Here is a 132,334-nt window from a genome sequence, read left to right on the forward strand (position 1 = left end):
CTAGTCTCTGTGGTACTGGCTTCTCATCTGTGCTGTTTTCTACTCTTGAACTTGACACAACACCTTCTGCTCCCCAATGCATGAACTCTTCTCCACGTATTTCTGGAACCATTGCAAACTTAGGATCTCTTTTTAATTATTTAACCTGGGATTTTCTTATAGAATACAACCTTATGTGTGAAAGGAAAAAAGCTCCTCTCTGCAGCTCTCAAAACCCAAGTCAGAAGTCGGCTCGAGTTTCCTGTAGCGGTCCAGAGATGAAATATTTCAACCTTTCTGAGCCACCACTGGTCACCTCTTTTGCTTATTTCTTTGCCTTGCTTGGCAACCATTTGAAAAATACATGACTAGGCTTTGCTCCTGGGCCTGCAGAAATAAGTGTTAGCCTGGATTGTCCCTTGATTATAGGAGATACTGGCTTCCAAAAGACAGTAGATAATTGTGCCTTTCCAGGAGCGGTTAACACCATTTGAAATAGACATCATAAGATCACATTTGAAAATACTGAATTTAATCTTCCTTGAAATACTATCTGGGGACACTGAATTTTTATTAGGATATACAGAATGGATGCTCAAGGACAAATGTGACCAAAATCTGCACTTATCTAGTAGTGACAAAGCCAAGCACAGTCTTTGCACCATCACAATCTTCAGTATTGCTGTAGTATCATGTTTGAGATCCCTCTGTCTATTGACCAATTTTCTCCAGTCCTTTGTGATTTTTAGACTTTTAATTGGTGACAACTTTTCTTCTGCCCATTGTATAATCTTTAGTAATTTCCTTGTTTGATAAAAGATTGTCAGTTTCTATTTATATTCAAAGCCTTCATTTTTATCCTTACTTTTTATATTTATTTTTGATGTATTTATAATTGTACCTGGATATTTGTTTTCTCTCAGTATATTGAAAATTGTATTATATTTTGGCTCCCACTGTGGAGTTTAGAAAAGCCAAATAGTTATTTTATGTACATAACCATCTTTCTGTTAGAAACATTTTGTCTTTGCATTGGTTCTAGTTTCACTGGCACTGTCAGGGTTTCTTAATTAGGGGGTAACGATTTCTAGATCCAAAGAGTGATTTCTTTAAGAATTCTAGAGAAAAATTTAAGTCATTAAATCACTTACAAGTTTATGAGCACTGGTTTGACCAAAGTTAATAGTTCTGGTTGCTTGGTCACTTTCTATTTCACATCCCTGGCCACTCCTCAGTATCTCTACTTCTCCCTCTGCTGTGTTCAGTCCTCATCTGTCACCAAAATGATTTTAGTGTGGCTTACTATATTATTTTTCGTCATTCTTTTCACTGAATCCTCTTACAAACCTTTCTTTGTTATTCTCTTTGGTTTTGTTTTTCCTGTAGGTATCATTAAATGTTTACAATTCCCCTCAACGTGTGTGAGCTAAAGAGACATGTTCTCAAGAAAAGATGTTCACCCCCCAGAATCTCTAACCTTAAATAGGAAAGGGAATGTTGCAGATGAAGTTAAGCTTACAGATCTCGAAAGAGGGAAATTCCAGGTAGACCCAACTCATCATCTTTAAAGGAGAGAAATTTCTCCTGTAAGAAACAGAAGAGAAGCCAGGCACTGGTGCCTTGCATCTGTAATCCTAGCTACTCAGGAGGCTGAGATCTGAGGATCATGGCTCAAAGCCAGTTTGAGCACTGAAGTCTATGAAATTCTTATCTTCAGTTAACCTCTAGAGATGGGAAGTGGGGCTTAGCTCAAGGGTAGGGTGGTAGCCTGGAGCTGTAGAGCTCATGGACAGTGCCCAGGTCGAGTTCAAGCTCCACAACCCACAAAAAATGACTACAAAGATACTGGGAGCACGCAGGCATCTTGGATTAACTATATGGCCTCCTAGAAGGACCTTAATCACAAGAAACCAGACTGTACCAACAAGCGAGTGAACTCCAAAGTGCCCCTCCACAGTCTGCTCATGATCCTAGCCAACTGTCAGCTGGAGTTGGAATTGATGAAATCTGGGGCGTAAAACTCTGGTGAGCATACCTGGACTTCTAGCGTCCATAGCTTGAGATTCTACACTGCATATTGCTACGAAACCCCAAATTGGAATTAAGGTAAACAATAGGAAATAAGTACAGCATGTTAAGCACCAGAGCAAAGCTTTCATACTGATTGTACTAACCAGAGACAGCATCAGAAAATGCATTAGGATGGCTGAAGAGAACCCCAGCTCTTGGAACTACTGAGCTTGAATTTCACTGTAATAAAATCAGGATAAACTTTCAGAAGCACTGTGTTTGACTGTCAGCATAGTCATAGGCAAGAACTGACTGAAATCTTTATGGAATCTTTAGATTGTCTTGTTTCTGCCCATTTTTGCTCATGTGCCTTGATTCCTTGTGCATTTTATGACTTTTATGAGTTCCTATGTGTTGGCATATTATCTGTTGGATTTCTGAATGTGTATGTGTTTGTAGATCTTAACTGAGTGAATGTGCGTTGGATTCTGAAGACCTAAACTCCTAAAAAGCCAAATTCCTTCAGAGAAAACAGCATTGGCTTTTACGGGGAGTTAGAGATGCTCATTCCTGGCTTGACAGTTTTCGTACTCAGAGTGTAGACTTACGTCCACACCTCTGTGTGGCTCTAATTGTGGCTGTGAGCTACCAAGGTGATTTCTTTTATCTTCAACTTTGCATATACATCTGAGACAGTTGTAATGTACCTGTAGTTACCTGAGAAATGAGTATGTTTTAGTTTTCCTTTGTTTGAGGGTACCCCTAAAATCATACATCTATTGAAAACCCCACCATACATGGCTTTGGCTACAAAAAGTCTCCCATATCTGGTGTGGCCTTGAAAGTTGAAACCTGAAACATGTTTACTGGGTTAGCAAATGTCCTCATGTCGATGGCTTGTTTTGTTACTGTGATTCTCTTTATTTTCTGGGTGGTCCTTATTTTTATTTAATTATTCTTTTAATTATTCAGATAATAAAGAGATTTTAGAGATAGTTAGATAAGCAATAAACATGTTTCTGAGAAATACCTTTTTGTACTAATCATCAATGCTGATCAAGGTACATGCTGATGGACTCGAATTGTACCATTAAAACCAAATCTGGGGAAGTAAATAGGTCAATGGTCATGTGCCAAGCTGAAGGCCTTCCCAGCGCTTTGCACAGACGTAGGATTGCTATTAGCTTGCTAAGCTATAGCCAATGTCCATTGTGTATGATCTTGTTTGGAAATGAAGCTAGATATCATTCTCTAATTTCAACAGTTGCTAACCCAAACAAGCTACTTTAGGTTGGATAGGGGTGTCACCCACTGAGAGAAGCAGGCTTGAAGGAAAAAGGTTTTAATTCTGAAGTTTAAGATAGTTTCCCTTGTGATATCCAAGTGCAGATGTCAGCCAATCTGTTAGCCAGGCTCAGAAGAGAAATACGGGCTAGAAACAAAAATGTGCAACCATTCGGGACAACGAGAGGAAGGACAAATATTTCACCTTGTCAGCTAGAGAGAACTGTGGGCTGTCAGACTCAGAAAGGAAATGTTAGCGGAAATTCACAAAGGGCTGCAGGAACCAGAGACTCATAAACAACATTTGCATATAAAAAATGTGTGCATACTCAGTAGAAAGGTTGTTCTAACAGAATTCTGACAGCAGGCACACCTGAGAGGTGGGTGAAGACAGAGGTATTTGTTTACCTCATTATCACCTTGCAAAAAAGAGAAAAGAAAAATCTCAGGATTCGCTTTATTTTCAAATGGTATGTTGTTGTACGAGGTTATTTAATCTTCCTTTAAACAAACAAACAAAACAAAAGGAACAGAAGGTAAGTACCATAAACAGAAGCTGGAGAAAGCTCCAGAAAGGTAATCTGTTCCATTGTGAGGTGTTACCTGGTCTTCTTTAGCTTAGCTCAGCTACAGGTGTTGTCTGGTGACACCTGCGAAGCTTCAGCCTGAGGGAAGAAACCCCTGGAGTAGAGTCTGTGTGAGAGGAGGGAGGTCTGCACTTGGTAGTAGAGGTTTCCTCAGATCCACCCAGAATCTGCTCTGTGTGCATCCAGCAGCGCCTGCTGTGTTCCTGTGACCCAAGACTCCCTGAGTGCTCTGGCACTGTCTATCTCAGCCTAGGGTTGGAGATCCTGACTGCTACCCAGCTTTCCTCCTTCACGAGGCCTCAGTCACACACTTCCTTCTAGACTAAAATTTCCATCTGGTACCTTCTCTGTCAGTGTCGAGCTCTCCCTGTGGACGCTGGTCTCGTCCAGGGTCAAATGAAAGCTTGCCCTCACCTCTAACGGCCCAGTTTCTCATTTTCAACTGAGTTCTCATGATCTAGAATAAACCCAGCCTCCAGGCCGTATCTGCTCGTGGCCTCTCCCTTTATAGCTAAGCTCACACCATCATCGTAGATCGTTCCTTAGGGCTCAGCTCACAACATTATCCTGTGAGCCCAGGTGGCTTAGACATGTTCCTTTTAAGAGGGCGTTTTCCAGAGATTCACTCCATCCATTCAACAAATATTTGTGGCATACAATTATGGTACTATAAATTCCTAATAGTACTGAAAATAACATCCTTGTCCTGTCTTCATGATGTTCTAATAGTGGTTAGAGTAGAAAGAAATAGACAACGAATGGCCCATCTGTGGAGAATGCCCAGTGGCATTCACTGTCAGAAGGAATAGCAAAGCGAGAAAGGACAGGAGGAATATCCAGGAGGGATGAGATGGAATGGAATGGCAGAGTCTTCAGTGTCCAAAGATGGACCTCTCTCATCTTTACTGCATTTACGCAGAGATCTGGCTGGTGAGGGGACATGGAACTGAACTCACAGACAGAACCCTACAGAGACGCTCCAGGGCTGCGGGCGTGGCACACTCCGCATGGAGACCACAGAGTGATGACAAGCGCTGTGAGCTGAGGCCACAGCAGGGCCGGAACAAGTCATGTGAGACTTGAGCCCTCCTCAGGAAGAGAATCGGGCACGTTCCATCAGGGTGGACCCCATGACGCCAGCCCAAGGAGAGGCTCAGGCAAGTGGAGAGGTGAAAGGGAGGTTAGCTGCTCAGCACTGACAATAGATGTGGTAACGTTTCTGAATCTGGTGTATTCTGAAGTAAATCATATAGGAGTTTCTGTGTGAACTGTGAGAAAGGAATCCAGGAAGATGACCTTCCTGATCCCTGGCCTGGGAGACGGCAAGGATGGATTGACCCCCCTTGGGAGGTGAAGAGCTGCTCTGTACAGGGAGAGAAGGCTGCCCGGCCGGGGTGGACAGCCCAAGGACGCTTGTCAGACGTCTAGCGAGAACCACCAAGCAGACAGACACAGAGGCCCAGAGTTCAGTGTGGGACCCGGAGGCGGCTCTGAGATGAGAGATTCCATTAAAGCGATAGTTAGAGAAAAACATCTAAGCAAAAGCAGAGAAAAGGAAGGGTCTGAGAGAGGCAGCCAGATTGGACACTGCTTTTAGTGGTAGAGCTGAGGACCTTATTCTATTTTCAATTTATTGCCACAGTTGTGGAAAACCACATGGGAAAATGCTTCTACACATGCTAATGACACAATATGGCATTCAGTTGCATCTCCCACCATCGCAAAGGGATGCAGCCTTGGACAAGGCAGTTGACTGTTCACCATCTTGGCTTTTCCATCTATGAACTCAGGGTAACACAATGACGTGTCCAAGCTTTCCATAAAGAATAATGTGTCAACACAGCACAGGCTCAAAGTGTGCTCTCTAAAAATGTACATTTTATATCTTGACTGTACACACCTGTAATCCTAGTTACTTGGGAGGTTAAAAATCTAAGGATCTAAGTTTGAAGCCAGGGCAGGCAGACAAATCTAAGAGACTTGTCTTCAATTAGCCAGCAAAAAAAGCCAAAAATGGTGTTGTGGCACAAGTGGTAGATCACCGCCAGCCTTAAGCAAACTAGCCAAGTAAGAATGGAAGAGGCCTTGATGTCAAGCCCTGTTATATATATATATATATATATATATATATATATATATATATATATATATGAGAGAGAGAGAGAGAGAGAGAGAGAGAGAGAGAGAGAGAGAGAGAGAGAGAGAGAATAAAGACAGTCAGATTATATAGCTAGGATCTAGAATCTCTTTGGGACCGTTGACCAAGTTTTCTCGTAAAGCTGGCTAGTATCACTCTACAAGCATGAGTTTATAGGCAGTAGTAAAATATTAAGTATGCATTAATGACTTATGCATTAATTTTTGGAGGTAGAAATAGGGTAGCAATGTCCATTATAACAAAAGAACACAAAAATAGGTCACATAAAATGTCTTAATTGAAGAAATTTGCTCCTGTTAAAAAAAAATGAGGAATGTAAATTTCATGTAAATAATGTATGTGGCACAAGACTGTCCCAAAGGCAAACACACAGTTGAGTGTCTTCAGGAGTAAACTCTAGCAAGCATGTATGTAAATGAGCCCAATGAGAATGTATGGTTTCTAACTTTGAAAATCCTTTGTTAAGTAGAATGTATACGCTATTCAGTTCTTCATCATTTCTTTTGAACAAGTGATTTTTTTTCCAATGCAATCTTAGACTTGGGCAGGTGTGACTTCCAGAATCAAACTCCAAGGTCAGAGGGGGGAATGCAGAAAGGGCTTCCCAAGGCAAAGAAACCTGCCACAAAGGAAATACACCTCACACAACGCCACGGGCAGTACAAGGCACTGCCAGGTCCAGAACTCAAAACGTTAGCTCTTTTCCACATGAAATTCCTACTTCTGAGATTCATCGTGTAGTGTTTCTCATCGCATTGATCAGCTACACTACCCTGTTTTCATAAAGAAATGCCAAATGCCTTGGAATTTTTTATAATATATCATAATGGCTTTGCCTTGAAGATAGAACCAGTATAGCATACCTCTAGAGTTGAAAACAACATTCAGGCAGAAATTTAAATTTGGGAAAGTGTTTTGATTCTCAAATCTATCTCAGCCAGGTACATTTCGCCATTCAGGGCTGAAGAGAGAAATTTCAATTTTTAATCTAGAAAGGTAAAAGTCCTCTTGTAGAAAGACTCCATTTTGAACTGCAAAGTAAAGCTAACAAAAGTAGCACATTTTCACAAAACTGCAGAAGCTTGATTTAGTCAGTGAGAATTTTTCTTTCACACAGATCTTTGTCATTTCTCAGCTCCTGGGGGGGGGGGGCTTAATGACAAATTAACAAGGTGCTACTGTCTTGAAACTAGGAGACATTTTAGCACATTGGCATTCAGCATTGTGACCTGCTTCTTGTTAGACTGCTAATTAATATTTGCACTAGCTACAGAATTAGCTTGTGTTTTAAGACTATTTCACATTCTCAGGCAGCCTTTAAGCAAAGAAGGGTTTTCTTATTCTTCATTTAGGAGCCAACTTTAACTTTTTTATTAAGTATTAATTTTTGCTCGACCAACGTAAACCCACATGCTCTATTTCAAATATACATCTATTGAGCAACATAAATAATATTGATGCCATTTTGTGATTTAGTAGATTATCTTTAGAAACTGAAATAATTTACTCAGGAACATCTAGTTGGAGGGGTGATTCTGAAAATCAGATCTTCTGTCTCACTGTGAAGATGTTCTGAAATGGACGTAACCGCCCTCAGCCCTGAAGAAGGTCCACTCCAGATGGAAGTAGCAGTCCTTGCTGGGTCTGTGGCTCTCACTTGTAATCCGAGCAGCTCTGGAGGTCGGAATCGGGAGGATCTTGGTTTGAAGTCAGCTGGGGAAGAAAAAAATCCAAGAGACTGGCATCTCCAAAATAATCAGTAAAATGCAGACCGAGGGCTGAGAGAGCACTGGCTGGGCAAGCAAGCAAACAGACCAAACACAAGGCTCTGAGCACAACTTCAGGTACCGACAAAAAAAAAAAGCAGACTACTCCTAAGTGATGTGTTGTGGCTGTAAGTTTTCATGTCATGATAAATTCATCGATTGAATCTTCAATCCCCAGTCTGATCATGAGGAGAGGACAAACTTCAGGGAAGTAAACAGGCATGCGGAAAACCTATGAATGGATTAGTGCTCTTGATGAAGAGATACCCAAGAAGACACATCCTTCCTCTATCTCTGAATATGAGGGGAGATGGTCAGAAGAAGCCACCCTGAAAATGCCTTCAGCAGACATCCCACCACCAGACTCTTGACTTTAATCTTGCAGCCCCCAGGGCTCACAGCAAAGTGTCAGTCTGCTGTATAGAAGTCTTAGCAGATAACCTCTATTATGATGGTCTTCATTCTCCAAGAAAAAAAAAAGGAAGAAACTGATCTTTACACCCAAATAGTTTAGCTGGGAGTTAAATGAATACAGCAGAGCCCAGACATCCCCCCAGCATGCACACACACACACACACACACACACACAAATTAATAACTTCTTTTTCCCATGACCAGCATTCCTATCAATTTGGTCTGTGCTCTGGCATGAACCCACAATTAAGAAGAAAATGAGCATCTCTTCCAGTGTGTCTTTGTGTACACAAGACCATCTTCTTAATATCAGCTGAAGGTAGTGGAAAACATATGAGCATGTTTTCTGTCTGATTAATTATATCTTTGTAATGGAGTTACAAAAGTACAATCAAGAGGATGTATAAATTTCAGCTCACGATAGAAACTCCTCCTCACAGTCACCAGAATGTCAGCAAATCTTAAGATTATTAGCATATATTAGTTGGAGAAAGGGTTGTTCACGGTGACATTTCTATTCTTGCATACAATGTGCCCCCATCAAAACTGACCCCATTACACTCCTCATTTCACTTCACCTCCTTAAAACAATTTCAACAGGTTTATTGTCCTATTTGCATATATGCAAGTAAAGTGTTTTGAGCATATTTAATCTCCATCCTTTTTGTGTCCCACCTTCAGCTAATAATTCCCAACAGAGCCTGCTCTATTTTTCTGTCATTCTTTTAAAAATTTGTTAGTGTATATTAATTGTACAAAGAGTTTTCATCATGGTAGTTCACATAGGCATATATTTTAAACTCCCTCTATTGAACTTTTTCCTCATCCCCCAACTCATTGTTCAATAGTTTTCAGTGAATTCCTTAGCCATCTGTATACATAGACACAATTTATTTCAATTCTATTTGCAATTTATTTATTGTTTTGTAAAGGTGATATAGTGAGGGCTTATGGTTACATAAATCACATAAAGAGTACATGTCTTTTTGAACAATATTGCCCCTTCCCTCACTCTCCCAGTTTTCTCCTCCCATCTCCACCTACAAGATGAATAGTTGATTTTCTACATAGTATCTTTTGTCCCTTCACTTCTGTGATCCCCTCACCCTCTCCAAACAGATAAACTTACATATAAGTCCTTAAGGTACTATGTTGTCTCTCATCTCCTTTGCTGTCCCTTGGTTATCTCATATTGTTATAGTATCTCACTTTGTTATCTGATATATTGAATTTATTTGTATTTGGTTATTTGAAATTTGATAGGGAAGGGGGGAAAACCAAGACGGGTGAGGGGGTGTGGGGGGGAGGGTAATGGGTACCAAGACATGTGAAAGGGTATCAATGCATGTGAATTAATGCACCTTCTATCTGGCAAATATCATGTAACCCTTTTACTAATTACAATAAAAATAAATAAATAAATAAACTAAAAAAAGACAAAAATGTACAAAAATCAAACCAGCAAAAATATTATTTCCCATTGTCAGATGCACATGGCTATTGCACATATATAATCCTCTCCTAAGACTATCCTCCTGTGGTTTCACTCCCTGTGAATGTCTAGAGACCTGTATAATTTATCATGTCCCTGTGTATTTTTTTTCTTTTACAATGCAGTGTGTTCATTTGTAGATTTATAGGCACATTCTTGTCACCACAAATGTAGGAAACCATGCAACCTATTTCTTTAGTTCTGGCTAATTTTGTGTAATATACAATTTTCCAAATCTTTCCATTTTCATCTACTGAGGCACATCTGGGTTGGTTCCATATCTTGGCTATGGTAAACAGTGCTGCAGCAAACATGGTTGTGCTGGCAGCTTTAGTGTGGCCTTGTTTGTGGTCATTTGAGTAAATGCCCAGGAGTGGGATTGCTTGAGCACAGGGAGCTCTATGTTTAGGTTTTTCCAGAGTGGGAGAATAAGTTTACATTCCCACCAATAGTTAATAGAGTTGTCTTTTGATCACATCCCCACCAGCATCTGTAACTGTAATTGTTCTTGACAATGGTCATTTTGAATGTGGTGAGGCGGAATCTTAATGTAGTTTGATTTGCATTTCTTTTGAACATTTCTTCATGTGTCTATTGCCATTCTTACTTCTTCTGACAGCTTTCTCTTTAAGTTTTTGGCCCATTTATTAACTGGGTTGTTGCTTGAGGGTTTTACTTTTTACCTCTAGTCTGTTTTAGATATGAGGCCCTTGTCTAGTGCATTCTATGAGCTACTTATCTTGCTATGTCCTTTGCTATGCAGAAACTTCAATTTACTGCAATCTCACTTATCCTGTCTTTCTTTCTTTGATGTATTGTGATTCTGGATCTTTACTCAGGAAGCTTTGACCCATGCCTAGGAGCCCCCGTGTTTGCCTTGCCATTTACTCCATTCTCATGGTCTCTGGCCTCACATTGAGGTCTCTGATACATTTGGAACTGATTCTGATATAGTGATGTATAAAGATCTAGCTTCAGTTTTCTGCATGTGGATATTCAATTTTGCCAGCACCATTTGTTGAAGAGACTGTCTTTCTTCCAACCTTTGTTTTTGGCTCCCTCATCAAATATTAAGTGGTTATAAATCTGTGAGTTCATTTCTGGGGCTCTTATTCTGCTCCATTGGTCCTCAGACCCCAGTCTTGTGCCAGTACCAAGCTGTTTGATTACTATGGCTTTATAATACAGTTTGAAGTTTGATACTGATATTCCTCTGGGCTACTTCAACCAAAAGAGAAAGAATTAATATCCAAAGATGGTACAATCGACGATTGTCATTTCAGAAATGGAATCTTCCTGCCGTTCCTAGTAGGGGAGTTAGCTGAGCTAAGCTAAGCAGAAGGAGAGGAAATCATAAAGCATGATAGTGACGTGAATGGAATGATGACATTTGAGCAACTAAAAGGACAAATCAAGGGCTTTCTAGACATCAGGAATAGAATATAACATTCTTCCACTGACATGAGACCAGAAAGCTGGTCAGCAACCTGACCAGCAGAATTCAACTGTAAGAACAATAAAAATCTAGAAGACACATTGCACAGATAACTCTCTCCATCACGTTTGGTTACAGAAATTAATACAAATATTCTAGTATGTAGGTAAAAGTTGTGCATGAACAACTTGTCTTCTCATCCTTGTAAGTCTGACCCCATCCAGCAATTCTTTTGCTATTTGTAGGAATTATGTCAGTAAAAGAGTTCATGGATATATTTTTTAAAAATATGTATCTGGTCTCTTAGAATTTTAAACCACTGCAGTCAGAGCTGAATAAGAGAAAAGACCAGGCAAGTCGTCAGTCCCCATGCAGAATCACGTGTAGACTCGATGTTATGTGACAGTGGGTACTCTGGGCTGACCCTGGCCCCCTTGTCTGCTCCCTAAGATGCTGTAATTCCTGAGATTCCTTGCCTCATTAGACAACAGGAAGTAAGATGGTTTCCAATGCAATCCATCCTTCTGGCTGCTTCACTAACAGCTCGGTAAACAAGATCATGACATTGGTACCTGGACTCTGTGACTTCCACTTGGATACCAGAAGCCACCTGACCCATGTAGAACAAAGTCGGCCTCAGACTTTCATCATTCTCATCAGTTCCTTTCATTCTGCTTTGAGCACTGACTCTGAGCTAGCTGGTCACCGTAAAACATGGTTGTTTGCCAGGCAGCACTGTTCCACACCTGTCATCCTCGCTACTTAGGAAGATGAGATTTGAGGGTTTTAGTTCAAAGCCAGCCTGGGCAGGAAAGTCCATGAGATTGGATTCAACAGCTCTGCATGCTGCTAATACTGCAGACCCAAGGTCAGACCCAGTGTACCAGAGGGCAGAACAGCCTGTTGCCTCTATCATTTATACTACAGACCCCAGTGTGCCAGGACACGCTGTTGCCTCTGATATCTCAGCACCCCATTCCCAGGAAGCTCTGTGATTAGTTTACATATCAAATATTAACCAGACCTAGTTACCTTGTGTTACTTTTTTATATAAGTAGGATGTATGTCCATTCTCTTGTTTAACCTTATAACAACTTCAACAAGTAGAGAGGGTTATGAATCCCTTGAGTGTGTGTGTGTGTGTGTGTGTGTGTGTGTGTGTGTGTGTGTGTGTGTACTGCTTGCTCCTGAGCCTTAAATTTAGGGCCTGGACACTGTCCTTGAGCTTTTTTGCTCAAGACTAGTGCTTTACCACTTGAGCCATAACTCCATTTCCAGCTTTTTTTTATGTTTAATTAGAAACTAGAATCTCACAACTTTCCTGCCTGGGCGGGCTTTGAATTGCAATAAGAGTTATAAGTGTAAGCCCCTGACACTGGCATGACTTCTTTGTTACATCTGGGAAGTTGGGACGTGGGAAGACTGGACGATTGGCTTGAGGCTTACTGACTGGAGGTTACATAGTTATCCAAGTCTGGATGGAGTGATCGACACCTGTCTTTGGGAGGCTGCTTTCTATGCCACTCACGCAGTACGGCCACCATCTCCTAGAAAGAACGTGTCTGCTCCTGTTGAAGAATGCCCAACATCTGGGAGATCATAGTAAACAAGCAGTATGCCTTTTCCTCCTTTAATCACAACAGTCCCTCTTCCCTCTGTGTGGTAGAATTGCTGGGCACATCCTTAGGAAGGCTGACCTGTGTATGAACAGTAGACACCCTACAAATAGCACATTCAGATCCACCCTACCCAAGAACACCTGTAGACCCACCCGTCATCCTGGCCTTGTTGGAGATTAGAGATGTTTTCTGCAAAGATAGCACAGCCCACTCTGCTCAGCTAGAGCTCCAGCTCCAGTCTATCCTAATTTTTCTTCATCTTTTCTTTTTTCTCCCTGTAGCTATGATATACATGTCTGCATTTCAAAATTCAGTTTACTGATGCGGTAAGTTTCTAAGTGTGGATTGAAGGTTTATAAACTCTGCCCCATTAGTGTTCCATGATTTGGGAACACTGCATTCATAAGAACAGGGGCAGGAGAAAAGCCCCTCTGTCACCAGGCTTCTTGGCACAGCTGTCCTGAGTGCTCCCCCTGGAAGTGTCTGAGCTACGTTCACTTCAGGATTCCACACACTGGGACTGGCAATCTGGGAGAAGCCCCAGCTTCCTGTGCCATGGGCTGCTCGTTCAATCGACACCCACCTCAGCTCTGCTTTGGGGCCTGAGGTTCAATCTATACCCATCTGAGCTCCAAAAGGAATGGTTGGGCCTGCCCACGGACGGCTGTGCTTCTTGACTCCATTGTTGCACTTGAGTATCCTTCGGCAAATCAAGTAACTGAGTTTCTGCACCAAATTTTACGCTGAAAATACCCACAGGATATCGGTTTGGAAGTACAGAACATCAGCAAAACCTGGTGGCATGCCTAGGCTCTGTGGTCCAGGACAGATCCCTGGTCCTTTCTATCCTCCTGGGTGAGGAAGCAGAGCAGTCTGGGCCTGGAGACTGAAATGGTGCCAAGATGGAGGTAAGGCTCTTAGCGGCTACTAATTGGGCCCCGTGTCCCAGCTTCTTGCAAAGGAGTGGTTCTCAAAGCCAGGAGGCAGCATTTAAAGACATGCAGATCCATCAAAGACACACTCTAGTGAGGTTTTGCATTTATCCCTGATTATCTTATCCCAAAGTTGTGCCACAGGTTGGGCTTTCATCCCTTCAGTTCAGAGCATGTCTGGGCTAGCCGGGGTCCTGTACAACACAGGTTTGGTTTTGCTTTTCCTTCTGCAACAGTGACACCTGCTGTTGAGAACAAAGTTGGCAATTGTTGCAAAATCCTGCAAGTCCTCGTTTTCTTCATTTTTCCTTTTCTTCATTTTTTTCTTTTTAAAAAAGTTTTTATTGTGACAGTGATTTACAGAAGAGTTACAGTTGCATAAATCAGGTAATGAGTACCTTTCTTTTTGAACAGTGTCACTTCTTCCCTCTCTCCTGTTTTCCTTTTTTCCTTCCCAACTCCCCTCCCCCACAGGCTGTCATCCTCAACACAGAATCACTGCCGGATTAGTTCATCCATTTCTGCCACCATCTCTGTGCTTCTCCTTACTTAGCCTTCCAAAATCAAATAAACTTGCCTATCTGACAAAAGGTACAGAAATGAAAAACAACAATAAAAGGGAAAAAACACAAAAAGTAAAACAGAGAAAACCTCTTGTTCCCATTTCTTGGCGTTCCTCCTGACAGAAGCGAGTCCTGTGTCAAAGGAAAATGATCATTTGACCTCTTTCAACTGCTTTCCCAGACATAAATGAAAAGGCTCCCCTTGGGTGGTGCTGATGAAACTGCCTCAGTCGCACCTATGTTAAGTAGCTACTCCCTGTGCTTTTGGGATCAGCCAGCTATGGCAGGCAGCTCTAGCTCTAGACAAGAAGACAAGATGAAGAATGAGCTTCGGCAGAATCTGGAAGCCAGCTACCAGCCCGTAGCCCCATCCACCACTCCATCTCCACCAGCAGCCGAGTGGCTCCAAACTTGGTAAATCTGCAGTCGTCCTCATGCTCCTATAAAAGAGAGTCACAGCTCTTCTGTAGAGGAGAAGCAAAGCCTGATGATGCCTGCAGGTGCTCACACACTGGGTGCCACGAACGCAGGGCATGCCTGACAGGTAGGTGCTATGCCCACAGCATCCGCTGCCTCTGCAGGCAGGCAGTCTCTTCGAGGTGCTTCTAGCAGGTCTCCAGGGCTGTCTTTATCCCTCTACTGGTTCTAGGGATGGCGCCTGAAGCGAGTCTGCAGGACTCCGTGGGAATGCCCCAGCCCCAGGACACTCCTGGCCCCACTGGGAGACGGCTCTGGGAGGCTTTATCTCCCTCTCTTCCAGGCCACTTTCATGGATTCCCTTTTACATTTACACAGTTGGTTTCCTCCTTATTGGTATCTGGGGTGAAGGCTACAACACAAACCCTGAGACCAAATTATGAGAGAGAGAGAGAGAGAGAGAGAGAGAGAGAGAGAGAGAGAGAGAGAGAGAGAGAGAGAGAGAGAGAGAGAGAGAGAACAGAGAGAGAGGATTTTGCCATTTCAGATGGAGCAGCAGATGGGGTTCTTGGCACATGCAAGGGTTTAAGCTGACCCTGGGCAAGCTGGAGAAGGCTCCCTATCACTGCCGACAGGCAGAGATGTGCCTTCCCTTCCAGCTTGAAAGCCGGGGTTCTTTTTCTATGTCCCCCATACACACAAGGAGAGGGAATCATGGGACGGGAGCGTGTGTTGTTCAGCAGTGGGGCCCAGGCAGTCCTGGTGCAGCCACTGCTTCTGGCTGCTGGGCTTCTGTCAGTGCTGTAATCTGGCCTGTCTTCCTCCACGCCTCTGCTTCACCATCTGACTATGGAAATATAGCTGCCTGCCCCTCATCACTGCTGCATGCTGGAAGAGAAATGCATGGAAAGTTCCCTGACGGGCAATTTGCACATAGTAGATGTTCAATAAAGGTGGCTCCCCTTCTCCTTTGTTATACACTCAGCCAAAGACCTGAATATGTCTTCGCAGCTTTGTCTCCTCACAGCTGGTAAAGATTAGGACCAGGTAAGCAGGGCTAGCCTCGCTGGGATGGCAATTACTAAATAAGTTCTGGCTATACACAGGACAAGTGTGATTACACTTGAGACTGGAGTGCCTTGTTTAAAACAGCTTAAACTCTGGAAGTCTTGGCCAACCTTTAGTCCCAAGTCTTGAAGCTGTTTTCCTGCGCAGTGATCAGAGGCGCCAACTCACGCTACACATTTTCAGCTGTTCCAAGCACTCACTTCCTTTGATTCCTGTGTGAAGAATTCATTTTAATGATTAAAATAACCTGCTTCAAGCAAATCAAACGCTTTGCCCTTGTTATTTAAAAATAAGCCCCTTACTGATAGACATACCGTAAAATCAAAGAAAGGAAACCCATTGGAAAGCATGACTATGAATGGAAGTCGTTCTCGTCAGACACCTTGTGAGGGAAGCCTGGGAAGAAGAGAAGGGATGCCAGATGCAAGCCAAGCTAAGCTCCCCCCGGCTAACGTAGCCCAACTCACCCAACCCAAGCTTCACCAAGAAAGGAAACAGGGTGGCTCCCTGCCCAGGTACCCATCCAGATGAAGAAGGAATGTGTTTATGTCAGCCGTGCTTCTACAGAGAATTAACAGGATCGCATACTCACGGCTCTCAAGACACTTAAGGAATGGGTGAAGTAATAGCAAATAGAAAGAAAGAAAAGAATAGTACCCCAAAACTAGAATTTAAAATACTGGAACCCAGAGGAGGAAAAGTCATTCTGGCCTGGCCCATCAGAAGAGGAATTGTGGAGAAGGCCTTCACCTGGAAAGCAATGGATTGCATCTGCAGTCACGGGCCTGCATTCGCACTGTGGAGAGCCTGAGTCCTCTCCTGGCCCAGCCTTTGCATCAGCCTGGCTCTCCTTTGTAACCCAGGGAGCTTGCTACCCACAAACACGAGTCATCACGCCGTGGCACACGATTGCCAATCACCCCGTTTGCCTCCCTGAAGGCTCTGATCCACTTCTGGGTTCGGGACTTGTCTAAACCCCAGACTGAAAACCACATCACGTTTATGGACATCGGCTTAACCGCTTTGAGAGAGAGTGAAAGGGCTGGAGGCCCTGGCTCCTCAGCGCAGCACCCCTGGGGTCCATCCGGGGATGGAGGGGGGATCTTAGCCCTTTCTTCATAGTGTTTCAGGGCCCCATGGGACCTGCTGTGGGCTCAGCTGGAGAAGCGCCAGGGAAGCTCACAGACCCTCCATCCCCTCCTCTTACAGTGCTCCTGGTCCAGCAAGCAGTGCTGTGCACAGCCAATGCCAGCACCTTCTCCATCTGTCATTTCCAGGTGTAGACTTGAAATGAAACCCCAATCAGTACAAGTACACACGATGTTTCTCTTCATTCAAGGATAGCCTCTCTCCAGGGACTCCTGTATCTTTTGGGGGCTAGGAAGTTGAGTACTGGTCTATCATATATGTGTGTGTGTGTGTGCGCACGCATGTGTGCGCGCGCATATGTGTGTGTACGCGTGTATGTGTGTATACAAGTGTGTGCACGGATGTGTGTATGTGTGTATGTGTGTATGTGTGCACGCACATGTGTGTATGTGTGTATGTGCGTGTGTATGTGTGTATATGTGTGTGCATGCACGTGTGTGTATGTATGTGTGCATGTGTGTATGTGTGTATGCGTGTATGTATGTGTATGTGTGTGTGCACGTACACATGTGTGTATGTGTGTGTGTGGTGTGTGTGCACGGGCATGTGTGTATATGTGTATGTATGTGTGTGTGCACGCGCATGTGTGTATGTGTGTATGTGTGTGTGGTGTGTGTGTATATGTGTGCGCACGCACATGTATGTATGTGCGTGTATGTGTATGTATGTGTGTGCGCGCACAGGTGTGTATGCGTGTATGTGTGTGTATGTATGTGCGTGCGCGCATGTGTGTGTTTGTATGTGTGGGGGGCGCATGTGTGTATGCATGTATGTGTGTATGTGTGTGTGCGCACACATGTATGTGTATGTGTGTGTGTGTGTGTGTGCGCGCGCACGTGTGTGTGTATGCCCTCCAAAGAAAAGACTGAGAGTCCAGACTCACAGCACCCACCTGAAACAGAAGAGGTGAGGCCTGGGTTCATTTGTCTCTGGGAGCATTGTTTTTCCTGATGCCGGGGAAGAGATTATTTTTCACCCCCATTCATACCAGCTACCACAGAGCAGCCAGGAAGGCTCTAGAAGCAGTGCTCAAACAAGCTGTGGATCACGGAGCAGCCCAGCTGCAGATGACCATGGCATCTGGTCTGGAGAGGTGCTGAGACCCCTCCTGTCCCAGGATGCAGGCTGGATGCGGGGAGCAGCTTGCAGACTTCCTCCCTCCCTCCTTGCAGTTATGAGGCAGAAGCAGCCAGCCCCAAACCACAAAAGACCCATAGTTCTGATGCTGGGTTTTTTTGTCTTTTTTCTTAAAGGCAACACACACCTAGGACACACACCTAGAGATTCAGTGGCTGTTAGGCCTGAGCCAGCCTCTGGGTCCTAGGACCGCTGGTGCCCAAATGACAGAGCTGTGGATGTGAACTTCTCCTTGTCCAGGGTTTGAGGTTGCACCTCTGCTCTTTAGACTCTGCTGAGCTCCTTTGTGTTCTTACAGGATGGCCTGGGTAAAGATCAAAAATCTCAAATTTGAGAGACTTGGGAGGCTGAGATGGAGTCAATCCTGGTTCAAGAGTCTGAGGAAAATATTAATAGGCACTTATCTCAACTAAAAATCTAGGAGCATTCTTATCATTCCAGCTCCACACGAGGCGTGAATGACCGGTGTATCACAGTGGGGGAGGGGAGGGCTGGAGAATAAACACAAGGCCTAGGTGAAGTATAACTGAATGAAAGGAAAAGCTGGGTGGCTTTTAAGTTGTAGGGCCCTGGCCTAGCAAGGACAAGGGCCAGAGTTCAAACATGGGCTACTGGCCTCATGCTCTCCAGTGGGGAAACTGAGGCTCCAAAGTCCCACCTTCACCGGCCACTCACAGGTGGCTTTGAAGCCGAGCTGACAGCAGAAGTTTATGATCAGCGTCCTCAGATCTCAGCTCCTGAGTAGCTCGGATTACAGGCAAGCCCAGCTTTATAGAATCTCAGGCTTCTCAATGTTGTCGTCTAGATTTGGGGGAGGCGGTGGAGATGGGGTGTCAGGGAGAAGTGAGGTCTACAGAGCCAACGTCATCCGTGTCCCTGGGACTGGATCAACCTCAGGCAGAAAGACCCGGTGGAAAGCGGCGTCTGCACTGAGCTCGCGGACTGTTATTCCCCAAGCCGCACGGAGCGGCTTGTCCCGTGCTCTTGTCCTGTGCTCTTGTCCTGTGCTCGTGCCATAGCAGGCCCTGCTAGGCTGGTCTGGGCTCCCTGGAAATCCAGACAGAACAGGAGCACCAGCAGAACGCATGCAGAATGCGTGCACAACGCGTGCAGGCCTGGGCCACCGCCCCCAGGAGATGAAGAAAGGGACTTGAACACTCACAGATTCGGGTTCCTGACGCCATCCCGCTGCAGCCACCCAGTTCCAGTGTGCGTCAGCAAGGAAAAGAATGCTGTGTTTCGGCCAGTGGACCCATTACCTGGCGGTGAGAAGGAGCGGCCTGTGGGTGCCGCAGTTTCTGCCTCCGGAGGCCAGCAGACTTTGTGCATGAATCTTCACTGTCTTGCAGAAATAAGGAGGCGGGAGTGGAGTGTATCAGAAGGAAGATGAGAAGAGGAGTCTCCTCTCCCCAAATGGCTGACATCCAGGAGCAGAAAGGGAATGACGAATATCCAACATTTTCTTCTTCACGAAGTCAATTCTTGATAGCATCTCTGCACTGATTTGTAGACTTTGCTATGAAGGCAGAAATTGTAGCACTGAGCCAGAGACAGGAATTTGCACCCAGAATGGGTCTGAAATGTGTTGAAGAGCCAAGGCATTGAGTGAGCTTGGCTTCTGAGATCTGGGTCAGAGGGAGGGCGGAGGAATCCCAGAAGCAGACAGAGCCAGCCCTGGGAGATGCTATCTGCCAAAGCTGGGGTTCCAGAAGCTCCTGCCATAACCCCAGCCAGGCCAGTGAAGGCCCTTGCTGCACAATGGTTTGCTCACTGTCATCTGAGGACTCTCGTGATCACTGGATTGTGTCACAAGATTAGGGTGTCATTCCGTGGAGGCCAATCCTCTCCCCCCACTTCTCTCTCTCTCTCGCCCCGCACAGTGTAAGCCCTTGCCAATAGTTCTTGAATAAATGGTAAATGAATACATATTTCAAGTGACCCATGCTGCTGTCTGTCCCTCAGTTCTATTTTTGTTGCTAGATGATGCAGATCTGAAAATAAGCCAGTACTGTAGAAACAAAATGGCATGGCCACACAGAATGGAGTATCTCAGTTCTCTCACCACCGTGGCTGCTGTGCTCCCATGCCATGAGGTCGCAAAGGAAGTGGGCAGAGTGGTGTGGGGTTCAGCCCTCCAGTCTGCACGGTGCTCTTTGACCTGTGTGGTCTGGGCCCGCCTGTGCTCCTGCAGCCCTGTGGATTCTCCGTGAAGTTAAGAAGAATCACTAACCAGAGGCTTGAGCAGCCCTTGTGGGAAGAAAGCATGGGTGTTGGGGATGGTGTGGGCGCTGACTGCAGTGGCTCTGGGCTGCAGGCTCCCTTCCAAGCCCTCCTCACTCACTCTTGATTCCCAGTGCTCATGGGTGCTGGTGGAACTCACCTTTCCTCAGCAGTGAGGGGAAGATCGGAGCAATCTCATCCCGCCATTGCCTGCCTCCGGTGTGCACCTGCGGCCTTCCATGTTCACAGCGCCCCTCCACAGTGCTGGAGGGAAACATACACACACACAACACCCACCAAAGAAACAGCCGAACCCTCCATCCACGGGACCAGCTCGAAGACCCCACCACAGCGCTCCCAGCTGGCTGCTCTGCTGCGCTGGCCTCTGGGCTTCTTCCTAGGATGCCAGCGCTTCCTATACAGACTCATTTAGTACCCATTAGCCCCAGACATAGCGTTAAGCCCAGAGAGGAGCACCTGCTTTTAAAGGCAAATGACTTGTGATCATTAACCAGTTCCTAATAAAGTGAAACCTTTAAACTGGCTGTGGAGAGCAGATGTTTCCAGGGCTTAATGAAAGAGAATTATGCGCCATCACACCACAGAGGTTGACCTCCTCCTGGCCCCATCAGAACAAGGCCCAATGTCCTGGCCGGGCGTTTGAATACACTCAGTGGGACCGGCTGCCGGGTGTTCTATGTCAAGTGACAGCCGTGCACAGCAAGCCGTGCGTGCTCACAGGTGCACACCTGGTTCTGAATGTCTACACACACAACCACACACCAGAGCTGCCTTCAGGCAACATTTCAATAAACTCAGCTCCATAAATAACCATTCCAAAAGATCCTCACTCCTGTCTGGAGGCCAGCAGAGATTTAGGACACTTGTACTTCAATTAAAAAAATAGTTCAACTAAAAAAATAGGTCTGGTGGCCTGGCTCTTGATTATTCTGCTAAGATAATGCCAGAAAGTAACAAGAGAACAAGAAAGAGGAGCTGCTTTATGATAAGGGAGGATTTAAATAAAAGATTATGTCTTCCCTGGCGGTTCCAAGATGGAATTAAGACACAACTCAGGAGACACACGTCAGATTATTCAAGGAATAGCAGAGGTGTGAGTATATTTTGAGGATTATTTGCGTCCTATTAATCTTATTTCAAAGTCTGTTAATGGTCACTTTATGCGCATTCATCTTACCTGTTCAGACTAGCCCATCAGAAGCAGATTACTGGGTACCTGAGCCTACCCAGTCCAGGCAGAAGGGCGGGCCTGCTGCGATGGGGATGAGTGCTTGTCTGCTGGATTTTTGGAGAAGGGTGTACCTTCCTGCAGAAATCAGTTTTGCCTTGCTGAGCAATTCCTTGTTTTCATGTCTATGGTGACTCCAGTGGTTCTTGAGAAGCTCCCTACCCAGTCCGCACAACACATGTACTAAAATCTGGCTCTTGGAGACATACCTGCTGTTTTTCAGGTTCACCTCTGCCATGCGACCCAACAGCGTGGTCAGCCCACCTGGCTGTGTCAGGTGCCTCCTCTGAGGTTTGAGGCCAGTGACTACCTGACACTCCTCCGTGACGAGTGAGCTAGCGACAGCCTTACTGAAAGCCTGATCACAACCAGGACTGCCATCTAGACAAGAAACCCCGGCAGTCCCCGCTGCCACGAGAAAGTGGCACGCCCTGGCTCACACAGGTCATTCAGTATTGTAGGGCGGTCTGTGTCTGCACAGGTACTCACAACCACGTCTACACATAAACTACAAAGCCCATCTCTCTCGATTCCTCCTCCACAATTCTCCCGTTCTAACATCTCGTCTAACATTCTGTCCCTTGTGGTGGAGGACTAATATTTCCAGAGCTTGCAAAACAGGCCCTCAACCAGCCACAAGCCCTGCGCGGCTAGTGAGGCCACGCAGCGTGGTGGAGAGCTTATGATGATCAGCCGGTCTTGAACATTTTTGTAAGCATGATCTCATTTAACGCAGGCACAAACGCTCTAAGAGGCCATAACCCAGTCCCAGCAGACCAGCTGGCTGTGGTCACACTCCTAGAGGGGCACAGCTTGCTTGTGACAGCATTTCCACCTCTCCGCTGGCCTCAGGGAGGGCCAGCTGAGGGGCTACCTCCCGCACCCCATTCGGAAGGCTCTAGAGACTCTTTAAATGCATGTTTTCCTGGGTAATAACAGGTTTGCCAGTGACTCCAGAATCCTGGCTGCAGTGCAGTTCCTCCTCACGCGGAGGCTGACTCAGGGTACTCTTCACAGAAAGTGTTCTGAAAGAAGTTAGAAAGGAGGATAATAGTTGAGCACGGAGCACACACGCGCATGCACACACACACACACACACACATCACACACACACACCCCACAGAGAAGTAAGCCTTAGGGCCTAGATACTGGTTAAACCAAGTGTTGGAGTGCCCTCTGCTGAGCATAATTTGGTACTGCATGCTGGAGCTACAGGACACCACCCAGCTTCCCAACTTGTCCTTTCAACCTCTATCACAAATTAACACAAAAGGAACCAGGTCTCAGACTCTTGAAAAATTCAACCCAGCTCCTTGAAAGTCTGCCGAACGCACAGAGACCTACTCTAAACTCTCCTCCAGGACCGAGAGATCCAAATGCATCTCGCTTTCATCCTCCTTTTGTCACTATGCAGTTCATTTTTGCTGCTGCCCAAACTTCTTCCCGTTTGCAAAGTGGAACGCGCCACCAACCTGTCAAGAATGACACATAGATTTGATATTTTGAAGAGGGCGGCGCATCTAATGTTTCATTGCTAAGACTTCCCTCGCCACATTCAAGGAAAAAAATGCTTCCATGACACTTGTCAGCCAACAGCGAGGAAGGTTTTACCCCTCTATGTCACAACAGAAGGGCCAATCCAGTAGGGCTCTGCAGTGGAAGAGAGCAGCAGGGTTCAACTCTGAACACAGAACAGGCAAGAGGTGTGGCGAGGTCCTCAGAGGCAAGGAGCCCATCTCTCCCACGAACCTACTAGGATTCTCACTGTGGACAGGCTGGAATGGCCGACCTGTACTCCCTTCATGGATCAAGCCAGCTTTCAGCATGGTGAAGAACGTGAGGCCTAGAGAATTCCACAAACATGCAAGCCACATTTCCTCTGTTCTGGTGTGAGTTCCCAGGTCTGACGCCGTGCTGTGTGGAAGGCATGGCGGTGGGTAACAGCACACAGCTGGGAGCTCCACGTAGTAACAAGCCCTTGGTGGGAATGTCACTTTCTCAGGTAAGGCTAGACAACTGGGAGCAGTTAAGGATTGCTTGAGGAAGCCGAGAAAGTTCCTTGGAGAGAAGCGATGGCTTGGGCCTTGTCTGCGTGGCTCCCTCACAGGGCTACGGGCTTGCACGGGATGTCAGGCTCTTCTGCCAACTCGAGAAGCTTAGCATATCTTAAGAACCTAGGAAGAGACGAATCCGCCACATTGTACAGGTCTTGCAGGTAAGGTCTGTAGACTTGTTCATCTAGCCTTGAGCAGCTCTCGAAAAGAGCCAGCTAGCTGTGGAGCCACGCACCTGGAAACCTACCACATGGGAAATTGAAGTCCAAGGATCTTGAGGTCAAGATAAGCCTCCGCTATATCATGAAAGGTGTGGGGGGGATGGGCTTTGCCAAGTCTCTCTTTAAAAGTTTCTTGTGAAAAATCCCAGCAAAGCAAACTTCCAGAGGGCCTCCGTGGTGAACGCCTATTCCTGCTGCACTTGGGGAAATAATCAGGCCACAATTAATGAGATGAAATTTATTTTGCAAATCAATCAGTCCCTTGATTACCTTTAATAGGAATGAGGATGAATGATTGTAGAGGAAAAATGAGGTTTGAAAAAAAAACCTGCAGTGCACCTGTTATTAATCTACAGCACGGCTAGCTGAATTTCAGGTTTTGCTATTTCCTACAAACTGGGCTGCATCTTGAATTCCAGTTTCCTGAACTATCTGGTTACGTGTCTCCATACAAATATTTTCCATTTTCTCTCCCCTTTTAATTAGAAATCATTGTGGGGAAAAATAGCAGCATCACTTTCCAAGCACTTGGTGATGAAGTGTAGCAAATTGAAACAGACTTCAGAGACATGACACGACTCCTGCATGGCTCAGCTTCCTGATAGCCAAGTCGCACGCCGGGTCATGCGTCAGATTTCCACTGCCTGGCCCACGCCATCTGAAGGAGCTAGAAAGCCCAACAACTAGAAATCTTCCCGCCTGCCCTTGAGACTCAAACTAGGACTCCAACCATTACTCACTTGAAAACATCATTTTTATAGAAAGCAGCCCTTAGTAAATGTTGAACTGACATAGCCTCTGCTACCAAGTGAAGCCCCAGCAGGATATTTGGTTAGTTCTTAATGAAGAAATCGCTGCCAATTGGGAAAACAGATCTGTGGTACTCAAAGGAAAATGTAACGCCTCTTTTACCTCAGAAAAGAGGGACGCTTATAAACATTCTCCTCGTGCCCCTGAACCTTCTCCTAGGCCATCGGTGTCATTATTTTTCTTTTTTCTTTTTGGTCATGGGGCTTGAACTCTGGGCCTGGCCACTGTCCCTGAGCTCTTCATCTCAAAGCTAGCACTCTACCCCTTGTACCACAGCACCACTTCTGGTTTTCTGGTGGTTAACTGGAGATAAGAGTCTCAAGGACTTTCATGTAGGGCTGGCTTTGAACCGTGATCCTCAGATCTCAGCCTCCTGAGTAGCTAGCATGACAGGCGTGAGCCACTGGTGCCTGGTTGTGTCAATTTTTATAAAATGATTTTTAAATTACCTTTAAGAAGTTGTACAAAGGAGCTACCACTTAAAGTAGTTTATGCATACAGTGCATCTTAATCAACGTCTTCCCTTGCAACCTGCTCACTTATTAAAATTGAATTTCATAAAGGACTCTTGCTAATTGGCTAAACAAGGGCCGTGTCTCTGATGTCTGGCAGCTCTCGGGGTCCTGTCATGCTCTGACAGTCTAGGAGTCTTGACTCCTGCTGGAGGATTGCACAGAAGCAGCAGTGATTCCACCAAAGCCCACGGTGGGCTGTCATCCAGCCAGACTCGAGCTCCTGTGCCAATGACTGGACAGGTCAGGAAGGATTCTGTTGACTTGAATGATTACTTCAGCCTGGACTGTAAGTCCACCTTGGAGGTGAGAGAGGGAGAGAGAGAGTGTGTGTGGAGAACTTAGAGGATCTTTCAGCGAATGTCCCATATGAGACTCATCCAGTCCATCCGGAAGGCCAGTGAAAATCTACCAGCATCTGATTGGGCAGAAATGCTACAGAGCCAGGCCCTCAGAATCAAGGCTGTGGCCTCCCCTGCACCAAGGGAAGAACCACCATGTTTGCTAAAGAAGAAAGGGAATATGGCTAGATTGTAGAAGAAGGTACTAGGACACTGTGGTCCTTTCAAGGCAAATAATTACCTTGCATCTTTCCTCTCAGGTTGTAAAGCATGCATTTATATAATTTGACTTCTGCAAATAGCATCATTGCCATAAAAATAAGAATGTTCATTCACACTCGCAGAATTCTGGCCAGACTGTGTCAGGAGGGAGTATGAGTATTCCATCTCTGGTCATAAAGGCCCGCCGCATCAAATTGCTGCAAGTTAGATACAGGCTTGAGAGAAAGTATTTCTTTTAAATCTGGATAACAGGCCGGGACTTTGGCCTAGCGGTTAAAGTGCTTGCCTAGCATGCATGAAGACCCGGGTTCGATTTCTCGGTACCTCATACATAGAAAAAAGCCGGAAGTGGTGCTGAGGCTCAAGTGGTAGAGCTCTAGCCTTGAGAAAGTCCAAGGACAGTGCTCAGGCCCTGAACTCAAGCCCAGGACTGGCAAAAATAAATAAATAAATAAATAAAGAATTTGTAAAAAAAAAATCTGGATAACAAAACATGAGCACACTAGCTAGCGTGGAAACACAAACTCCCAATAACTGTGCTCATGATCTCATCCCGTCCCACGCAAGGAATTCTTGTTTTTGATCTTGCGACAGCAGGCTCCATGCATGCCCCTGGGTCTCTTTCTTAAGTTCCTCAGCGGTCTTGCCCCACCTTCGGGTTGAAGGCCTCAGCACAGATGCCCTCCGCCTGCTCCACACAGCAGCTCTCGCCTGCTCCACACAGCAGCTCTCGGCCTTTCCGTGTGTCTCCTGGAAGAATCAGGGATTGTGGATTGGGGCTGGTTGCAAATGCTTTCAGAGGACTCAGAGTGGCCAGGCTAAAGAGGGTGGCGCTCATTACCCAGATGTGACTGAAGAGCAAATTTGGTCATTTCTGTGGCTTTCAACATTTCCTGTAGTTTGATAGAAAAGACCAAAGCCTAGCCTTATACCAATATGCGATGAATACTGGCGCTAATTTCAATAAAAACTAGAAATGAACTCATCTACCCTTAGCCAGAGCTTTGAGCATATAGGATAAGATTTCTTCCCCAAGGTTTCTTTTTTTTTTTTTTAGTAAAAGTTTGGCTAAGCAAAAAAAAATCTGTATGAACTGTGATATTATTACCAAAGTAAATGTTAGATGTAACTCTAGAACTCAATATCTGGCCCGAATCACGAACTCCAAAGAGCAGGTGTGTCTGCAGTCAGTGGATCCTGAGAGGCAGGAGCTGGGCCTGCACGGTGCTCTTGGGTTGGCTGAAAGGTAAGGAGCTCCAGCCTGGCTGTGGAGAGGTGTGCAGAGCCACACAGGAGAGTGCTAGGAAAATGGAGAAAGAACAGGTCAGACTCATCTCAGCAGGCACGGCTGTTTATTACAAGAGCGAGGGACATTGGAGGTTGTGTGAGGAGCGGGGGTTGGAGTTGGGTTTTTCTGGGTCTGAGCAAGGAGGCAGAGGTTATGAAAAAGGCTCCTGGGCTGGGGAGGCGGGGACTTTCAGATAGGCCACGATGGAATGCTTTTGCCCAGGCTTAGGTGGCATTGCCCTTCCTGCATACAGATGCACCCACAAACCTGGGGTTCTGGGGCTTTGGGATAACAGGGTGGGGTTGGTCCTTCAGAGATAAGCTGATCTTCCTGAGAGCCTGGGCTCAGGTTCTTATTTTGCTCTGTTGGAAGAGAAAGCCATCTGAAAACCTCACCCTGTGGCTTGGCACCCCCACTTTTCCTCTGAATATGATTAATGGCTCTCGAAATAACACAGGTCTTCCAGAAACAATAGAAGGCAACCACAGCAGAGGGGCATCCATATTCAAGTAAAGCCTGCTGGGAAGTTTCACCCTCAGCAGGGATCTGGGATGACGTGAGAAGTCAGAAAAAAATAATACAGAGGCATATAATCATACAGAGTGATATTTATGCAGACTAGCTCAGCGGGGGTGGGGGAGGATATTAAAAGCATCATGCTTTGCCTGGACACTGGTGATTAATTTAGACCTGAGGCTCACATCTGAAAAGGTAGCCACCTCTCCCATCTGCGACACACAGAGGGGCGGGGGTGAGGGAACGCCAGGGTGACCAGGGTAGGACAGCCCAAGCCGGCCTTAGAGCAGGGTCTCCGCCACACAAACACTCCTCTGCTTTCTTTTGGATTCCTTAGCCTGCGTCCATTCTTTTAGAAACTCCACACAGGGCTGGAAATCTAGCTCACGGTAGAAATCCAGATCTAAGAAAAATAAAGGATTAGACTCAGGCCCCATGACACTCAAAGACAGCACATTCCAAGAAGAAAGCCGGACACTCTTCATAAAGAAGTGATTAGGAGCTTGGTAAGTAGAGGGCATGGGTGAGGTGGAGGAGATGGGGACAGGAGAGTGTCAGCCTTCCACGGCTGACAGTAATCGGAATACATGATCCTTCTCAACTGACGTGCTGACTTGAACCCCTTACAGAACCACCTAGAGAGAATAACAGAACAAAGAAATACACAAGGCGTTCCGTTCACCTACGTACCCACACGGTAACTGGACTGCACACTGCAATGGGGCAGGAGAAGCGGACGCCGCCAGCTCTGCTCAGCAGCCTGGATGAAGGGATGATGGGAGGAGCTGCGGTGAGAGGCTGATCTCTTGGGAGAGGTAAAGCAGTGCTCCAGCCATGCTGCCCCTCCCCCGGGCCAAGAGTCTGAACAGGAAAGTACTGCCATCGCAGCCAGCAGTGTGTTCTCAGAACCCACCCAGCTCTCACGGGCCTGCTGATGCCTGGAGATTGGCATCTGGCTCTGGGGAAGCCCTGGGGTCCATCTGGCTGGAGTTTAGTCCACAGGGCTCACCGTGCATCTTTAGAAACTGCAGTGCTTGCCTCTAGTTCCTCTCTAGTGGAAAACGTGAACATTCGTGTGTGCCCAGTGCCTCAGTGGGGAAGAGGCACACGGCGGGGGAGGGAGGAGGGAGGACCGTGCAGGACCCAAAGCCTTTAGTTAATTCTGCAGTGCCCCCTTGAACATCACAGTATTCTCCAATGGCTGCCTTCCTCCTCTCCTCTGTTATCTCAATAGCCTCCTCTCCCCTGGCTTAGCACGCTCTTCTCCTCAGTGACCCTAGGCCCATTTAGTAAAGACAGTAGATAACAGGCCTCCACCCCTTCACCTTGAGATGGCACTCCTTTGGGGAAGTCACAACCATATAAGGCAGCCAGATCCCCTTCAAGTGACCCTCAAGTCTGGGCAGCTGCAAGACCCCTTATCTGCCACTTGGGTGGCAACCATAAATCCTGCCATGATAAAGCCCCTCCTCCACTCTGGGTCTCCAGCTCCTAAGCCTCCTAGGTTATAGGGGTCACCTCAGACAAGAGCCGGCTTCTCTTCTCTCTTGTGAGAGGGGGGGGGTCTTCTCACACAGTTCTTTGTTCCTTGTGCCTGGATGCCAGCATGCTTTCTCTGGCAAAGTCTGACATCCTCGCGGTCTAGTTTACAATGCCCATTTCGCGTGAAAGGCACCTTTGGGTGGAGCTGTGTGCAGAGGCACAGGTAACTGCCATCACCTGTGGACAAGCATGGGCCTGCCACCACCTGCAGGCACTCGGGTGACTCTCGTGACCCTTGGCCTGCAAGGAACTCTCATGGCGGCAAGCCTGCAGGAGTCTGCCGTCACCACGAGTGTGTGGCGTCTTTCATGACCTAGGGGCAGGAAGCCAAGTGACGTCACAGCAACTACGAAGGTGCTTGTAATTAATCCGAGGACACGCGAGTAACCTATCCAAGCACGGGGGTAACTACAGCAAATCGGCAAAGATACAGGTGTCTGCCATAACCTGCGACCTGCTGGCCCAGAGATTCAGGAAACGGGCATCATGCATGGAAACGCTGGACCCCATCACCTTCCTGCAGACTACAGGAGAAGGGGAGCATGCATTCCACACCAGAGCACGCACTTGGCATAATGCAGCACACACTGGAGAGTGGGGAGATACCTGCTTCTTCAGCAAAACATTGTGTGTGGGGGACGGAGGGGGGGGCGGTAGGTGGAGAGAGAAAGGCCTGGAACCAATTAGGCACATCACAAATTGCTGTGTTTGAGCCTTTCTAGGACCTTGATTAAAATCAGCTAATGGAAAAATCGTTGGAATGCTCCTGGCAATGCCAACACTACAGGCACGTGCCATGAAGAAATAGTTAAGTTTCTTAGGTGGGTCAGTATCAATAGAGACACCCTGAAGGGAAAGGGACCTTCACCCTTAAGAAACACGTGCCTGAGACTGTTTCCGTACTGAAAGGTTGGAGGGCCCATGTGGGTGGCTCTGCTGTGAGAATCCTGAACATGGCATCCCCTTCACTGTGCTCTATGCTCTGTGCTGTACTGGCCTGAAATAATCTGTAATATGAGGCTCAGGAAATCCAGTAATGGCTCCCATAAAATCATGATTTTTCCATGGTGTGGAAGAATGTTCTCCTCTTTCCTTCTTTTATGATTTAATTCCTTGCTGGTCTTCAAGTCTCAGCCCTCGGAGCTGCATGTTTCTGTAGCTGCTGGGTTTTGGCCCCTGAATTGCCTGGCCCGCGGCCTGGCACGTTGCCCTGCTCACATTGAGAAGACACAGACAGTCTACTTTGCCTTAGTGAAGACTCCATCACATTTCTCCTTGGCCATTTCAACCTGCCCCTCCTGTCAGCATCCACTCCCCACTCTCTTCCTCTGGGAAGTTTGTCAGAACAGCTGGTACAGCTGGCATCTCTGCTTTCTGTGCACATCATGTCCACTGACAAATCCCACTTCCTGTCTGATGCTTGCACACAGACCCATGAGAACATGTGTTGTGCTCCTTGTCATTTCCTATCTGTCCATTCCAAGAGGTCATTCTAGTGCTGCTAGGAACATTTCTAAGCTAGTTAGCCATCGTGAAATTTCCACTCTCCGTCGGATAAACGGGACTTCTCTCACACTAGCATGTGAAAACCAAATCACAACTTCCTGGTCCTTTAACCTATGTCAGCCAATAGAATGGGAATTATTTGCACAATTAGGCCATGGAAAAAATGGAAATGAAAGAAAACACTTGCTCAAGTTCATGAAGCTAGCACTTGCACCAAGAACAACACAGCTCTCCTGACTTCTTATTGCCACCCAATTGCCTTCAGGCTGGGAATTCTTCCCCGCAAAGCTGCAAAGCGCAGGTCACTCACCCAGAGGCTTCTAGAATGTGTTAAATCCCATGCAAGAAAAAGACGAGTTGCAGAAGAGGACAGTGGAGTATGGTTATCCAGTAACTTAGAATCTGGTATAGACATCAGACAACCCCCTTGCACTTCCTGTAGCACCTAAGCCAGGTATGGCATGGCCGGCTATCTTACATGTTTAGAATGTTACTTGGCACACTGTTCATGTGTCAGTCTTTTTATTTTATATTGTTGTGATGATCCTGAGGATTGAACTCGGGGCAATGACACTTCCCTGAGATTCTCTTGTTCAAAGCTAGTGCTCTACCACTTGAGCCTCAGCTTCACTTCTGACTTTCTGTGGTTTATTTTAGGTAAAAGTCTCACACAGTGACCTGCCCAGAACAGCTTCAAATGGAGATGCTAATATCTCAGCCCCCTGAGGAGTTAGGATTACAGAGGTGAGTGACCGGGGTCTCTTTCATAAAGGATGCAGAAAACTCTCCAGAGCACAAAGACAGAACCTCCACTTCCAAACCTCTTCTGTGGGACTGATACCATGCTGGCCCCTGGCCTCCCACTGGTATCGGAATGGCTTCCGTGATAACCTCGGGATCAGGTTCTGTGCACCCCCGAAGGGACGTCAGGGAGCAGAGCAGACAGATGGAGGCAGCAGGGAGTGAGTCAGGGAGGGCTGGGTGTGCCCGTGTGCCCATGTGCACGTGTGCCCAGGCCTGACTGCGGTGGACTTAGATGCAACAGATCTGCAGCCCTGCAGAGAAGAGAGGACCTCAGCCTCAGGAACTGGAATCAAGAGCTGCCAACAGAAGGTAGTGGAAAAAATGGCATTTGCCCAACAGGATAGGGTGCTGGAGGGCTGCGACGGGAAATGCTGCCATCAGGACAGGAAAGGGAAAGAGGAACTGGGTCAGCCCCTGAAATTAGAGCTGCAAAACCATGCAGGAAAGAGGAGGCCCTTCCCTTCCTCCGAGGGACAAGGTGACTGACTGCCGAGGAGGGACCCGGGGAGCATCCCGCATGCCATCCTATCAGTTTTTTGGCTGCCATTGCAGAAGATGGCAGACTGGGCAGCTAAGGCAGGATGAGACATTCTCACGGCTCAGAGGAATGCCCTGGGCCCTGTCCCTGGCTTTGTTGTGGTCTCTAAATTCTCATGGGTTTCAGGTCACCTGGACCAGGTGCCAGAAAGTCCTTGTCTTGTCAGAGGAAGAACTCAAGTGGGGACAAGAGCCCCCAGCAGGGGCAGGTTGGTTCAAGCCCAGCAAAGAAAGAACAGCCGAGCACTGTCAACCAGGACAGCTCAGCCTCAGGAGCTCTGCCCCGGAGTGTCCAGACACCACGTTTCTATTGACATCTGTCGACCCAGGACTCAGCCCTGGAAATCTGGGTTAATTTGTCATCAATGTCCCTAGAGACTGGACTGTGGGTCACCCACCACTCCTGCACACCCAGCAGTAGAGGCTCTGGGTCTCCACCAGTTGTTTGGGTTGTGTGTCACCAGTCATTCCCTTAACATCAGCAATCTAGGATTTCATTTCTCATCACTATCCAAGCTATGGTCTCAGCTCTGTTTTCTGCTCTCCTAACAATCTGTCTAACCTCGTGGTCCTTTGGGGTGGGGGAGGACATGTCTGGTGTGTTTATGGATATGCTGTTCTCCTCTGTGTATGAAGACTCCAGTCACATTGCACTATGATTACCTTACCGGCCTCAGTTTACCTTTCTTGGCTCTGCAAAGGCTCAATCTCCCAGTGTCATCAGATGCTGCAAGGCTGGGGGCATGATTCATAATAAACATGACAAGGGAGAAAGGAGGTGTCCTGAGACGGGGACACTCATGGGATGGGGGTCAGGAGGCTCTCGGGGATACAGAGGTGTGGGCTCCAGACACGATGGCATGGGCTGGGGCTGGAGTGGATGAGATCTCCAGGAATGCTGACTGCGCGTGCATCAGAGAGGCGGATGTGAAATCAGAACAGTCTCTGTGACTGGCTGTCAGTCCCCTGAGCAGCTGTCATGGCTACCTGATGTCTAAGAGAATAGAGGCCACAGAGAAGCAAAGCCATTGTCCACAGCCCTAAAATCAGCTTGTGGAGAGACATTCCATGGATCGGTGAGCTGGTAGCAGGGAGAGAAGCAGGACAGCCATCTCCCGACAGATGAATGAACCGGAGAGACGGTCATGAACTTGACTGACTTCAGTGGACAGCGGATGTGGGCTTAGCCGCTGACTAGAAAGCAAACAGACAAGACTCCGAGGAATGTTCCAGAATAAAAAAGATATAAACCTTGGAAGTGCACCATGGTGAAGTTCCAGGAGCACATTTGGCGTTGCTGTTCTGTTTTGTTCATTTAGACATGGTCTATACACAGAGCCCAGGCTGGCTTTGAACTTTCAGCCCTCCGAGGGTGGGGTCATAGGCATGCACTACCAGCTCTGCCTGTGGATAAACAGGTTTAGAGCATGGAGGTCTTCACAACTTGCGATGGAACCACCAATCACCAGAGACACTCCTGAGATTCTGCCTTCCTCCGTAGATTTCGGCAATGTCAATGTTTCCAGGCCAAAACTGCATCTTCAAAAAGACACATGAAAGTCTGTTTTGAAGTGTTCCAAGTCTCCGATTCTATATACACCAGCCAGAGAAGGAAGCACAGCTCATAGGAAAAGATTTGTCACCAGCTGCAGAGACCAAAACTGATTTTCACAATTCTACTAAAAACTGAAAAGTGATCAGTGATATGCAGTGAGTTTAAATACACATGTGTGTTTGGGTTTTTTTGTTTTTGTTTTGTCGGTTGAGCTCCGAGCCTTCAGCTCAAGGCTAGCTGCCCTACCTCTAGTGTCACAGCACCGCTTCCAGTTTCCTGGTGGTTAAAGAGTCTCATGGACTTTTGTGCCCAGGCTGGCTTTGAACTGTGATCTTCAGATCTCAGCCTCCTGAGTAGCTAGGGTTATAGGCATAAGCCACCGCACCCAGCTACATGAATTATTTTTCCCAGAAGTCATGTTCAAGGGACAATGAAAACATTGGTGAGTGCCTCCCTTCATGTAGGACTGAGAAAAAGGCCAGCATCCAGTTTTGCCTGTCAATCAAGCACACCTGGGGGGTGGGGGGGGAGGCTGCAAGAGACACCTTGTTTCCTCACTGAGCAACCTAGGGATGGGGCATGGACGGCAGCGCCCTGTGGCCACTGGTCCTCTGGCCCCTTCTGGGGGGCCATACGTGTGTATTCCAGGACCCCACTGCTGCTGGGATTCAGGCACCAAGTCACTCCCAGGAGAGCAGAGCAGGGAAGCGGATGACTGTGTCCCTCTGAGAACCCCTAGGGAGGTGCTTGGCAGAGGAAGAGTTGTCTTAAGTTCAGGGGGAGAACCTGAAAAGAGCACAGCGGTAATGGAGAGGCCTGGAGGATGCGGAAGAGAGTCATGGGAAGACAAGAGGACAGAGGGCAGACGACTCGAAAGGACAGTCAGGAATCCCAAGGCCATCACAAGGAATCAACCAGGCTGTGAAGCCAGGCCTGATCAGAGTTCAAAGCCACAGCTCGCTTCCAGGGTGCAACAAGATCAGGCGACTTCTTGTGGAAAACATTTTCAGCAGGAACTCGGGTGCATCGTGTCAGTGCTGTTGTTGGCACTTGTATTCAACACCGGAGCCTGGCATTTCCAAAATCAGCTGCCTTGGGATTGACTTGCTACAGGACTTTGTCAGCTGCACCTGCTGGATTTCCCCACTGCAGGCAGGGTTTTTTTTTTTTATTTTTGGTTTTTGTTTTCTTGGGTTTTGTCTTTTGTTTTGTTTTGCTTGCAGGTGCCTTTACTTGCTTTTGCAAAACAGAAACTTGCTTTGTGGTAACTTTTCTTCTTTTGTGTCTCCCTTCATTGTCTTCATCTCCTAATTTGTGTTTGTAATAACTCCCGGTTTCATCTTTTCTTTGAGTTTCATTCACGTGCTGATTGCTCCATTGTCATTAATAAAAACATAGAGTTATTATTTAACATCCATTGTGCTCCGACAATGTATTAGGACTTGTGCAGAATGGACAACCTAGTTTCTTGTCCCTGGAAAGTTCTCCTCAAATAGCTGAGCACAGTTGGGTTTTTGTCCTTTCTGGATCCCAAGTGAGTCATAACTGAGGATGGGGTGCTGGCTGGAACCAGCGAACAAAACCTCCAGGGGTTCTTTCTCCCCACAGCCATTCATGATTCTAAAGTCGTCTTTCCTCGTCTGTTGCTCTTGCTGTTGGTCACAAATATATATCGTGTGGGTGTCAGCGCATTCCTGGACTTCAGCCCTCTGAATACATTGTTGCTTATTCAAGGAACAAGCATTAGTTGAGTCCTAACTACGTGTGCTCAGCCAGTGGGCTCCAGTCCCTTCACACCTCCATGTCTCGTCTCCTGGCTCCATCACCGCCTGAGTGCTTTTCATCCACAACACGGACCGCCTTTGGCACTTGGAGATTCCCCAGAGGTTGACCCTCTCCACGGGTAGCTTCCATCCATTCCTCTGGCTCCAGAGGACCTTCTGTCTCCTCTCAGAGTGTGATCGTCTACTCTACGTTTTACCAGGCTTTGAGCACTGTGAGCACCGGGGCCACGCCTCTTTCTTCGGGTTGTCAAGGTGATCTGCACTCCCGGGTCCACGAAGGAGGCCCAGGCACCAGCCAGCGGTGTATTCGCTCTTGACTCAGGTCTGTCTCGTCCATAATGAACTAAGGGATTTTGCCTTCCTTCACTTCTGTGTTTTCCAATTCATTCCGTCTGGCTTCTACTCTATTTCAGATTGTAGAGAATGCCAGTTTCCAGACCGGACCTTTCCTATGAATTTGCTTGCTGTCATGGAAACATGCCTCCTCTGTGCTCAATCCTTGCTGTCCAGACCCCAGCCCATTTACACAGCTCTACAGGGAGAGGGCTCAGAACGTCATTACCTGGCACTCAGGGCTTTGGGGTGTCGTGTGTATTTTGACAGACTGAGGGACTGGGCCATGACTGTGGTCCACCAGTCGCTGGTTGTTGGGCAAGACTTGGAGATCCTGAGCCTGGAAGGATTGTAACAATAGTGTCTTCCTTTGCAGGCCAATTGAAAGGCAGTTCCTCCTCTGGACAGAATGTTGATCCTGAAAGCAGTGTTTGTCCTTCTGAGGGCACTTCTGCTAATGCTGGTCCAGAAAACTCTGGGAGCCCCGAGGCACTCACTTGGGGGTGGGGTAAGTGGTCCACAGTATCCCAATGACAGCCACTTCCCTTCAGGATTCCAGGAGTCTTTCTTCTCATTCACCCCCCTGGCTTTAAAAGAGTGGACTGTGATCTTTTGTCTGCACACCAAGTTCTTCACACAAAGCAGTTTAAACTGTCGGAGGGCAGAAAGCACGTTACCTGTCTATGACAGGTAACCTATGACAAGGATGGGTCAGGAAAGGTGAGCCAGAAAAGAAAGGTCAGAAAAGGCATAATGGAGAAAATAGTGGGCCAGCAGGTACACCTGGCTGCACACCCCTACCACCTCCTGTCTGCAGAGGTGGTAGACTTTCAGGACTGTGGTCCCGCAGCACCACCAGTGGAAAGTAGGAAGCAAAGAATGGCGTGCTGTGGGGTCTTCGCACATACTAGGATTATCTTTAACCCACACCAAGGCTTCTTCTTATCACCCCGGGTTTAATAGCTGCTTATTATTTGTGTATATTAATGGCTGCTTTTTATTTGTTTGCAGGAACGATCCTGAGGAGCAGACCATGCTCCCCCTTGCACCGCAATCCTGACTGGAGTTTGAGTTTTCCATTTGACAAGAATGGGTGGTTGGTGACTAAGATAAGAAAGTTAAAATCACCCAATGTGAATCTCCTAAGACTTGCAAATACAGTGAACAAGCAGTCCAAATGACAGAAGCCTTTCAAGTGTATCGCCTTGTGCATTTTGGACCTTTGACAAGTGCTGCGATGAGCTAAGAAATAGCTCATCCTACAGTAAATAACTCGTACATGCAATAAAAGGTGCCTCACTGATGGCTTGCAACGTCCGTTAAGGGAATAAGTAAAAAGAAATGTCGCGCAGCTTCGTGAATACAGAGAGAAGCCTGGGTTTTATCACTTATCAGTTCTCCCTGAGACTGCCGGTGACTTGGTGAAGGGTACCTCTCAAAACCAGGATGGACGTGCATGCACCGAGCTGATGCTCAAAGGCTGGGCGCCTCAGGGGCGCTGGAAGGCCTCCACCAGACCATGGCTCCAATAACTCTACCCCAACCTGTGCATCAGACTACTTAACACTTACGTCTTGGCTGCAGCCATTCCTCCAACAGTTTTCTTGGCTAGGATCTACTTGTCTACAAGACCCAGCTCATATGCAGCATGTTCTGGATACAGCCCTCACTGGCCTTTCATCCCAGCCAAAGATCCCGGAGCCAACCATCCCCCACCCCGGCCAGGATGGCTGCACACATATCTACAACAGAACCTGTCCCTGCACACCCCAGCTGACTGTCCTCTTTGTCACTCCTTCAGACCAAGAGCTCCTCGAAAGCAGGCATGCTGAGTCTCCAATGCCACATGGATCACCACGTAAAAAGATGCTCCTCCCTCAGCGTTCCTCACTGTCCTGTAGTGATACCCAGGAGAGATCATAAGTTTTACACACAAGGCAAGCAATGAACTTCCTGTACCTAGCTCTTAGCTTCATGTTAGTGGATGTGGTGTTTATTCTCCAAGGAAGTTTAAATGAGGCAGATGGGAGTGGAGGAGAAACACTCTTGCCTTTGGTTTACTAGGACAGTTGGTCCTCAGCACCTGCAGGTTCTGCCTCTGTGGAGTCAGCCAACTGCAGATCAAAAACACTCAAGACAAAAATTAAAGTTACATTTGCTTCCCTGCAATTAGTCCCATAAAAATAGTGTCTACAAGAAATCTGGAAATGTGGGCCAAGTAGTAGAGCATCAGGTTTGGGCAGAAAAAGCTAAGCAAGGGTGCAAGGCCCTGAGTTCAATCCCCAATACCAGCACAAAATCCACTAAAACAAAGCATGACATAGGAGTCCTGTAGCCAGTTTACATATATTTTACATATTATGCTAGTTTCTGGATGGGGTCCTGGAAGCAACCGATGTCCTGGACATATGGAAAAGAGGAGTGGCTATGTCAAACCAGAAGAAGCCATGTCAATGCTGCTGTCATTTCACAGCATCATCATGATGCTTCCTATAAAACAGGGCAGGTATGTGAGGAGCTGAATGAAGTGGAGGGAGGAGGAATTCTCACAAGGCACATTTGCCAAAGCTGTAGCCTTACAAGGCACCACAAGGGGCCAGAGCCTGGTTGGACACATTGAATCAGTGAATGATCGAGGTGATTTTGGAATCAAAGTTGAGCCCACTCAAGGTAAAGTCTCAGAACACAGAAGCTTCGGCTTTCCTCCTTTCCTCCTCCCTGGCCCATCCTCTTTCTGATGTTCAGGCTAGTGGTCAAATAAGCATCGTCTACAAAAGACAGAGCCAACAAGATTTATAAAAGTCACCTGTATTCCAGCCAAAATACGTTAAAAAAAAAAAAAAGAAATCCCTTTGAAATGGGAAACAAACTACGGGAGACACCATACATTTAAAATATGTATTGAAACTACAAATCAGACTTTTCCATATGATTCCAAAGTTACAAAACACAACATGAAAAGGCATTCAAACATCTCTTTATACATCACAGTGTTAGTGGCACAACACAAAGTGACATCTCAAAAAACACAAACCAAATTTTTGCTTTTGTTCTACCACCACTTGTCAAATATACATAATGTCTACATATGCATGAGTGCTTCACACATATTTTTATACAAGATTCGAAATATACCCATGACAAAGTGAGCAAAGCACAAAAGAGAAGCCAGGCACGTGGTCCATGGAGACCCTCAGTGAGGGTTGTGGAATGGTGGAAGACAGGATTTCACATGTCAGAGGGTGCTGGGGACCAAAACAGCATGCTTTCCAATTTGGGGTTCATTAGCAATTATGTTTTAATGTGGATAGTAGGTTCCTTCACTCCATTTGGGGGATCTGGCAATAATGAGTCATCAATCCATTTTATTCAGCTTCCTAAGGACTTAGGCTAATTATATGGAATAAACAAGCTTTGGTATTTTCTTAAGAGGCCTTTACATGCGAAATCTTTTCCCTTGATGGTTTGGTTGTGATTTACATATATACACAGGTGTCTTGACTTCTAAATGAGAATCTGAGAAATATACAGAAAGCCCACCCTGGTTCTTTCCAATGTTGTGAATTTTGAACATTACCAACAGGGGAAAAGTTATCTTCCAATTGGCGAAATAACTGACGTTTTGTAACATACCAGGGTAAACTCATCTTGAAGTTTTGTTTTGTTCTTTTGGTATCTGACAGCTTTCCCCCAGCCAGCAGGTCCTGTGTTTTACCAAGTCCTGGCCGGGGTCCTGTACCAGGTTTACGGAATATGGAATACGCTGTGAAAATCTGTTTCCATGAAGAGGATGCCGGAGGTATCAAACGTGGGTTCTTTTGTCCTGGCTCTTGGGAGCTGAGGAGGAGAAACACTGCTGTGGACAGGAGCTGTTGCAATGCAAGATTTTGGTCTTGCTTGGGTGCTACGTCAGCCTCCATGCTAGGAAGCTGCACAGGGAGGCTGGCCCCACAGCATTATGCCTGCGAGGAGGCAGAGCCCAGCCACAGACAACAGGATGTACCAGCAAAACACCCACGAATGTGGTTGGCTGCTAAAGGGTCTCGGGTATCCTTTCAGGTCAGCCATGTCTCTCCACAGGGTGGCCTCCAGTGGCCCCAGCCCGTCACTAAAGGCCTTCTCCTATTCCCACAGCAGAAAGGGTTCTGAGTGGATGAACACCCGGGGTTCCACTGGATGGAGTGGAGACCGTCTGCGAAAGGTCAGCTTGGAATGAGTCTGTCTGCTCAGCTCACGCCTCTCCACATTTCTCTGGGAAGTGAAGTTTGTGACCTTCCCACGTTTCTGTGCATCACTCAAGCAAAGATCTGGATGTAATTCAATGCTGTGGCAGTACTGAAGGAGGGGGAGGCCCAGGGTGTAAATGGGAGTTAAGACCTCTGTGTGATCGTGCTGGTGCTCGTAACAAACTCAAACCGAGCAAACAGAAATGTGCTTGATGCAAATGCTCAGAATCACCCTTGTCTCTTCCTGGATCAAGCCCTGTGCTTGGGAAACACACTGCAAGTAAAGGCTATGGTTGGGGCTAGTGATGGCCATACAAGACATTCTGCTCCTTCCCGGATATGGGAACCAAACCTGGGACATCCAGACTTCTCAAAGGCTCCTGCCCCGCCCCCCCCCACACCCTCAGGATGGGCTACAACACAATAGGCTCACACAGTGTGCAGTAAACAGTAACTACCCTAGCTGGGAAGGCCTGGACCCATGTGAAGATTTGCCCCAGGCACAACAAAGGGCCACAGGCTGTCCTGACACAGACAGTATGACAGACAGCCATACTTTCTAATCACTGCCCCAGCCACTGCCTCAGGCTGGAACTGTCAGAAAAAGCCAACTCATTTCTTCTCAGTGTCTCAAACCAGAAACTTGGGGTCAGAGTGTGACTGTGAAGACACACTCAGGCGTGTTCTTACCTAGTTCTTTTGTTTGTTTGTGCTAGTCCTGGGGCTTGAGCTCAGGGCCTCTCTCTCTATCTTGGTATTTTAGGTCAAGGCTGAAACCCTACCACTTGAGCCACATCTTTATTTCTGTTTTGTTTTGCTGGTTAACTGGAGATGAGAGTCTCCTGGACTTTTGTGTCCAGGTTCAGACCTTGCTCCTGAGATCTCAGCCTCCTGAGCAGGATTACAGCCACCAGCACCCAGCTTTGGATCCAGTTCTTTGAAGCTGTAACTACACAGAGAATGTTTGGACCAAAGTTTTGACACAGGACGGATCTTCTAAATGGCTTTAGTTTTGTAAGAAGATGGGTTTCAGAGATGAAAAATGTTCATATTTCTTCTCAGCTATTCACTGTCAAGAAATGTAGATGACATTTCTTCACAGGAAGGGGCACTAGGATTTGAGACTGATCACAAATGAGGACACACACACACACACACACACACACACACACGCAGCCACATTTTAAAAATGAGCTTGCAATGAAAACATAACCAATTATACAGGACTTCGCTTTCATTTGACTTCTTGCAGATTCATGAGTAAGTCTTCAGAAATCCCTCCATGGTTCCTCCACAGCACGTGCTTTGTGTTCCTGAAAGCAGGCTTGGCTTTGGGTGTCAATTCTCTTTAACGGAAGCACTTTGTCCACTTTTAAAATTCAAAGCATGGAGAAAAGTGCATCTTTTTCTTGATCCGTCTTCAGGTTGCTGTGGAAACAACTTCACCGAGCCCTGGGAAAAGCCACAAGCTCCACTCCCACTTGGAAAGCACTAAGTGAAACAAAACAGAGGGTGATTTCCCAGCCAGGGTCAGAGGTTAGCTACAGGGCTGGTCTCCTGCTACGGGAGACGCAAAATTCCTGAAAGTAACAAAAAATGTGAAAATCCAGAAAACTCCAGGCTGGCCTATGAAGAGCCCCTCAGCCATCAGCTGGAAGCCCTACTTCTAACTGTAAATAATGCACACTTTGAATCTGTGCACTGGAAAACTCAAACAAGAGGCCAAGCTACGATGATTCCGAGAAGAAATATTTCCAAAGAAAGTATCTTGTTCAAAGAAACACACAGTATGCTATGCGCATGAGCCGCGGGGAGCCTGATGAGCTGAGCGGAACAGCTAATGAAGGAGGAGCCGAAGGCAAACCTAAGTGGAGAGGTCATTATTTTCAAAGTGATGTAGCAGAAAGGACTCACGTTCATAAGTGTACACAGCTTACAGCACTCAAAAGTGATGACAGCAAGATTCAGGAAAAACACAGAGTGCATAAGGCTTTCTAGATCTCCTGAAAATTGGTCAAAGCCAGAAAAGTCATTTAACTATAACTTCTTAAAATGCACATTTCCAGAAAGGCATAGGATGGCATATATGCACCTTGTTGATTATTTCATTACTTCGTCGGGGGAAAAAAGCCTCCTAAAAAGGATTTTACTAAATGCCTTTAATAATAATGATAACAATAATAATAATAATAAAAACAACTGTCATAAACAGAGTGCTTGTCTTGAGTCGGAGTAACTGGCTTCTGTCTAAAGAGTTGGAATCCTTAAGACTTCGTCTTTCAACAGCACGTCACCATCTTCAAGCGAAGGAGGGAACAGACACTGCTTCTTCTAATCAGAACTTTGAAACCCCACCAGACATTCCCGTCTACAGCCGCGGGAAGGAAGCTGCTTGGGGCCTGGCCTGCTGAGACTGCATCTCTGGGCATCTGCTGTACCTCGCCTTCCCCGCACTCAGGCGAGCACACCAGGGTCCCAGCTAACAAGCCCATGTCCCTGAAAACATGGCATCCGGCTTGGCACTGTGAAGCTCGGTGGGGCACCTAAGGCAAGAGACATGTTTAGTGAGAGGAGAGTGGTGGGGGCCGGGGAGCCACGCTTCCTGAGGCCGTGGTCTCGCCCAGTTCCGTGCCGCCGTCGCCGCCATCTAGGTGGGCAACGGGTCATCGTCACCTTTGCTGCACTTGCACTTGCAGCAGAGTACAAACGGAGTGGCCAGGAGCAGGAAGGGAGAGGCCACCAGGAGCAGGAGCCCGAAGCCAGCAAAAATCCCCACGACCTGCAAGAAGAGATCCCAGGAGGAGAGGTAAGAAGGGCTGAGAACATACCCACCCTTCTATCCATTCCACCACCATCCCTTTATCCTCTTCTCTCCATCCATGGAAACACCCATCCGACCCTCTCCCCATCTATCCAACCAACCAACTATCTATGCATTCATCCACCGTCCCATCCATCCATCCATCCATCCATCCATCCATCCATCCATCCATCCATCCGTCCATCCACACATCCATCCATCCATCCATCCATCCATCCATCCATCCATCCATCCATTCACACATCCATCCGTCCATCCACATATCCATCTATCTATCCATCCATCCATCCGTCCGTCCGTCCATCCATCCATCCATCCATCCATCATCTATTACCCAGCCACCTAGTTCTCTAACACTCACCCACCCATCCTCCCACCAGTTTCCTTTCCTCCTTCCTGGATCCCCTTCTCCTCTTGCCTCCCTTCTCTCCATCCATGCATCCAGTTAACCAGAGCCATCCCGAAGGCCCCACTCTGAGCGAGATAATAACCTAGGCTCCATGTTCACAAGGGCACCTGACACCTGACACTTTTGCCCTCAAAGACCACCTTGTTCCGTGGAGACGCCAAGATGTCATCCATCAGTGGATGATAATGTATCTTAGGAAATTGCCTTCAGGTCGCTCTAAGTGATGGAGCCTTCACTTGTTAGAGAAAAGTTGGGTTCCTAGCAGAGCAGAGGCTGAGATAAGGACTCGGCCCCGGACATTCCTAGAGTCTGAAGTGTGATAATGAGTGTCACGGAGTTTGATTTTTTAAAAAACCAAACATATTTATCCCTAGCTGTGTGTACCTGCTGGAAGAAATAACCTTCCACTGCAGACATGCTGTCATCTAAATCAGGCAGTGCAGCTGTTGTTCCAGGGAGGCTCAGTGTGCTTTTGACTAGCCTGTCCATCAGCTGTGTTCCTCCCGGCTCATGGAGTTCGACCGCCACCAAGTGGTGACACTGATAAGGTACATGAGTGAACCGGGAATGCATGGGGCACAGACGCTAACTTCATTCTCCTTAGCCCTGTTGTCTCAACTGCTCTGCAGCTCCGCCACAGGAGGTGTCCTTTACAGGCCTGCACCTGCACTGTGAATAACAGTCAGAAACTGTCTGTCTGTCCTTTCCCAAGGCTAGCCTCCTGCTGAAATGAGCTGCTATGAGCCAAGCTAGACTTGGGTCACCTGTGTGTCTTTACTGCTCAGAAGAGCCAGCGTAAGAGCCAGTTAAGGCGCTGGTCCACAGGTGCCAATGTGCTATGGCACATTATACCCACCGGCTCTTCTACACATTGGCCGGATTCTGGGATGACACTCAGATAGTGCCAGCAACCCCTCCACAGCTTAACTGTGGTGGGGTAAATGGTAAATGTGCAGGAGGGTGGATGACTACTCAGGGACGTGATGGGTACCGTGGAACCCCAGAGCTGGTGGGAGCTATGGCTGGGTGTAAGAAGTATGACGGGAGAGTATGTGTCGAGAAAGCCCGATGCCAGCAGAAAGCTGCTGCAGGACGTGAGCTTGAAAGCAGAAAAGACACAGGGTGCTGAGTATGGCAAACATGCAGGATGTGGAGTATAAGACATCTGATAGGGAGCGTAAGACATCACACAGTGATCCTGTTCCAAGACGGGCGCAATGTCTGTCCTTTCCTTTGCCTGATCTCCCTACATCAGACAGGTCCTTGTTATATATCTTCTGGAATGTGCCTGACCTGTGAATGGAAAGCATCCCAAGGTAACATGTATGTCTCTTTTCCCTAGGGGAGGATCTAGAGCTTCGGGGTTCTGTCTCATTCCTCTAGACCACGGGTGTGTTTGTCTCCAGTGTCCCTTTTCCCACACTGTCCACTGGATGAACCCAGCAGGAGGCTCAGCAGCTTGGAAACAGGTGCCATCTCTCCAGGTGGGTGGTGTGCTGTCAGATCCATCACAGCCCCCACACCCCGAGATCTTTTTTTTGATTCTTTCAGCAGGAAGCATGAGGATATCAAGCACAAACTCTATCACGGGGAACGAACTAAGTCTCACAAAACTTTGAGCGGACCAAGATGTCGCTTTTGTTTGTTGTTGTTTATGGCACTCGGTATTCTTGTTCAGAAGGGTACTGAGTGAAGTCTGTTTGATGCATAATGAGATTACTCCATAAACAAAGCGAGCTGCAGTGGTCTCTAGAGCCACAGAAGACTCAAATCTCTTGGAACCATTTTAATGACTTTCATATCTAAATGCAGGGAGAGACAAAGCCCACAAAACTGACAGCACTGACAAAACCCAGCACTGGGTGACAGTGGCGGGGGGAGGTCCAGGGGTGCAGGTAGAGCTTGGAGACCCATGGGCACAGGGCTGTGTGGTGGACAAGGACCCTCTCTGTAGGGCACAGGGACAGGTGAATTCTCGGCGCGGGTGCCCTCCTTGCCAGGGCTGTGCCCCCGACCCGAATCAGGACTTAGGAAACAGCACTGAATGGAGAGTGAGAAGGCTTCCAATGCTCACTGGACCTCGTGGTCTGGGGAGCTCCCAGAGCCCTGCCCCTTCTGCAGAGGCCTCCCCCTCTACGCGCCTTCGGGAAGCAGCAGCAGGAACAGAGGTCGTGGGTCCCCGGGGTGGGGGGGAGGAGGTACAGAGTAACCTCACCGAAGGAGTGGCTGGGAAAGAGCAAGGAAGGGGTGGCACTGTCCTCTGGACTTTACACCTTCAGAAGACCACCCTTATAATCACGATAAAATAAAACAAGCTTAACAAGGCCAGCCGCCCCTCACGTCATCCAGCCACCACTCTCACGGACCCCTGTGGAGGACGCAGGACCAGCAGGCAGCCCTGCCATCGAGAACGCCCGGGTGCATTCGAGGAGACACAGGAGAAGAGGAGAGGACAGTGAACGGCCAGGGGAGCCACAAGAGGAGCAGTGGGTGTGGAGGGAGGCTCCTGACCAGGTGGAGATGGAGCTGATGGCATTGCCATCTGCCTGCAGTGTGCCAACGTGCCTTGGGGCCTCAGGGGGAGCTGACTGCTGTAGAGAGGTTGCACAGTCTGGGGGACCCTGGTACTTCCCGTGCGCCACTCACAAGATGGGCAGCAGGCCTGCTGCAGGCATAGATGCATGGCTCAGCTAGGCACTCGGCACAGGTGGCTATAATCCTAGCTACCCAGGAGGCTGAGATCTGAAGGTCACAGTTTGAAGCCACCCAAGCAAAAAAAAAAAAAAAGTCTGTGAAATGCTCATCTCAAATGAACCACCAGAACACTGTGGCTCAAGTGGTAGAGCACCAGCCTTGAGTGGAAAAGCTAAAGGACAGCATCTAGGCTGAGTTCAAGCCTCCATGCCAGCAGAGGAAGAGGAGGAGGAGGAGGAGGAGGAGGAACAGGAAAAGGTAAATACTTACTGAAAGTATAAGTATCACTTCCCACAAGAGCCTCTATCATCTACCCAAGCTGCAGAGACATCAAGTCTGGAGTATCTGCATTCCTCACTCTATCTCTTCCTTTTTACCAACCTGCTGACTTCAGCCCCTGCTAGAAAGTTTTTCATTACAGGGAGCACAGGGATTCATAATCCATGGTCAGCGGACAGACAAAGCATGCCCAAGGTCATAGTGAGTTTGATGCTGGAGACCCTTTCGGGGCTAACAGGAAGGAGACACGTCAACCCGTCTGGTGCGAGGGAACCAGACATAACCTCAGCCCAGCGAGGGGCTCATCCTTTCCAGACTTCTTTTCATACAGCAGACCTTCAACCAACTGGCAACCTTAGAGACTCACATACACACTTCCTCTCTCCTCTGAGGTCAATGTTGGGGGTGCGCCGCCCCTTACCTGCGTCCGGTGCCAGATCACAGATGCCCGGGAGTGGCCCAGCTTGTTCCGGCAGGGCCCTTTATCATAATGTATCAGGAGGAAGTCGTCCTGCAAAGCACAGACAGGGCAGGAATGAGCCGGGTGTCAGTGTGATCAGGAAGCTTGGCACTTGCTATATGCTGCCTAAGTGGTGGCAGCTGGGGAAGGGCCTGCCCTGCACTCCTGGCCACCAGAGGGAGCTGGCCAGAGGGAGCCGGCCAGAAGGAGCTGGCCACCACTCACTCTGTAGCCCAAAGGAGTCTGGAGACGCATTTGCAGAGTGTAGAATAGAGACTGTCACACACACAAGGCTCAAACAGGCACGGGGGCCTGTCTGCTGCATCCCACTGGATACATGTCTGCAATCTCTCCAGCCCGGACCTGGAAAATGCTGCCCCTCAACAGGCTTCACCAGTGGGGTGCCTTGTTCCAGGAGCAGGTAAGGAAGCCCCTCCTAAGGTGGCTTCTGCTCAGAGGGAGCAGGATCTCCTCCTGCCCCACACAGCCTCTGGTTCTTGCCTTCCCCCAGGTGTGCTCAGCTCACCTGCATCCCCCACGTCCCGTCACTAGACCTGCAGCTGCCTGGCTGCACAGGGTGGATCTGACGCTGCCCTGGCGCTGCCTGCCGCACCATTCCGAAGGGTATCCCTGAGCTAGGTGAACCCTGGGCTCCTGGACGCATAGGAAGGACGAGGGTGTGACCCATTTCACTGACAACAAATAAACAAGAGCCCAGGGTGACGAGAGAACCAGAGGGGGCAGAGGTGGAGAGCAAGTGCCCTTCAGCTCACAGAGGCAAGAGTCCTGCAGTGGTCTAGACCAGGCTTGGTCTTCTCCTAGAGACCCGGCACCAGTGCTGGTTTCCCGTTTCCCAGTGCCTGCTACGTGAACTCTCATGCAGAAGACACCACCAGGGCCCCCCAGCCCCTGCCCAGTGCCCCACTGCTTGTTCTCGGCTACAGCAGGCCTCACACATCTAATAAAGCAGTTTTCTGGGGGGAAAATTGATGAGGCAGCAGGTAAAACAGTCTGTGGTTGCTATAACCACTTATAAGATCCACCCTGCCCAAGGAACACCCCGAGATTCCTCCTCACTCCACATCCCGTGACCAGCTCCAAAAGCACCAGTAATGCCCTGCAGCCAGACAAACAGGTGTCATCCAATGACAAGGCAAAGGCTTGCTAAGCAACATGAAACCCCCTTCACGGAGCATGTGCAGGGTATACTTAGCTTATCTTTTTTTGCCAGTCGTGGGCTTGAGCTCAGGGCCTGAGCACTGTCCTTGGACTTTCTCAAGGCTAGAGCTCTACCACTTGAGCCTCAGCACCACTTCTGGTTTTTTTCTATGCATGTGGTACCGAGGAATCGAACCCGGGTCTTCGTGCATGCTAGGCAAGCACTCTACCACTAGGCCAAACTCCCGGCCCTATGCTTAGCTTATCTTTAAGTGAGCCCTTGGGAGAGACCCCCAATTAAGGCCTCATGTTACATACTGCATATCATCAATATCATCAACATCGCTAGGTACAGTTGTCTAGGCTGTCAGTTTCTTTCAAGGCCTGTAAAGACTGCTCCCTGGTACCTTGCTGGTAACACCTGTGTGGAGGGATATACTAGTATTCTCATAGGTGACTTGGTATTTGTGTTCTGCAGCTTTCATCATGCTTCCTGTTTTGTGCGCCTGACATTTTATAAGATGCCCTAAAGAAGTTCTTTTCTCGTCGTTTTACCTTTCGAATCCCAGGAGCCGCAGTAGTGGAATGACCACCTGTTTCTCAAGATTTGGGGGTAGTTGCTGCCATTCATTCAGTGTATATTGTTATGCTTTTTGTTGGCACTTCTTCTGTGTCCATCATTCTTTACTGGTATCCTACACATCTTGTACACTTTACTCGTGATTCTCTAATCCTCTTTAGCCTTCTGGATATTTTAGTATATGTGTGCCTTTTCTTCAAGCTCTGGAGAGATTTTATTTGATTATTGGGGAATTTCTATATATTTAATTATTCTTTCATGTCCCACATTGTCTTTCATCCAGCCCTCCTCCCCGAACTTTTTGAGTTTTCTTGAAACTAAAGCTTTTGTTCATGCACTATTTTTTTGTCAGTCCTGGGCTTAAGCTCAGGGCCTGAGCACTGTCCTTGGGCTTTCTCAAGGCTAGAGCTCTACCACTTGAGCCTCAGCACCACGTCCAGCTTTTTTTCTATGTATGTTGTATGAGGAATTGAACCCAGGTCTTCATGCATGCTAGGCAAGCACTCTACCGCTAGGCCAAACTCCCGGCCTAGCAGGAAGAAGCAAAAGCTTTGCAAAGTCATACCGCTAAGAGCCGCTATCTACCTCATTCTGGGTCCTCATGCTCTTTAAGCAATCGTTCTTCAAATTATGTTTCTGAAGTTACTGAGACTCTCTTGCTTCACCATCTCTAGTATCCTCTGGTGGGTAGCTGGTGAGTTTTAGGGGAGCCAGGCCACCTTGTTTCTCTGCACTTGTGTCTTTGGTTTGATAATGTGCCTTTGATGCCAGCCCACAGGTTGGGAAGCAGTCTCAATGTTCAGGCAGGCTGAGGTGTGGTGGACCGAGCTGTTATGTTCACCACTGGCCTGTGGTATGGCTCAGTAGCCAAGCATTCATTCTCAGGCAATGGTCCTGATTGCAAGAGTTGCTCAGATAGCTCGAAACAAGCTTTGATCTTTTACGGAAGGGCCAGCCAATTTCCTGGACGCTATTTTCATAGCACTTCCCTTCTTTGCGTCCTGGAAGCTGCAGAGCCACTCACAGTCTCTGGGCAGGCTGCTTTCTACTTGCTCCAAAAGGCCTCCCTTCCACTCATTACTAGCTTGCTTTCCTCGAAGCAATACATATCCAGTCTTAAGAGAGTTCCACAAATATGCCACAAAGCGTGTGTGCAGTGAGCACAGAACACTGGACTCTGTACCAGCAGATGGTGAACCTTCAAGGCCTTGCAGCTTCCGGTCCTCAGACCCTCAGACTCTGCCTACTAGTCGGCTTCCTACTGGCAGGAAGAGGAAACTAGAGAAGTCACATGGTTCCTAACATGCCAGCCTCCAGCTCTCAGTTCCTCCTGATGGTCAATCCTCCCTGGAATGTTCGTTTCCATGGCTTTAGATCCCAGCTGGAAGGTAACCTCCCTGTGGGAAGGAGGAGGATGTGGAAACCATGAGGTTCAGAGGGTCTGGGCTTACGTCAGGGTGGTTGGTTGGGGGAGCCTTCCTCAACTGGACACAGTGCCCGATGGGTAGCCTCTGTGAGAAAAGACACCTTGGAGCATGCTCTCGACAGCAGCCACCACTGAAACACCTGAAGATAAGAACTAGGACTCAGGGGACTTGCAGCACACTAAGGTTTAAAGGTGGCTGTTACACTCTGGCTTGAAACAACCCTAGTCCAATAGGCACAGAGCTTGTTCTGTAAGGCTGGATAGCAGGTCCCTTCTTCTCAAAGACACACGGAAAACTTCCCTGCAGGTCCTCTCGAGAAAGGGCAATGACCATTCCAAATCACAAAACGCTGCTTGCAGTGACTGCCTGAGTAAACACTAACTGCTTCCTGCTGGGTGGAAAGAACTACCCTGCCACTTCAGGCAGCTCACGCCGGAGCCATGTGCACAGCTGAGAAGCAAGCAGTGAGGCCTCCTGGGGAGGCAGGCATGGCCAGCAGCCCTCTGGAGTCATGGATCACCTCTAGATCCCTGTGTGTGCACCAAGTATCCCTGAGGAGAAAACGCCCTAGGAGAAGAGGAAGCGGGTGGTAAGCCCCTTGGGCTCCGTGGCCAGGGGCTCACAGCTGCGTCGGGCTGCAGTTATGAGCCTAGAAGGGCTGTCTCGCACACAGTGCACTCCCCGTCACAAACTGCCCTCCACAGCAGCCCTTCATCTGCAGACGACAACAGGAAGCTGCCGGCAGTGAGGCATCCTCCATGGAGGACAAAGGCTGTGCTGCTCTGGTGAGGGGCAGGCTGAGCCCTGAGGGAGGCAGGAACTGGGCTGTGGAGTCAGGAGAGGCCGCCAGTGCCGTTTCAGGGGCACCGACGGCCAGTGTCATGTGGAAAGAAAGGGGTGTGGGTTTCCTTCTCTTCCCTGTCACTGGTTCAGTGAGCACAGGAACGAGTGGCAGAAACTGCAACGACTTCAGAAATCAGCCTTTTTCTCCATCCATGTCTACCACTTCCTGCCCCTGAGTCCCAGGGGCTTACCGCCTTCCTCCTGAAAAGTTACCAACTGCAGGCCAGACATAAACCGTATCATAATTCACTGACCAGTTTTCAAAAAGCCCAGAGTGTAGAGAAATGCACAAAAGACTTTGAAGGGGGCACACAATGCTGGACTGCTTTAGTTGATATTCTAAACATGCCCCCAGTTGCTGCATAAGACCAAAGAACAGAAGTTCCAACTCTTGTTAAAGAAAACAAATCACGTAACTGACTCATCAGGCTTGTCCCAGAAGTGCACACGAAGCTTCTGAAATAGGAGAAGGGCCATATTTTCCCAGATTTGTCCACCTATATCAATTTAACAGTAAATGCAAGCCATCTAATGCTGATAAAGAAACAACAGGAACACAGCCAAGAGATGCTATCTACCTCATTCTATGAAAGGTGGCTTATGTATCACACGCCTGTCACCCCATTGAATGTTCTTTCTCAAGTAGACCCTCCTTTGCTTCTACTGGCCTGTTCAGAGATGAACAGCAAACTTTCCAAGTTCTTCCAGTCTTCAGAGTTGTTTTTTTTTTTTTTTTTGCCAGTCCTGGAGCTTGAATGCAGTCTGAGCACGGTCCTTGGGCTTTCCTCAAGGCTAGAGCTCTACCACCTGAGCCACAGCACTATTTCCAGCTTTTTCTATGTAGGGGGTAAGGGGGTACTGAGGAATGGTGCCCAGGTCTTTGTGCATGCTAGGCTAGCACTCTACCACTAAGCCACATTCCTGGCCCCTAGTCTTCAGGTTTTTATGACCACTTTTCCGTTACCTTGGCAGGCTGAGCTGACCCCTAGGGTCCATCAGATGCTGAAGTCAGCTTCTGGCCTCACACAGACACTTAACACAGTGACATTAGATAGTCAAGGCAAACAGTTCTTTCACACAGGTGAACTCCCAGCAATGAGACAAAGGGAGTGGATCTCGCCTCCTTTACATCAAATCCCATAGCTTAAGACGAATAGTGAAGAATTGGATGCATTCACTTTTGCTGCCCAGAACAGAACAAACATATCTTTATTGTGACAACAGACTTGATGTAGTGGGTCCTTTTGCTAACTGCAGTGCTCAGTACGTGGTTCTACCTGTGATGTATGTATAGTTTTGAGAATGTACAAATGAACTCCTTAATTTAAAGCTAAATGTCACCATTTTGGCAACATTCCCCCTTTTTAATGTGCGTGAGGGAGGAGAACCAGGAGCTGAATGAAGCACTTAGGACAGCAGGCCTGAAACTCCAGGGAGAGTGAGGTCTGAAGAGGGGTGGCTGGCATGAAGGGTGGGGACAAGACCATGCTTTACACTGTGAGCTCTTCTGTCCAAACCACACAGGCGGGGGGGGGGGTGCACACTCACGTCAGGCTGGAGCCCTCCATTCTGCACACAGAAAACGAAATACTGACCCGTAGAGAACACGAGGGTGGACGCCACCTGCCCCAGGTCCCCGTGCAGCCAGCACACTCCACACCCGCCTCCCCCGGCACTGCTGGCCGGCTGACAGTCCACCGTGGTGATGCCAGGTTAGGTGTGACAGAGAGGGAGGGACCTCATGACGCCATGACGGCTCTTCTCGCAGGGGACGGCCCAGAGCGTGCTGCCTCCCCCACGTGAGAGCGCGGTAATGGAAGGCCTCCATCGTCACAATCTCCCATCCCGGTAGTACCCCACTCCCGACCTCCTGCCCTGAGCCCCGAGACACAGACGAGGACACGGCCTGTCCGTGTGTCCATCACAGCGGGGAAGCCGAATGACCGCCCCCCCAACATCTCAGCCAGGTTGGCCCCAAACCTGAACCTAGCTTCCTTACCCGGCACGCCGCTCCTGCCCTGCCACCACCCCACCCCGTGAATCCACCCCCGCAGCCACTTCTCTCTGCCGTAGCCACAACGCCCCCTCCCCAGGCGCTCAAGCCTGGCGCTGAGCCCTGCGCCCCGAGGCCACGCGCCACTCACGTCCAGGGACTCCAGGCAGTACCAGCAGAAGGCGTGCTTGCAGTTCTTGCACATCATCTGTGCGCAGCCTTCATCCCGCTCGATGTACACCTTGCACTTGGGGCACCGCTTGATAGGTGCGTCGGGCTCTTCCATCTTGAAGGCAGAGCTGCGGGCGACACTAGGTGAGAGCCTGTGCGGGGCCCCAGCTCCCAGACCGCAGGTCGGCTTCCCTGTGAGTACTGCTCCTCTACAAGGACCGTGTGTGTGTGTGTGTGTGTGCGTGCGTGTGTGTGTGCGTGTGTGTGCACGTGTGTATGTGTACATGTACGTGCTTGTGTGTGCGGGTATGTGTGTGCACATGCGTGCGCGTGTGCGTGCGTGTGCATGTGTGTATGTGTGCGTGTGGTGTGCGCGCGTGTATGTGGTGTGTGCACGCACGTGTGTGGTGTGTACGTGTATGTGTGTGCACGTGTGTGCGTGTGTGGTATGTGTGTGCGCGTGTGTGTGTGTGTGGTGTGTGCATGTGTGTATGTGTGTGCGTGTATCCCAGTACTAGGAGGAAGGGGAGCATGTGTGGAGGCTGAAAGATGGACAAGGGCACCCCGCCAGGGCCCCTTCGGGAAGGATCACCCCTCCTTCTCGGAGCCCCCCACCCCCACCCCGTGGCAGTTTACATGGAGAATACCTGGTCTCTCCAGGAAGGAAGTTGATTGGCAAGTTCTCGGAGCAGCCCTGGCTGGGGTGCCAGTTGGCTTTGCAGAGGGAGCAGAACTCGGTGCTGCAGGCTTTGCACTGCACCCGCTGGGGCGTCTGGAGCCCCAGGTCTTGAAGCTGGCACACCGCCTGGCAGGTAGACACTGGGCACCACGTACGGCAGGGGTCAAAGAGCACCTCTGGCAGAAGGAGAAAGAGCAGGCGCATCAGACGCACAGGGATGTAGGGGTAGGGGTGGGGGGACAGAAAGGGGCCCAGCAAGACATCACCTACCGTGTGTGGAGTGACGAGGCCCGGAGGGAGTGCTCTCTTCCTTTGGTGCCCCTCCTGGCTTCCTCCCAGCACCCAGGACACAGCCCATGCCCATAGTTTTCTGATGTCCTCTCGCTCTCCAGGCTATGTCTGCCTGCCAGGCAGCACCCTGACTCCGTGTCTGCTTCCTCCCCCCAGGGCTCTGGACTCCTGAAGTGAGGCCTGTACCCGCTCGTCATGAGCAGATGACACAAATGACACAATGTCAGCCCCCAGATGTGTTTATTAAAGGATGCAAAGGAGGGAAGGGAGCTCCTTCCTCTGCCGAAGTCTGTCTCCTCTCCCAGTGTAATGAGCAAAAGTAGTAGCGGGGTTTGCCTCTAGACTCACACCCAAGTTACCAAGAAGCCTGTCTGCTGGAATTAGCCAGGAAGTTCATTTTGAAAAACAGGATATGGTGCCCCTCCTAGTCCTTCACTACCCGTCCAGAAGCGATGCTCACACAGACGGTCCTGAGCCGCCTGGCAGAGGCAGCCAGGCCAGCGTCCCTGCCCTGCCCAGCATCCACCCTCCTGTGCAGCCGACGCTGAACTTCCATGGCACTTGGCCGGGGACACCCAATGCACCGCCAAGGAGCAATTGGAGGCCAGGGGAGGGGGCGCCAGTTTCAAAGGCCCAGGGTCCAACGCTTGTACCAGGAAAGCCTGAATTTAACTGAGGAAACATGGAATGGCCCCAAAGGTGGCGTACACACTTCAGTGCTTCAGAGCTCGGTGCCCGGAGGCCAGAAGATTTCAGGAAGCCTGAGTGAAGGATGGGTGCCTGTTCCCAGGGGACCCCCCAAGGTCAGCTGACACCCCACCATAGGGCAGGTAGCAGCTCTGGTTCCAAGCTGTGGTGATCACCTACGTGTATGTGCATACAACGACAAGCACACCCATCTGCTGCTCTGCTAACCCTCTGGGCTGTGAGGTATCCCCGATGGCCTGGCTGTCGGCTCCAGGTTCGGCTGCCGTGAGTACAAACCACCCATCAGCCAGTCCGGGACCATGGCAGGCCTCAGCCACAGAGCCAGGCAACTTTCTCCTACCGTCCATCCCAGACCCGTCTTCCACAGCATACTTCTCTACTGTACTTTATTTACATAGAGGGCAAATGTTTTCCAACAAGGCAAACAATGTGTTTTTTGAAATGGCAGGAGAAGCCACCTCCTAATTCCAGCCTCCCATAGATGTGTTCATGGCTCTGTAATTTGTGTTCAGAGCACTGTAATTCATGTCATGGCACTAGAATCCATAAATGTCACAGTAATTCATGTTTGGGAGATTGGAATTGTGGTTAATTTCTCAAGTAACCTTAGTGAAGTGAGCCCCCCAAGAGAGCTCTAATTATTAAGATGCCTGACACTCTCAAAGAAACGCTTGACTTTTTCTGAAACAGATATTACTTCTAAAGCATGCTGTCGGCCCAAACACTCTCCCCACAAATATACTCCTGCACCTGCTGCTCCTGTGCCATGGGAGTTGGGCTGGGGGGAGGGGTTCATACACTGTGCTGGGGCAGGATCCTAGCCAGAGCCAACACAACCCCAGGAGCCCTCAGTTGTCATCGGGACTGGCAGTGGGCAGTGGGCAGCTAACAGTAATGGACATACCACCCGTTGTGGGTGTGAGCCACTCGTGCCCACCTAATTTTGCTTTCTTTACAAAACTAAATAAAAAGTACTAAGCCAAGATTCAACTGCAGCCCTCTCTGGACCAGGGTTTCTACCATAGGTAGGTTAGAGAACTACAGCAGCCCTATCCCCAGGCAGGTAGAGGAGCTTACAGACAGAAAGACAGACAGACAGACAGACAGATAGACAGATAGGCAGGCAGGCAGACAGGGGAGCATGGTGAGAAAACACCCAACTGTGCATTGCGGTCAGGGAAGCAGAGGCAGCAGAATGGACCACACCTGGCCCTGGCTGTCACCCCCCCAGATGTGGGAACCAGCCAGCCAATAGAGGGAGAGCAGGAGCTCAAAGGGAAAAGGAAGCCTGTCTCCCTACCAGCCCCCACGCCTGCTGGCCAAGGTCTGGGCCCAGGAAGTAGAGAGGAGTACAGGAAGTCTAGGCCTACAGGACGATGCACAGACAGGGTGGCAACTTCACCTCACTCTTGAATATTGTCAGAGAATCTCTTTAGCCCATTTCCTCCTAAGACCTTCTCCACTGACGGTGCAGGAAGGGAGGGAAGGAGGTACACATCTGCTGTCTGATCATATCTGCAGGCTTGTGCAAGGGCTCGGATGTAATCCAAAGCTGTATTCTAATTCAACATTCTCACATTTCATTTAGACAGCACTTTTGTGGCAATATGTCTAAGTCCTTTATTAAAAAAATAAACGTTTGGTGTAATGTCTGTAAAATATTTTCAAGGGAGAGGTTTGAGAAGTATTTTTCTAACCCAAGTCAAGTTGGCTTCACTTTGATGCAAGATAAAATGCTTTTAAAAGCTAAAATTATTAGGTAAGAACATTTTCCCAGCTGCATCTTAAAATTAATTTCCATGTTATTGAAAGTTCATACTCTTATAACTCAAACAATCCCTCCCCCAATTCTTGTCAAGATTCTCTCTGGATAATACTTTCAGATGAGTATGTAAGTCCCAGAAATCCAAATCAGTCGATCTAAACCTCACCATACTGAATTTAACACTATACCACATTATTTTTAAGGCATAAAATTCCACCAAGGCAAATAATATATGCCATTTAAAGAAATAGTTATCAGGCATCGTTATGCATGCTTGCACTATCAACTGATGGGAAGTTGGAGACAAAAGGTAAGACTTGAGGCCGGTCTGCATAAAAATGTTAATTAGTCAGACTGGTAGTCTGGCCTCGTGGTAGAGTGCATTCCTAGCATGCATGAAGACTCGGGTTTGATTCCTCAGTACCACATGCACAGAAGTGGTGCTGTGGCTCACGTGGTAGAGCTCTAGCCTTGAAAAAGCCAAAGAGAGTGCTTAGGTCCTGAGTTCAAGCCCCAGGACTGGCAAAAAAAAAAGAAAAAGAAAAAGAAAAATGTTAATTAGCCAGGCACCAGTGGTTCACCCTGTAGCCCTAGCTACTCAGGAGGATCTGATGATCTTGGTTCAAAGCCAGCCAAGACGTGGAAGTCTGTAAGACTCTTATCTCCAGTTAAACACCAGAAAATGGGAAGTAGTGTTACGGCTCAAGTGGTAGAGTGGTGTGTGTTAGCTTTGAGCTGAAGTGCTCAGGGTCAGTGCCCAGGCCCAGAGTTCAAGCCCCATGACTGATTAAAAAAAAAAATGTTGATTAGATCTCGTCTCAAAATGAAGCCATGCATGGCACTACACATAGGCAATCCCAACAAATCGAGAGGCAAGGACTGGGGTCCGAGGTCAGCCTGGGGGAAAAGAAGCTCAGCAGCCAAGCGCCCTCAGCCGTTCAGCAATTCTAATGACCACTCCTTAGCTTTCTTTTTTCTTCCCTTTTCTCTTCTCTTCTTTTTCTCCTCTCCTCTTGTCTTGTTATCTCCTCCTCTGCCCCCCCCCCCGCCTCGCCCCACACTAGGGCTTGAACTTAGGACCTTACTTTCACTTGACTTTTTCACTGCTCTACCATTTGAACTACATCTCCATGTCCAGCTTTTGGCTGGTTAGTTAGAGATGATAGACTTGCAGAATGTCTTATTCAGGCTGTCTTCAAACAAACCTTGGCCCTCAAATCTCAGCCTCCTGAGTAGCTAGCAAGCATGACAGGTGTGAGCCACCTGGTTTCCTGTAGCTTTCTTCTTGGCTGTCAAATGATAGTTACTCTTAGCCCCCTGTAATCAGGTACATTCTGTGACAGGCATCATAGCTGCCTCATTTACCAGGCCACTTACCTCTTTCAAATTGTAGCTTCTTATATCTTTGCATAATTTCAGCTGCAACCATGCACTCGATCTGTAAGAACAAAACACAAAGAAGCTGTGTATGGAGCAGAGTGCAGGAATATAAGGCCGACACCCCCAGACACCAGGCAGGGCGGCCTCCCCACACTGGAGAGGTGGACTGACCGCACAGGTCACACGTGTACCTCACTCTCCTGAAGGTGGCCCTGCTTAGGGCAGGCAGCATCAGGGCAGCTAATTGCAGTTTCTAGTCCTTCTTTGATCAAGAGCTCCACATACTGTTTCAGGCACTGACAGAAAAACAGAAGAGAGTCTGTAAACATCTTTATTCTCGGAAAGCCAAAGACACAGTGATGCAATAAGAAAATGATGGAGCCCAGCACTGGTGGCTCCCAGCTGCATGGAGGGCTAAGATCTGAGGCTAAACCCAGGGAAGAAAGTCCATGAGACTCACTTCCAATTAACCACAGAAAAGGACCCAAGTGGAGCTGGGGATCAAGTGGTAGGCCCAGCAAAGAAAAAAAAAAAAAAAAAAGAATGATTGGTCAAGGGCCAAGCCCCCTGGGCCTGGTGTCTGATGCCTGTAGTCCCAGTTTTCTTCAGAAGATATAGATTAGGTAGAGTGATGATGGTATGGAGCAAGGGGCAATGCCAAGGAAAAAACTAGTCTCTCATCCAATAAAGCTGCAGGAGTGCACGCCTGTCATCTCAGCTGCCTGGGTAGGACAGGGAGGAGGAGGACTGCAGGCCTGGATGGTCACGGGCACAAAGTAGACCATGTCTACAGAGGTCCTGGGGGTATAGAACCAGGGGCATGACTGTCTGGTAATTGTGAGGTCCTGAGTTCACAACTCAGCACTACACACGCACACACACACACACACACACACACCCCACCAGTCAAGTGTCCTATTCCTTACTGGTTTATGTTTTTGCTACGTAGCTCATAACAGCCCGGGGTTAGGAATCCAGAGGTTTCATTCATTTGCTGAGTATTTTCAGCGTGCCCACTCTGCATTGGGGTTTACTCTACAAGGTGGATTGTGAGCTGAGGCTAGGGGGACCCTGAGCACAGCTTCAACTAGTCCACACCCAACACCAGGGCTCAGGGCCGCCCGTGTGGAAGACAGTGAGACTGCTCACACACACAGCCCGTGCCAGCCCTGCACTAACTTCCTTTCTCTTCTGCATACGTCCAACTGGCTTCCATTAGCTGCATACATCCATCAATGCAGTCAAGTACCGTGATCAGACATGCCCCTGGCACTCCCCTGCCCGCCCCCCGTGCTGTCTAAGTTCTTATTCTTCCATCCTTGTAGTTAACCTTTAGAACCCTGGGGAAAGTCATGTCATCTCATCATTCCCACGTGCAACTCTACACCCAAGACCAAAACCCCTGGTTTAGCCAGATGTGAACCCACATTTACTTGGCTAACACTTTCCTCCCCCGTCCCCTGTGGAGGACCAGGTCACATGATGCACAGTCCATCTTGGCTGCTGAGGGGCATCGCTGACCACTGGCCTTTCCTTGTGATCTGAATGAAGCCAGTCAAAGACACAGCGCAAGTGAACGGAAAAGATTTTGTGGCTTTCCTCAGTCCGGCTTTGCTCTTGCTTTATAAAGTATTAGTCTTAGAAATAAAATGTTTTATTGAAAAGCGCATACTTTCTATTTCTCTTTTGTGTGGCAGTGCTATGGCTTGAACTCAGGACCTCTTGCTCTTCCCTGTTGTTTTAACTCTAGGTTGGCACTCGACCACTTGACACACACCTCTACTTGTAGATTTTGCTGGTTAATTAGAGATCAGAATCTCATCTCATGGACTCTTTTCCCTGGGGTGGCTTTAAGCTGTGATTTTCAGAGCTCAGCCACTTGGGCAGCGGGGACTGCAGGCGTGAGGCACCAGCACCACTTCATAGAAGGCAATCACTTCATAGAAGGAGGAGGAAGAGACAGACACGTCCTAACATCACCCCAAGCAACTCCTGATCATAGGCGCAGTCTGATGGTGACATTCACAACAGCAGCACTGCTGTGCCACAGAGAAATCAATCAATAAAAACCCTCAAACTGTGCTCCGAAGCCATCACCTCCCCTGAAGTACAGACTCCATTTCATTACAGAAAGGCGCATGAGGGAACGGGCCGCTCATTGCCTGCTGCTTCTGTTTAGAACAACTCTGATTCTCTCCTCAACCAGTCTTATGTTACTCATCTGCAATCGGGAACAATTTCCTCTGCTTCCAGAGGAGTTGTAAAAGAGCCGAAACACATGCTTCGTATGTACAGAATAATTTCATCGAAATGGGGAATTCTCCCCATTCTAGCAAAGCAGAATCTTTCATTCATCATTCCAAGCTGGGAGTCCAAGTCTGAAATCCCAGCTACCCAGGAGGCAGAGAACAGGAAGATCTTGGTTTGAGATCAATCCAGCAAAAAGTCAGCAAGACTTCCTCTTAAACAATACAGCCAGGAGTGGTGCTAGGTTTGCTCCTGTCATCTAACGTGTGAAAGAGAGGTGGACGGGAGGTTGTTGGTCCAGGCCAGACCAGGAAAACTAATGACTACATAAAGGGCTGTGAGAGTGGTTTAAGTAGTAGACTGCCTGTCTAGTAAGTGCAAGGCCCTGAGTTCAAAACCCTGATGAGTACTAGATGGAAATGTCTTTAAAAAGTGAAAACCAAGGCCATCTTCCAAGGGCTATCTTCAAGGGCCATTTCCAAAAGCTGAGGAGAGGCCTTGAGACTGGGCTCAGCCCAGCCAGGTGACCACAGGGGTCTAGAATTTTGGTCATTCCCGGATGACCTGTGTGTCACCCATCACTGCGTATGACTGAGCTCGTGGGGACAGCCCAGTCTCAGGGCTGTTTGAGGCATGAGATGAGAGAGCTGTCAGAAAGAGACGGAGTCACCATCATCAACATGAGGTTTCCCCAGGTGAGCCGGGAGTGCGGCCAAGTCTCCATCACCCCCCACACATGGAGCAACACGGCTAATCTGTAACAAGGTGAGGTGCCTGGGGTTTCATAGGTGAGAAGGGCTGCCAAGTAACTTGTTTACAGCGGTCCACAGCCGGCAGAGAAGGGGAATGCCCTGTCTGTGACAGGAGGAAGGAGAAGAAGCCACTGGGAAACTGGGAGTTTGCTGTTAGATAAGCTCAGGCAAGCCCGGTCCTTCTCAAAGGTGCACAGTGAGGCATCTGATGTGTATGGGCAGCAGCTCCCAAGACTACCATTCCTGGAGCACAAAGCCACCAGGAATGACCGTGACCACATCCATCCATCTCTGTGACAGGTTTCTCACAGGTACAAACCCTTGACAACGAGGTCATTATTTGACTTTCTTTAATTAAGTTTGTCTACGCGGGCTCTCTAGAGGACACGGGAATGCTGAAAATTGACAATATAGGGCAGAGCAGTCTATAATGACAGAACAATATTCTCCCTAAGAAGCAAAATACAATAATTAAAGCTGGTGTGAAGGCGGCACTCTGGGGAAGGGTGTAAACGCCATTGTTCAAAAGCCTGCATATGGCAAGCCAGACTGCGTCATGTCTGGCAGAAAGCTGCCCCACAGAACTCGTACGCCCTCAGAACCCAGCTCTGTGCACTACCCATCTGTTTGTTACACAGAGAGGGACGTGGATCTGAAATTCTGACCCTGCCCTCACCCAAACTGTAGTGTTCCTCCAGTTACAAAGCGGCTCATGACTCACAAACCATGTTTTCCAATCTAATAGCTAAAAGATGGCTTGAAATGAGCACAGAGCAATAAGTAAACAGAAGCATCTGCAGCAACAAATAATGCCGTCCCCAAACAAAGAGGGCTGCAGGTCTCCATTATCACAAGCGCCAGACTCCCGGTCCGTCACTTTGTCTAGCTTAGCCCAATAAACAGGCATGAGAACTGTGGATGGTGTTGCCATCACTGTTTTCTAGCCGTGCAAAACAAAAACAAACCAAAAAACCACAGGGATAAGGAAAGTTAAAACCCAATGCAAAGTCAGCTTTTTAAGTCCAGGCACTTGTGCTGAAGCACAAGCGCCTGACTCCAAGCTGGGCAGCTTCTGTGCTTTGTTTCTTAATTGCCTACTTTTACTTCCCCGACCCCAGAGCACAAAGGAAGGAGTGACACTGATTAAAATTCCTGGTAAGAGTAAGGTGACACACCTTCATACAACTGAAGATAATTTGTAAAAAAAAAAAAAATTCGAAGAACTCTTTTTTTCGTTTGTTTTTTGGTATGGTGGTGCATGCTTTTCATTTTAGTACTAGAGAGACTGTTCAAGCCAGCAAGGGCTACAGAGCAAGACTCTACCTAACGCAAATCAAAAGAGGAAAGAAGAAAAGTAAGGAGAGAGGGAGGGGATCGAGGAAAGGAGGGAGCCCTCCCTCTACGACTGAGGCATGCCAATCAAAACACCACAAAACCTTTCAAAAGCAATGGTTCCGTATTCTCCGAACCTCAGAAACTTCTTCACAGAGCAAAGTATCACATGCCCTTTCCAACCGCCTGAGCTGACACGGCTGTCAGCCATGGTGCTGAGACCTGGAGGATGAGTCCACAGCAAGGCCTCAGAGCCTGGTGTGCCCCACGACGCAGGCCTCACGCGTGCCCAGCAGGGCATGCACATGGCCATGACAGAGCCAGGCTCTAAGTGGGTAGCAAGGAAGATTTTCTGGGTGGGATCAGGGAAGGAGATGGAAGTTTGGCCAGAGGGACAAAGCAATTCCAAGAAGAGGCTTCAGCTATGTAGAAAGGGGGGCGGGGGTGAAGCCACAGAATGTTCCAGGCATTTCATTTTCCATTGAGCCTTCCAGCTCTTTGAAACCCAACGAGGAGCCATGGCTGCGAATGTGCAAGTATATCTCTGCTGCATCACCAGTTCCCCCCACAAGACAGGACCACAGAGCCAGAGCCACCATGCCCAGATACCAGCCTGAGTGTGCTCATTGCCCCTTGGAGTCACCGTTTACAAACCTCATATGCAGGCCAATTAAAACCAATAGGGAAGGAGGGAAGGCCCAAGGGCACCAAGCTGGGTTGGAATCCCCACTCACCACCATTACCAGCTGTGTGACAAAGACCTGGGCCCTCCTCTGTCAGCCTCTGCCCTCAGGGTGTGGGGACAGTTGGATGCTTCTAGAGCTCAAGACACTGTGCTCCAGAACATCTCTATGCAGCACCCAATATTTCTGTAACAATCCATCAGTAATGTCTGTTCTATGGCTGTTTCTCCTCTATTAGATGTCACGTTCATTGCAGAGAAGAACTCGTGGTTTTCTACAGTGCTTGTAGGTAGTGGGTGGTGGTCGGCATGAGAGGGGGCTGGAAAGGCGGGTAGTATGGACGTAGAACAACCAGACTCAAGGCACCATGTTATTCCGCATCTCAGCAAAGGAGCTAGAGACCAGAGACGGGGCAAGCCTATGGCAAAGCAGCCGAGTTGTTGATGCCCACTCTCTGCAGTCCAGGAAAGCTGAGTCTTGACCTGCACAGCTTTCCCAGGGTCAGGCCATTGAGGGAACCCCAGCGCCCCATAATCAGTGTGAAGACACTCCATCCCCACGTGGTAAGGTGAGCAGGGGGGTCTGTAAGCTATCACTGCCTTGGCCACACACAGGACTGTGGCTCTTGGTGCCCAGTGAAGGTGTGGCCATGACAGGAGAGGTGGGTTGGGGTCTCTCTCTTGTGTGGGATTCTGGCTGGACTCGGGGAGAGTCCTGAGCTGTCTGGCTTCATGTGGGAAAGTTCTGTGGAACTAGGGACACAGGCTGGGAGGATGGGAGCCCTTGGCCCATAGCCACTGGGACCTCCCAGAATCAACACAGGGATACCGAGGAACGGGCACCCATGCTGTATCCTCTCCATGAAGGGAAGGAACACTGGATTCCGCCATCGCTGGTCCTGGCTGGGCTCAGGAGGCACGTAGTGAGCAAAGGGCAGGGACGTGGCCCGGCGTGCCACGTGGTAGGAGAGAAGCTGCTGGCCTGCCACTACTGAACCTGTGCCAGTGCTGCTGCCGGGTCCAGAGAACTCTGCAGGCCCCTTCTAGCTTCCCAGACATGGCGGTGGAGGACTGTCTGGTGGAGAAGGGGTCTTGGGAAGTAGTTACATTCGCCCCTCACCTTTGTGCTCCCACAGAAGCCAGGAAGCATTGAGTGTGGCCTGTAGGTTCCAATTGTGGAATATGAAAACACACAGTCACAAGGAGCCAACATTAATATTTAACCTAACAAAGGATTTCTCACAAAGTCTTTCCCGTGGAATGTAAGAAACACATCGCATAAAAAGGCACTGACACACACAACCGCAGACAGCAGAGGAGCAAGCTGGGAATCTCAACCCTCTTCACCCTTCAACAAAGCTTGGCTTCCTCACTGCCAAGGTGGTTAACAGGCTAGGTAGCTGAAGGTAAAGAGAAGGACAGCCAGAACCTGTGGTGGCTTGTCCAAAACTGTGTCTCTGACATTGTGACAGGTCAACCCATGCACAAATTCTCAGAACTGGCAAGACCCCCACATTATACTACAGAGGGATACATCACAGATCCAGCCTTACCAGGAAGCAACAAGGGCTTCCAGACAAAGGAGGCAGGGTCATTCCCTCAAATGGTGAAACAACACATCGGGATTTTTTTTTGGGGGGAGGGGTTAATTGTGTTTGTAGCTTTTTATTTTGGCATTATTTTGTCTGGCCCATTTGTATATTGTGTCAATACTGGGCAAGATTCTAGAATCTAACTAATAGGTTCTGGAAGGCTTCTGGTAAGGAATAGTGACCAGTGCTCAGCTCGGGGAGCAAGCGGGGCCCCCAGCACCTTTTCTGGTGGGCAGTCACTGGGCCTGTGGAGCATTAACATTGACCCAGGAGGATGGGACTGCTGAGCACTCAGCTAAGTGTGTAAGCGTGAGGAGCCAGCGCGATCTAAGGACTGTTACTGGCATGGAAATGGACTGCGTGGCTAAGCTCATCCCGGGCCCAGGGAGGAAGGCAGCCGTGGAAGGGTGTCAGGACTTGGTGGCTCTGCTGAGTGAGGGGTGCACACCTCACACCTCTCCCACTTGCCGAGGGAACTGGGATGGTGTGCTTCCTGACACTCAGGTCCTGGACATGGGTGGCTGTCGCTGTACAAGGAGCATGCGGGAGCTTGGCTTTCCTGATAGTCCTTTATCCTGTGCTGCAAGGACAGGAATTGTTGCTTCTGGTTGCTTGCGCCAGAGCCCTTCATCTTTCAAGCTTGTGCTGTTATTACACAACAGACTAGGAAACACAGTGAACAGGTGTTTTTGTAAAGATCATCACTGAGGCACCCGTAGGCTCTGAAGTCCTCTGCAAGGAATGAAGCCATGACCAACAATGAAAGTCCCTCATTAAGCAGCCCTGGGCACCCCATGTTCTAGGAGAACGGCGTGTAGAGTCAAGACACCACCCAGAGAACATTCCAGAGTAGCCCCTTCTCCTTCCCCAGCAGTGGACTCCCTCCTGTGGGACACAGAATTCTGCCAGGAAGCAGGGAGAGGACACCGCAAGGCATTTGACATACCAAAAGCCATCAAGAAATATCACTCCTCAACCCTTTCTATCAGCAAGCTACAGTTTCATAAGCACCTTAAGACCAGAGATTAAAATGAAGAGCTGATGGAAGCCCGTGAGTCTCATCAAGAGAGAAGCAGAAGAGTCTGGGTTAGGGCACACAGGTTGGGAGGGGGTTCTGGGCACAGACACAGAAAGATGCTGCAGTGCTCTGGGTGGTAGGAAGCCAGCTCTTCAGGTGCATTTTACCACCTTAGAGTCAACATACGGGTGCTCCCTCCATCCTCATCAGAGGACTCCTCCATCTCTTCACCTCCCAGACCACAGAGAAGGGGCCTGGGCCTTTGGAATGAGGGACAGGTTATCAGAGCCTGGTTAGGCAGCTTGGGGTTAAAAGAGATGACTGTGACAAAGGCCCGTATGGCAGGAAACCAAAAAAAAAGGGCATAAATCACCTTTCTTATCCAGAATGAGAGGCGAGCAAAGAGGAATCTACACCTAACCAGAAAGGCCTGGGGCAGTGAGTGACCCCTACTTAACAAATCTAAGGGAATCTGTATCCCCTCAGAGGGAGGGGACCAGAAACCAAACATCTAGAGGACCAGTAGGAGGTCCCGAGCTCTCCCCAGGGTGGAGGGCAACCCCTGCTCTGCTTGGAGAGCCTGCCAATTCTTTCTGGGCTTTCCTTTCCCTTCCAAATAAACTCACACAGCTACCTTAAAACCCTCTCTAGCCTCTGTCTGTGTTCCTTATTTGGCAGAGACAAGAAGCTCCACTATAGAAGAGACCCCAAGCAGGGCGGGGGAGGAGTCAGGCCAGGCCCCTATGGAACCCCCATGCTCCTGAATTGCCTGGGTGGCTTCAGCATCTTCACATTACTCTTACCTGCTGTCACTCTTCTGAGGCAAGGAGCCATTCGCTCAAGAACATTGGGTGACCCCCTTTTGCCAGGGCTGGCTGACCCCACACGGAATGGTGGAAATTTCCTTTTCTCTAGACCTGACATTCTTAGAATTCCTAAAACCCCTCTTCTGGAAGAGTGTGGGGAGAACACAGCAGCAGCAGTCAGAAGAGAGCCACATGAAGCGCAAGTACACAACTCACTTTTTTCAGATGACACTGTGTCAGTTACAGGCAAATGAAACATAGCCCTGCTCTACCAACATTCCCGCAGTCCAGGGTCTGCATCAGGAACACAAGCTTTTACCAGCCAGCCAATGAGCGGGAGTTTAGGCACCAGATGGTTAGTCAGAAAGCTTCCAGCAAGGTACGATGGGCACATGTGGGAAACTGAGGCAGTGGGAAGAGTCTAAGCAGGGAGATGTGAGGCTGCAAAGGAAGCCAAGGTCAGAAGAGCCCTGGGCCTCACTCAGCCTTAACCTGGAAGGAAGCTTCCATCCGTGCTGACTCCTCCTCAAGAGGAACACTCTGAGCTCCCCTCAGGACCTGTCTTGTGCTCCAGAGAACTGGCCGCCAGAGGCAGGCTGGGTTCCGGGACACTGGCTTAGCCAGTTGGTGGACCCATGTCAGTTACCCAGGAATACCTGGGAGCTGTAGAGCCAGTGAGGCTAAACTGCATGCCTGGGAAGGAAGTGTCTCCGTTAGCTCTTCCCCTCCTCCACTTGACAGGATGGCAGAGGAAGGGGGCTACGGTCAACTGGTGGCTCACCACCGGAGACTCTCCTGAGGGAACGCAGGGACAGCCTGCTCCCTATGGAAGCCACCAGGCTCTGGGAAGCAGCCCTGCGCCAGGAACAGGCTCTGGGCAGTGGATGCCTGATGTAGAGAGGAAATGCAGTGGACAGTGCGTCAGGCTGGAGCCATGCTGGTACTCCTTTCATTCTTCCAAGGACTCAGAAGATCTTGGGGTGACAAGAAGGCAGCATGCAGCAGTTTAGCAAATGCACTGAGCCCCCAGAATGAACCTGGAGTGAGTCCTTCAGGACCAGGGTTGGTGAGAACGCCCGCTCATTTCCCCTTCTGCAGTTGTGAGTTCAAGCTCAAGGAAAACGAGAAGGCAACTGGCACAGGATGAAGCCTCCCGGGCCTCCTTCCCTGTGAACTGCTGCAGCCCGTGAGCCTCCGCAGGCCGCACACAGCGCTGGCATTTCCTGTGGGGTGGGGGGTGCCCAGCCTCAAAGCTCATGCCTGCCTCACCAGAGCTGGTTCCGCTTGTGATAACTTCCTCTGGAACTTGGAGTCAGTATTGGTGTGTGTGTGTGTGTGTGTGTGTGTGTGTGTGTGTGTGTGTGTGTGTGTGTGTGTGTTAGGAACTGGGTGTCAGGGCATTGTTCCTGAGCTTTTTGGCTCAAGACTAGTTAGTGCTCTAACACTAGAGCCCCTCTTCCAGCTTTTTGGTGATTAATTGGAAATAAAGGTCTTGTGAACTTTTCTGCCTAGGTTGACACACCTCCACTGTCCTTCCTCCCCACCCTCCTTCTCCCCTCTCTACTCCCTCTCCCTCTCTCTCTGTCGGTCTCTGTCTCTCTCTGTGTCTCTGTCTCTGTCTCTCTCTCCCTCTCTCTCTCTCTGTCTCTCTCTGTCTCTCTCTGTCTCTGTCTGTCTCTGTCTCTGTCTGTCTCTCTCTCTGTCTGTCTCTCTCTCTGTCTCTCTCTCTCTCTGTCTCTCTCTCTCTGTCTCTCTCTCTCTCTCTCTCTCTCTCTCTCTCTCTCTCTCTCTCTCTCTCTCTCTCTCTCTCTCTCTCTCTCTCTCTCTCTCTCTCTCTCTCTCTCTGCCAGTCCTGGGACTTGAACTTAGGGCCTGGGTACAGTCTCTGAGCTTCTTTTGCTCAAGGCTAACACTCTACCACTTGAGCCACAGCATCACTTCTGACTTTTTCTATTTATGTGGTACTGAGGAATCAAACCCAGGGCTGCATGCGTGCCAGACAAGCACTCTACCACTAAGCCAAAGGCCAGTTTTCATTTTCAGTCAGTCTGACTCAATATTTTCCCTTTCATCTGTCCTACCAGTGGCCCCGTGGTTTGTCCACTGCCTGACCACAGTGGGGTGATGTGAGGACCCTGGAAGAGGAGAGTCCTTGGCAGAAGGTACCTTGGTACTGGTATACCAGTTGCACTTCTCCATCGGCCAATAAACAGGGACTTTACCTCCTTCTCACTAGAGTTAGAAGCACACTATTCCACACTTGAATTGCCCATAACCAGCCGTGGACACAATTCCCAAAGGCCTGCACGGCTCCTCTATACTGGGATCCAGGTCTTGGTGACAATACAGTGTTCCTTTTCATCTTTGGTATTCCTTGCAGTAATAAATGCAGCTTTTGGATTGAATTAGGGTTGCTTATTTATTTATACTACAATTCTCTAGAAGCAACCAAAACAAAAACAATCCAATGGAAGCCCAGAAACAAAGGCAGGAAGACTGGGATGCTTTAGGAAGCATCCGGCAGCTGGCAGGTGACTAGAGACACAGCAAGTGTGCAGGCAGGCGCTCGCAGGAAGGGGGAGAGCCACACAGTCGGGAGAGTCTGGAAACATCCCTCAAGACAGAAGGAGGGGGCTATGCAGGAAGCTGCTTATTTATTGTATCTCTGCTCGTGTTCCTAAGCTTCCCCTAGGGAAGCTAGAAGCCCTAACCACTGTACACACTGGCTAGTGCTCTCTTCCCCACTTCTCCATCTCAGGAAAATGTCCAGAGCAACCTCCTTCCTGCCGGCTGGGATGTCAGCTCCAGCAGTGATACTGATTTACTTCAGAGTTCAATTCCTGAGGCTTTATTGATTAGCTATTATGAGCTCAGCACTCAGCTAGGTATTCGAGGGAGATGGAGAATGAGCCAGACAGTCTTCTTCCCTTCAGAAAGCCAGAACTCAGCATCCAGAGGAAATGAAATGATGCAGACTGGAAGGTTTGGGTTCCTTCTCTATAAAACAGAGAGGACAAATGTGCTGAGCTCTGAGCCCACATCCCCCAGGCTGTAATGCAGCCGAAGTGAAATCAAGCCAGCCCAGGAAGGTACATGCACGGAAGGAAACCCACCCCGGGCATGAGGCAGGAGGTGGGAAGGCTGGGGCAGATCTCTCTGCCCCAGCGAAAAAAAATCGACAGACAGCTCCACTCCTGAGCGTCTACAACTACAGTCGAACGCAGAACCGAGTGTGTTGTTTATAATTTTTCCCTTTCCTGTACTTTTCAAAATTATGCCTGTGTTACTTGATTTCCAAATTGATTGAAATAAGTGACAAAAAGATTGTATATTTAGGGCATATAACTTGGTAGTTTGTGTTCTGCTTTGTTTGCTGTTTTTTAAATGGGGGCGGGGAATGGTTCTTACTATATATCCCAGCCTGGCCTTCAACAAGTAAAGATTTTTCTATTTTCCTGACTTGTTTTTCTTCTCTGTAAAAAAGCTTTTTGTTTATTTTCTGACAGATAGAAATCTTGAGTTCGAGTTATAGCCAAACCCCTTAACTTGTTGAGCGAGAAATGTTCGTATTCATCAAAAGTTAATCATTTGAAGGCAGGTGGTGGCTTATACCTGTCATCCTAGCTACTCAGAAGGCTGAAATCGGGAAAAGCGTGCAGTGAATCTGTCATCCTCGATAGGGAAGAAACCATAATATAGGAGGACTGAAGTCTCAGCGTGAGCCAGAGCAAACAGTGATAACCTATGGAAAATAACCAGGGCCAAACAAAGGCTGGAGGTGTGGTTGGCTGGCAGAGTGGCCGCCTAGCAAGCACAAGGCCTGCATTCAACCACAGTTAGAAAACAAGATCACTGGATCGTAAGGGCCCTCGGCCCCATCATAAGGGCTTCAGTGACTTCAAGCCACACTCGTTCCAGTTCGGCACTCACCACCCGTGACCCGATTATTAAATGAAAGATAAAGGGAGGTGTGAAACGAGTTGCTGTGTCAAGCTTTCTAAAGCACGACACCAGTTCCTAGCATCCCCGGCACGTGATGGCTTTCACAGCCCAAGCAGCCATGACAGAAGCCTTCTACTGTGGTCACCTGCCTGACACGATTCTTCCAGCCAGCCACCTCCACAGAGCACCAAAGGAGACCCAAACACCAGCGCATCGTTCTACAGATTCAGCCCAAGGCTGACAGAGAGCAGCCCGGGACAGAGAGGCAGGAACACAGGCTGAAGCAGCCGGGCCCCTGCAAGGCCCCTGAGACCCACCAGGGTGCAGAAGATGCACTGGCACTGCGCGATGGTGGTCATCTGCTCCACTGGATACTCCCCGAGGCACAGCTTGCAGGACACGAGCGGGTCCAGGGCCAGGTCCCAGGTGGGCCGGTACCGTGCCGTGGTCATTGCAGAGCAGCCTGGAATGAGACAAGGACACGGTCAAGGTCAGGCCTCCCTCCCCTGGCCCCTGCCACGCATGGCACATCCCATCTCCGGCCGTGGCGGGGAGGAGGCGTCAGACACGATTCTCCACGGTCCCCGCAGAGGCTGACCCAGGGGACTGTGGGCAGGTTCTCTGTTTTTCACTGTTGGGATGAACCCTCAAAATCCCCTCCCCTCGGTCTATCCCTTCAGCACGCAGCTCATCCCCACTCACACCGTCTTCCCAGCAAGCACTCAGCTCGGGAGACAACACCCTGCAACCTCAGAAAAGAGGCTGCGTTCAAATGCCCGCTGCTACTCCATGGGGAGTTCCAGGCCCCATCAGAGAAGCCTGGTCCTCAGCCCTCAGTGCCTGCCTATCCCCTGCTACTCACTGGCCGCCCCTCGCTGCTCTGGGCCTCCAGAAACGGCTCTCTCTGGAGGAAGATGGCTGCTGCTTCTCTTCTTTCCTCTGGCCCCCTCCCACCTTGTGCTAATGAAAGGCGAGTGCTCTACTCCTTGAGCCATGCTCGGGTTTTCGGATAGGGTCACCTGACTCTTTTGTCCAGGGTCAGCCTCTGACTGGACTCCTCACCAGTCTGCCTCTCACCGAGCACGGATGCCACGTGGGTAACACCACGCCTGGCATGTTGCTTGAGATAGGGTCTTGTTAACTATTTTTACCCAAGCTGCACTCACATTTTAATCCTCCTGTCACTTCCGCTTGCCCCCTCTCCACTCCCATCTGCATCTAGATTCAAGATTTCTTAGAATCTTAAACTCCAGGGAGGCAAAGGTATGAATGAAGTAGATAGGTTTACTTATCAGGTCCAGGAGGTATGGAGGATACCTGATAAAATGGATCCTCACCTCTTTATCTACCCAGAACTTTCCCCAGGCACCGGCATCCAGTGTCCTTTCCTATTGCTCAGTGCTTTCAGAACATTGCCAGTGCTTGCTAAAAGCTGTCTCTCCTGAATCAGGCAGTCAGTAAGCCTGGAGGGGTAAGGAAAGACAGACAGCCCTCAGAAATCACCTGCCTGTCAGATGTTCCATGAATAAATCCTTGAGCTGGGGCTAATAGTCACACTTTGAGTCCCTCTCTCTATGCCTCATGTGTTTATTGTGCATCTGAAATCAGCAAGTGTGTGTTTCCTTATTCCTGGAGCCTTTGCTGTCCAAACTCACATTTTGCAAACCCTGGACATTGACATGAAATTTCCAGCTATAGGACCTCTACCAACTACCCAAATCTCAGGCACGTTCCTTAGGTAAGCTCCCTCTCTGGGCAGAGGAACGAAACACATTCAGATAGCAAAAACACTTGCACTCTGTGCTGGGCAGTGAGGTCAAGACACAAAGATTTGTCTCATCTAGCCTTGTACATGGAGCAGGGGACATTGCACACAATGACAATGATACACGTGATGCAAGGGGAAGGGAAATGGAGACCTCCACCTGCAGCTACCACACAACAGAGGCCTGGGATCCTGCAGAGTCAAAGATGGAGGCAGGAGGTCCTCACCCACAGACCTTTAGATGCCCTTCAGGATGAAGTTACCCAGTAATGCAATATGTATTGCGCATTATGTACAGTAAAGTACGTGATTCCGTGCTGAACCAGTGCTAAAGACACTTGGTGAAGAAAACGATGTCTACATATTGGTATAGTATCTCACCTTGTTATCTGATTTATTGAATTTATTTGTATTTGGATATTTGAAATTTGATAGGGAAGGGGGGAAAACCAAGATGGGTGGGGGGTGTGGGGGGGAGGGAAACGGGTACCAAGACATGTGAAAGGGTATCAATGTATGTGAATTAATGCACCTTCTATCTGGCAAATATCATGTAACCCTTTTACTAATTACAATAAAAAAAATAAAACAAAATATACCGAAAAAAAAAAAAAAAAGAAAACGATGTCTAGGCCGATGAGGCCTGGGTTTTGGGGAGGTCACCTGGGAAGAAGAAGTGAGTGTCATCTGAGGAGGAAGTGATGATCTAATAGTTTTCATTAGCCTGGAGGAGCTGAGCACCATGCCAGTTGAAGAACGTGGTCAGATATCCACACACACTCTATCAGCAGCACACACAGCAGCCTAACCCCAGCTGGGCTCAGCTTATTTATTCAATGTGGGGACACCCGGGTGGACAAGCCCGTGTTCTGGAGACGTGTGGGGTGAAAGGAGCTCACAAAGAAGCCCTGGCTCCCTAGCAAATACCCCCACCCCAACCACTCCAGCTAACTTTACTACTGGGTGAGAAGAGACTCTAGGACACTACCAAGTGTTGAAACTAGGTCTTTCTGTTCTCCCTTTCTGTTCTGCCCTGGGGCATGAGGGGGAAGGGAGAGGAACGCGCTTGACCTGAAAAGTCAGCCAGGGAGCAGATATCACAGTGGCCCTTGACAGAGGAGCAAGCAGGACAGGCAGGCAAGATGGGAGTGAGGGCTGGAAGATGGGCAGCTGCCAGGGTAGACTGGCCTTCTCAGGACCCTCACAGCCCAAGAGTGCCTGGTCTGCAGGAGGCCCCATTGCCACTGCTATAGGACAATGACAAAAATCCAAGTGAGATCATTTAAACAAGTGTCCTAACCTGACTAGAGCCAAGAAGGATTCTCAGGGCTCAGCTCTCTGGGGTGTGGGAGCCCATCGCCTCTGACTCCAACACGCTGTTCTTGGGAACCCTTCTCTGATCTTTGACTGTATCCTGATTACTAAGAATATTATTATTTAAAGTGCCCTTAAGGAATTTCTTAATTCTGTATGCATGGAACTCCCTCCCTGATAAGTTTCTGCATGTTTCCTATTTTAATTCCCGTACAGCTCTTTCTCCAAGTATCATCTGTGAAAGTCCACTGTACAAAGCAGGGTTGTTTTGTTGAGAATGTTCACCAGTCCTAAGAGGGCTAATAATCTTCATGGAAAGCACCAAGGCCAGGCAAGCTTTGGAAAACACTCAAGGTTGGAAATGTCCCTGGGCTGTGGCTGCTTCCTGGCCTCTCCGGGCTGGACAGGCACAGGGTTTAGATTCCAGGAGCACTGTGGTATTCCTTTGAGGAGAGCAGAATCAGGCACACCTGGATGCATGCTCTTTTTCTGCCATGTGGCAATGTGATTTTGGAAAATTTCTTAACCTCTTAGTTCCTTCCCCCCGCCCCCCGGTCTAAACCTACATATAGTCACCACAGGTGTAGACTGGTAGAGAGTGATAAAAGAATTCAAGAATTAACCATAGATGAAATCCAGAAAAAGAGCTGTATTGAAGGGAAATGACATATGATACATTTGCCTTTTAGAAACTAACGACTGAGGGCCTTGACAAACCAAACCTGAGGTCCCATAAAGTGAAGTTAGATGACCCTGGGCCCCGGCTCTGCAGGACATCAGCACAGAGGCTACCCAAAGTGGACTACAAAGTGGCAGAACCCCAGAGGGACACTAGCTCCTCCCAGGGCCTTTAAGCTCCACCTCAACCCAGAGGCCTCTGGCCTGGACAACCCCATGAGTCCCTGGCCTCCCTCCCAGGCCCCTGCCCTCTCAGCCTTGCTTGTTCCCAAAGCCTGGAAGCCCAGCTCCTCTTCCCATTTACAGCTTCTCAGAGTGACCCCAGAGGCTGGGAGGCCCTGACCTGTCTGGCTTCCTTTCTTTCTGTGATTTGAAGCCAGCCAGACATGGAAGTCTGTGAGACTTTTATCTCTAATTAACCACCAAAAAGCCAGAAGTGCAGGTATGGCTGAAGCGGTAGAATGCTAGCCTTGAATGAGGCACTGAGTTCAATGGCACAAAGAAAGAAGGAAGGAATGGAGGAAGAGAGGGAGGAAGGGAGGGAGGGAGGGAGGGAGGAAGGAGAGAGATAAAGAGGAAGGAAAGAAGGAAGGAAGGAAAAGAAGAAACAAACAGGAAAAGGAGGGAAAGAGGAGGGGAAAAGAGGAATGAAAGGAAAGAAAGGAAGAAGAGAGGGAGGAAGGGAGAGGGGCCAGCAGGAGACAGTGCCATTGCCTGTGCATATCACAAGGTCAGCGGGACAGGAGTGAGGCCGTCTACTCACCCCCTTAAAGAAAAACTGGCCGGAAAGTCAGCCCTGCCCCCCTCCTGGCTCTTTCTCTCCACTTCCTCGCACAAGCCCCTGTGGTCCTAGCGCGGGCCAAGTCCTATCCTTGCTCCCCCTTCTTCCTGCTCACCACTCTCCCTGCCTTCCTGGCCCCCATGCCCCCAATGCCCCTGTGCTCTGTCCAGGTCTCCGCGTGCGCCCTGCTATGTTTATCTTGCCGTCCCCCACAGGAACTTGCTAACTGGCCATTTCCTGGGCTCCAACACAGACCTACTGGATGAGAAATGGGAGCAGGACAGCAGCACGACAAGCTGTGTTTTCAGGGCGGAGAGCCTGCTTCCCAGTGCAGTCCACTGCCATCCCACACGACAGCACCCACGCCCACTCGATTCCAAGCCCACGGGGTTCCAGGTCATCCAGTGCCAGGCTCCTCAACGGAACCAGACAGCCTGGGCCACGCTCTGCACACGGTTACATCTTGACTAGCTCTTTCTGGCTGAGTGAGGTTTTCACAGTTGTCAATATGTGAAGTTCATTTTGGAAGGGGAAGTTCTACGGGCTATCCTCCTGGAAGAGGCCTGTCACAGGAAGATGATCCAGAATGAGAAGGAGTGACCCCGGCCTAACGTGCCTTGGGCTTGCACTGTCATTTGCAGACAGTACTTCTCTGCACAGTGGCTCTGACACTCCACGCTGGAGTGGGAGGAGAAGATAAGCAAGAGAGGCTGGCAGCATCCACAGGGCAGTGAGAGGGAGCTGGAGCTACACATAGAAGCCCCGCTTCCGCTCAATACAGACCCTGAGGGTTCAGAGAGAAATGTCTCTAGGTGTGCACATCCACACCGCGTGGTCTTCCGGCTCTGTCAGCTGAGAGAACGCAGGAGTCCTGGCACCTCTTTGCAAGCAGACACCCCAGGGTCCAGACTCTGTGACGCCTACATGGAGTGGTGCATCCCTGCAACCCCGCACGCGGGAGGTCAGGCTGGACTATCACGGTTTTGAGGCCAGCGGGGGCTAAATAGTAAAACTCTTTCCTCACCAAAATAAAATAGACAGGATGGACAGGATGACGTCTGCGACATCAGACTTTGTCACGTGGATGACCACGGTGGCCAGGCAGGGTGAAGCACACCCTCTGGAGAGGATCTGATGAAAACGATACTTCACCTCTGAGGTTCTGCTCCCGAAATGGCTGACCCCATCGTAAGAAAGAAACAGAATAGCCAACGGACCCCAATTCAGAATTCCTAGCCAGCCAATGCTCCCCTCAAGTCGCCAAGGTCATTTTAGATGCCCATCACCCTGACACACAACGGGGGATTCCTGAGGCACAAATGAAGCTGGGCAGAAATGAAGGACGTCTAACCGTCTAATCCCGAATTGTGTATCAATCTTCCCACTGATCAGGACAAACCAACTCTAGCCAAACATAACCCCAGAGAAGAGACGATTACTACAGAGCAACTCTTTCTGATCTTCCTATGTCGCTTTTCTACCACCAGTCAATGGTAGAAAAATCTATTAATCTAAATCTTAACCGCCCTAAAATAAAAAAGGTGACTTTTAAGAACATAAGTCAGGTGTGCTTCCAGCACCAGGGAAGGGATGAGGCTGGAAGTTCAAGGCTGTGGAGTGAGCTCCAGGCTGGTCAGTGCCACAGCAATATTACAAAACAACAACACTTGACTAGTTTCATTTAAATCCAGCCAACCCATGGACTAGCAGACTGAACAGTAGAGTATCACTTTAATTTACTGCTAATATTGTTAAGGCCTACACTAAAAAGTCCAAGAAAGCCAGCCAGTTGAACAGGTCACTATTATTCATTCAACTCTTTGGTATTTTGGCTAATGAATAACGAAGGATCAGATCCCAAAGGGTGCACAGTAGGGCTCAGCTGTCGCGTGGATCCACTTCTCCAGCTGATGCTAAGGAAGGACGTGGTGCTTTGTCACTAAGCATTGTCTACAGAACCCTGGCTCCCTTCACACACAGCCGAGGGTTTCCTCCTTCCTACCTGGGCACTCCGGAGTTCTCTTTTCCCACAGAAGGCAAGGCGGAGCTGCACGGCCCTGCATGGACACCTGTGCACAGGAGAGAAATCCCAACAGATCTACAGACAAGGGTTTCAGAGTGTGAGCCTGACAGGAGGAGGGACAGTAACTGAGAGGTCAGTGCCATACAGCTCTGGGCATGAGATGCTTAGAGAGGACTCTGACCTCACCATGCATGGGTTAAACATCTCAACCAAGTACTAGTTAGTAGTAGAACGCAGACGATCTAGTGGGCTCTGGTAGGAAGCGGGGATCACTGGGGACTGTGTTAGAAGAGGATATGGTGGCCCTGATCCCTTCCAGTTACTCATTCTCCTCCAGCCACCAGTGGGTTAGACCTCCATCCCTCACGCCCCACCACCACGACATTCTGACGTCTCAGGCTCCGAGCCACGGAAGCAGTTGACCATGGACTGAAACCTCCGAAACTAGACACTAAACCAGATCTTTTTCTCCCTTCTGGGGTTTTTGTCATGGCAGCTTGACAGAATCGTCAGTCTCGCCCACAGACTCTCTCACAGAGTGTTCAGCCAGGAAAGCAGCCACCAGCCCTCCCCAGAGCACAGCTCACCAGCTCAGCATTTCTTGGAGGCTCCAATAGGACAGTCTGCTTCCCACAGAAGTCCCCAGACACAGCCAGCTTTCTGACCCCACTCAGGAATGAGGCACCGAGGAAGACACAAGCCCTATTATCCCAGCTCTAGTCCCTGTGCCCTGATAAGCACTATGCCTTGTCTATTAGGGAGGAAGGCTTTAAAAATCAAACATCCAGATACTCAATTTTAATGCTGACAGGGATCCTCGAGACACAACTCCTTGCAGACAGAGTTTCCTTCCTTCCAACCGGTAGAAATTTGCTAAGAAGTCACCACCACCTACTGTGAACGCCATTCCCTTCTCTGTGGTAACGAACCACCCTCATGGCATTATTGCACACCTGTCAGGCTCCGTGACACCGTTACAACTGCTTTTGTTTTGTGCTCAGATATGGCACAAAGAGAATGAAGCAGATGAATGTCTGTACAGCTCTGATAAAGCCTGGACAGCAAAGGCTCTAATGTGATCTCATTTCCATCACTCTGCGATACAAAGAGCCGTTTGTGGGGCGCAGGGCAGGAGGCTGGGGGGGAGGGAGCTTGTTTCTCCTATCATCTGCAGTTTCTGTCGTTCTTGAAGTCAGTGTTTGTGAGTGTGGTTTAGAACAGGCCAGTGGCCAACTCAGCGTGCAGCACAATGGTTGTTTCCTTCAGGGCACCAAACAGAAGTCCCGCTGCCAGGGTAACAGCCTGGGAAGTCTCTGGGTGTGGAGTTTGTCAATCATGTAGTCAGTGGAACAGGATGTCATTCATGCAGTGTGGGGGAGGGGGAGGAGGGGGAGGAGGAGTTGTCAAGCCAGGTGGTCATGGACTCTAGGAAGATTCGAGCTCTGGAGATGCTGACCATGCAACCCCAAGGCCCACGGTACCTGTGTGGACCACTGGCCTCACCTACACCCAGGAACATGGTCTTCAGATTGCTGGAAGCTGAGACCATCTTTAAGCCTCTGAAACCCTCATGACTCTGTCATTCTGACAGGAGTGGGGTCCAGGGCTCCCTTGACAGCGCTTTCAGAAGAGCTGTGCCCTTCCCTCAAACAGTATCTCAAACCTGAAACCTTAAGCCAGGGTTCTCATCCTCTTTTTCTACCTTCCCCTTTCATCCCTTCTTTCCATTTCTTGCTTTCTTCCTCCCTTTTCTCCTTCCTTTCTTTTTAATGTTTGGCACAGGCACAAGAGTTTTTGTTTTGTTTTAGAAATGTTTTAAAGATAACAAATCACAAGCAAAGAAGCCAAGGTCATGGGAGTCTAAAATATTCATCCCTGCGGTCCTTTCTTGACCTCTGCCCTCGGGTCTGACCTCCACGTGGTCAGAGGGTCAAGTGAGAGAGTCCAGAAGGAGGCTCCCAAAGCAGAGGAAATTCTCAACGGAAATCCTCTTGTGTAGGGGGATAGAAAGTATAGAAAGGTTAGGGCAAAGAAGGGCAGCCAGACACCTGCATCCTGAAACCCACCGTGAGTTTTTTCTTGACAATAAGAGGCCCTGTACAACCTTTGACTGGGGACTGGAGGTTCTCTGTCTGGCTCCAGCCAGGCCCTCAGGGATGGCAGCCGGCTCCATGGAGAATGTGACCCCCTCATCCTGGTCAGACCACTGTGTCTGCTGCCTGAGCACCCTGCATGTCCCAGCCCCAGCATGGAGCAGCTATACAGGCCCCGAAAGGATGATCTAAAAAGAGCTCGCAGCTCAAGCTTTCAGGACTTCCCACCCCCCCACCCTTATGTAATTTACTAGTATGCATGAGTTGTACCAACAGATTATCATCGTGATTAGTCCACACACACACACAGGCCCCCCATGAAATTCATTCCCTCTATCACTCTTCCTCATTCTGAAAAAACAATTTCAATAGGAGACATCAAACGTGGGGTTTGAAATCCCCTTTTTGCTATTGGAAGCCAGCCCAGAGCCCAGGGACCCCCACGGGGGACAAGTGGCTAGGCAAACACGCAGGACACTTAGAAGCATGGGCCTGCTGGTCCTGTCTCCAAGGCTGAAAGCAGCAACATCTGGCAGGGAGCAGTAGAAGCAAGCCCCACGGGAGAACACCCCTGTTTCACTGAACTGGAGACCACAGGTCCCCCTGACATATTCCTAAGCTACCGTCTAATCCTGCTCCTCTTCCTGCCCTTGCGTGTGACCCTGGCTGACCTCTAATCCCTGTCAGTCAGGACCCACTGCACTGCAGGTAAGCAGAAGTAGAAGTCTAACTCACAGGGTCTCAGCTCCTCTCCACGTAAGGAAGGTCTGAGACCCATCCCAGGCCCTTCATCTTAGAAGCCAAGTACAATGAACCAAAGGACCCCCAGGATCTCTCGGCACTGGGACGATTACAAGGAATATCACAAGTGGTGATACCACAGGCCGCGACCCCTCCTCGACAGCGGGCAGTTTCTCAGCTATCCTGTCACCTGGTGGAAACCGTCTACACCTCACAGTGCTCTCTGCTCTGCTATTCTCCACGAAGGTATACTTGTTCATTTATTGTATTTTGTGTATTTTGTTCTTTCTTTCTTTTTTTTTCCAGTCCTGGGCTTGAGCTCAGGGTCTGAGCACTGTCCTTGGACTTTCTCAAGGCCAGAGCTCCACCACTTGAGCCTCAGCACCACTTTCTATGTATGTGGTGCTGAGGAATTGGTGCATGCTAGGCAAGCACTCTACCACTAGGCCACACTCCTGACCCCTGTATTTTGTTCTTTCTATTCCTCCCTCATTCACTAGGTTAGAAAACACCACTGGTCCCCTAGCCATGGCTGCTCCTGAGGATAAAAGCACAGTCACTGAGGTGTTCTTCTTTCAGCACGTGTGATGCCAGGGGTCCCCTCCACTGCACAGAGCAAGCTAGCTGGCTCTTGCTTGTCCTAAGGTACCCCATTGTGGAGAGTAGCAGCTTATTTCAAGTTAGTTCCCCCATTTTGGGTATAAATGTAGAAACACTTTCCTGAGCAACTAGACCACCAGCAGCTATGGAAAGCAACCAGACACACCCAACCTTATCAGATTTATCAAAACACAAGTCTCAATAAGGTAGGTGGGAAAGACAATCAATACTTGAGAGACTCAGAGAAATGATCAAACTTACCCAGTCAGAACTGAGACACTGCAGGCTATCTCAAAACAGCCTAGCTTGTCCCTTTGCCTCAGTTCACTTCCCCGAGGAGATCACCAGGAGACAAACTTCAGATTCCTTCTAAACGATGCCATCTTCTGACAATGACATGGCCTGCTTGGAGTAATCCAGACCCCTGGCTTCAATGTCTCTGTGACTGGTTGGGCAACCAATGCTTGAACAACTGCAACTGCATCTGATTCCTCTGCATTACCCTTTTAAGTCCAACAGCTTCTTTACCATTCTCCTTTCCGTTTTAAATTTTATGATTGGGGTGCTTACTTGTACTTAAGATTAGAATGGAACAAAGAACTTGGAACTGCCAAGAGAAATGACTAAGAGAAACAAGTTCTTGGTGAAGTCAACTCAGTGAAACTGATAATAAATAAATTCTGACATTGTGGAACAATGCAAACGTGGAAGTCTAATTATTTTCCTAGGTTGTCCACAGCACCCATGGGTTCACTCACTGATAAACAATGTTCTTGTGGCACTTGGCGATAGCCGTAGTATAAGCTACAATGTTTTCCAGTATCTGTGTTCTAGTTTAGGTTCTGCGAATGCATCATTTACCCTAGAGAGACAGATCAAGCCAACTCAATTATCTTCACTAAGTAAATAAAAGACAGAGGCTTAAGAAAGATACCCTTTCAACCAACCATTTCCCTATGTAAGGAGTGCCAAAATCAAACGCCTCTTCCATGGCACCGTTCTTTCACAAGCAACAATTCCTTGGCGTACACCAAGGTGCCACGTTTTACTTGGAGAAATTTGCTTTCCTTTAACTTCTCACAGAAGAAAAGCACTTGCTCCATCATAGTGCCCCCCAGGTCTTTAATAATGGGGTTGGGGTGAGGATCTGCTATGTAGTTTGAGTGCATTTGCCCCTCCACAAGGAAGGCAGAGGTCTGGAAGTCTGTGGTACCAGTTTCTCTAGACAGGGTTGAGGACCACAGACAAAGGTCTACCTGCCACAGCAACCTTCTACCCCAACAGAAGAGCTCATCTGTTCTTCACATCTCACAGAGCCCTCTCTAGTCTAGATTCAAACCCAGAACTATTCCTGCCATCCATCTCTAGCCTAGAACCCACATTCCAACCTGCAACACCTGCAACCCCTTCTAACCTCTGGCCCTGGCCAAGGAGAAACCAGACGTGAGGAATTCATCAGACACCAGGCTCACACAAGCTCAGAGACACAAAGGCAGCAATGCCCTGAGCTTCCTTCTTTCCTGGGTCGCCATTCTCTCCCTTTCTCCTCTCCTTCTTTTGGGGGATGACTCTGTAAAATGAGACTAGAGAGAACAAGCCAGGGAACTTACTCAAAATGAGTTCAGACATTTCCACAACAGCCCCACAGGTGTAGAACGAGAGCTGGCTTAAAGGGAATCGTCCCACAGAGAAGGAAAACCCTGCACCGACAGGTTCGATGTTCCTGAGCGTGACTCTTTGTGCAGAGGCCAACCTTGAGGGGATTGAAGATAATCAGGTAAGCTGATGCAATTTTTCCTGAAGGAAATCAGCTACAAACTTCCAATTATTCCCAAGAAAACCTCAATGACGACGGGGGGACCGTTTCCACGGCGAGACACCTTTCTGCTGGGAATACCCATAATAAGGTAAGCCTAGAAAGCATACTCCTTTCCAGCCCTGCTGTGAACTTGAGCTCTTCATCGCAGAAGAGTGGTGAGGTGGCCCTGCACCTGGAGGAGCCTGGGGAGGGGACACAGTTGTCGAGACAATAACGAGCCCAGCGGGAGTAGGAACCCACAGGTTCCTGGTCACTGGGGAATCGTTAATACAGCGACAGCACAAGAACAACAAGCCCACCATGTCCAGGCAATGTCTCCACTCACAGGCCATACGCCCCTGCCACATGGAGGCCAGCGGTGAGCACTCTGACATGAAGACCACAGGGTCCCCTTTTCTCTGTCCAGCTGGGCCTGGCGTGAGGATGAGGAGGGGCAGGAGGCGGGGATGTGGTCTCCAAGGGCCCTCAACCAGCCTCACACCTGCAAGGGACAGTGCCCATCGGTCCTCTGGGTCCCTGGGAACGCCGGCGACTCCAAGCGGTGACAAAAAATGCCAAGCCATTGCTCACACCCACACAGCCTGCCCACTCTTCCCTGCCTACCACCGGCACTCACTCTCCACAATCTGACTCCAAGAAGGCTGTGTTTCTCCGCACACCCTTCACAACTGCAGCCCGGGGGGTGGATTCCAGCACCAAGTCGGTGAAGGCCATTTTACAATCCAACACTCCCCCTGGAAGAAGCCCCAGCTGTAGCACTCACTGCCCTCTCCTCCAGTATACCGGACACCTCCATGGCGGGATGACAAGTGCTGACTTCTTGCAACGGGGTGAGATTTTTGTCCATCGTGAAACAAAAACGCTCAGTAAGCAACACCACTGAAGTTCAGTGTGGACAGGGCCCGATGAGTCCAACAAAACTGAACCATGTACAGTCATCTACATGTCACTCGGTGGTAGCTCAAGTGGAGAAGAACCAGCTCTCCCTTCTGACCAAGCAGCTTAGCCCTGGCCCACAATCAGTCTCTGATGGGTTCCCACCATGGTCGATTATTACCCCACCATGGTGTTAGAGGACGGAGCCACGGGCCTCTCCAGCTCCCTCCCGTTCATCTGTTCTGCCTGAGGTGGGCGCCTGCCGACCACCTTCCTCTTGGAGTCTGGGTCTCAATGCATCCCTGGAACAGACCCCAGGGCTCAGCCTCTTCATGTGCTCACCCCGACCTCTCACCCAGGGTGGGACACTGCCCCGGGGCACAGCTGGCTGCCTTGTTAGCTCTCTTCCTAAAAGCACACACAGCAAACAATGAACCTCTAAGATAAAACTGTCCATATGGTGGTGGTCAGGAAGGGAAGGCGCCAGAAAGGAAGCTGGCCTCTCACAGGACACCTCCTAGTACCAGAACCACACTCCAAGAAACAGCAATTAGCCAAGGCACACACCAAACCACCTGGGGCCATTTGCATCCAGCCCTAACCATGTGAAAAGTCCTTTTAAAACAGCAGCTACCTGACAAACACTGGAAGCCATGGAGGGAGAGGAGGAGAACACAGAAAGTTACATAATCTCATTTTGGGGGGTGGGAGGGGAGTTATCATTCCGCATCTGACAGATGAATACAGAAGCAAGCACATTTGAGACGGTCACCCAGTGTGGCTGCCTGAGCGCCAGGCTGCCCACAGCCCTGGCTGGGAAGAGGCGGAGGCGGAGAAGAGAAGAAGCAGAGGCCGCCATGCTGTTTGCTCTTGCTGGCCTTTAGGGAAGTAGGTACGTTGAGGTGGTGTGGGCCTGACTTGCATTTCCTTTTCTATTACAGGAGGGTGAAATTCTTCTCCTGGAGCCAGTGCAGAAAGAAACAAGGCTCCTCCCCCAGAACTTCTCTGCAAACCAGCAAACAAGCAAAAAAATGGTGGGAAAGAAAATTACATGAAGTACAAAAGAAGCAAAGCAAGCCTGAAGAAACAGACATTTTGCACTTGCTTCCAAGCAATGGATATGTTTGTGCTCAGGCTTCGTGAAGAACAGCATGACGAGGCAAGCCGAGGCCAGGAGGTTAGTCTGTGCTGAAACCAGGCAAAATCCAGACCATGCTGTGGGCATGCGACCAACCAGCCCTCTCTATGACAGCGCAGCGTCAAGCAGCAGAAAGGAATCAGGAGACAGTTGTGTGGCTGCTCACGGCAGAGCGCCAGGGCCACTGACAAGTCCAAACCGTGGGCAGAAGACAAGAGGTGTGCCAGGGAGAAGGGCTGCGGAAGTGTCGGCTTCAGCCTGGAACCCTCTTGTTCTCTCAGCAAACTCTACCAAGGGATCAGACACCTTCACCAGTGACCGGCCACGGCCGGGCCTCTCTGAGTTTCATCCTGGCATGTTTCTTTCCAGCACCCAGGCTGAAGATGGGGCTGTCATACAGGCTACATGGGTGATCACCAGGACTCTCTCCTGACCTTCCACTCTGTCCCCAGGCCTTATCATACCAAGACACCAGGCAGCCTCAGGAAACCAGACAACTGGAGCAATATTAAATTAGGCAATGGCTCACAGGCTTGGACATGGGAGGGGACACTACACACCATACTCTTGTCCCCAGAGGCCCCAGGGTCACCTCCTTGAGAGCAGCTGAGTCTAGCCAGCGGGAACTTCTGCAATAAGAACAAGGAGGGACAGACAGTGGGAGACAGAGTGAGTTGACAAAGCACGACAGCTGGGCACCGTGCCGCATGTCTGTACGTGCTCCAGCTACACAGGAGGCTGAGATCTGAGGACCATGGTGTGAAGCCTGACTGCACAGGAAAGGGCATGAGATTCTAACACCTCCAATAAACTACCACCCAACAGCCAGAAATAGAGAGTACTGTGGCTCAAGTGGCAAAATGCTAGTCTTGAGCCAAAAAGCGAAGGGACAGCACCCAGGCTCAGAGTTCAAGCCCCAGTGCTGGCACAAAAGAGAAAGAAGAGATGGAGAGAAATAGACAGAGCTTGAATCAGAAAACAGAGAAAAGGAAAGAAAAAGATGCAAGTAAGAAAAATGTGGCAGGAAGAAAAATGCTTAGGAAGGCAAAGTGGCACCAGTCTCATCTCAGCAAATAAAATCCATGTCCTCAGAGCCTCTGTGTCTATGTTTTTTTTTTCTCGTATATGATTTTGTACTCTAAAATCTGCATAGGCCGTGACCTGGGAGCAATAAATGAATAAGAACAAAGTAGGGACGAGGGCATCTCTGAGCCTGGACCTCACTGGGCAGCAGATATGGTGACTCCCCTCAGCTGTACAATCCCCCGAAGACCAATAGTGAACCCCAATGGTGGAGAATGCCCTCTGGGAAGCAGGTGGAATGGACATCCAGCTGCCATTGCTTTTCTGACGTTGGAGGACACTCCTCGGGCATGCTGGTAGCTGCCCGCCAAGTGCACAGCTAAATCCATCTGTTACAACAGGGATCCCAGGTAGTTCTGGGAACTGCTTTATGGAGCTGTTTTCTGGGAAATGGGTGCTTTGTCAAGGGTGCCGGCTCTCTGAGCTCTGGTAGGCGGGGGCCAGTCAGGTGTCTCTGGGGCCAGCTGACCCTCCCCACACTCTGCCTTGTCATGGTCATGTCCCAGGAACACATTCAACTGCAGGGATCTTTCCTGCTCTGCTCCAGATGACATCACCGGCTGTCCCAGCCAAGAAGGTGGGAAACAGATGGCTGCTCTGCTTCTGGCTCAACTACCCAGGAACCTACCCTGCAGTCTATTCTGATCAACTGACCAGACTCGGAGGGTTTCGAGCAGTCCTTTTATTTTGTGAGTTGTGCGTTGTAGGTGGAAAGGGGGGAAGGGGCCCTCCTCAGAGGGCTCCTGCATTTGTGGTTCTGACCAAATCATCCAGAAAAGGACTCCGTCCACTTCGCTCTCCCAGTGACCCCAGAGCATGGGAGGACAGCCTCATTCTGTTATCTAATGCACATGGGGAAGCCCGGAAGCCTCTCTCAGCCCAGAAGCCAAGGCACTTGAAGACGACGGGCCAGGATGAGATGTGCACAGCCCAGGGCTCACCAGCTTTGCTGGTCGACACAGGACCGTCGTGGGCAACACCATTCTGTCTTCACCCCCAATTTCACTTTGTTCCTGTCTTAGCTGCAACACCCTGGGGAAGAGCAGCCGCAGTGCAGGACGGGCACACCACTCCCAAAACAACCACAGACATAAACACCACAGATGGAGGAGCCCCGTGAAGAGGGCGCCATTTCCCCCACTCCCCGCAGCAGCGCACAGCCCACAGAAGACAAGATCTTCTTCTAGAAACCCTCTGCGTCCTCTGGAACGCTAACAGGAAAGAAAGGACTCCGGAATCCACTAGGCAGCACTGGAGGAGATGGTGTGACTCTGCCAGGAACAGCGGGCAGAGGTCCACAGAAGTATCTTAATCTTGCTTTCCCCACAAGTGGATCCTGGGACAATAGTCCCTGTGCAAGTGATTTACCCAAGGATTACATTTCCTGGGAAACTCAGTTACAGACACGGAGAGGCAAGGCAGGCAAGGGCAGGAGCCGAGGAAGAATCCATTCTCAGTGGCCACACAATGAATGGATGATTAACCCCACAGGAAAGCTTGGAAAGCTGTGGCCACAAATGCCAGTCCCACAAGTAGGCACTGAGGGGACAGGCCTCAGCAGAACATGGGAGTCATCCAGAGAAAGGTCGATCTGACCTGGGCCCCTCGTTTCCTTCCACCTCCCCAAGGGTTCTGTGTAAAATGCCATGAGGAGTCAGATTTCTCCTAACGTTCTCCAAGTTTGGTTTGTAATCATTTGTGGGCTGAGCTAGATAGTCACCAGAGGAAGAGATCTGAATACACAGTGATGTGAGAGCCGCTCATGGGCCAGGTGTTGCTGGATCTCAGGAGACTGAGGTTCAAAGCCAGCCTGGATAGAAAAGTATGCAAGACTCCTATCCCCCTCAACTAGCAAATGCTGAAAGTTGGGGGTGACACAAGTGACAAGAGGGCCAGCCCTGTGCAGGAGCATGAGGCCCTGAATTCAAACCTACCTGGAGAAGCATCTGCTCACAATCCCCTCTACCACTGTGCCACCTACTTCCTACCCACTTCCGGTGTGCAGCCCACAGCACGTTTCCCCATTAAAACAGACTTAAAATGGCTTCAACTTCTTTATTCTCTCATGGTTGTTTACTGCACTTCAAAATCTTCAGGGCAGAGGTAGCCGTGGAAAGGCAGTCTGCACCTGAAGATCATACTTGGACATGCTGGGTCTTCAGACTTCTCCACTGACAACTGGTCTTGATCACTAAAGAAACCTCAGTGGTACCCGGTTCTGGGAAGACACAGCTGTTACGCCAGCGCTAGGCTGCTGGGGCATCCTGTGGTTGTTTGTTATGAAGAAAACACAGAACATCTGGAGAATAATTTTAAAATATACCAGAGAAGCTCTGGTCAATATTGTCACAACTGCCCTTACACAACCATCAAACCACTACTGCCTCTTACCGCTAAACACATTGGGTAAGAAGTCAGGCAAGCACAGTGCCTGGGAGCTAGGGAGACAGCAGTTCTTAACAAGGGAACAACTCTAATGACGAAGATGTGCGTTTTGCTATTTGGTGGGTTCTCCCTTCTTCCCTCTTTTCCCTTCTCCCCCCCTCCTCTCCATCCCTTTCCTCCCTTCCTTTTTTAAATACTAAACCTATAAAGTCCATAGGCTTCTCACTGCTAAAGGTGTCACCTTATCCACACACTTATAATTATATCACTCCCTTCACTCAGGGCCTGGAAAGGGTGCGCTCGGGGCCCTATGGCCTGATCCTGGAGTGTGCCTGGCCTACTAGTCATTCATTATCCGTAAGGCCTCATGTGAGGGCCTGAAATGGCAGTGGGCATGGCATCAGCCTGCCTCAGGAAGGTTACACACACACACACACACACACACACACACACACACACACACACACACACACACACAAACATACAAAACTAAACAAACCAGCAGGGGAATTAACAAATGTGTTGCCGGCTGCCTGATTTGTAAACAACAGCAGCTTTCCTTATTTGTGTGAGCTTTCTTTTCATCGCTACAATTCATCAGGGTATGTGGATTTACAGGTAAGGAAGTGGACAGTCAGAAGGCCAAGTAGTTGATGAGAAATTTCACACGTGTTAATTAGTAAAAATGGCGCAGACCCCATTTCACATACGATTTCTAGAATGTGACGCAGTGCCTAGGGAAAGGACAGACTTCTTCCAGGGCTCCTCCACACAGGGCTTCAAGAGATGGAGCGAGGGATGGTGTGAGTGAGAAAGGATCAGACAGCAATGGCAGTCTCATCAAGAGCCTGGTCCTCACCCTTCCCTCCTCTGTGACAGGCGACACTGGAATACAACAGCCATGGCGTCCTTGTACTGGTTTCCTCTCTCCAAGCCCACGACTGTCTCCAGAGGCCGACTCTCCTGCGGACCCCAGCGCCCTGGGCACAGAAGGTTTTCGGCAAAGCACGTGTATCTTACAGGCTGAAAGTGGACTTTTACTAGATCGGAATCTCAAAAATAACATAGCTCCATCCTTCAGAAAAGCACAGCCTTTCTCGGCTAGCTCAGGGCTACACAAACTCTTCCTCATCATCACATCTGAGCACAATCAAGGCCAAACACCCAAGCCAAAAAGAAACCAGATACCTACGGAGCAACAACAGCCAGAGGAAGCCATCGAGGAGGAGCCGAGGACCCATCACACAGCTGGCTTTGGAAAGAAAACCATGCAGTATTTCTTTCCCAGTTGCAAAAGTTTCACATGCTCTTTTAAAACATCAATGGAAAGAGAAGGAGTAAAGAAAACAAATTGCAAATCCATGGTCAGAGAAAGCCAACCAAGGGACCCTTGATTTTATTAGAGATGCAGAAGCAGGGTTCTTAAGTGACTCTGCCCCACATGCAGGGTGCTGTGCACATGCACACAAACATGTTATGCACCACAAACATGTGGTGTACATGGGGAGGGTGGTATGTGTGAGGAGGGTGGCGTACGTGGGGTGGGCCCCGGTGGGGGAACTCCGTGGAGCAACTGGCTTACCGCTGCACAAAATGAATGGCAGGACTCGGGAATCGTGTTGCTGGGTGGGAGAGGTAAGGGGTGAATGGGGGGAGATGAATGGAGCGAGGAAGGATGAGTGAAATCCACCCAAAATACTCAATGCAAAGATGTGAAAGTGGAGCCAGGTAACTTGAGGGGAGGGGAGAGGATGGGAGAGAGAGATTCTCATCAACTGATGGATACCTTGACCAGAGCGCACTGTTCTCATGAACTGACTGATATGTCGAACTGAAACGCAGTTGAACAGCTATCCGAAAAAGGCTTTCCTCAGTACTAAATGCGTGAGCATGCACACGCCCATGCACACGCACACACCCCACCTACACACATACACACACACACACACACACACAGTCGGCCTTCGGCTAACTGAACAATGACTTCTCTGCCAGGGTTAAAGTCACGCATGGCCGACCAGCACTTTCTTAGTGCTGAAGAAGTAAACAAGCCACTTGTACGTGAATGTGGCCCTGGGAGGGGGGAGACACCCTTCCCACAGCACCCACTGCACACCTTTCAGATCAGCATCCAGAAGAGCGGGCACACACTTCCTCCCTGCCGTGGGGCAGTAAACGCCTCATCCAGGCGGAGGAGGCGGGAATCCTGTGACTTCCACACCCTCCTCTTGCCCCATAGTTCTCCCAAGATGATAGATTCCTCCTAGCATTTCAGTGGGTCATGGCCGTTACACACTGGAGCCTTCACTGCCTCAAGTCCCCCAAGGAAGGGCTTTCGAAAGGTCAGATGCAAAACTTCTGCTACGTTGACTTCTAGAAAGTAAGAAAAGTGAGGGTGATTCTAAGAGTGGATCTGGAATTTTCCAAGGGTTTGGCTCTGTTGTGGATTCCATCGCACAGAGAGCAACTACGTTCTGCATCTGCCCTAGTCTATTCCAGGGGGAAGGGGAAGGCTGCTCATCTTCCCTAGTTTCCATGCAGGATTCCAAGGGTTTTGTGGCCATAAAGCACGCTCCCACCCTCCAGGGACAGATTGTGGATTTCTAAAGAAAGCAAGTTCTTCCAATCACAGAGCATCTCAGGAACAAGGTGTCTGGAAAATAGTAGGAGAAAGCAACAGAGAACACAACCCACCACTCTCCAGGGTAGGGGTGGGTCGTCTCCAGAGACCACCCAGGCATCTGTGGAAACCAGGACATCTGTGGCTCCCTGTCTGCCAGTGACCTGGACACTGGGTCACCAACCCTGGATTCCTGCTTAGCTCTCCATTCTCATGGGAAGTCCTGTCTGCTTTTATTTTGATCCTCCTTCTCACTCCCTGGCTTCTGCTTTCTGCTTCCCATCCCTGGCCTTCCTCCTGGAAGGGCAGCTGTGACCGTCTGAAGGCTTGGGGAGACACACCCTGAGGTGTGGTTCAGAGCTCCCCAGAGTCCCAGAGGTATGAGGACTTGAGAACTTGACGTATTGGCTGCCAGTGTCGTCTCAGGGCCAGAGGCCCCATGATTCTTGGTAGATTGTCAGGGTGCTGCGGTGGGGGGTAGGCTACAGCATCACACACTGTCTCTTCTCTTTAAGGCAACAAGGAAACATCAGGTGAGCAAACACACAAGTATCACTCAGGAGCCTGGCCACTATTGGAATGTAGAAACCCAGCTGCACATTAGCACACAAAATGAGACTCCAGGCCCAGGGCTGCTCTGGGCCCGTCCTCTGCCTTCCCTCACAGGCTGTGAATAAAGCAGAAATTTCTTCATGTAGATGATATCCTTCGAGAGCTCACATGAGTCCTGTCCAAGCAGCAGCCACAGGGGTCAGTGCTGAGTCACAGGTAGCCCAGGGAGAATACTGAGAGGTGTAAAATCCTCATCCCTTAGAAGACTGTGCGAGGTGATCTCACACACACACACACACACACACACACACACACACACACGCAGCTAACCTACATAGGGGACAGCTCTTTAATATTTCATAAGTCAACCCATCTCACCAGAAGAGTAAGTGCTTTTAAGGAGCAGCTGGGCGGGGCTGCTTCCTTTATGGGTGTGTGATTGAAGGGTCCCCTAAACGCCGAGGTGACAGCTCCCTTAGGGAAGAATGATGGAAGACATCTTTACAACTGGAGTCCACAGGCCTCCGGGGTGAATTCCATGAAACCCAGCAGAGCATCGGAGACGGTCACAGGGAACACTGCTGGGACCTGAGGTGAGCAAGCCGGCGTTTCCCCCTGCACACACAGGCTCCAGCACCTGCCCAGGCCCCGGCCCTGTCGGTCACAGCAGGCCCAGGACCAGCCTGGGGCCAGAGCAACATTGGGAGACATAGGGAAGTGGCTCCATATCACACATAATATTTGATTTGAGGAGAAAAAAAGTTCAAAAACTCTGCTGTCCATAAAAAGCTACACTGGGAAAAACCCAAAGTGCATGTCTGACCGCATCAGTTATTAAGTAAGGCCCTGTAAGACCTGAAGTGCTAGGGTTTCACCGCAGCTCAGGATCTGCGAGCCTGTAAACACAGGAGCCACGTACCCAGACAGTCACGGGGGGGGGGGGGTGCTGCCATCCACGCCAGCCAGGGCCCCAGAGCCCACACCGGGCCAGGGCACCACTGTCCATGCCAGCCCGGGGCCCTCACCTTCTCATGCCATCTTAGGGAACTGGTGTCCACGCCAGCCCAAGGCACTAATATCCACAGCAGCCCAGGGCACCAGAATCATGCCAGCCCCGGACCCTCACCTCCTCATGCATGATCTGCACAACCAAATGTGGGACTGCAAAGGAGCGGTCAGCACAGAACCTCTGGGAAATCAATTATAGTCACATGGTCATTCCCAGAAGAGAGGACACAGGCTGTGGCCTGGCACCAAAGCAGCCATAGCAAAGTTTCACAACGTGGCCACTATGATTCAGGAGCGGGGTTGCCACATAAACAGCTGGTGGTGGGGTCACAGCCCAGAGCAGGCTGGGTGCACCAAGAACACCCTCAGCTGTCCTCCCACGATAGATGCTCAGAGGAGCCCCAATCCCTAAGCCTACACCTAGAAGCTTCTCTTGAAGGTTCCTAATCGACAACTGTCTTTTGGTTTCCTATGAACTAGATGAAAATCATAAGGGGAGCAAGGGAGGCATGGAAGGAAGGCTTGTGCTAGCTGCTGAGTTCTCTGCGTGGAATCTAGACATGGTTCCTTTCTGCTCTCTGCTCTCCACAGCCTTTCCTTGGGAGCAGCGGCCGGGCATCCTCAGAAGGAACAGAGCCAGCCAAGCACTGTCATGACGGAGTTCCATATCCAAGTGGAGGAAGACACCATGGGGCTAAAGAAGACAGCCATGTGCCCCCATCTGTCACCTTCAATACAGCCTGACCCAAGTCCCTGGGATGCCATCCTTCCCCCACTCCCTGCCCCCATTTTTCAGTCGATCATTGCCTGACTGGGTACAGCCAAGATCAGGCAGCCTCCACTGCAGCCCCTAAAGGGACGCTGAGAGCTTGATAGGGAGCCGTTAAAACACACAAATGGGGCTGCAACGGTGGGCGGCAGAAGTGCACGGTGGCCGGCAGCGCCTAGGAGACAGGACACAGTTCCAAGACTGGAAAGGGGGTGGGAGGAAGTGAGGACATTTCTGTTACTTAAAATAAAAGCAAAGAGGAGGCTCTCAGAATGGCTCAGGTGTCCTCCGGGGAACAGAAGGCTCTGAGAGATTAACACAAGATTACAGCGCGATCTGGCCCCATCAACACTCACGCGATCCAGCACCAGAGCCAGTTAGGGATAGGAGATGAACGTCACAGTATGCTCACGCACCTTCCAAGGCCATCCTTCTCCGTGTAGTGTGAGCTCTTTGTGCCCAGGGACCACCAACGCCAAAGACCAGATCAGGGAGACCGGTGGCCCTCTGAACATCCAACTGTGTGCATGCATCTTCCCAACGCCACCTTCACACACTGAAGGATATCTTGGTAAATGTAATTGCTTCAGTCAGCCAACATTTATTGCAAGCTTATGAAACAGCCAGCTTCCCAACGCTCAAGTTGACATGGCGCTGGAAAGAGCTCAGGGCAAAGGAAGGGCCTTCCAGATGGGCTCTCAGTCCATGCTCCCTTTAGACCTATGACTTCCCAGGTTGGACGGGGGACAGACTCTCAACCTTCCCTTCCTCTTGTCTGGATGACCTGGAGGGAATGAGACTGCAGCTGCTTCATGGGTTCTGACAAGGCCCGAACTTTGTCCCCAAAGTATTGTAGACATGGACAGTTTTCAACACAGTGTGTCTTACAGCTTGTCCTTTAAGAATGGGTCTCCCATCGGAACGTGTCTCAAGCAGTAGAACTGCCAGCCCGCCTAGCAACGACAGGGCCCTGAGTTCAAACTACAGTCCCAGCCAAGTGGGCAGAACAGCCAGTGGATGTGGCTGCAGGAGAAGAATAGTGTGAGGGCTGCCTGCTTGCTTTCCTTAGCTCATGTATGAGCTGAAACGCATTCAGACCGGAGAGAAGGTATGCTATCTACCTCCAAGCTGCCCACAGAAGCAGGACGAGTCCCAGGATGCCCCTGCAATACACAGAATATCTCCAAGACTGACACATCTGAGGTCCACATGAAACATCCGAGGTTCACAGACTGAAGACTCAAATGCAAGTTCTACTCATGACATCTGGAATCATCCCCCAGGCCCTTGACAACTCAGCATCATCATCCACGACTTGGGCTCAAAGACTGGCCCTGCTGTCATAGACTGTCATGGCATGAGGGAAATGACCACTGGAAAGGGAAGTGCAAAACCATCAGAGTGAACAAACAAGGCCATGGAGGTCGGGGCTGTGGGACTTTGCTCTGGGCGCTGACTGAGTGGGTACCGCTCCAGCAGGCTGGTGTCCTGAGGACATTCAGGAAGGCCCGTCCTCGGGGAGCACTGGGAAATAAATGACTTCTATTGTGCATGTCATCCCAGCAGAAGCAAGAAAGGAATTTACCAGTGGACAGTCCGGATGCCTGAGTGTCAGACTCGGTCCCCAGTGAATCAGCACCCTTAACCTGTGGTCTGAGTAATTTTGGATCCCTCAAATAAGCTTTTAAAAGGTGTGGAGGGATCACCTTATTTTTAAAGGCCCCAGAGGGCTCATGGCCAGGTTGTCATGTTTTTATAGCTTCTTTCATGGGTTGGGAGCTGTACGGATTTTGCACTCACTGGGAATTTAACCCATATTTAAGCATGCTCATTATAGCTACAAATACACTCTAAGTTCCAGTGTGCGGTTGGTGAGGTGGACAGGGAAGCAGCTTTGGAAATTTACAGCCCAGAAATAGCATGTGGTCTGTCTGCTTGAGAAAAGCCAATGCCACAATGACACACAGTGAGAACAGACAAAAGCCAGCAAAGAAAATGGGGTTTCTGTCCCCCTATTCTCACTGGACTCCACACAGGTTTTTCCAGTGCTGGAGACATGGAAGGAGGCCAGCAGTGGACTCTCAAGTCATGAACCCACACAGTCAGCGGCAGGCTGGTACAGACGGGGCACCCTCCAGCAAAATGCCCAGACCTAGGGCTGAGTTTACAGGAAATAATCCAAGGGGAAAATGGACCACGCATTTTCTGACTGGCTTATTTAGCATGGAGCAGCAACTGTGCCTGCTGAGGAGCTGCGGGCAGCAGAAGGGCCCGCGAGGGGCTGTAGAGAACTGGACCCTGAGACTCGGCTCCATCCACTGGCTGGTCCTATGGCTGATCCAGCTCCCAGGTCCTCTCCTGACAAAATGCAGGCGACAAGTGCAGAGTGATGGCGGGGGGTCCTGGGTTCCTTAGCTTTGTGTTGGTAGTTAGAGAAGGTAGGACCGGTGGACGTGAGCTACAGGAACCCCACGCTGGTTCTGAAGTTAACATGGAAATAACTCTGTCTTTGATGTCCTGTGACAGCAGAATCACCCCACCACCACACTCTACTTGTTTTTTAAGACCCTCTGCATTAAGTGATCTTTGTGATTGCTTTAAGCTAAACTTCCTGTGGTCTTGCCACCTGACATGGGTAGTGCTTTACAGTAAGACACACAGAAGACCAAGGGCCTTCCATTGCCTCCTGAAAGGGCCACACACAGATGTGACACAATGTCTGGTAATGACATCTTCCTGACTTTAAGAACTTTAAGTCACTGGAGGGGTGGGAGGGATAAGGAAGTTTCTTGGAAAATACATACAAGCTATGTTTTGAGGGCCAAGGTCATAGGTATCTTTGGACATGCTAAGACACACGTACAAGACCAGGGTAAAGAACAGGTAAAGCCATGGAATCGATAGCTCTAGATATCACTTGGCAATTGCCCATTTTCCTCTTCCGCATGGCTAAGTATGAGATGCCTGCTATCATACAAAGTGAGTTCAGAGCCATCCACCTTCCTCAACTTGGCCACCATCTTCTTTCCTACCTTAACTTATCCCTGAAGAGCTACAGAAGGGCCAGGAGAGCCTTTCCTGAGTGAAAGCTCCCAGGCTCTTTCATGCCCTGAGTACTGAAGCAGGCTTTGAACCAGGGGACACACACACACCTTCAGTAGCACCAAAGACCACACTGGAGATACCTGTTTCCCTCTCAGTCATGCAGTGAAGTCTGAAGATCCTTCTCACTGGGACATAATTTATGCCCAATTGAAATAGACTGAACTAAAATACAGAAATTAGTACCCTAACATAGAAGCCTGTATGTCAAATTCAGAGTTTAAATGAGGGCCTTGTGTTTGTGGGAAACAAAGAAATTAAAGGAAATAGTATTTACACATAACGTCAGTGATGATCTACCAAGAAAACAGAAATGTAATGCAAAACTTTCCAAATGCGAAAGGAAAAAAATGGAATAAGAATGTAAAGAGATCAAATATGTACTTTAAAATAGCATCAAGAAAAGAGAAAATCGTAAAAAATCATCTGGATAGAAAATTCAAGTGGACATTAAGGGTTGAAACTGATGGCTAAAACAAAGGAATGAGCAGCCCTGTTATGTCGGTCACGCTGGCCTTGAGCTCAGAATGATGCTCTCTCAGCCTCTTGATTGTTTGGATGATAAGTGTGCAAAGATGAATATTCACAAGTACATAGAAAGCTGCAGTGAATTAAAGAAATCAGCAATTAAGAAGTAGAGTGGATGAGCAAAACAATAACTCCCCCCCCCAAAAAAAAAGCCTTCGAAGAAAACAGGCTTTCAAGAAAAAAGTGTAACTACAGAGGAAAAAGAAATATTAAAGTAGAAGGTTCAATTCACCATGAGGCTACAGTACTTTTATAGTCATATGTATCAAGCAACTCCAAAACAAAGAACAATAAAAGAATCACTGAAATAAAAAAATAAGCACCTCAGTCACCAACAGGAGGAAAATTACTACACTTTGCTAAAGTAAACTTGTCAAATTAGTAAAACTAGAGCAGATATTAAAAGTACTATAAACAAGCTTGAGTTAATATACAGGTAAAAACCATAGCCAGCAAACTGAAAATTCACAATCCTTTCAAATATATATACACATACATATATATACATATGTATGTATATTTGTTGAAATAGACTGAAAAAATTAGTAATCTAACTTCTAAGTCTATAGGTCAAATACAGAGATTAAGGGACTCATGTTTAGAGGTAACAAAGAAATTTAAAAATTTAAATATCTTTACCTATTTATACGTAAATATTATATATATAGCACACACATACATAAAAGTGCAAAACCAATTTAAAATAATATATACCAGCAAGCTAAAGATCCTAATGTCAAAGTAATTGATATGGATTTCAACAGTGAGGAAAATGGTTCACATTTTTGAAAAAAATCTGAAAAACCAATCAGGGATTACAGAACAAAACATGGAAGTTTAAGGCTGGGAGCTGGTGATGTACGCTTATAAATTTAGCTACTTAGGAGACTGAGATATGAGAATCATGGTTCAAAGCCAGGTGGAGCAGACAAAGCTGAGAGACTCTTTTCTCTAGAAAAAAGCCCAAAAGCCAGAAGTGGAAGAGTGTTTGTAGGGATAGAATAACAACCCTGGGCCAAAAAGCCAAGCAAAGATGCAGGGCACTGAGTTCAAAACCCCATCACCATCACACAAAAAGTTTAAAACACAAAAAGTGAAACAAGAATATACATTAACAAACACATGAAATGCTATTAGTGTGTGCTTAGAGAAAAAATCAGAATCCTAAATACTTACAATTTTTTAATGAGGGCTAAACATTATTGAACAATTTCTAGCTTAAGAAAGTAGAGAAGCATTTAGAGACTGAATATACACAGAATGAAAGACAATGGCTTAAATATATAATACAAAAATAAATAAAACACAAAATACATTTACCAATGGATAAAACCAATGGGGTAAAAAAGATAATATGATATGCAGGCCCTGGTGAGTTGCTGGAGATAGAAGAAGGAAAAATGGCCTTAACTACATTTATAATAAAAAAGAGATGTCAATTACTTATCAATGTTTGTGAAGTAATGCACCTTCTATCTGGTGAATATAATGTAACCCTTTTATTAATTACAATAAAAATATATGGAAAAAATAATTTCTTTTATGTTCATCTAACTTAATAAATAGGCAAGTATGAATATCTTCTTAGAAATATAACTCAAGAAAACCGACTCAAGAAAACAGAAGTTAAAAGGATCCTATAAGCTTTGGAACCAATAGAGCAGCTAGAAACCTCATCATGAAATCCTGACTTTTCGTTTTCAGCTGAGAATCATCAGTTCCAGGAACAAATTATTTCGCATCCTGCAGAAAATCTGTCTTCTGGGAAATAGGGAGGGAATGAGAAACTGAGAATGGGGTGGGGGGAGAAATACTCTTTCTTAAAATCAGACAAAAGCAGTTCTAGAAAATGAAATCCCTAGGCCAAACTCTCTCATGAGTAAAGAAGGAAAAATTTTAAAACAAAATCAGAGCAAATAGGATCCAGATGTGTATCAGAAGTGCATTTAAACAAGCTAGGTTTGCCAGAGTACAAGAGAACTTGACATGGGAATAAGCGGTCACTTACTCCATAACAGAAAGAGAAAAGTGGCAGGAATACTGAAGTACCCTAATTCTCACAGAGCAAGCTTGACTCCTCTCCTCACATACTGATAGAAACAGAACACGGGATTGTTTTCTCCAGCAAAGATATGTAGAAAAAAGAGACAATAAATACCATTTGTAATTACCTTATTTCATCCTTTATGAAAGTCGGGAGTAAGGAAAGAATATCTTCTGTGACTTCCATCCAGCATCACACTATAGGCCTCAGTGCAAACCAGAAAAAGCATGAGAATTGATCGAAAAGGTTCGTATACTCTTATAATCCTCCCTGATTTTTTTTTATAGGCAGAGGGACGTATAGTCCCAATATTTGTTAGCTGGGTGCCAATAGCTCATGCCTGTCATCCAGATGGTTCTCCTGAGAACCAGGAGATCACAGTTCGAAGTCAGCCAGCACAGAAATGCTCTCAAGAGTCCAGGAAAAAACGGAGCCAGAGGCATGGCTCAAATGGTAGAGTGTGAAACAAGAAAGCAAACTGTGAGCACAGTTCCCTGAGTTCAAACCCTGGCACTGGGGTAAGGGAGCCAGTGGGGTGGGGGTGGGGGGGAGAATACTGAAGGTTTAGTAAAATGACAAGAAGCAAGATCAGTTATTTTTGCCAGTCCTGGGGCTTGAACTCAGGGGCCTGGGCACTGGTCTTGGGCTTTTCCCTCAAGGCTAGAACTCTACCACTTGAGCCACAGCACCATTTCTGGCTTTTTCTATGTATGTGGTATCAAGGAATTGAACCCGGGTCTTCGTGCATGCTAGGCAAGCACTCTACCACTAGGCCAAACTCCTGGCCCCACAAGATCAATTTTTTTAATGACATTTATATACTCCAGCAATATACCATTTTCAAAGACACTAAATGACAAACAGGAACAAATTCTACAAAAGATGAGTAAAATCCTACAGGAATGTACAAAACAACAAAAAAAAGTTTCAGAAGATATAAATACCCTACGATACTGAATGGGGCTCTATATCATGCACAAAAAGATGTCAACACCTTATTTACCATTTATTTATTTATTTGGCAGCACCAGGTTTTAAACTCATGATCATGCACTTGCCAGACAGGCACTCTACCGCTTGAGCCACCTCCCCAGCTCTTTTAGTTATTTTTCAGATAAGCAAGAGCATTCTTGCCTGGGCTGGCCTGACTATGATCTTTCTGCCTCCATCTCTGGTGTAGCTGGGATTACAGCTTCATTTTTTTCTTAGCTGACCTAAGGATCTACAGCAATCTGCAAATACAGATCTAAGCAAATCCCCCGCAGGGTTTGCTACTGGGTTTCTTTCTTTCCTGCAGATGCTCTTAGTTTCATACATTAACTCTACAATTTTGTACCAGGGCAGTAGGTTAAGTACACAGAACCACCACATTCTGAATAAGAGGCTGCACATTCTCGTGGAGATGAAATATCAAGACTCCTTTGAGAGCTGCAGTCACTGGGACTCAGTGGTAAACAAATTAACCAACAGGTAAGGACAGAGCCAAACTCTGTAAGCCAGGCACCAGGCCATATGTCTATAATCCTAGCTATCCAGAGGGCTGAGTTATGGGGATCCCGGATCCAGGCAAGGGCTCTTATCTCCAATAAACCAACAAAAAGCCCCAAGTGTTGTGGCTCAAGTGGCAGAACATCAGCCTTGAGAAAAACGAAAAGATAAAGGATAGTGCAGAGTCCTTGAGCTCACAAAAAAAAAGAAAGAAAGAAGAAACAAACCAACTGCAGCCTATGGTAGTAACTCAACACATAACCGAGTGTGGTTTCAGATCAATGCAGAGGTAAAAGAATTATTCAATAAAAGGTACTCAGTATTGTTTTCCCATTCAGATAAAAACTGTCAAAATGAAATAAAGGAACATTTAACCTCAGAATACAGGAGTCTATATTAACTCTAACTTCTATCAGTGGACAATGCTGGTGATTAAGTATGGTAAAATCAAGACTATTCATCAAAAAGATCATTACAGAAATCGCAAACATAGGGCACAGACTGGGAGATGGTAGTTTTAGTACACCATACTAGAAGTAGTCTTCAAAATGGATGAATAATGCTCTTAAATCAATGACACAAAATACAGTGTAATGGAAAACTAGATGAGAGGGACAAGCCACACTTTTACAACAGACAAAACAGAGGCCGAGTACGCATTTGGAAAGACAAAACAACACTGCTACTACGTTAAATTCACTTTACTATCAATCTGGCAAAAATTAAGAAGCAAAGACCGGCAAGTATTGGGATAAGGAAAGCACACATTATTTTTTCAATTTACTGTTACTATAAAGTTGATGTACAGAGGGGTTACAGTAACATTAGTCCGGTAAAGAATACATTTCTTTTTGGATATGGATGCCAGAGGTAAACAAACACACACCAAGCTCTGCCCCCTTCCTCGGCGCACCACGTGAGCTACAGAGGATCACTTCTCAGCTCTGAGCCCTGAGTCTGCTATGGTTTGAATGTGACTTCTAACAATTCATGTTCCTGACACTCAAGCCCTAAACCAACATGTCGATGGCGTTCAGGAGGATGGGACTGGGGGCATGAGAACCGAGCCCCCCAGATGGTAACAGAATCCTCAGGAGAGGAAGACTGACATGACTGACTGAACAGGCTGACGCAGGCTCACACCATGCTCTGGTGGGGCACAAGTTCTCACCAGATGCCAGGTAGATAATGGGCCCCACCCCCAGACCTGGAGGCTAAATAAAGCTCCCTTCTTCACAAATTACCCAGTCTCAGGTGAGTTGTTATGGCAACAGAAAATAGACTAAGCCTTAGCCTATAATTGACATTTGAGTGACTAATAGCTCACGGGGGCTTACATTATATGAAAAACTTCTTTCCTTCCTTCCTTCCTTCCTTCCTTCCTTCCTTCTTTCTTTCTTTCTTTCTTTCTTTCTTTCTTTCTTTCTTTCTTTCTTTGTTCCTTCCTTCCTTCCTCTCCCTTCCTTCTCCCCTTCCCCTCATTCTCCCGCCCTCCCTCCCCCACTCCTTTCTTTCCCTATCTTAAGTCTTGAACTCTAGGCCTGGGTACTGTCCCTGAGCTTCTTTTGCTGAAGGCTAGCTCTCTACCACTTGAGCCACAGAGCTACTTCCAGTGTTTTCTGAGTAGTTTATTAGAGACAAGACTCTCATAACTTTCCTGCTTGGGCTAGCTTTGAACCCCGGCCCTGAGATCTCAGCCTCTTGAATAGCTAGGGTTATAGGTGTGAGCCACCAGTTCCTGGCTTCCCCCTTCTTTAACACATGGCATTCTCACTAACAGCTTCTCTCATTCCCTAAGCCAGAGCCAATCTTGCAGAGTCTATGAGTCTCAATATCCATCTCTTAAAATATACCCAGAGAGCCCCTGTTTGTTATGTAGCCTTAGGAACGCCTCATTTCTTTTGGCTTGAATACCAGTTTCAATAATTTGGGGAGAGGGGCTAGAGATACAGCGTAAGTGGCAGAGCACTTGCCTGTCCAGACAAAGGCCCAGAGTTCAAACCTCCAACAAAAATCCAGCACCAGTGACCACGGCCTCAGTTCACACCCTCTAGCACCCAGAGCTCCAGTGGGCAGACCACGTCCCCAGCACTCAACCTGAGGTCCTCTCCTCCCAGCAGGCCTGTCCCCACTACGGGGGCAACCTCTCTCTGCTTCACACCATCAGCGCTGGCCTCTCATTTTGTGCTTTCTGCTCTGTGCCTCCAATTCGCCAAGCTCTGAGGTGTAGGGGACCAGGCAGTGTCCCCCTCCAGGGGAGCTTCTAATCTGTGGGCCCATGCTGGGGTGTACTCTCTCCTTCAAACTGGAAATGCCTCCTGCAGCACTGTGTTCTTGGATGGTCGATCCTCCCTGCTTCTCAAGGCAGTTAAGATACCTGAGGCCTACAGAGTTTCTCGTCAGATCCACAATCCACATCTCTCCTGGGCAGGGGGTCACTTAGGGAGCCTCTGTCCTGCCTCCTCGGCAATCACTCTGTTGATCACTGGCAAGAGGACACAGACAGGCTGAGAATGCATTCACCTAAAAAGGAACTCTCCTGACTAATTCACCCACTCGACCCACACCATCATCCCAACGGAGCTTCCTTGTGCAACAAAGCTTCCCAAGGCAGCTGCCAGCCATCTTGTTGTGACAGAATCCAGCTCTGCCAGGGCCACCACACCAAACCATCCCCATGTCAAAGCCGCGATGACCCAGATGGCTCAGATCCAAGCATCGGTTGGTTCTTACCTCACCTGGCCCACCCGCATCCGGACATCGCTCCTTGCTTCCTGATGGAGTTGGCAGCAAGGGGCCTCCCAGGATGCACTGCTCTTGGCTCCCCTAGCCCGCTGCCTGTCCCTTTAGTGTCCCTTGCTGGCTTGGCCTCATTGGTTGCTACTCAAAGCTGGAAAGTCCTGAACCTAATAAACTTACAATTCCTGACTTATTTGGGATCTGGTCCCATCCATTCCCTCTCCAGTGAACAGTCTCCCCTTGGCCTATCAGCTGTGGATACAGAAGACACATAGCAGCGTGGGGTCTCCTCCCACCTTCCCAGACTCATTTCCCTCCAGAGCTGTGACCCAGACACACCATCTCCTGACTTGCCCTGGCCCCTGCTCAAGACAGGCTCCCCTCCAGTCACCCTGCCCATGCCTCAGCCCATCCCCGCCCCCCCCCCCATACTAGACACCTACCAACCCTCCTCTCCCTGCAGTGCCCTGGCCCAGGACAAAACCCAAGGGTCCTGTGGCCTCCAGAAGTTCACAAGTCCACGCTCAGATATCACCTGCTCTAGGAGAACTCCCTGGCTGCCCTATTTAAAACCACAACCTGCCCAACTCACAAGGCTTAGCCCACCTTCCCCACCTCTGTGCCTTGTCAAGTCTCCACTTGGGCTGTGGATGGGCTGTCTGCCTCTGGTGCCTCACTTACCCGGGCTCCATTCACACCTCCACCTAAACAGTCTTCTTGCCAGCAGGCTCCTGTGCTTCTTGGTGCCAGCTGCTGGGCACGGGTGGAGCTCAGCCACAAGTGCTCAAGGAATGAATGAATCCTGTCTGTGGCACTTGGCCCTGCAGAACGGTTCCCCATATCCAGCATGAGACAGGCGACATTAACCTTGCATGACCATTAGGAGCAACAGACAGCGAGAGGAAATACTGTAATAGCTTCACATCATGTGCCAGACATTCCTTCCGACTCAGGTCAGGAGACTTGCTGGGGAAGAAGGACCTGAAGCCCCATCCAGGCAGGCCTAGTCTTTCCCAGCAGAGGCCTGAGACTCCACTAGGCAGAGATACGGAAGGTTTCCTACTTGTATTACCTGTGGGAAGTGCAGAGGAGAACGGAGGGTGTCTTCCAGCCAGACCTGGGGTCCCGCTGTGCTGACTGGCAAACAGCTGGCTCTTCCCTCCCTTCAGGAGCCCACATGGGAGGAGATGAAGACCTCTGGAACCAGGTGTACTGCCAGGGAGGGGAGCCTCGGGAGGTTCAGACTCAGCAAGGAGGGAAGTACCTGGGAAGCGAGAAAAGGGCGTGGCCTCAGGGAACAGGAGGACAAAGGGAGAGGCCAGGAAAAGAGCAGAAGTATCCCCATGCCCATCACCAGGCCCAGCCCAGAGGGGAAATGCGGAGTCAGCACACTAAACATCACTGTCTTGACAGCTCATTAAGAGATAAATTCCTCAACACAGACAATTCTCAGAAAACAAATGGTCCCCGCCTTCTCTTAACCACCCAGCTTTGCCCCAATGGGTTTCCTCAGAAAAGCTGGATTGCCAGAGTCAATCTCAAAAATTGTAACTCTGAAGTGTACAATAAAACAAATAGAAATAAACGTAAATGGTCCATAAAAAACATTTCTAGAGTTGGGGAGGTAGCCAGGCACCGGTGGTTCACACCTGAATCCTAGCTACTCAAGAGGCTGAGTTCTGAGGACTGTGGTTCAAAGAGAGCCCAGGCAGATAAAGCTGAGAGACTCCCATCTCCAATTTGCAAGCAAAATGCCAAAAATGGAGGTGTGGCTCAAGTGGTAGAATATCAGCCTGAGCAAAAAATCCAAGAGCATGAGACTCTGAGTTCAAGCCCTAGTACCAGCATGCACATGTGCGCACGCACACACACACACACACACACACACACACACACACACACACACACACACACACAGAGAGCAAAAGAAAACCGAGAGGAACTCAAAAGACAGAATAGACACAGGGAAGAAGCAATGAAAGAGAAGATGTAAAACTTCACTGTTGGGCCAGGAGTTTGACCTAATGGTAGAGTGCTTGCCTAGCACGCACAAAGCCCTGGGTTCAATTCCTTGGTACCACATACACAGAAAAAGCCAGAACTGGTGCTGTGGCTCAAGTGGTAGAGCATTGGCCTTGAGCTGAAGAGCTCAGGAACAGCACCCAAGCCTAGAGTTCAAGGCCTACTACCAAACAAACAAACAAACAAAACACCCCAAACAACAAACAACAACAACAACTGCACTATTAGTCATTACATTCAATGGTGTAAACATCCCAATCAAAAGAAAAAGATTGTTAGAATGACTAAAAACTGTGTGCCTTTACATGTACTATACTTTACAACAGAACCAAAACCAATCAAACACTGAGCAATGTAATGACAAATGTAAGACCTGCACAATGAAAATAAAAATATCATTGAAATCCATTAAGCAAGGCTTACCTAACACGAAGAACTATATGTAAACAATCTGTATATACATATACATACACACATAGACTGAAAACTATGGTTAAGATAATTAGACTTTCAAAACTGATTAATAGTTACCCAGCAGATACAATACAATCTCTAATAAAGACCATTCCAGCTGCCTTTTATTTATTTTTTAACAAAACCTCTCTAGCTGATCAACTTTATTCAGAAATCCAAGAGGCCTTGAATTGTCAAAAAGTCTTGAAAAGAAAAGGAAGTTGTAAGAGTGACAGTTCCTAACATCACATCTCAGTCCTAGGCTATGCGACTCAAAATGGCATAACCGTGGCATAAAGAGGAACGTAAAAGTTGTTTGTGGGGGGAAAAGGAGGAGGGAAAGGACAGGAAAGGAAGAGAAGGGACAGGAAGAAAAGAAAGAAGAACGAAAGAAGGGGGAGAGAAGGATACAGGAAGAGGAAGGGAGAGGGAAGGAAAAAGGAGGGACTAGAAAACAATAATGGAGTATGGCAAGATTACATCAGAATTTCCCAAATTTTGAATTCCTCAAAGGACAGCTTAGCCCACAGGGACTGCGATGCTGGTATCTGAACACTTGTTTGTTTTTGTTTCTGATCATGAAGAAAGAACAAAATCATAGTCAACATCTTTATTCCCCTGTCCGATCTTGTGGCCCAGCCAGCCTCTATGGTTAAAGCCATAGCTCTGCGGACTTGCAGCCAGGGAATGCTGCATTGTGTGATGCATGGCTCAGGCCCAGACTGCCTCCCCAGCACACCCTTGACCCCCCAGGCTCCAGAAAACAGTGCACTACACGGCAAATCTATTCTCCACTTTTAGTTGGGCACAGACTTCGACTCAGATGGATTGTTCTATGTTTCTTCCATTTTTCTTCAAGGAAGAAGTACACAGAATACAGAACTTTGGCCTCTTACAGGAAGAGAAGGGATGCTCTCTGCTTCACTGAATCTTTTAGGGGGAATATCATAAACATTATGTACACACACACACACACACACCCTGCCAGCCCACTGGCATTCAGCCATGGGAGCCCTGGGGCCCCATCTCTCTGACTGCTGGCAGGTTACCAAGCCCTCAGCCCCTCACCTCCATTCAAGCAGCCCACTGTCACTGTCACTCGACCAGCTTGCACCTTCACTGCCTCGGTGCCAGAAAATGGGGAGACATAAAGTGGGATCGTCTTTGCCCTGGAGGCCATGAGTACGGCATGTGTGTGTGCCATCACAGAGCTATGGCAGGAATAAAAACGTAGACAGGGAAAGGAAGGCATCCTCTTTCTGTGGAGTAGGCCTCCAGGCCTCTGAAGAAGGTATACCTTAAATAAGATCTGGATGAAATAAGGAAGGGGAGCAGGGGGGCACTGACTGAAAGGTTGTTCACCTACGAGTGATGGAGGCTGGGCCTAAGGGAACTGAAGAAGGAAGGAAGGAGGGAAGGCAGGAAGGAAAGAGAGAGAGAGAGAGAGAGAGAGAGAGAGAGAGAGAGAGAGAGAGAGAAGCCAAACCCAGATATAGGTATAGGAAAGGGTGTAGGAAGAGGAAGGGGAAAGGGAAGGGATCATGGGAGGGAGGGAGGGAAGAAGGAAGAGAGGGAGGGAGGGAGAGAGAGGGGGAGGGAGGGAGGGAGGGAGAGAGGGAGGGAGGGAGAGAAAGGGGGAGGGAGGGAGGGAGAGAGAGGGGGGCAGCAAAGCACATTGGCAGCCCCCAGGACAGGAAATTCGCCCCTGAAGTGTCAGGGTGCAGGGCTACCTCTTCCAGCCTTACACACACACACACACACACACACACTCAGGAGCAGGTACAATGAATAATAAACTAAAAAGATAAAGTAAACCTGCCTCTAGCCAAAGCTGGATTACTGCCCAGGGAATGGCAGTAGTAGTAACACAACACAGGCAACATTCCAGGAAGAGGAGTGTGGACAGGCCAGCGTGCCAGTGAGCACTGGACTGGGAGCAGGGCAGAAGGTCCCAGTGGTGGAAGTATTTCTAAGACCAGGAACAAAGGAGAGCTGGTGGCAATGAGAGGGAAGAAGTCTCAGAATGAGCTGCTGGTAGCCAAGGCTCAGAATCCTTGAGGGCATCATACAAGCAGGAGTGGATGAGACGCCAGCCAAAGATAGATGACTGGGTGTGGGGTGGGCTGGGGTGACCATGGGACAAACTGAGGGTGACCCGCTATGGAGACCTGGAGACAGTGGTGAGCTGCTAAATTCCTCAGTAAACATGGAGGAGAATGGGCTGGAAGGTATAGAAGAGTCACACAGGGAGGAAGGGGGGGGGCTCAGCTTGGTAGCCTCTGAAAAAGACCAAGACTGGGAAGAAGGCAAGTTGTATAAATAAAGGGGTGACATCTACACGAGTGGAGAATAAGTTGGCCCTGTATGCACGGAGAGGAAGGACGCCTAAGACATACCAGCAAATAAAGAGACACCATACAAACGCCATATAATATGGTTGCATCTAAATATACCCTTTCTCTAGAAGAATGTAAAGAAATGCATGATCTATATCATATGATACAGACACGTCCTACGTCAAATAGCCTAAGCATACCGTATTCTGAGTTGGACTCTTCAAAAGGCCTCATTTCCTTGCATTCTGGCCCCCTGAACAGCCCTGTAGCACAGGCCCTAGTGGGAGCTCTCGGGGCTCTTCCTTCTCCCCACGGCTTCCCTCCTTCGGCTGTTGGTCATGCATGGATGTTTTAGACTCTGCTCACCAGATCACTAGTTTCCACTCCCAAACACTGTTCAAGGGGACAGCCCCACACCCCTTATACACGTACACAAAAAGGGGGCAAAAGGAATCCCTCCGCTCCGCTCCCTACGTTCAGATCTAGGGCTGTTGAGGCTGCAAGTGAGGATTTCCAGCCCAGCCCAGCACAGCTCGTACACAGCGTGGCTGCTGCAGCCGCTGTCGGTGGAGGTTTGCTTTTCACATGTGTCGTTCGTTTGACTTTAATATGAATAGTGGTCTTGTCCCACTTCAATAAGGCACCTCTCTGTCTGCATGCATCTGACACTGAAGAGTTTTGTGCACTTGGGAAACACGAGGTCCCACAGGCCTCCTTCAGAAGTTTGTAGTTACTTATTTTCCATTTGCCTCCTCTGGGGGAAAATAAAATATACTCTTCAGCAAGGGCGATCACTGTCAAATTACAGCAAAGACATGAACTCACTGGCTCACAGGATAGCAATTAATTAAATGGGTTAAGTTGATTTTTTTTTAATTTATTCTCTTGCTGTGATGAATTCTACCATCCCTCCTAATTCTAAGAAATCTCTCACAAAAGAGAAGTTGACAAAGGAGCAATTGATTTACCCCCACTGGATGCCAAATGAGACACAAAATGAGAAGGGTGTTATAGTAGAGCCAGTACCCTGGCAGGGGGCAGCGGGGGGGTAATGATTTATTTCGAATGGTGAGATGAAACACAGACTATAAAGAACTCGGAAAGCAACTGCTTTCATGAGGAAGAACTTCCAAACAGCAATTTGCCCTCTTTTCTGTCTAAAATGTGTGGATGGCAGGAGGTGGGGGGAGACGGGGGGTTTGGAAGAGGCAGGTTATACACTGGTAACAACGGAGACCTGTGGCTCAGAAGTCAGGACAGGAGGGAGAGCTCCTTGGCACCAAAGTTTCTGTACTGTTATGACGTTTGAGTTTCTCGGTATCTTAGGTGTATTCTGACCATTAGGGTGAAATTCATGTAGCATAGCATTGTTTCCACCATTACATGTTTCTACTTTGCGTGGTGTTGTGAGGCATCTGACTTCCCTTCCTCGAGGCTTTCATCCCCTAAAACAGAAGCTGCTTGCAGGTTCCCACCACGACCTCTGCCCGACATCCAGCAAGCAGCACAGGCTCAGGAGACCACTGGTTTGACCTCCTTTCTTCCTCTCTCTCTCTCTACCCTCTCCCTCTCTCTCTCTCTCTCTCTCTCTCTCTCTCTCTCTCTCTCTCTCTCTCTCTCTCTCTCTCTCTCTCTCATATTTTTACTAGCTTTAGTTGCATAAAGGAGTTACCATTCAACAAAGCCGTTTATAAATGCACTGCATTTTGATCAATATCACGCCTTCCTCCGAACCCATCCATTTTCTCACTTTTCTTAATTTTGTAGGGTCTTGACTGTATTTTCTTTTTGCCATTTAACAAAGCAGCTTATGTATATAGTGTATCATGATCTGTGTTAGCTTTTCATCCCCCTTCAGCCCACCCCTTCCCTTCCCTTATTTTTCTTATTTTGTGGTATATATATTGAATGCTTCACTGCATTCTGATCCCCTCCCTCATTTGTTTCCCCGTCTCCTCTTGCCCCCCTACAAGTACCCATGTCTTGGTACTTATTTTGTTGGGCTTCCATTTAGTCTTTCGAAGGAATTATTGGTTTGATGCCTTTATCTTTTTCATATCAATGCAATCCTATACTACCTAACCTTTTTATGTCTGGCTTCTTGAGTAGTTCACATTGTCTTAACTAAACTAGAATTCAAGTAACACATTTCTGAAGACTTTGATGACACCATCAAAGTCACCCATGAAATTTTTTATTCAGTGATATTGGGTGATGAATGGCTTTACATCATTTAGGTCATGTCCCACAGCGGAGAGATGAAGCTTTCTGTACAAAGAAGCTAATTATTTCACACTTAAAAGAGCAGACCTATCCATCAGGAAACACTCTCAACCTCCAACCTGTTCAGGAGAACCATTCGCAATTCGAGAGGTGACTGCAAAATTCACCGCTGATGGGAAGACGCAAAGGTTCATTAAGTCTACTTACAGCTCAGAAGGTCAAGTCTCAGAGCCATGAAAGCGCCTCACGGCACAAGGCATCGCTGCAGCAGCTCTGTGACACCTCGACCAGTGTTCCCAGGGGGACCTTCCACACACGGAAAGGGCTACAGTAGCCTGGCTAGGGAGAAAACCATAAAAGCAAAGGCCTGAGGTTTCAGCTCCCACACGTGAAAAGCCGTCTTTACCTGGGAAGTGTCCGCAAAGCGAAAATCTGTCATGTGAAAATTCTAGTCATCACTAAAAAAGACGGCAAAAACAAGCATAACTGACCTGCTAACAGAGGAAAGAACCTAGGATCCCATCAACATCTAGTCAGGCCAGCAGAACAAGGGAGGCAGGGAAGAGAACATGATTGGAGTACTTTATATCCATGCGTGAAAACAGAATAAAACCCAATTGAAAATGTTTAAAATGGGAGAGGAGACAATAAGAGTAATAGGGTAACTCTCATCCAAATATACCATAGATAGATAGATAGACAGATAGAGAAAACCACAAGGAAACTTCTTTGTAAAATTAATATATGCTAACAAAAAAGAAAAAAAGAGAAAGAAAAAGTAATAGATGTGGGGTTGGGAATTTAGCTGAGTGGGAAAGCACTTGCCTGGCAAGTGCAAGGCCCTGAGTCTAATTTGTAGCTCAAAAGAAAAAGTAACATAGGCAAGAAATAGAAAACTGTCAAAACAAAAAACACTGATACTAGCCAAGCATATGAAAAATTACATTGAACTGAACAGTCTAAACATGTCAGTAAAAAAAAAAAAGGTGCAGATCTCAGAGTAGATTTAAAAGGCAAACCTCAGCCGTATATTGTGTTGTCTACAAGAAACCGACTTTCAATATGCAACTGTAGATGAAAAGTGAAGGGGTGGAAACAATAAATTATACTATGATGAATCAAAACAAAGCTGAACCAGCTATGTTTATTTCAGAGGATTTCAAGAACAATCAGTAGGGACCAAGAGAGACACTACAAGACAACCAAGGAGCTGACTCTCCAAGAAGGATCAAAACCCTTATCATGCTTCAATTCTGGCAGAAAAGCTACAAGGAGAAACAGATAGAAAGCACTGAATCGCCATCCCCTCCACCGAAATGCACAATGCCGGTGGGACAGATGGGAGGTGGCGGGAGCACAGATCTGGGCCTGTCTGAGCACAGCCAAGGCGGTCAAGGACAACAGAAAGCATTGTTCGTCCACATCCTGCTCCTGGGACCCACGTCACCACAAGACACAACTCCAGCGTGAAAACAAATGAATACAACACAAAACTACAGGGGCAGCTCTCGCTGCGCAACGGCGCCTGGTGACAGTGACTGTACCTATCAGATGAGATCAGGAGGTTTTCAGTTCAAGGCTAACCCACCAATAACTAATGGCTAACAGCTGTGGCTCAAGTCTGTCATCCCAGCTACGTGGCAGGCTGCGATCAGGAGAGCTATGACTCCAGGCCAGCTCAGACAAAAACACTCACAAGGGCCATGTTAACAGAAAAAGGCGAGTGCAGTGGGTATGCCTGCCATCTCAACTCTACAGGAAGCACAAATAAGGGTCTAGAGTTCAGGCTGCTTGGCCAAAAACTCAGACCCTATCTCAACACTGATGCTGGGAGCAAGTACCACAGCATCTACTTAGCAAATATGAACTCCTGACTTCAGAGGGAAGGAGGGGAGGGGATGAGAAGGGGCAGGGACAGAGGCAGGGGAGAGGAGGGGAGGGAAGGGAAAGAGAGAAGGGAAAGGAAGAGAGTGAAAGAGGAAGCTGGAGGGCAGGGGACTATGGGAAAGGAAAGAGGGGAAGAGGAAACGGAAGACATGAAAGGAAGTCCCCCCCCATATCTGCACACTGAAGATGGGCCACTGGCCCTTTCACTATAAATTTAACATAACAGCAATCAAGATGGAAAAATAAATAAATAGAAAGAGGAACAGTAATATTTCATATCTTAGGTGAAAAACTAGAGAACATAATTAACAGCCTGGCTTGGGTTCACGTCTTTCCATTGGTTGGCTTGCTGGTGTAAAGAGGCAGCTCAGGCAGGCTAGGCCCCGCTCAGCACTGAACCCCATAGCACCCTGAACTCTCCCCACTGCCGTGAACCCCAGGGGTCTTCTTAGCTCCAGCTCCTTAGTGGTTTGTGTAGCCCTGAATGTGCCAGCTGTGGGACGCTTCGACTTCTGGATGGGCCTTCCACATTTTCCTTTATGCGCTCCTAGGTATGACGGTTTTAATCTTCACACGACCCCTAAGAGCAAGCAACTGTCACTGGATAGATGAATAAAGTGGGAATGTGGTCAGAGAAGTGAAAGGGCACTGTGCAAGTCCCCTGCAGCTGGGGTCTGGGCCAAGGTTTCCCCTCCCGATCCCCACATCTGGCATTCTGCCCACGTGCTGACCACTGCAGCCAGCCTGGGACAGCGTGAGGACAGCACAGGCCCAGGGCCGGGTCTCTGACCCTGGCCCCCAGCCTCCACATCTCCAGGGGAGGGAGAATCCTTTCGAATAATAAAAGGAGCCTAGGATCCAAGCACTGTATTCACAAACTGACACTGAACTGAAACCCCTTTGTTAAAAAATTGTTTTTAAATGAGTGGTGGGGGTGGATGGATTGAAAGCTAAAAATGGTTTGGCTGAAATAATATAGTTCACTATGAAACAAAATCCAATGGCCGCTTAGTGTCAAGCCAGAGACTAGCTCTGATGTCCCCCAGGAACAGAAGACTAGACAGTCTAGGGCCATACACAAAAGAAACATGGCATTTGTACACAAGCTGTGTACATTCTCCAACAGACCTGGAAGCCTCTTTAGGCATGTTAAAATCCCCAAACCATGTAAACATATCATTTAGGGAATAATGACATGGAAAAAAGTCTTGTCGTTCTTCAGCACATAGAATTTGTTTCCCCCCCCCAAAATCCCTTCTATCCGCGCTTGGCTGACTCTCAGGATACAGACAGAGCCAACTGTGACGCCACCACAAAGAGACAAAAGCAGAAAAAAGATGTCACAAGCCTGTGAATTATGATATTCCCCCCTAACCATATTTTCCATGTTTATAAATCAAATTACATAAACAACTATGCTTCACAATTATTTTTACTTAATAATATAAACCTTTTCCCATGATCACAATCTCTAAAAGTCTTATCTAATTAGAGCATGGTATTTACTTAACCCAACTTCGATGTTTTCCATTTGGGGCTATTTAAAAAAAAATTAAAGGATTTGAGCACAAAGCATTTCTTTAACTCCATATTTTCACATCATTTCCTGAAGTTGGGCTGCAAAGGAGGAAAAAAAATACATTTATCTTGAAGTCATCCCTTCTCCCAGTTTAGGCCTAGAAGCTTATTCTTCCTGCTGAGCCAAAATCATTTTAATCATTTCCTTCCTGTTACAAAGCCAGTTCATCATGCTAGAAAAAAGTTCCTTACAGCTAATTTCTCTTCCAGAAAAATTTCCAAATAATAACAATTTCACATTGACCAAGAAAGAAAACATTTATCTTATCTCTCTAGTTATTCATTATGGCTTCAGAGTTACATTGTAACTAAGTGGTTCGTACATAAACAATACCACATGGAAAACTACTTACAGTCAATGCAAGGAAAGATCCCATCATAATTTAAAGTGCAAGTAAAATTGTGTGAGCGTTCCAGTATTATTAGCAGCCCGTTGGAAGTCAGTTTATAGTAATGGGTAGAGTTGAAAAATCACCTATGCTGTTTCAAGGACAATAAAGTAGAAATGCTCGAGCACAAACTTAAAATCCTTTTTGCGGCTCATAATGAGCCGTAAACTCGGGGCATAGCTTTTTCTACTACTTGAGCCCCACCTTCACTTCCGGTAATTCTGTAGGATTTACTTGCCAGGGGTGGCTTTATGTCCTGATCTTCACATACTAGCCTTCTGAGAAGCTAGGTTTATAGGCACCAGCCACCACCAGTGCCCTGCAATATCCTTTTAAAATAAAAAACATACTGTGTGTTCACAGTTTGACATACTCGAGTTTGATATACGAGGTCCTGTTTTAAAAATTCAAGGAAGACCCATCCCTCTATTTCAACGTCCCCTAGCTGTTCACTCTGGATTAGGAGTGGGAATGTCGACGTCCAGGCTAGTTCCCTGAATCAAGAGGATGGGGAGACCACGCATTCCGTGAAGGCACGTGCCAGGTTTCCAGGCCTCCCTTCACTCCAGACCTGATATCAGAAAGCGTTCTGCTTTCAGGGAAGATGTGGTCTCTATCCAAGCGTTCATGAATTTTCAGTTGCTTCAATTACAGTGACATTTCACTGACATAATAAAACACACATGTTAATATCAATCCTGGGTGTTTTCTTTTGTGCTTTGAAGCTGACAGTTACTTCCATATTTTAAAACTCTCCCAGCTGGCCGAGCTCACACACTTTGGCCCCAAGCCTATGCAGGGAGAGCAGAAGTGCTGGCCTCTTCTGGTCATCCCTGAGAAAGGACCAGGTGGTGCCAGCCCAGGGCATGGCACAGAGCCCGGGCTCCCTGACCCCCCACCAGGGGCAGGGAGATGGCAAGGATGGCAAGCCAGACTTTGGCCATTAGGACAGAGGGGACTGTTGGCCAAGGCCAGCCATGGGAAGGGACTCTGCCAGGGGGCTCAGGGCCACAGTGCATCAGGTGACAGCAGGCAGTGATGCCTGCCATAGAAAACAGGCCAAGGAAAGCCACAGACTTTTGAAGATCTGGGGAGAACGTGGGTCAGCTGTGTAAGGAAGGACTCAGACGAGGCGCCTGCAGCCTCCCTGAAGGATGTCAGAGGCCCAGAGGAGGTCAGTTCAAGGGCAGCAGTACTTGATGATGGCCAGGACAACATCTGAGAACGGGGGATGTGCAGACCTGGGCTGGTGCAGGGGAGGGAGACAGAGAGGCAGGGATGGGGGTGGTGGGCCTCCCCTTCCACCTTCCTGGCCAGCTTCCATCGACAGGGCTACATAGGGTTACTGCTTGGTCCTGAAGGGCCTGATGCCAAGAGAGATTCCCTGGCAGCTATGAGAGAGATGTGGACCAGACTGCAGAGAGACTAGAGGAGGTGTGGCATCTGGCCTAAGGCAAAGGTAGTCGCTGTCCAGGTGTATCTCAGTGGCCACATGCTCTTCAATGAAACCCACGGCATCTCCTTACACATTAAAATCCACCGTAAACATCACAACAAGCCCAAGGACCTTTGCATCTAACTTAATAGTAAGATTTACCAGGTGCCAGTAGCTGAGTCCTAATTCTAACAGGCTTTGGGAAGGTGGCACCCAAACAGGCGGGAGAACAGGAATCCAGAACATGGAGTCCTTCCCCAGACAAGGGTGAAGAGGAGACAGACAGCAGCACGAGACAGACACGCCAGGGAGGGTTCCCAGGGGTCAGGCCCTGGCCCCAGAGCAGCAGAGTCGGTCACAGGTCCTTAAACATCCAGACAGACACACGTCTCGAGTCAGAAGCACCCTGGGACAAAACAGAATGCAAACTACATAGGTAACTTCAAATTTTCCAGTGGAGAAAGGGAAGGATGGAAGAAGGGTGGAGGGGAGGAGGGGAGGGAAGAAGCGGAGGGAGTAAAGGAGAGGAAAGCAGCCCCTATCTGCCAGGTCAAGCCCCTCTCTCAAGGTCTGAGCTGCAGCTCCTAGGGCAAGCTGCCCACGCTCTGTCCCCAGGACCTGGCCAGGGACGAAGCCAGGACATAGTCAGGGAAGCTCAGCAGAAGGCCAGCAGGGAAGGATTCCTGGAGGAATCAGCAGGTAGGAACTGGAGCTGGCCAGGGGCCAGTCTGCCTGCAGGAGCAGCAGAAATACCAGGCGGGAGGAAGAGAAGCCAGGGCCTCCCACAAGGTGGACAGCCAGCAGTCGTGTGGTGCAAGAGGCCTTGTGGTCCTGACAGGTCGAATGGTGACCTCTTTGTAAACTACTGAAAGATAATAACTTAAAGCCCAACCCTTACTAACACAAAGGCCTCCTGTGGGTGGGACTGCATGAATTTCCTTTCCAATATTACAGTGAGAAGCGAGAAGTGGGGACAGCAGTGAAGGCCCCTGCCTACTCTACCTGGGCATTTTCACCACAGAATCCCAAGCCTGGCCCTGTGGGCCACAGCCTGCCCGGTACCAGGAGGGGCTCTCAGCCTCAGCCCTCTCAGTGCACCTTCCAACAGGCAGAACTTTACCCAAATGCAGGAAAATAGATGATAATAAGGTAAATGAACTGCACTGTTCTCATGAATGTGTGCCTGTGAGGGAGAGTCTTTCTGGACTTTGCTAAGGTGCAGACTCAATACATAAGCACTGAATGAGTCCCCACTATGTGCAGGCTCAGCCCCACCACACTTCAATCTGCACAAGCACGGGTGCTTCTGGAACTCCAGGGACACTCAAGCCAGACCTCGCCCTGGATGGAAGAACAGGTGGCAGTGGGCACAAGCCTTCATCACACACCCCTGGCATGCTCAAACCTGGGGCACCTTTTCATGGACCCTGCTTTGTCCAGGGTTCAGACCTCCTCTCCTTGCCCCCTAGCTCCTTCTAACTCATCCCTTCTCCAACCCCCAGACCAGAACAGAGCCTGCAGCAGTGACAGGAAAGGACAGCAAGTCAGAAAGAAGAGCCTGAGCTCTCAAAGACACAGCAGAGCTGCAGGGCCAGCAGCGGCTCACTGCCTCCCTGGCCATCAATAAGGATGGCTCTGTCTTGTGAATCTTGGTTATAACCAAGCATATATGTATTAGCACACATAAAACACACAAGCATGTGTACATTCACACACACGAGCCTGTGTGCTCCCCACAAAACATGCAACTGCCAACCTGGCACTTGGCTAGGGTCTTGGCAGGTGCAAAGCTGCCATCAGAGACCCCTAAATCGAGGATTTGACTCTACATCCTTATGGACCCCCTCTATCTCTATGTCAACTAGGACTCCACCTTCCTCCTCCTCCTCCTCCTCCTCCTCCTCCTCCTCCTCCTCCTCTTCTTCTTCTTCTTCTTCTTCTTCTTCTTCTTCTTCTTCTTCTTCTTCTTCTTCTTCCTCTTTCTCTCTCTCTCTCTCTCCCTCCTCCCTCTTCTCTTGCTCTTTTCCCCTCTTCTCATCTCTTCTCTCTCTGCACGCCTCCGTCTCATGTGGACTAGCAGTTTGTGCTCTTCCCAGTAAACTCTTTTCTTCCTGAACCACGTGGCAGACTCCTTTTTGCTAATCCAGTATGGCTGAGCCCTGATAGGAACAAAGGAGGTGACGAAGCAGAGAAAAGAAGCTGAGGGACCAGAAGATCCAGCAGTCCGGTGTCTGAGCTGAACCTGCCTCTTACCTGCATGAGCTGGCATCCCACTGAGTTCCCTACTGGCTCTTGTCCTAGGAAAGAAGTGCACCACTTCCCCGTATCTGGTCCCAGTGGCAGAAGGAGCCCATGAGTGGGAGTGGGGATGAGGGAGACACGCTGAACAGCCGGGTTCTGAATGTGCATACACTCAGGGGATGAATGATCTTTTTCTGCCACATCTAGCCCTAGTGCCCAACTCGACTGGCTCAGCTCTCAGGGCCTGAGATGAGCATGCTCCTGTGTCTTAAAAAAAGAGGTTGTGGAGCTCAGAGAGTCCCTTCTGAGCCACTCATTCTGGGGACTGCGAATGTCTAACACCTGCCAAGTGACCAGGAAGAAACAGCGAAAAAATGCTCCATCGGCAGTGCTACTGCAGACAGCCTTGAGCAGGCCCGGGACGGGGAGAGCCCATGCCTCTCCTGACAGGAAGTCATCACGCCGTGGGTACACAAGCGACCCGCCCTGCTCAGAAAAGAGGACTCCTGGGGGCTACTCAGGAGGCAGAGACAGGAGGACCACATTTCCAGGCTACTCTGGACAAAACGAGACTAAATGAGAAGCAAAAAGGCAGAAGAGAATGGAGTCATGGCTTAAGTGGCAGAGACCTTGTCTAGGAAGCACCAAGCCCTGTGTCCACACCCCAATCACCAGTCTATATGTTGTTTCCACTGCCACAGAGCCATCCCAGTATCCCACACTGACACCATGGCATCCTGGAGCCACGCCAAAGCCCCCTGGCTTGTCATGGGTAAGAGATGCATGGCTCTGAGAGCCAGCCTTCCAGAAAGGCCCCAAAAGGCCTAGCATGATCAAATATGCTTTGCTCCTGCTAGAGCAGCGAACCCAAACTCCTCATCTGCCCACCACTTCCCTCCAGAATGAGGGTATTGTTCAGTCAGGTCACAGAAACTCAGGAGTCTGACATGCATGGATGGACCCTGGAATGAGTAAGTTCCTGCCTTTGTTGAACTTGTAACTGAGTAGAGGAAATAAGGGTTAAACCACTCACTAAAATTAGACTAGATTGATGCAATTCTATATCTAGGAAAAGTTTCGATAGAAGCACCTAGGGAAGAAAACCTGCTGTGGCGTGGAGGAAGTCCCCAGAGCAAGGGACAGGAGCTTCTACAGTCCCGCCTCCACTTCCTCTCTGGGCCCAATGCCAGCCCCAGAAGAGCAGGTCTCAGCAGCCACCCCTACCTGTGTTTCAACAGCTATGAGGACAGGGGGCCTCTGAGATGGGCCTTCAAGGATCACCAGGAATTTGGCCTCAGGCTGGCAACAGAGCCATCCACACTGCTGGTAATCAGCCTTGGGAAGCCGGGATGGGCCCAGGGGTTGGGATTCCAGCATGCTTCACCCAGGACCACACAGGAGCCTGGGGTACTGGTACAGTATGAGCAGGGAATGACAGCAGGAAAGTGACCAGAATGCTGAGTGACACCATGGGACCTACACAAAGCATCCCAAGAAAGTTCAGAAATACTTGCAATGATGTCTGTTTTATGTTTCCATATTTAAGAGAAAGTCTGAGTTAAGAGAAAAGAGGTTTGTCTATGCCAAGCTCTGCCCACTGCTCTGCAGGAAACAACTCCCAGCCACTCTGTGCAAAAGCCATCTCTAACAGCAGGCTCCCTCCCACCCCTGGGGATGTAGGCAGACCTTGTTGCTTTCAAGGTGGGGTAGGGTGGGCAAGGCAGAATCAAGTATGAAATGGGAATGCTGGGTCTACACTGCAGTAAGGCAGGAATGGTGGGTGAAGAGGGAGGAATAAGCCACAGGGCACCGGCTGGGGCCTGGGTCATAGGTTTGCACCCCAAGATGTGCTTGGAAAGGTTAGCTGTCTGCATCGCCGTCAGGGCACGGCCTGGATAGAGCACTCAACACTAGCATGTCCTGCTCCAGAGGGCTGCTGGAAAACTCTTCTTTGGAAGAAGCCTGGAAAGCTCCCCCGGAGCAGAGTGCTGTAGAGGTGTGGTTGGGGGTGGGAGGGGTCCCTGGGTGAGACACACAACAGCAAGCAGTGGTCACCCCACAGCGAGCACAGTGGTCATGATTATCTTCCACTTTCAGAATCTGGGTTCCACTTTCTTTCTGCAGCAGAGCGGAGTTGGCTCATGGAGAAGATCCTAACTTCTGGTCTGGGGCTTCCTGTGCTCAGCCCGAGGCGGCTCCAGCACCTTGCAAGTCCCTCCTCCCCAGCCTTCTCAGGCTGCTGACCCAGACAACAATGGTGCTGGACAGGGCAAAGGCTGCTGCCCAGCCTCCCTTGAACTCTCTCAACCACCCAGGAACACGGATGGAACACGAGACACGGATGGAACCTTCCAGAAGATACCACAGATGACACTACAGGCTTCAAAAGGAATCTGGGGTGGAGCATTCTGAGCTCCACCACACAAATGTCAAATCAGTAAGTTCATGGCTGGCTCTGAGCTCCCCATCCCACCTGCATGGCTGGGCCCCGAATTTGACCTTGAGCCTCCTATTTTCCTGGTGAACTTGGATTCCGATGGATCTGTCCTTTGAAGATGTCCTCACGAAAGCAGAGACTCTCTGTAGCCTCCTTAAGGTCACAGAGCTCCCATTTCCTACAAGCCTCTGAGGTCAAAGCCAGGCTTTTTCATTTCTCACGCATGGCCCCTCAGATAACTCTGCTTGCTCTAGGTGAAGTAAGGATGCTGGATCTAACTGATGCCATTTTGGCTATGTAGTGAAAGATCAGATGTTGGGTTCAACGGGTGCCATCTTGTCTTTCTGATGGAGGCAGGAAGTCCCACCTCCCAGGGGATGGGTATGCCTGAATTCCTAGAGGCAGGGCGGGGACTTGGACAACAGGTCACTAGACCTGCCAGTCTTGGGTCATGAACTCCCAAGCTCCCTGTGACCCTGCTCCCTGACCTGCCCCTATTTAAGCCTGGACCAGCCCAGGCACCCTGACTCCATACCAGGGGGTCTCTGTGTTTCTTTCCTGTCTACTGGCTCTTCTCCAGTCACCATGGCATCCCACTTCAGCTCTCCACTGGAGCTGATCTGGCTTGTTAGTATCGTTTCTCTGCTTTTCCTTTCCTTTGCTACTCTCAGTTTTCTGACAGTGTTAAGTGTATTCACGGGGCTACAGGTCCTTTGTGAGGGGTCCACCGGCATTCACCGGCCTTTTAATAAAGACTCCAAATTCCATCTCTAAAACTGGCTTCTTGATTTTCTCACCGTACAACACAGGCACCTGTTCCCTCCTCCCCCTCCCCGGAGCCACTCACCGGAAATCAAAAACACACAACGCTCTAATGCCCATCCGTGACATATCATGCTTCTGTGCTCAGTGAATATAAATACTGTCCCCTCCCCTGCAGGCCCAAGCACAGGAGAGGTTCCACGTGGCTGACACGCTCACCAGGCCATCGGGAAGTGACTGACATTCATCATCACCACGTCCAGTTTGTAAACTTGCGCCCTAAAGAAGCTGCAGGAGAGCCAGGAGGCGATTTCCAACTCAGGCACGAAGGCTTATTTCTCAACGAATAGCCCTGAAGAACTGCCACCCTTCTGAGAGTTAGAATATTACTCCCTCCCCCCCGAAAAAAAACAAGGAAAGGTTTTATGTGGTAAGCTGTCTAGAAAACACTGCTGAAGAAGGGCATTGTTGCATTCTTTGTTCTTCCAGGAAAACATTCAAGTGAACATCTCAGTGCCATCCTGAGAGAACCAGGGCTCTCTTGGAAGATGGGGACATGGGTTCAAGGTCTAGAGTCAGGTACCTGAGACAGGAGGGGGAAAGAGGCGTGGAGCTGCTAATCCCCTGCAGGTACATGAACAGTGGCTCTAATTAACTGCTCTGTCTAATTAAGAACAGGTATCCTTCCTCGGCAATGCAGAAACAAAGGAGAGAGGAGGCTGGGCTGGATCACCTCCCAGGACTTTGCCAGCCTTGAAGAAAGGGAGGAATGGTGCCTTGGTTCTTAGATCTTAAATGCTAAAATTGGAACCAGGAGCAGGGATGCCCAACTTCGGAGGAAGGTGCTAGCCTGCCCACAGCCTTTAGATAGCTTCTGATAGCCCTGACTCCAGGAAGATGGAGTCCTTGCTTGGTCACATGACCTGGCATATGTCCCAATACTCAGAGTGGCTGCAGACCTATATTCCTGTCCCATTCCCAATACTCTTGCAAAAGAGAAAGGAGCTGGGATGACAAGCCAGACCCACCACAGCCCGAGGTAGCCAGGGGAGATGACCACTGCCACTCCCCAGCTGCTCTGTCTTGCAGGGAGGGGGCCTGGGCCAGTGGACGCCAAGGCCCCGCCTACTTCTGTGAATCTCGGGGCCAGGCTTCCTTTCCCCCTCCACCACCAGAGAAAGGCTCTCAGGAGGGAGGAGAAATTTGCACAAAAGAAGGCAGCAAGGCCAAGTCAGGAGCCACAGTGGAAAAACCAGCATTCTCTGAGTCAGACACTGTGGTTGGTTGGTTGGTAGAGTCTGGTTCTGCCAGAACCTGTGGCTCCAGGCTGAGTACAATTCTCTCCCAGCACCAGAAGCCTCAGGTGAAGTATGTAAAATCCTCTTGAAGCCCCAAACCACACAAGGGTCAAAAAACCTGGAAATCAGCATGACAACCCAGAACCCTGAGGGTTCTGGGATGTAGTTATGGAACTCATATCCTTGGGCTGGAAGTGTGGCCTAGTGGTAGAGTGCTTGCCTAGCATGCATGAAGCCCTACCACATACACAGAAAAAGCCAGAAGTGGTGCTGTGGCTCAAGTGGTAGAGCAGTAACCTTGTGAAAGGAGAATGCTCAGGCCCTGAGTTCAAGCCCCAGGACTGGCGACAAAGCAAAACAAAACAAAACATGCATACACTCAGCAGCACTATAGGCTTCCAGGGCCCTGGGGAGCGGCCGCTGCTCACCTCAGTTCCCGTCCTCAGTGTCCCTTGGCAGGACGGAATGCTGACATTACGACCTGAAAACTCAAGAGCCGGGACAGAAAGGTCCCATCCTGTCTGCTTTGGATTCTGTGCACCCTCTGTTCCACTGTGTCACCAGGTCCCCAATTCACCTAGATCTGCTGCAAGTGACACCCTGGGGAAAAGGAGGCTGGAAGTGGAGGGGGTGGGGGGGTTCATAGAGCCCGTGAGCCCAGAGTGGCCCTTCCCCCACTCATCACTGCTGGGGGCTCGCTGCCATCAGGGGCTCCCACGACACCAGGCCAGCCCCGGGCCTTGGCCTGGAACTCAGATCCGTATCCCCAGCTGACCTCCCTCGCTAGCCCATTTCTTGGTAGTCTGCAGAAAGGTACAAACTTGTGAACAGCACGGGCCCTGCTCTGGGCCCTGAGGGGACGGAATAAGCACAGCGTGGGCCAATCCCATGGGAAAGGCCCGGCACAACCTGGACACTTGCCCCGTCCCAGAGCTGGGACTCAACCCACCGGCGCGGGGCCCCTCGCCCTCACAAAGGCCCCTGGCGCGCCCCTCCGCGCACCACGCCACCTTCCCTTCTGCCTGCCACTGGGCTCGTGAACTCCCCAGGCCCGGTCCACTGGGATCTGCCCTGAGTCTCCTAGGCCCCAGCCTTCCCCGAAACGCTGCATGCACACGCGAGTGGGGACCCCCTCAGCCCGCCCCCCAGGGCTGCGTCCACCTCCCAGGTCCCCTCCGGGCGCAGGACGGGGACAGCTGCTCCCAGAGCATCCAATGCCCGTCTCCAGAAACAGAGCACGAGAGACCAGGCAAACTTTTGGAGGACCATCCCGAGACCCGGGACGGCGGTCAGGGGAGGGAGGGAGCCCTTAGGCCGCCAGCCGGCCGGAGCCCCAGCTCTCGGGATGCCCAGGCCGGGGGGGGGGGGACCCGCGGTGCCCCCGGGGAGGGAGGGGGGCGGGCGGCCCGGGAGCCGCGGCGGGGCCCCGGCGCTGCACCCCGATCGCCTCGGTGGCTTCCCGCCCTGCCCACCGCCCAGATGCGGGCCGGCCCAGGCCTGCGGGGGGGCCCCCCCGGAGGGCGATGCCCGGGGCGGGGGGGGGGGGGCTGGGCGCGGCGCGCGGGTCCCGGGCGGTCACCGCACCGGCGCGGGGCCCGGGGGCGGAGCCCGCGCGCTCCCTGACCCAGGGCGCAGCCCCAGCGCCCGCGGGAACCCCGAGGCCGAGCCCCCCGTCCCACCCCGGCGCGCGCGGCTCCGGCGATGCCGACACAAAGAGGGCGCGCGTCCCCTACCTGGCCGCGCGGTCCTGGCGCGCAGCTCCGACGGCTCCGCCCGGCGCCGCCCGCGGGTGCCGTCCCCGCCCGCCCGCCGGCCCGGCAGCGCCCTTTATTCCTCCTGCCCACCCTCCACGGAGCGGGGACGCGGGCGCGCACCGAGCGCGGGCACCGGGCGCGGGCGCACACGGAGCGCGGGCTCGCGGGGGTCCGGCCGCCTCCCCTGCTCGCCAGCGCCCCCTGCCGCTCGCCGGCGCCACCGCGAGGCCGCCTCCTCCCAGGGCCCTGGCAGGCCTCATGGGGGGAAGGATGGGTTGGCGGGGTGGGAGACCCCAAGTCTCCTCCCACACCCTGGCTGTTGATGGGCAGCTTGGCTGACCACAGTTCTCTGATCCCAGGACTAGGGGAGCAGAGAGCAGCTAGAAGGGGTGACCCAGCCTTGCACCCCCTGCCAGAGGCCAGGAAGGGCCTTGAGCAGGGCTGCGGGCACCCTGTGGCCTGAGGCCACAGCTGGTGCCCTTTCCAGAAGCCCCTTTGTGGTCTGTGCTGTGGAGATGACCTCATGGAAGTGGAGGCTCTGTCAACCTTAAGATCGGTCTTTTCACAGAGATTGTGCTGTGGAGAAGATGAGGAGGGCCCGGCTGCTGGAAGCCTGTCAGGGGGGCCAAGCAAACCAGCCTGTTCCTGTTTCCTTAAGGTGTTGAGCTGGTCTAAGACCAATCACTGAAAGCAGAATTCCTATCTTCTTGCCAGGCCCTCTAGTTACTCAAGGTTCTGGGGTTAAGTTCTATGTCAGACATGCGTGAATGAAGGAAACCTAACACCAGAGCTGCCTCAATGTTCAGGTTCTCTGTCCTCTAGAATTATGGGTTGGGGGAAAATCTACTCTCATCTTCTCCCTCCACATCCTACTCCTACATAGAGTTGGAGCTTCTACAAAGCCACCAAACCCTTTGGTGTTTTCATGGTCTCACCTGGACCATGCAGGTGGCAGCAATAAATGGGCCAAAGAGGACCTGAGGGATTTGCAAGAGAAACAACCGACACTGATAAATCTACCATCCCGACACTATAGGTGCCCTCATTTCTCCAAAGAATTAAGCCACAAACATGGTAACTACCTTGAGGTTCTTCCATATGTCTCCTCCACTACATGGATATATTTACAAGAGGAAAAAATAAAAAACACACAAAGAGAGAGAGAGAGAGAGAGAGAGAGAGAGAGAGAGAGAGAGAGAGAGAGAGAGAGAGAGAAGAGGCTGGTCTCTATTGAACAGTTATTCTGTTAAATTTATCCTCTGTCAAAGACACACATGAGAACTTGCTTTCCGAGGCTTTGGGGAACACCTTGTCATTATTTGCCATGTAAAGAATCTGAACCGTAGAACTGCACTAATCTGGTCTCTCAGTAAGAGATGGAGACAGCTGTGTCCGAAGGCTTCTTTGAGGGAAGAGCTTGCACACCTTGCTTGGCCTGGCAGGGCACCGGTTAGAGTCACAAATAAACCACCCAGAAGGCTGGGGAGGGGACTAAAACCACACCACACAGTCCTCTGAGATGCAGAGGGCTGCTTTGACATGCGCTTTCCTGTGAAACCCGGCAGTAGAAATCAAGTCGGGGAGACTGAAGAGGTGCACCTGAGGTGAGCAGCGAAACCAACTCTCATCTGACTGGAGAGACACAGACAGGGCACCCCACCCCAGCTCTGAATGCACAACAAGCAGGTCACGCCAAATGCCCCTCGGGTGTAATTTTCTTTATGAGGCCTCTCACATCCACCATCCTTTTCTGGCTCTCTGAACACATGCAATGTTTGGTTTGTTTCTACATGGGTTCTGGTCCTCCTTCTGAGGAAAATTGTAATTGGAAACGTGTAAGCGACCATGAAAGCAGTCTGGAGAGATGAAGTTGGGCTCTGTCTAACATTCTTGGTGCTTTGGTATTTACTGTCCGATCTTAAGGGTCCATAGGATAGATAGTGAGGGGATCCATTCCTGCATGGGTTTCCCCCATAGGCCTTATTATGTGCTCCTTAATAAGTGGAATTGGCCCTTGTGGGACCAGGTGCTCTCCAACAAGCAGCAACAAATTGTCCACTTTCTCAGGGTCACACCCCCACAATCAGGTTGGTCTTTACTTCTGCTCCCTACACAGGCATGACTAACCCACCTGTCCCCAGGTGGTCATGCTGTGCCAGTTACAAGACATCCATTGTCATCCATTGTGCTAATGATAGTATGGCTCGCTGCCCCCCCCCCACACACACACGGAAGAAGCATCGTTTTTGAGAGTATTTACACTGGGCGGTACATGGCAGGGAGAAAGCCAGCCAGAGAATTGGCACTGACACAAATGGTCCAGAGGCTAGTGAATAGATACAAAATTGAAGGAAGTTCAAGACTCACATTCAGGGCTTACATGAACAAAACAGACAATGGTGTCTGTGTGAATGTTTATTCATGCATTCTGTAAACTCAGAAAATTCACATTCTGTTACCTTTAATTTTGTTTACTTAAATACAATTTCCCACGTCAAGAGAGTGGTGGCAAACAGTAAAATATCAGTCTCCATTCTGAGCTCTCCTGAGGGATACGTGGGACACTGGGGGATGCCTAGGGCTGTGCCATCTCATCCACACCTCCTGACACGGGCATCCCAGAGGCCAGGCTGCACCATGCAGGAAGCACAGTGTTTTCCACAGAGTGTGCAGCTCTATGTAGCTTCCTTCACTAGCCAGCCACTAGAGAAGAGTTCCTGTCACTCTTTAGTACTTTGAGAGAAACTTTCCCCTACTCTGCTCACCTCCAACACTCAAACACACTCTTCCTTTCTCACTCTTGGCACCACAATCTCACCAGTGGGTGTAGCATCCATGTAAGACGGGGCAGAAGTATTGTCTTCCAGCAGTGTACAACACAGCTTCAAGAAAGAAAGGACTAGTGAAGAGGGCAATTCACTGTTCCTGTCATGTACAGACACTGATAGGTAAATGAACTGTGTCCTCTCCGCCTCCCTCCCTCCCGCCCCCAAAGTTGTGTGAAGATGTTAACTTCCAGTAACTCAAAATGTGGCCCACTGAGATAAAGGCCCATTGCACATGGGACTGGTTAAGATGAAGTCACACTCGAGTAGGGTGCACCTGAATGCGTTATGACTACTCTCTTTACATAAGAGGGAAATGTGGACACACACACACACACACACACACACACACACACACACACACACACACAGAAGAAACCATACGAATGTCAAGTCAGGGATGCAGTGATGCTTCCCACATACTAAGAAACACCAAAGATGGTTAATGAACCCCTGGACCCTGAGGAGAAACTTGGAACAGATCCTCAGTGTCTCAGAAGGACTTTCTCACACCTGGGTCACAGACTTTCTTTCCCCTGTGTTAGTTATCTTCATGTCAACTTGACTGGGCCCCTGGCTGCCTATCTAGCTAGCAAAACATTGTTTCTAACGTACACAGAAAGGTGGAGCAGAGGCGAGTTTGCTCTTTGATAGTGGATGTTTGTCTTCTCTTGCCCTCTCATGTCAGAACTCCTGGCTCTTGGGCTTCGGATTCTAGAACTTATGTTAGTTTGCATCTGGACTGTCCACTCCACTTCCAGGTTAAAACATGCGACCTCCAATGGTGAGTTCCATCACCATTCTGAGGTGGCCAAGTCACAGATGGCAGATCACGGAACTGCTCATAAGCACGTGAGTCAACTGAAATATGTGTATTAACATGTGCCTATGCCCCATGCTTCTCCTGGTGTGTGCAGGACCTGAGCACACCTTCACATCTATGAGACAGTGCACTGCGGCTATTTAAGTCAGCCATTAGCTTAACAAACTAAGACTAGCCCCTGGAATGTGTTCATGGGTGACTGCAATTGAGAGCGTAAGTGTGACAATGAAAATCAAAATGCCATCCAAAGGTGGGAAAATACAAGATTAATATGTTAATGAAAAGAAATGCTATTTTCCTGTTATTCTTCCAGAAAATAGAAACTTTGTCTTGTATTGCCATCAAACTCAGCGCTGATAGTTTATAAATATTTCTCAAAGCAAATAGACGAATTTTGCTCTCTGCACTATCAGTCAAATGAAAACCTCATAGATTCCAAATAGGCATTTTTGAATAAAAAAGAACCAGAGGGAAAGTTTCATAATGTCATATGAAATTGCTTCCAATTATGAATTACAGCACTCGCATGATACTTCATCAGGAAATAGTATTATCAGAGGCAGCTGGTCCCGGCCTTACCATGGGGTTAAGCCTCAATAAGGGGCCAGAAACTGAGAATATCTTTAGTAAATCCAAGTAACAGACCCAGCCCAAACAGCCTCACAGCATAGGGACAGAGTCTGACCAAGCGTCAGGTGAATCTCCAGGGGCTTGTCCCTCTGCTCAGCAGTGTGAGCAGGGGACCACATCTCCTGACCTGGAGAAGAATAAAAGCCAAACTTGGAGGCATGATTTCTATTGAAACACATACACCACTCTCACAGCTTTGTCAGGTCAGACCTTGTGATGTCAAACCATTGTAAGTCAGAGATGCCCACACTTGCCTAATTCGACTGTCTGTATAAGTAGATCAAGTCCTTCCATGCCATCTCAGGCTCAGGTTCTGTTAACTTCTTTTTGCCACTCTAAGAAGACACTTGAAGTGACAATCCACTTCAGTCAGCATTCATCCTGGCTCAGTTTCAGGGGTTGTCCACGGCCGCACAGCTCCCTGGCCTTGGGCCTGTGCGGGGAAGGGCACAAGTGGCGAGAGCCGAGAGCAACAGAGCTGCTCACCCATGGCTGCCAGGAAGCAGTGAGAAAGGAAGGGCCAGAGCTGAGGCCTGAGCTTCAAGGCACACCCCCAGGGATGAACTTCCTCCACTTAGACCCCACCTCCTACTCCCCCCCACCTCACAACAATACCATCAACCTGAGAGCCCATTCAGGATGAGTTCACTGATTACGCCCCAGCCTTCAGGATCCCCTCACTTCCCCAAATGCCAACAGCTCTCATCCAAGCCTGATCACACATGAGGGGCAACTGCAGAATCAACTCCCACAGACCCTCGTGTACTGGCGAGGAAACAGCTCTCTGGTGCCAATCCGAGTACCTCACTTTTCCTTCCACCGGGAGTGATCAGAATAACCATGCACTCAAGCCAGCACCTTCAGATTGAGCCAGTCTGCTTGCAGGTTTGCCTGTCTCTGACTTAACTGTGTCGTGTGCCTAGCTTTTATCCTAAGTTTGTGAATTCCTCAAAAATGGAAATGCTGACTCCTTTACTTTGATATTTCCTATGGTGTCTAGCTCAGTTCTGGTTATACCAAGCTATTTGTGTGTGTGGGGGGGGGGGTCATGGGGCTTGAACTCAGCCTGGACACTGTCCCAGAGCTGTTCAGCTCAAGGTTAGCACCCTATTCCTGAGCCTGGGCATTGTTTCTGAGCTGTTCAGCTCAAGGCTACCACCCAACCCTTGAGCCAAGCCCCACTTCCCATTTTCTAGAGGTTAATTAGAGATAAGAGCCTCAGGTTCTTTTGTGCCTGCGCTGGCTTTGAACCTTGATCCTCAGATCTCAGCCTCCTGAGTAGTTAGGATTGCAGGTGTGAGCCACCGTGCCCGGCTCCTACCAGGCTATTCTTGAAGTAAACTTTTGGGTCAAAAAGATCTTGCCAGGCCTCACCTAGCTAGGGAAGGCAAAGAAGTGGTAAGTAGCTCATTTCCCCACTCCCCTGGCCTGCACGTGGGAGAAACGTGTGCGTCTAATCGTTCCGCCACAGCTTGACAAAACAAGACTGATGTTTGGTATTTCTCCAAACTCTTTGAATTTGGTAGGAAATGAGGGAGGAAATCACAAGCTCAATTGTAAGGAAGACACTTTAGGCTGTGTCACAGTTGACGGAAGGTTGTATGTAACTGTAACTTGCTGAGAGTCACCTTCCCCCAGGAGCCCGTTCAGGTGCCATGGTGGAATCCAGTCAGGATGCGGTGCCTCTCCACCTTCAGTGGCACCTTCAGTGCCCGCCAGCTTCATGTGCAGGAGTCTGTGGAGAAAAGGTGTTTAGTGGGTCATTACGGTCAAATGATGCCATGAGGGGGGAGCCCTAATCTGATAGAAAGTGTGTGTGTGTGTGTGTGTGTGTGTCAGAGAAAACGAGATGGACTGACTGACATGGCCCAGGGAAAGCCCCTACACAGTAGGAAGAGAACCCTAAGCTCAATCAGCACTTGGACCCCCAGAGAAGTACCTCTCTATGGTTGAAGCCACCTGTGTTGCTGTGCTTTGCCAAGGCAACCCAAGATGACAGATGCAAGTCAACTCCACGCCAGCACACCCGAACGCCTGCTGCCTACCAGAGCCCCTGCAGCAGGTCCTGCTGTCACAGCGTCAGCCACCATGAGGTCAGGGGGCATCTCAGCAGCACCACCTTCACATGTGCACAGGGGGCTTTGACACCTCAGGGCCACCTTACTAGTGAGGAGGAGTTCCCTCCTCCCAGGACAGGTTCTGTCCCAGGCCCTGAGCACGGGGGAGGTCAGTGCATTCACAACACTGTGGAGGGTGTCAGGGACGACAGGTGAGGTGGGCCTCAGTGAAAGTGGCTTTCAGGAATTTCCCAGCTCCTCTAGGGGTGAGGATTCAGGCACAGTTGTTTTAGGATGTGTGACAAGGAAGTAAGTGCATCGTGGCAGAAGCAAGCAGATTAAAGGTCAGAATCCTAATAGCTCCTCTAGGCCACGCCCCCGGGACCTCACTTCCTTTCTGTGGACGCTGCCTCCTAACCCTTCCATCACCTCCCATGTCCCCATAGGGCCGGTTCCAGCCTTGGACACATGGGCCTTTGTGGGTCACTTCAGATCCAACCCACAGCTATATATAAACATATCCACAATGTGAGACAGGCTCCCATTCATAAGAAACACGCAGAGGACTTACAAACCCTCCCCAACGGGTGTTTTCTAATCGGTGGCGGTGATTTCCCTTTTGAAGGCTATTGCACTCCTTCGCACCTATTAGTGTGAACTGTTCAGAGCTGGATGTTCTTATTAAAGTGTAAAATGCTAATTGGCCATGAAAACCTTCAGGAGGTTTGATGAAGGACACGATTGGCTATGGACTCCATAGAACCATGCATCACTGGAAGACCATGAGCTAAATTAGCAGTTACCTCTGGGTGAGGCAATTACAGCTCATCTCTATTTTATTTTCCTTTTGCCTCATCTACCTTTCAAATATCCATCAAGTGCAGATTTTCTAGAGTTATAAAAATTAAATGTTGCCAAAATATTTCCGCTCCGTCCAGCTCATCACGTTGGCGTTCGAATTGGAATTTGTTACAGGTGAAGGTTTGCTGCAAGGGTGGCTGTGACTGGACACGACAGGGGTCAGTGGGGGGACTTGAGCTGTGACCCTGAAGTGAGGCCACTGGAGCCTGCCCCCAAGGACAGCGGCTCTTACAGCCTCCTGCATCTCCTTCCTGTCTTCACGTCCCTGAAGTCCTGGCCTGGGGCAGGGGAGAGGACAAGAACCATGGACTAGGAGGCATCTGGGGTGGGGGGACTTCAGCGGGGACACACTTTCCCCAAGATGGACCAGTTGCCAGCTGGAGTTCACGTGCAGGAAGGAGCGGGGCTAGGCGAGAACTCCACATCTCAGGAGGACCAAGTCTGAGTCAGGAGGGCCCAGGGGGACCCGGGGAGGGAGGGAAGGCAGACTGAGAAGAAGGGCAGATCGTTCATAGGTAGGTGGCTCACGTCACTGGCGGTCCATTCACAGAAGGAGTCAGCAGTAGCCTGGACAGCTAAAATCAGGGGACAACGCTCCCCCGCTCCCAGGAATGTTGTGTGATGCCACGTGCTGTCCCTTCAGTGCTGGGTCTGTCCCCAAGTCCAGGCTCCTCCCCTTCTTGGAGGCTTTCCTGGTTCCCACCACGTTGGCCCAGGCCCCTGGCTTGCATTGCACTGCTCCTGCTGAGGGAAACACACACGTGTGGCTCACCTGGCTGCTGGTGTACGGATGCGGTCTACTCCTAGAGAGAGAGTCTGCTAAGCATGATGCCGGGGCCTTAGTCTTGCAGGAACTGGGTACTGAGTGGGTGAGTTAGTTTCATCCTAGCTGTCACAAATGAACAGCAGCCCCCACACACTTGGGGCTGTTGGAAGGGCCCCAGGGCCTTTATCATCAGTGCAGGGGGTTGATCCTTTAAGACAGTAAGCTTTGGGGGTGCAGGGCCCCCAAGGTATTGGCTTCAGTGTTCAAGAAGTTCTTTCCCTCAGGGCTCATCTCCATGCAGTACTTCTGCAGAGAGACTCACACATACTGGAGAGCTTGATTTTTCATGTGTGGTTCCTTCAGCAGTCAGTTTGTAAGCGTACATCGTCATTCTAAAGCTCTACCAAAGAGAGAGTTGTCACATCAAACCACTGAGAAAGGAGGTGCAAAAATATTTTAATATATGCAACACCATGCTACAATTTGTTAGCTCAATGTCCAACAACATCCTATATGGAAATACGTCTATTTCTCTAAAAACTAAACTTCACTTATCAAAGCCTGAATGCTTGGTCTCTGTCTAGTCACATTTTCATTCTGAGAGGGGAGCATGCAGGATGAGTTACTTTTGAAAGAATCTGACTGACACCCCCATGTTGAGTTGCATGAAATAATTAGATTCCAGACTTCAATAATAAATAAAACTTGAGCCCTTTCTCCTGAGATTTTGGCCAATGACTTCTCACCTTCAAACTTGAAAGAACACAGCAATGGCTATATCACTGAATATTTAGTACAGAGATGGTTAGTTCCTTATACCCAGTAAGAAATTCCTTTCTATCCTGGCCATTTGAGCTTCATATGCCAAATCTTATTTACAGTATTATTCTAACTTAAGCAAGAATTAGGCACACAATTTCTTTTTTTTTTTTGTCAATCGTGGGGCTTGAACTCTGGGCCTGGGCACTGTCCCTGAGCTCTTCAGCTCAAGGCTACCGCCCTACCCTTCAGCCACAGCCCCACTTCCCATTTTCTAGTGTTGAATTGGAGATACGAGTCTCGCAATCTTTAGTGCTTGGGCTGGCTTTGAACTCGTGATCCTCAGATCCTCCTGAGTAGCTAGAGTTTCAGGAGTGAACCACTACACCTGGCTAGGCACACAATTTCTGTTCACACTTAAGACACTGCAGTCAAATTTCCCTGAAGTTTCCTAATACAAAGGGTTTCACAAAACCATCAGCCACGTGTGAACATGAGAAAGCAGAAAAAAATCCTAGTCCACACTTGACATCTTCTCTGATTTGTCTAATTCCTCTAAGTCAGGAAAAAGATAGGCTATTCTTTTGGACTGCAAAGCCTTACAAATCTCAAGCTGCTGTGGAAAGGGTTAGTGCATAAAACAGCTAGAAAATGTCCTGAGAATCACTTCCCCAGAGGCACTTTGTTTTGTTCGACGTATATTTTCTTTAGGAGAAAGGGGGATGTAGTTTGCTCCAGCTTGGGCTCAGGTTGACACTGACTGCACTCCTGGCATCTGACTGGGAAGCAAAGCCCACTCACGTCTAAGTCGTACGTGTAAGCTGATTAAACGAAGGCCTGCATAGCCTCCATAATATCAAAACCCACAGAGGAAAGTCTTTGCTTTTTTTTTT

The 132,334-nt window shown here is 49.1% G+C and overlaps 1 protein-coding gene across 3 annotated transcripts; it reads right to left on the bottom strand.

The window, feature by feature from the left end:
- Positions 1–40,125: 40,125 nt before the first annotated feature.
- On the bottom strand, positions 40,126–103,058 carry Rnf144a (ring finger protein 144A). 3 transcript variants are annotated; one of them, XM_090337495.1, is made up of 8 exons: positions 102,978–103,058; positions 70,077–70,222; positions 57,580–57,684; positions 57,386–57,446; positions 53,213–53,420; positions 52,546–52,693; positions 46,355–46,444; positions 40,126–42,273 (listed from the first exon to the last, which is right to left on the bottom strand). In XM_090337495.1, the coding sequence occupies exons 2-8, from the start codon at positions 70,209–70,211 to the stop codon at positions 42,010–42,012; spliced, it is 1,011 nt and encodes a 336-aa protein (XP_090193621.1). In that variant the 5' UTR covers positions 70,212–70,222; positions 102,978–103,058; the 3' UTR covers positions 40,126–42,009. The 3 variants fall into 3 exon arrangements, with proteins under 3 accessions (XP_090193621.1, XP_090193622.1, XP_090193623.1); XM_090337496.1 differs by lacking the exon at positions 102,978–103,058 and adding an exon at positions 89,172–89,244; XM_090337497.1 differs by having other exon boundaries at positions 42,189–42,509.
- Between the last annotated feature and the right edge of the window lie 29,276 nt (positions 103,059–132,334).

Source organism: Megascapheus bottae, chromosome 7, assembly GCF_031878675.1.
Source record: "Megascapheus bottae isolate mThoBot1 chromosome 7, mThoBot2.hap1, whole genome shotgun sequence".
Classification (NCBI taxonomy): Eukaryota; Metazoa; Chordata; class Mammalia; order Rodentia; family Geomyidae; genus Megascapheus; species Megascapheus bottae.

Bases quoted from the DNA above. Each gene is read 5' to 3' on its own strand.
- Rnf144a (XM_090337495.1), bottom strand. From the start codon at position 70,211: ATGACCACGGCACGGTACCGGCCCACCTGGGACCTGGCCCTGGACCCG. The intron at 57,685-70,076 runs GTGGGTCTCAGG...TTTTTCTGTCAG, and splicing joins AGTGCATCTTCTGCACCCTG to TGCCTGAAACAGTATGTGGA. The intron at 53,421-57,385 runs GTAAGTGGCCTG...TCCTTCTGCCAG, and splicing joins GAAGCTACAATTTGAAAGAG to AGGTGCTCTTTGACCCCTGC.